The following is a 143,194-nucleotide window of genomic DNA, read 5'->3' on the forward strand; positions in this document are numbered from 1 at the left end:
GTTCCCAGGGGTCGTTTGCCGCTGAAGGGGTGCAGGACATCCCGGGGCTGCTGCGGAGGCAGACCCGCCGGTTCCCCCCGCCCCGGGACAATCCTGTCCCAGCCCCGCCGGCCGCTCCCCCCCCCCTCCCAGCGCACCGACAGCCGCGCAGCCGCCGGCCCTCGCACTCCGCAGGCGCGGCCGGGCCGGGCCGCCCCGCCGGGGCGCGGGGGGGGCGGGACGGCAGCGGCGGCCCGTGGGGCGACAGAGCGGCGGGGCGGGCGGCAGCGCTAGGACCGCGGCGGCCGCCGGGCTCGCCGGCAGACGGACAGACGGACAGGCGCGCACGCAGCGCCGCGCAGAGAGGCGGCGGGGCATGGGGAAGCGCGGCCGACCGCGGAGGGAGCCGCGGGGTGCGGGGGCGGCCGGCGGGGCCCGGTGCCCCCTCGGGGACATCTGCAACACGAGCCCCGCGGCGGGCATGGACACCTTCCTCTACAACGTGCAGGTGCTGCTGGAGGCCGCCAGCTACCTGGAGCGGATCGAGAAGGAGAATAAAAGTAAGTGTGGGCTTGTGGCCGTGCGTGTGCGTGACCGGCGGGGGGGTGAAGGGGGAAGAAGAAAAATAAGCCAAACTTTTGGCTGGCTGCAGGGGCCGGGGATACAGTGACAAAGGGCGCCGGGCCCGGCCTGCACCCCCGCGGCGGAGGCACGCGTGGGGGTCCCCCATCCCCCGGCGACCGAGGAGGCCAGGCCCGGGGGAAAGTTTGGGATGGAGAGCGGAGCGGGACGGGGGGTGTCGGGGGAGCGCATCTCCGCTTCTCAGGGAGGGCGGCTTGGCCGGGAGGGGGGCACGGAGCGGGGCCGGGGCCCCGCGCGGAGCCGGAGCGGCGGGGGAGGAGGCGGTGACACGTCCCCGCTCCCCCCGCCAGGGCATGGGCAGAGTCACGTAGGCAAGCGGCAGCACTCGCCAGGTAGCCGGCGGGGAGGAGAGGTCAGGGCAGGGTAGGGCAGGGTGAGCGCCCGGTGCGGGGCGGCGGCCAGTCGCACCGCTGGCCTCCTGGTCCGCGGGCGCGGAGGGTGCGCGTAGCCTGCGCCTTTCTCCTGCGGAGTGTTCTCCCGAGCGGAGCGCAGGCTGCGGGGGACGGCGGCACCGTAGGGAACTAACGTGTTTGGAACAAAGGGGCCGCCGTGCCCCCCGCGGCGGTGCGCGCCCGCGGAGCCCCACGCGCGGAGCGGACACCCGCGGCGCTGCGCCCGCTGAGGCCCCGCCCCTGCGGCCACATGGTTCGCACATGGAGGCAGCTCGCCGCTCTCATTGGCTGTGTCGTCCCGAGGGGCGGGGCCGAGCGCCCCTTTCCGCCAATGCGCGGCGCCGGGGTCCCCCGTGTGACGTCACGCGTTGCCGAGCGGGGCGCGGAGCGGCGCGGGGGGGGGCGCGAGGCCCGTTGTGAGTGCGGGGGACGAGGCCGGGGGCGCCGGTGCCGCTGTGTCCCTGGGGGGTGTCACATGCGAACGTCGCCGGGAGCCCCGGGATCACTCCCCCACCGGCGCTTTGCCTTTGTTTTCCTCGGGTTTCTCCGTTATTCTCTTTCTTAAGTCTTTATTTTGATTTCAGTTTCTTTTTAATTTTTTCCCTTTTTTTTTTCTCGCTTATTTTCCCTCTTCCCTCAGGCTTCCCTTTTCCCTCTTTTCTTTTTAATGGTGCGTGTGCAGCTTTCTCGCTGCGTTTTCTTTTTCATTTAACTTTACAAAAGGCTCAGCGAGTCTCTCATCACGCATCTCCATCACACTGTCACCCCCTCCTTGCCGCTCATCCCCATATGGCAGCTATAGGTCCCACGCGGGTGACGCTATAGGGTGCCCTGGCTCTGCAGGGACAGCTGTATGCACGCAGGCTCCCAGGGAAGGGGATACCACTGCGGAGAAGCTGCTCTGCTGCTAAAGCCGCGGTGGTGATGGGCCAAAAGCCATTGTTTTCTGCTTGTCCAGAACAAATCCTGGCTGCTTTTCTGTTTTCGAAAGTTGAATCAACGTTGAGGTGTTTGTTTTGTGGGTTTGTTTTTTTTCTTTTTCTCACGTGCTAATTGCTGTTTCGTAATGAATCTGCAAAGCCGTGCGTCTGAGGAGCTGAGCAGCACCGCGGCTGGCGGCTGCGAGCAGGAAAATGACAGGAGTTACCAGCAAAAATGGGGTTTGCATGTGAAGGCAGCAGCACTGCTGCTTTGGAAATCAAGTGTGAGACCGCTGGGGTTTTTTTGTTTATTTTAAGAGTGCTCATGTCTTGAAGGGGAACTGTCAATTTTTTTTTTTTTTTCAGGGCAGGGATGGGAATAGAATTGTTCTTGCCATTGAGGTGGATAGTACCTGATCTCATCTCCGTTTAAAAATGCATCACTTTATGTGGTTCCTTGTTTGGAACTGGAAAAAGAGCAGGACAGGAGGATACTGGGTTTTTATTGCTAAATTTTGAAAGGAGCTGTTTGCATCCAAACTGTTTGCATTCCTGAGCACTTGTTCTCACTAAAGCTTTCACTAAAAATCATCATGATCATAGTACTGAAAATCCTCGCTTTTGTGAGCCGATTCTGCAAAACCTTTCAGTGTTTTAATTTGCAATCAGGACATTTGAGCTTGAAAGGTCCCATTTAACTAAAAGCTCAACTATTGAACGTGCTGTTTGGAACGTGTCTGTCGTAAACCAGGCAGCTTTTACGTGTTGCTCCCAAACAAAGAAAAATGCTGCTGGGATTGGAAAACAATCTCTGAGCGTTGCGGGCCCTCTCTAAACTAAGGAAGAGCCACAGAAGCAGGAGGATTATATCCTAATGTATATACATGGTTTTACCGGGAAGAGATTTGCATGCAGAGCTCAGGTTATTGTACCAAGAGGATTCTATACCCTTTCATCTGCCAGTGCAGGAGCCATTGCTCAGTGCATCCCGTGCTGGTGGCCTGGCAGAGACCTTGGTAATGGCTGGGTACCCCTCATTACTGTCTCTGACCTGGCAATTAGCAATAACAGAGGAGACCAGAGCAAAAAAAAAGTTTGGCGACAGAGACTGCAGCCAAACTGGGTTGTGGGCAGAGCCGGTGCTCAGCTGCTTCCTGCAGGATGCCCAGGTGGTTTGGCCGCAGTGTTACCGGGGCTGTGACAAGTTATTTTGGTGTTCCTCCCATCAGGAAGGTGGCTGAGTCACAGCCCCGTTGTGCTGGGTGCTGAACACGTAGGGGAATGACTGTGCCCTGCCTCAAGGAAACAGTCTTAAAAAAAACAGAGGTGACAGGTAGGTGTTTGTCTCCTCCTGGCCAGGACGGGGGATGGGATGGGGCTGGGTGAAGCCCCGGGAGGCTGGCTGGCATCAGCATCACAGCTTGGGGGAAGCCAAGGGGTTTCGGGAGCCAAAGGCAGGAGTTTAAGGCAGGGCTATTACAGATGGGGTGAGTTCAAGTTGTTTTCTTAGTAGTTTTGTAGAGTTTCTGATAAAACACTTTCGTTCTTCCAAGCCTTTGGTGGCTGTACCAGGTTATTCACCTTTTTAAAACACTGTCCCTAGCAGAACTGGATGCTGTTTAGTGAGGGCACCCCATGTGAGGTGAGGCAACCCTGTCTCTTGTGGGTCTAAAGGCTTTGATAGTCCAGAGTGTGCATGTCACACCTTCTGGTGGTAGAGAAGCAGCCAGGAGGCCCTTTTCAGCCCCCGAAATGTACCAGTTTCCCACCTCTGCTTTCTGGTCAGTGGTGTAACATGAGTGGTGGAGCCTTCCATGTCTAGGGCAAGACTTTCAGTTAAGGCAGGAGTTTCCTGGCTGCTTGGTGCTTAGGGAGAAATAAGCAGATAATTTTTTTTTACATTTATAGGTCCCACATCCCATCACTGTGGACATGAATAGTAACCGAGGGGCCATGGGTTGGCTGGATGGTGTGGAAATAGAACAACAGGGCTGAGAGCCACAGAGGAGAGTAGGATGTAGCGTCAGGGCTATGACAGTGGGACACTGTGCTTTGGGAGTGACCTGTCTGCACCAGCAGTGAAACCGCCCTTGTAGTATTCACTCAACTTTAAAAAATATTGGAATAAAATTATCTGTATTACAGTACGGTGACAAGGGAGACTAGAGTCCTGTTACCAGACTGCTCGGGTAAACTGAAGCATTTTAGCTACTGAAATATGACTGAATTGTTTTTCCAGTTGATCCTCTGGAAATGAGTAATAGTGCTGCCTGCCTGCTTGCTGCAGTTCTCATGGTGAGACCACGAAACCCAATCCCAACACACCTTGCTAACTGACATGTACAGGTTTCCAAATGACCTGTTTCTAGAAATTTAAGCTTGGTATCTAAGGAATAGAAACGTCGCATGAAAAAAATTACAGTGGCTGTTTTCAAAAATGGAATTTGTGCTGAGGGCAGCTCTGTTGGTGTATCTGTAACCCCTGCAAATGCCACTTCATGGATAAGCATGGCTGGAAATCTGTAGCAACTGAAATGTTGGAGTTTGGAAGACATTATTAGAGGGACCTGGAGTGAACTCAGCTGAGGTTTAGTATATGCCAGGCATCCTCTTTGTCTGTGTGGACTCATGCTTTTGTCAGTAGGAGTTGCGTAAACACATGCTGAATTCTTCGGATATGATGACTTATCTGTAATAGACATGGTATGTAACATATACTGATCTCAGTGCAGATACAGAGCTATGTTGCCATATCCTCTTCTAAAAGCATGAAGACACGCAAGCCACTGCAACAGTGGTGTCCTTACTCACAAGTCTAGTAGAGGTGGGCATGCACGGGACAGTGGACTTTGGCCCCTTACAGAAGATAGCTAGATCTTCTTTGGAGCCTCACTTTTAAGTGCTGGATATGTTTATTGACCTTCTGACCAGGAATTACAAATACGTGACCTTAGATTTGTCCTTTGCTCCTGAATAATCCTGTCTGAAGGAGAGGAAAGCTGAACCCTGAGGGCGAGTAAATAGTATCTTCATCACATGGCTCCTTTGATTGTTTATGCACTGTTTGGGGTCTTTTTTGACAAGCCAAAGTAAAGATGTATCAGAAACCTATAGCTAGCGGAGGGCAGAAGGAGACAAGACTGCCTCCCATCTGCGTGCAGAGCTCCCATTGAATCAATGAGAGCTGAACACATGGCTCAAGGTCAGCATAGATGGTCTTGGATCTTACAGTGATGTATGGAGCAGCAGCAGACTCATTTATTTATATATTTTTCATCCAATTCACAATAAACCCTTTAATTCCTCCTGGTTCGTGACCTGGCCACAGTGATTCATGTGTTAGCCACTTCCAGGTTGGGTTATTTTGACTCACGCTGTTTGGACCTCAGCATGAAGTTCAGAAGGAAGCCACAGCAGCAGAAATGATAGGGCAGAGGTGAAACGGTGGGACTGTGCCAGAAGAGCCACTGAGAACCGATCACATCCCTTGTCAGCAGAGCATCCCAAGGGCTGGCAGGGAAGTGCCATCTGCCTTTGTCTGAAGGCTCCTACCTTCTTCTTATTTAGCTGAAGGACCCTGTATATGATGTATTTTTTTTTCTTACAGGAGTTCCTCTTACTTCATTTTACAGCTGCATCAGTCAAGTGACTTAACCAAAATTGCAGAGTAAGTCACTGACTCAGAATAAACTGGGGCACAGCACGGGTCTGAAAACACAGCAACACGTCTCCCAGAGGAAAGGAGCAAGTAGCCCAGAGAGCTGGGAGACCTGTGGCTTTTATCTTACTGATTGACACAACGTGGTCTTTGAATCAGAGTGAGGTATACAGCATGTGCTTTATTCCTGTTCAAACTGTTGGATGTCCAGGTGGTTTGGCTCTGAGAAATGTCTGTCCTCACTCGTGGATGGGTTCCAGGCACCAGTGGGAGTGCTGAAAGGGATTATCTGATGCCTTGTGAAAGATTGAGGCTCCCGGATGAGAAATGAGGCCACGTCCTACACGTGGTGTAGGTCCCTTACTGCAGGTACTGCAAGCATTGGAAGGGTGTTGAGTAGGTGGGACGGGATGTTCTCCAGCCCGCTGCTGTGAGTCCTCGGATGCTGAGCTGCTACAGTCATGAGTACAAGAATAGAGACCTGGTTATTACAGCATGTGCTGACAGGTGGGATATTCAGGTATGGCAGAGATGTTATTTCTCCAGCTAGAAAAATGGGATTTTTTTTATGGATCTGCTGTCCCCAAAAATTTGGAGAATCAGTGAATCTTCTCACTGCTTTGAGAGCAGCAGAGAATGATTCCCACTGGGGATCTCTGTTCATTCCTTGGTTGCAGAAATGTTAAGTGTCAAGGCTTTGAAAACAATATTAAAAATTTGCAGGGTTTGTATGAAGGTGGGCAAAGGAAGCTGTTACAACTGTTGCTGTCTTGTTTCTCCCAGAGGTTACAAAGAGTTGGGGATAGAAGGATTTTAGAAAAAGCCAAAGACAGGGTGGAAAACTAGGCAGTCTAGCCAAAGGGTTTGCCCTTACTGAGAGTAACTTCCACGTTGCAAAGCATTGTGTTATTTCTAAGCCTTGTGTTAAAAGCTAAGGGTTGGGCATCTTGATTCGTGAGCTGTGTTCCTGTTCCACCTCTAGCTCAGGGTGTGTCTTCTTGAGGACAATTATGCTGCTTACACCTCAGTTTCCCGTCCTGCAGAGTGGAAGGAAAAGAGCTAAAGTCTTTGCAGGTTTGAGAATGTCAAAACATTACTTTCTGGAAAGCTCTTAGAAGATTTCCCTGATGGAAGATGCTAGTTTAATGCAAGTGATGGTGGTGTTGGTAAAAACCAGACCACATCTGTTCTACTTGATTAAAATAGTAGAGCAGCATTTCAGATGTAAATATTAATTGATTTCTGCACTGCAGATTTCTTCTTGGATATTTAAATTGTTGCTAAGGAGGAGGGAAAGGCTATCAGGGAGATTAACAAATCCATTATTAAGGCTGGAAATGGAGGGCTGCCGAAGTGCCATTTAATAAAATGTAAAAAGCCCCTTTCTAAAGGGCGAAGCAGCAGAACACACAATGAAAGTGAATCACAGCTGCCAGAAGGGATGCCAAGCAGCAAGCACTTATAATCAGAAAACTGTACTTACTGATCATTCAGAGCTACTAAATTAAATGATCTCATTCTCCCCTAAAATACTATTCCCTTAGCCCCTCACTAGCATTGCCTGTGGGTTGCTCAACTACATTTTAAGTGTGACTTTGGGGTTTTTGGTCAGCAGTTGAGCAGCATCGGGCTTCTTTGTGCCACTTTCTACCCACTTTTGTTTCTGTCACATACAACTCTGGCAGTTTGCAGGCTGACCTGCCCACACGAGCACTTGGGATGGCAGCTGAGAGATTTTGCAGATCTGCTGTGTCTCCACGGTTGGCTTTGCCTGCCTCTTCGGGGCTTCTTCTTTGGGAAGATGTCCCACAGATTGCTCTCAAATTTGTCTTTGTTTCACACAGTTGTTTGTTTGTGTTTTTTTTTTTTTTTTTTTTCTTCTAATTGTATATTGTTTGCTTCAGAAACAAAGACTTGGAAGCTGAGTGGCTTTGTAAACGGAAGAGCTGATCTTGCCGTTACTTCATTCCAATGCTGATTTAATGCACCGTGTGTATCAGTGTCCTCCTCCTTCATACCTTCTTACTTTGCATCTTAAACTTTAGCTTCAGGAGGCTGACACTGATATGCTCCTGAAGTGTGCCCCCTCATTTTCCAGCAATGGCTTTCCCTATTTAATCCCTAGGGTGACACCGCATATCTCTGAATGTGCCATCAGAAAAGCTAGTGGTGGTGAATGCTGATGAGAACCTGTCTTGTGCTGATTTTGAGGCTTCATCATGTTTTTATTTTTTGGGAGGGGGTTGTGGTGTTGTTGGGTGTTTGTTTGTTGTAATGTTTAGTATTGCTAATCCCAAGAGGCACATGGCTCCCTGGTTTTGGCAGCGGGTTAGAGGAAACACAGAGCCCAGAAAAGCTCTTGCATTAGCCCCGCTGTTGCAGAGTGGTTTGTGCACCTGTGTCCTTTTCCTTTTGTGAGTAATCCAAGATCATATAAATACTCCCTAAGACTGCTCAAATATGAAACTTTCTGTGTGCTTTCAATAATCTGCTCTATTGGCAGTTTCCAGAATAGAAAAAAAAAAAAAAAGAGGTAAGGAGAGAGGTAATACTTCCTTCCCTGAGTTCTCCCCCAGACAAACATCAAGTTTCACGGTGCACGTGAATCAAGGCTGTGCTGCCTGAGCGAGGGCTGGGGCTCGCTTTTCCCCCGAGCAGGATGAGGGAGGTACGTCCCTGAAGGTGCCCCAGCTTCCTCTATTCTTCAACTGTCCCATCTTAAGAGAAACAAAACAAATCAACCCTTCGAGATTCGGAGATGAGAAGGGCAGTGTAAGAACTGAACACTGGTAATATTTTTACCTCCATCAGCTGCAAGCAGCAGTTTTCTGAGGAAACCTCAGAAATAGTGATTCAGCAACAAGTGTTTAAAGAAGAGTTAGCGACCCTAAATCCACTTTTTTGTCAGGCCAAGTTGAGTGCTGCCAACTCTTGCAACTTCATCACGAGTCTCCTGATACCCTGTGCTTTGTTTAAAGCTCTTGTTGCCAGACACAAGCCATTAATTTAGAATCTTAGGTTTTTTTTGCTTATTTGTTATGTTGTTTTTTGTTGTTGTTTTTGTGGGGGTTGGTTTTTGTTTTGTGTGGTTTTGTTTGTTTGTTTGTTTGTTTGTTTCTAGAGGTACTGTTCCAGCTGCCATTCTGATGGAAGGATGCTTGAAAATGTAACGAGCCACAGCCTAAAGGTTCAGACCCACAAAACACAACCCCAATTAGAGCTAAAGAACAATGCTTGGAGGGTTTCTAAGTCAATATCAGTTTGAGATTCTGATTTTTACCCTGGGCCTTCTGCTTCTGAGTGTTCTCTGATTGTTCCCTTTATGAGTGTAGATCTAGTATGTTAGAGACTGGTATCATACTAACCATTTTCTTAAGCGTCATTCCAGCAAATGTTAAAGTAGCTGGCAAAATTCAGTCACAGAAGCGATCATGAGAGTTTGTGCCTGTATGAAAATCAGGGTGTAAATACATTATTAAGATGCTGAGAACAGCGATCGGACTGCAAGGTGTAGGTGTGACGGTATTTATTAAAATGTTGGGTTGGTCACTGTTGTTACTTGTTTACGTGTTTCTTCAAATATACAAAATGGGACAGAGTGAGATTGTGATCTGTGGCATCTTTTGTCTGTGACCTCGAGTGACTGTGCGCGCATTAAAAAATGGGTCTTGCACCTCTGGCTCCCGTGAGAAACACGGGACCCGTCGCTCCAGGTGTGGCTTCCCAGAGCCTGGCACTTTGTCTTTAGTTAAATCTCCACCGGTGAGATGTGGAAAGCTCCGACCCTGTGGCTGCAGCTTTTTTTGTAGCCTTTGCTTTTTTCTTGTCACAGTTTCACATGCGGAAAGCCCTGGTGTTTGCAAGGGGAGGGACGAAGCCGCTGTAGGTCCCTCCCGGGCGATGTGTCTCACCAGTGGTGTGCCGGTGGAGCGCGGAGCTCAGGCCTGCGGGCTGAGGTGCTGCCCGCGGTGTCCGCCCCAGCCCGCGGTGTCCCGGTGGCAGCCGTGCCCGCTCACGGCCCCACCATTTACCGCGGGGCCTGCGGGCTGTGAGCGCCGCCGGGAACTACATTTCCCAGGCAGCCGCGCGCCGCGCCCCGCCCCGCCCCTCCCGTGAGCGCCGGGCAGAGGTAAACAAAGTGCTGCGAGGCGGCGGGGGCGGGGCGGGCTGCGCTGAGGGGCCGGTCTCGGTCCCGCCGCGGGCCTGCGGGGGCTGGGTCCTGTCAGGGCTGAAGTGGGGGGTAAATCCGGGCCGGAGCGGGGGCTGTGGGTGGGTGGGGGGCAGCGGGGTCAGGAACAGCTCTCGCCTCGCTGCCTCCCCCGGGGGGAGGATCCCGGCCCCGCTGCTTCCTCCGGCATTTCCTCGTGTGTTCCCTCGCCGCCTCCGTGCGTCCGCCCCTCGCCCTCCCAGGGGAGCCGCCCCCCCCGGGACGAGAGGGCTGCCGGTGTGCGGAGGCCCGGGGACTGGGGAGAGACGGCGATCCCTCGCTCCTCCCCCCCGCAGCCGCCCCCGTTTCCAGCGGGGGAGCTGGGAGCGTGGGGGCGGAGGGGGGCCCGGGGCTGCGGAGTCCCCTGGCAGCCGGCCCGGGGGCCATGGAGCAGGTCCAGATGATCAACATCCAGCGGCTGCTGGAGGCGGCCGAGTATCTGGAGCGAAGGGAGAGAGGTAATGGGGGGAGGAGGGTGCGGGGGCAACAGCCCCGCGTGGGGGCAGAAATCCCCGCGGAGGGGTCAGAGCGGCTGTGGGGAAGGGGATGGGAGTGAGGGTGGGCTGGGGGTGAATCCTGGAACAGTGAGGGGTTTGCTGAGGGATAGGGCTGACAGGTCCTCCCCGAGGTGGTGGCTGAGGTGGGAGGTTTTTGCAGAGAGGGGGAGATAGAGGCGAGTGCGATTTCTGGAAGGAAAAGTGGGGTTTGGTGTGAAAGTTTTGCCACGGGGCAGGAAGGATGGTGGTGGGTGGCTCTGGCTTTGCAGAGACGTCAGTGGCACAGTGAAATGTGCCTGGCTGGTTTGCCCGGTTCAGGGAGCTTGGACAGGAGGAGACAAAGCGCTCTCTGGGCTGTCGTGTTTTCTTTGATGTTTTCAGGTGTTTGAGTGGTGATGTTGTCCTTCCTCCAAGGTTGGCAGAGCCTTTACACTCCCCTTCCTCTCTTTTCTCCACCTCCCAGTCCACTTCCCTCTGAATACATCATCGGTCATTTCCCTGAGCTGTTGTGGTTAAGGGCCTCCCCAGCCAGGCTGTGGGTTAGTGGTGAGGCCTGCCTGCTGACTTCTTGTTTTCTTTTTTTTGTTTGTTTTTCTTAAATGACCTGTTTTGTTTTTTTTTTTTCTTTATTCCCTGCCTGTTGATTCTCATGCAGAGTGCGAACATGGCTACGCCTCGACCTTCCCCTCAGTTCCAAGCCCTGGACTACAAGACCCAAAACCCACGCGGAGGCTGAGCCGGGCAAGGAGACCCAGCGGCAGTGGCAGCAATGCAAGTATTACCAACAGGTATGGCGTCGGCAGGAAAACAGGGAGTGCAGGGCTGGCTGGGATGGTGAGGCTGGAGAGGAAGGCTGGAGACTGAGGAGAAAACCTGTGGGGAAGACAGGAAGAATATGAGCACAGAGGGATTCGGAGCTGGGACATACAAGTACAGTGTCCCTTCTGGATCTGTAGCGCTGAGAGCAGAGGGGACACGGGGGAGCTGTATCTGAAGTGGCACTGCCAGCTGATGCTGTGCCAAGGCTCAGATGCTGCAGAGGGAAGGGGAATAGGGAGATCTGTTCATAGGGTTCAGGGAGGAGGCAGGCAAGAGCTATTACCATTATATACAGCTGATGTCTTTCCGACCCAGAAGTCACTGCTTTTAAGGGATAGCGTGCGTGCAGCCTGAGTGCTTTGGGATTGTAATGACAGGCATGATTTGAAGCAAGGAAATGATGTTTTGAAATGGATCCCCTACAACAAATGGGAGAGAGGGAGATGACTGGCTGATATGTACGTGTTAAAAATTCAACTCAGGAAAATGGAGCTGTCTTTCACTCTGCGTTTCAGGGCAGTGGGATTTCCCTGCTTTCTGATTGCTTAGTAGTTGTAGAACTCTGTTTTTTTGAGACTTCTCTTATTATAAAATGCCATATTTCTTGGTTTCTTAAAAGTAGAAGAGGCAACAGGATCAAGCCTATTTTAATACGTACTGTGGTAGGGTCTGCCTCTCACCTCTTGTTCCTGTTCTTTCTTTTCTTCTGCTCCCTTGTGTAGAATTGTTCAAGACCTTCTTGAGACCTTCTGGGATACAGAAACTTTAGAAACATGAAGTATAATTTTGAAAAGGCAATCGCAAGCTTGCTTTTACTGCAGCAAGGCCTGTGCAATCCATAAAATGGTGGCAGGTGGCTCAGGTGATTAAAGCTTTCTTAAGGCCATTGGGAAGGACCTGTAAAGGCCTAGGGAAAAGGTGCCTTTGCTTGCAGCAATTCTGCTTCGGCAGCATTTGATAATAAAGGTTATTTGAAGTGATGTGAGGACACCTTGCTGTGGGGAAATATTCTTCATCAGGATCAGCATATCCTGAGCTCTTTGTACGCTGCGTGTTTATAGCTGCTTCTCTCCTTCATCCAGCTTCTCCTGATTTCAAGGCAGTTGTAGCCCTTTACTGTTTCCCATGAGCCAAAGTCCCAAATCCCTGTGACTTTGTGTTGGGAAAGGATGGCCAATGCTGAACCGAGTTCTGTGTTTTTCCCCTCTGGGTTTCTCACATACTATTTTTCCATCCCACACCTCTTTCTCTCAAAGGCCTTTGTCATGGCAACCTGCCCTTCTCCAGAGGAGGGCTGGAAGCACATCCCCCTCAGGAGCACCATATCCAGCAGGCTGCAGGCTCGAGAGGGACGCCAAGCAGTCCCTGTCCCTGGAGCCTGGGTGCTCAGCGTGCCCCGCCTACACAGAGCCCCCCAGCACAGCTCTCGGGGAGCACCTTGCTGTGCCAAGACCAGCCCACTGGGCCATTTAGCATGACAGGCTGAATAGGCTGGTGTGGGGTAAAAAACACCGGAGGAGCAGAAAAGGTGCTTTCTAGTTTTATTCAAAACCTTCATTGTACGGGGAATACTGAGAGCAAATTGAATGTGTAGAATGAGAGCGTTACCCAGTGTGTTGCCTCCCCTGCTTGTTTCAGCCTCAGGGAGTGACCAGCGTCAGGTCCGCTTCTGGAAGAAACCAGAGTGGTTCTTCTGGGGAGCTCAGACATTATACCCACAGTTGGAAATGGAAGTTTCTTTCAGCGCAAGTCCCAGCAGCTTGCGCTTGCTGCAGGAGATGGCAGGCCGTCCAGATGGCTGCAGTGCTGGGAAGTGACAACTGTGAAGTTCAGGGTGCCTCCAAATTCACTGCAGTGTGTTTTGTGTGACACCAAGTATAGCATCAGCCTTGTTTAAGGAAGGCTATGTATCATCCCTTCCTGTTAAAATCAAAGGGACAATTCAGTAAGTTCTGTCTAATGGCGTTTGAATGGACTTTGAATTAAATATCAAGCCCTTGATGAGGGACAAAACGTACATTTCATGCGTGAACATGAGATTTTCTAACATTCTTTTGATTTCAAAAGGTTTAATTAGTATAGAGAAATTGCACATTTAGATCTTGTGCAGATCTTGTCATTTAAAAGCCTCCTGTAAAAATGTTTCTCAAGCAGCCTTGGCAAAGCACAGTTGTTTTCTTTTTTCCTTTTCTTTATTTATATACTTTCAGAAATTGACACATGTGCATTGTTGCTGATCTTTACTGAACCCAATAATCCATGATTATGTGGCACAGGGTATTTGCAGAGCCTAGTTGCTCTTTATTTGATAGTTTACATCCAAGTATTTCCCTTCAGCATTTGCAGCCCAGACATGACAGCTATTTCTTCCCAGCAGACTCTGTGCTGTCATGGCACAAACACCCAGAAAGTTCTGAGGAACAGGCAGCCCAACTCTGGATGGCAATGCTGAAGCAAATCTTATTCTTAAAGAACTATGATAGTCTCCCAGAATATATTTTTTCTACTTTAAACGGGTGTGCAGATAAGAGGGAAAACATTGCTGCTTTATTTGTAATTTACATGATGCATTTTTAAAGGAGGATGTTTTGGCTCACATTCTGTCTTCCTTGGTTTGTCTCACTTGTGCAACCGAGAGCATGCAGGGTGCTGCAGAGGGGTTCTGCAATCCTCAGGATATTATCTATATGTGTGTGTAGTGATTTGCGTGGGTATTTTAAAGATACAGTATTGCATGCTGTAATTTAAAACCTGAAAATATTTCAGAATATGCGGTCTTGCTTTAGTCATGCAAAAGTATATGGAGGATCACAGTCATTGTGACCTGGAGCTCGTAATAAACAAGGGAAACTTTGAAAAAAATCCCATTTAACACATAGCTAAAAGTAAAAAAAACAAGCAAATCAATTAGCCAACCCATATTAAATTAGAATTTAATTTTGCCTCTTTTTTTTTAAATTTACTCTTGGCCAAAGTGTCTCCTGGTTTTGAGACTGGGGTGAAACACTAGCAGAGATTTATTGTAACATGCAGTATCACTTATTTAATGTTTACTCCTTCTGAAGACATTTCTGGTACAGAAGCTGAGTTCTAAAAACTTGCTAGAGAAGTGAAGTAGTCCGTGCTGGGAGTACAGTTCTGTGAGTACAGTAACTTGCATTCAGTGTCACTGGAAACTGCTCTTACAGACCCTACATTTGCAGTTCTGAATAGACCCAGATATTTGAAAGGTTCATTATAGTTAGTTAAGATTAGATTGGTTTGATATTTATACATTTTGGAAAATAATTGAGAAGACTTCTTAATCAATTTAAATTGTGTCAGCAGGAAATAAAATAAACAGCAGGGATGCTAAATGATTCCCCTCCCCCTCCCCCCCCCCCCAATAATACAATCCGTTTAATGAAGTTAAGATTTATAATGGTATCTGAAATTACATTACAATATTGTCATTTGTGTGTTGGATTTTTTTTTTATTAGACTCTCAGGTGTGTAGAAAAGCCTGTTATTTTTTGGTCTGATCCTGGGGAAATGCCAGGCACCCTCCCAGCAGCTCTAGGAGCTCTGAGCTCTCCTGGGAGGCCCGTGTTAAGGGCACTCAAAGGATCTGTTGCTCAGTTCCATGAGGGAGGGTTTGATCTCTGTCCAGTTTCTTTTTCCTTTAATTTTCCTCTCTTCCTATTATCCTCCCTTGTGTCTGAGGCTGCTTCCCAAGGGTCTTTCAGACATCTACGGTCTGGTAGCAGGTTGACTGCAGAGCTTGGAATCAGCAGCTGTTTTGTGTATGGTAGGGGATTTGTGACATGGTGTCTTGAAAATCTGGGTGTCTGGGTTTCTTTGCTCTTCTGGCTGTTCTGCTGGCAGCTCCTTATTTTCTTGGTTGTTGCGCTCTCCTCTGCCCCATTTGAAACTTTTTTCCACACTTCTGAATCCCATCACTTGGTTTTCTGCTGAATCTTCTCTGTAGCCCTCTACTCTCATAACCTTTAAAGCTGTTTTTTTGAGAGGAGGAATGGGGGCTGTACTATTGAAACCCTCAAGTACTCTTGGCTTTAAGCTTGATTTCCTCACTGTGCCCCTGAGAAAGGATGGGGGTAGGTAGGTGTGCATTAGGTACTTCATGTGCCTCAGGTGATGGCTTCATGTGCCACAGGTTCACGAACGCGGGCGCAGAAGCTAAAAGGATGTGGCATGTGTAGCTGCAAGTCAACCTTGGCTGTCTGGTGCATAAGTAAGCATGATTTACCCGAACAGTGGTGCTGTGCAGTGGTACCTTGCTGTGCAGGGGAGGAGTAGGTGGCTTGGTGAACACTTAAGGACAGTTTTAAATTTATTATATCTTTTCTGTCAGAGGAGGCTCACTGCACCCCCATTACAATGATCACTGAGTACCTGCCAATTTTCAGTCCTTCCTACGGCCTCTGGAGTTAGGACAGTGCAGTAATTCTGATTTTATTGGGGGAGAGGAGGTGCAGGGGGCTGAGTGGTGTGCCTCTCTTGGGTAAGAAATTCCTGAAAGAGTGGATTTCTGTGTCAGCCCGTGATGTTCTGCTTTTCTGCACAAAGCCCCTACCCCTTTCCTCACATCCCAGGGAGCTGGTCTCTGAGGCTTTTTGTTGACGGCTTTGTTGCTTCCCAGCCTCTATCAGTTGTTATTTGTTTCTGGATTGTACTTTATTTATTTGTTTGGGGATTTTTTTTTTTTTTAGCCACTTGCACTCACAGCAGATCACACACTTACTACACAGCCAGTGGGAGCTGAGTTTTGACTTGCTGTGTGTAGGTGGGTTAGAATCTGGTCCTTGTGTAATAAGCTGGGGACAGAGCCTGTGCTTTGTCTCAAGCCTTGTAGTGCCAGGGAGCTCTGTTGATGGCTCAGGATTTCACTCTGTTTCGTACAGTACAAAGCCACATGTGTAATACAGAGAATTTGCTGTGTCATGTTTTGATTTATGCCACATTTTGTTAACCTACAAACAGTGAGATTACTATCTGGAACCTTTGTGCAGCTGTTGAAATTTTGTCAAGAAAGAGTTGGAGGTGGGATCTTGCCTTCCAGTAGAGAGTATATATGAATATCGCAGTTAATTTTCCAAGAAAGAGAAACGTGACAAGACTGAGCTGTTAAGGAATGCTTCTCTATTAGAGATGTTGAAGGGGACTGGCTGGCAGTATTGACTATAGTTAGACTTCTTTTTGAGAAAGCATAATGAAGTTTTGAGTGTTAGACTGAGAGAATGGGTTGCTGGCCCGTGCACGAGAGGCGAATCACCCTGTGTTAAAATCCCACTTTCTTCTCTAGGTTTGTACTGGAATACAGTTGATCAGAGCAGGTTGGCAGATAGGGCTGTACTCAAATAACTCTGTTTGGACCCAGTACATCCCATCTGCCTGCTTGATGTAATTTGCCCCAATGCAGTCTGCAGGTGTAGACAAACAAGTTGTAGTGATGCTGGACTTCCTGAACCTGCTGGCACTAAGTTGTGCCTTCCCTTGTCTCTACTGATCTACAGCAGAAGCTGAGTTCCTGCCAACGAGTTCGGGGAAAAAAAAAATAGCCCATGTAGGTCTTCTCAGTGGTGGTTGGCTTGCAATACAACTGACAGCTTACCAGGCAAAATACAGAAAGTGAGGGTGAGCCCAGCAAATGGCATGATAAGCATAAACCCCACTCCTTAGTGAGGAATGAGGCCTCCAAAAGCACTGGAGCTGACAGGTCCCATGGGGTAAACTGCTGTGTTCCCCTTTGTCACCCAAGTTTATTTTATAGCTCTCCAAGTGGGATGATCCTGCAGAGCTGCAGTTCCTGCTTTCCTTTGTGTATTAATAATATAGCCATGCAGTGGGAGATCCATGTGACAGGGAGTCTATGCAGAAACCCATGATTCTGGGCTGGATTTATACTTCAATACCTTCAGTAGGTGTAAAACGTAAATTTGTAGTCTGTTTAGACTGTCCAGGTTGTGCAGAGAGGCCTTTGTGTAAACTAGAAGCAGGCCCAGTTGTTGATGTTATCTCCAATTTGGCTATAATTCGCTGCTGCAGCATCTGTCTACCGTGAATTGTTGCTCTCTGTGGCTGAAGGCTCATGATCCCTTTGTCCTCCCAGATTTGGGGGAAAGCCTCTGCAGGAACATGCTGGTTTGCAGCAGTGGGACTGTTAGTCGGGGTTCATGCTGCAGCACTCTACCCAGGTAAAGAGGTGCTGCAGCGGCTGTGGGCTGATTTGCATCACTGACAGCAGCGCTGACACAGTGACAAGAAACTTCAGATTTTGGTGCTTAGGGTCTTTTGAAATGTGAAGGTTGTTAGCCCCAGCTCCTAGAGAGGTTTGATGCCCTGGGATGGTAGGGAGGGTATTTGGGCCAAATCTGGTCATCTGTTCCTGGAATGCCTTAATTTTCTCTTCCCATTTTATTCAGAGTACAGTAAATTCCCTGGTTTAAGTAGTATTCCTTGTTTGTGAGGTGTTTTGGAGTTTTTTCCCCTCTTGCTATGTTTGCACCCTTTTTATATCTTCTCTGTGTAATGCCTCGTCCACAACACATGCAGGGATTTATCCTTCCTGCTTTTTTTTAACCTGACCTGATCCTTTGCCTGACAGTGAGTTGGTTGTCACCTGTAGCATTGTTTCCATCTGCTCCCCTGTTTGTGGGTAAGACAGACTTTTTCCTTTCACGCTCCTGCTCGAGCTTTCAAATCTATTTCCCTTCTGACCTAAACAGCCCAGTCCATGTCATGCTGCTGAATTAATTGTCTTGCTTCTTGAAGTTCCTGCTGTTATTCATCTCCCGATCCCTCCTGACAAACTTCTGCTCAAATTCAAAGACTGGCTTCTGTTTCTTGAGAGCATTGCCTTCTACTCCCTACCCCTTTTTTTTTACCAACAAAGATTTGTTTTTGTTGACTATTTTGGGCTCTCTTGATCAGAGCCTGTGGGTCTCTGGGGCTGTGCTCTTGGCTGGCCTTTGCCTGGATCTCTTCTCTATAAGATGCTGCCTTCTTGATCAGCTCAGAGGGAACAGGCCTGCTTTTTCCATTCTGCTGGATATATTCCCATCTCTCATTTTTGTGCTCCCTACTGTACTTCCATTGTCTGATATGAAAGTGATTTCACTTCAGTTCGGTTGCTTTATGAATCCAGTTTGAAGTAGCATAGATGATTTCCAACATTATCTTAATTACTTGTTTATACTTTGCTGCTTGCTCTGTGACAAGCAGGCACGTGGACTGAGAGCAGTTCTTTTGCCTCAGTTTTGATTGAAGTTCCTCTGCATAAATAAGTTGATTATTTTCCGAACAGTTCTTGTTTATCTCCTTCCATCTGTTACACTGGGATTTCTGTTGAGACTGTTACTCCAGTCATCATGCCCAGGTGCCTGGGCAACCATAAAGCAATGTGTAGATATGGAAAGGTAACATGGCACCAGTTTTGGTTTGACTTTAACAGGCTACAAACTGCAGCAGTTCATGAACTGTTTCTCAAGTAGCTTGGCCATCTGGGAGCAGTGGGAGGTAGCCACCTTGCTGCCTTCATGTTAGTTGCTGCTGCTTGTGAGCCAGAACCGTAAGAGCAGAAGAAATCAGAGCTATTCTGTTTTTCTCAACCTTTGTTTTACATGGACCTCCCAGATGAGTATGTCCCTGTTGACAGAATATGACCCCAGACATCAGGACATCTGAGTTCTCTTCCCAATATTGTTACAGCGTGTGTAAGTCTTCATGCCTCAGTTTCTCTAATACAGTGTGTAGCTAACAGTGATGCTAATGTATTTTCAAGTATATTTCCTTGCCCTTCATCTCCAGGCACAGTATTGCAGCAATATAGTTGTAACGTTAGAGATAACTAACAAGTTAACAACAACAACAACTAAATAGAAGGGAAGAAGGTCTGGCCTGGCCTGCAGCCATACAAATGCCGTCAGTTTCTTTTCAAACAAAGTGCATTTCAGTCACTCAAAAAGCCTGATTTTCCCCAGTGCATCCAAAGGCAGTTTCTTTAGGTCAGAAGATGCGTGTTGCAGAGAAATACACGTTACCCAAACAGACTGTTGCTCTGTAGATGACATTGCTAAGGCTATTTCTGGATATGTCCATCTTCCTCGAAAGGGTAGTGTTATGTGTGGGAAGAAGCATGGTACAGGGCAGAGGGCTGCGCCCTTGGATCGTTTCCTGTGTTTGCTGCCAAAAGGCTGCAAGATCTGGGCACGTCAGATGACCTACATGGGTTGTACCATCTGTACCTTGGGGTAGTGCATGCACTTTTCAGGAAGCAGAGTTGCTGTTTTGGAGCTTGTGGCTGTTTGATAGAAGGTGAGACTTAGCATCCTAAGTTTTATAGGTAGATTTTAAAATTGCCTCCTGTACCTTTAATCTCTTTCTTTGAATCACTGTGATCTCTCTGCCATGCAGGTACCAGCAACTCTGATACTGGTTCTGGTGGGGCCTTGAAAGACTGAGTCCATGACCATACAGTGGGACTCATGGAGCTTGCTGGGTGTCAGTGGAGCAGGGACTGCTTAGAGCTTTCTACTCTGCCAGGCCTTACCCTGCTGTGTAATACACTTCAATATTCAACAGAGAAATTTCATTAGCAGAGATATTAAGGTGTTAGCAGGGGATGGGATTAAGTCTGTGCCTCCTTCTACTTAAATAATTCATTTTGCTTTGAATTATCTGTTTATGATGATCGTGTGGGGAGTTTGTCCTTCCCAAGTAGCACTTGGGAGAGACCTGGGGGATGGTGCACACCTGACATTAGTGTGAGGAAGTGTCTGTATTTTCCTGTTCTCATGTCGGGCCATGCTTTTCTCTGTACGTGGGGGAGCTTGGAGGTGCCACAGTGAAGCCACCTGACATATCTCCTCACCAGGTCCTGAAAAACATGGTTTTGTCAATGTATTTTTAAAAAAAAAAACAAAAAACAAAAGTCAAGAATCTGTCTACAAAAAGCTCAAACTCTCTTACCTCAAGGATCATAGACAGGAATCTTGCCATGGTGAAGGCAAAGGATATACTTTTTCTTGACCTGTGTGAATCTACCTGAATTTGTCAGGTTCTAAATCACTGTAGATGATGTTGGCTGCTGCGTGTCTGAGGGAGGTGGGCCAGGGTTTCCCTACTGAAATTGCTAACATACCTCCCAAAATGAACATACATCAGCCTTTGTATCTGATCTATGTGCACAAGCCCCTTCTGATGTGATTAGCTGTGGGCTGGGAAGGGAAGGAGGTGATTTCTGTAGGACCTTTGCTCACTTGTCTCAGAAGTTAGAAAGCAGATGAATGGAGCAGCAAATAGTGCATTGGAGAACTCACTTTGCTCCTGGCCCCTGTCAGCAGCTCTGTCTACAGTCAGCAAGTCCCCTTCAGTCTGGCTTGTCACAGGAGACCCCCAATTAGTCTGTTCCTTGTGTTGTGATTTTTTCCAAGGTATGAGCCTGGGGTCTGAGCCGTGGAAGTGCTGATGATGCACAGCTGTAAGGGCCACCAGTGGGAGTTGTGCTTTGAGTTTGTAAAGTGGCCTAGAAAACCAGGCCCTTTGGGGCCTTTGTAGCGGCACTCTGACGGGCAAGAAGCTGCAACACTGACTTCTCTCTTTCTCAGCTTCTGATTTGGAAGGTGAAGATGCTTGACAATAAACATGCTTGTGAACTGCCCAGCCGCTGCTCTCAGTGAGCCTGTCGAAAAGCCTGTAAGGAAACCACCGGTTCTGTATTCAGAGCAGGGCTTGGCTTGAGGCCACGCGTTGAACAATGAGGAGAAAACAAAATATTGAATAGCTGCTTGTTCGGCAAATGTGGTTCCTCTTGGCCGTGCAGGGCCCTGTGTGAGGGAGTGTATGAGATGGGGCAGTTTTCCCCCAGCACTTGGGACTGGGACCAGCCTCTGCATGTAGGGTCTCAGGTGCCACAGGAGAAGACCTTCACCAGCACTGGCTCCCAGCCTGTGCAGTAGGGAGGGAAGCCAGCTGGGGGCTGCTTTGCTGGACCCAGATTGCACCAGTGAATGTGAAACAACATTCTTGCTGTTCTGTGGCCTGGCTTGGAAAACCCCTCCCCTGCAGAGAGCCACCTTGTGCTGCCTGTCAGGGCATTGCTCTGGTTTTGGGGAGCTCAGCTCTGGGACTGGAAGAGACTCACGGTGCTCAGCAGGAACAAGCTGTCTTTCTGCTTTTTCCTCCCTTGTGCTGAAAAAGCAGAACATGTACAGTGTGCTTGGGACTGCAGCTGCAGTTCCTTCCCTACCTGAGAGTTACACCTGATGTGTCTATCAAATTAGTTTTATCACTAAACTAATATTACTTTGCGCTTGGATCCCAGTTTAGATTCTTTGGCACCTTGTACAGTGGTGTCTGAAAACAGGGTTGGCTCACTTGGTAGAAAGTGGGCAAGATGGGAATGCTGGTTTAGGTTTGAGTTGGTTTGCTGTTTTTGTGTGTGTGTGTGAGTTTCGTTTTGTTTTTCTCTCCACTCTCTCACTTGCAGCTTACAATGATTCTGTCATTTTTTTGTCTTTGACCCAAGAATCAGATGGCACAAATGTCCTTACTAGATGTCTCTCTGGGATTTCAGAGACCAGCACCCCACAAATCCGCACCTTACCCTGGGGTTCAGGGAGCCCAAGTTAAGTACCCTGCTCTGCCACAGGCTTCTTGTATGACCTTGGGAAAACAATTTAGCTTTTCTGTGTGTTGCTGTTGTCCCCCCTGCATAGAAGTGTTAGGGAAGAGTTAGTTTCAAAAGTGTTGTGAACAAGTCATCGTTATGAGGAAGAGGTACCAAACTGAGAGGGGCTGTGTAAATACTGTAGGTGGCTTGGAAGACATTTACGTTTTCAAGGGATGTGTGCGGTCAGTGTACCTTTTAAAGTTGTTTTTGACTGAGTGTTGCAGGCGGCTTTCAAGATACTGTGTAGAAAGCCAGGGGCAGGTGACCTTCTGCAGTTGTGAACTGTATGGAGCTTTTTTCCCCTTGTTGAGCTCAAAACAGACTGTGGGGCTATTTCACCTTTTCTAAAGATGAATAAACATGAACAGATGCCAGTGCGGCTGCATTGCCTTCTCTGTTGGAGACGGAGAATGTGAACTTTGGAAGGAGTCTGGCTTGATTCTGGGAAAACAGCTTTGATCAGAGCTTTGGGAGGAATCTGATACCATGTCCATCTAAGAGTGACAGAAAAAATAGCCAGAGTTTGGGGCCAGGTTAATCTGGTGCATCTCCACTGGCGTCAGTGAGAAGGTGAAACAGTCTGTTCTGGCACCTCACTTCAGCTCCTCATGGAGAAGCATTTATTCTGGACCTCAAGGCCAGACATTGTAGGGGGATCATGGGACAGTAATGACTAAGATCACTTTTGTCTCTAGCATCGCTTGGAAGGAAAATGTTTTGTTAGATTTGCTGAGGTGAGGCTCTTGTTGTACTTGAGGCTGGTACTTGCAAAGGGCATGAGGATGGCAGCAGAAGGGCTTCTGCTCCAGCTCTGCCATCTCCTGTTCAGCTGTGTCCCAGTCCTCACTGCAGGAGCTCTTGGCAGCTCTGACTACCATAAGGTGCTGGGTTCTGGAGGCTCCAGTGCCTGGCCCAAGAGCCAGGCTTCTGGGCCTCCTGGGGCTGAGATGGGTTCACACCTCCCTTAGAAACTCAGCCCTCGAGCATCTCCATCTGGGCAGGAAGGTTTGACTCTTGCACAGCTATTGTTTGTCTGAAAGCCTCACACGTTGCTACTGGTGCAGCTTCTCCATAGGCTTCCCAGACTATGGCTTGTGCAGTTGGTTTCGTAGACTGCTTAGAGCGTTGATCCACTGCTGCCTGAAACCCTGGCAAAACACTGGGGTTCTTCAGCCAGCAAGTTTTGTTTTGTGGACACAGGTGGATTTAAAATTGAAAAAAGCTGTTGATCCCCCTTCCTTTTCATTTGATTTGTTTTGTCATTTGGCTATTTCTTATAGGAGTAATTTCTGAGGAAGAGCTTGCATAAAAGAGAGAGCACTAATGTAGTTCACTGGTTCCAGAAGGGTTGGTTGATTTTGGCTTGGGGAATGAAGGTTGCATTTCCTGCAGGGGAATTTGGTGGCCAAGTGAATGGGTGTCAACAGAGCCAGAAGGTGGGGAAGGTCTGTAAAATGAAGAATGAGATTGTAAGTGGTGTGATGATGCGTAAGTACCAGAGGTGGCTGAAGCTGAGAGAAGTAAACCAGAAAGTGTTTGTCCTTGTCTGCAGATGGATACTCTTGCTGTTTTGCTAAACATGATTTAGGTAACTGTGCCTCAGTTTGCACAAGCTGATAGAATATTTCTGTCCTGATTAATCTCTTGCTAAAGCAGAGTGGGGTGAGTGAATTTGGAGGAGAAGCACTGCCTCTGTCTTGGCATTAAGAACATGTATTGCAAGAGGTCATTTTTATTTCCCGACCCCTTTTCCTGACAGTACTTAAGACCAGCAGCATCTCCTAAGCCACCAGTGTCTGTTGTGGTCAAGATGGAGCTCTTGGAGTCCTGGGCTCCTCTGGAGCCGGATACAGACACAAGGGTGACCAGGTACAAGGAGATGACAGGGTCATTGGGTCTAAATGCCATCTGTGTATTGCATAGGACAAGGACTCTTGGGCTGTGTTTTCCCGATAGAAAATAGTTACCTCACTAAGAGGTCAAACTGAAATGCAGATATGCTGCAAATGTATTCATTGGGCTATTTATCAATATTAAATGTGTAAACTAGAAAGGTCAGCTGTGTTTAATGTCATGTGGCAGCTTTGTGATTTTAATTACAGTAAAAAACCCAATGACAAATGAATTCTGTGCTCTTTAGAGCTTCTTTGTCCCTGACACTGTTTTGTTGGCTTACCTGTGCTCAGGGAAAGTTTGGCTGCCTCTACCATGGTAGGAGAGATTTTATTTAAATACAGAAAATGGGATAAAGTGATAAATCATTTACAATGTCTCATTCACTGGGGGAATTTAGTGGAGCTTGATGTTTCAGCAACAGCTTGTTACAGTGTTGGATAGCAAGGTTGCAGGCAGACTCAGGGCTCAAAAAGGTTGTTGAATATGACCTTAAATTAGAGTGACTGACAGTTGCTGCTTCCCTGTTTCTTATTTTGTACACAGTTTCAGGTATCTGGGTTAAAGAGGGATAAACTTCTGTTTCTTCTCTTTCAGCTTTTTGTTCTTTAAAATTGTGATGGGAACTGCTCTGCTGTTTTTGTTGTTGTTTGCTTGGCTTCTTTATGTTAAGCTTCTAAAACTCTTTCTTGATCTTTTCCCAAGCTGTTTTCAAAATTTAGTCAGCCAGATCCTTCTCCTTATATAATATTCCTTCAGTTTTTAGGAGTAGTTACTAGTTTGGGTGTTTTAAATTTAATGTTAAAGAACTGACTGCTATAGAAACCTGACTTTTAAATGAGAACCCTGTGGACAGTTCGTGCTTGAGCTACTTACACATTGCAGCTGAGGTTTTAAGCAGTGTGCTTGGGCTTTTGTTTTCATCTCTGAGCGTGTCCATACCCGCGTGGCTGCAGTTTCAGCTTTGCAGGTGGGTGCTAGGTCCTGCTTGTCCTGTCTGCCTGACAGCGGAGATGTGAATTCCTCTGTTTTGTGGTCCGTGCTTGACACAGAGTCCTTATTTCACTGGGTGACACGGGCTGTGGCTGACTATGAAAAGCAGCAAAGCAGCATCACACTGAACACACCAGTTCCTCGCTGTTGTAAACACAGTGTGCTACAAGTAACCCTGAGACGTTCCCCTAGTGCTGCAATAGTTTACAGCTGCGGTGTTCGTCCTGTACCCATCAAAATGCTGGTGATGGCATACAAGGATGGGGCTTTGATTTCAGTCTGGTGATAGTCTCTAGGTTCTCAGTTGATGATAAGACTAGCTCAGTTAAAAGAGGTTCAGTTACACTTGTTTCTGTACCTATTGGAACGATCTTTTTTTCTGAATGTAGTATCAGTAGAGATTCCAGTACTTTTTTCCACTTCACTGAGAGCACTGTCCTTGTTTAACTCCAAATAAATCTTAGTAACATGTGCAGCACAAAAATGAGGGGAGAAAATTAATCTCTAGATCAAGAGCTACAGAAAATGAAATGAATTATGAACAGAAGAGGGATTTTTTTTTTCCTGTATCCATTCTCCAAGCAAAGGGAAAGTGGCACAGAAAAGAAAAGTTAGTGAATGGTGGTAGTAGGGAGCAGTGCTGTGGTTTTGTTGTTTTTTTTTTCCTAAATTTAGATGAAAGGAAAAATGAAAACTTTTCATATTGTCCTCAGTAAGACAAAGTAAAGTATAGTCAGGTAAGGCCAGTATCATCCCCATAGGATTAATTCAGCATTGCTGAAATTCTTTCCTTTGCATTCAGCTTCACTAGGAAAACGTTGGGGGCGGGGGGTGTTGGGGTTTTCCTTGTCACCAGTATGGTCAAAAGTCACAGCGTAAATTTCCTGACTTGGTGAAAAGCCTGTGACCCCTCTCAGTTGTCTTGTTCATCAGAAGGCAGATAGGTAATAAAGAGTCTCCTGTGTGAGAGGAGTAGGGAGAACCTGCTGTTTTAATTTTGTTCACAGCAGTGGGCCAAACTTTGTTCTTTCAATGCTGGCCTTGATAATTGGCTCAATATAATATAGGAATTCAAGCCATTGCATTTCTCTGGCTTTATAACTGCTAATGTCATAGCCAAGAAGAGCACGAAGTCTCCTGCAGGAACATACTGTAAATAAGAACAATAAGCACGTTCCAAAGAACATACAGGCAGTGGTTTTAAAGGGCCACAGCTCAGCCCTGGCAGGTTAATTTGCATCCAGATTGCCTGGACAAATGGATTTTGTGGTTTAGGCTCTGTGGGAGGTGTGGGTTTGATTTGAGAAATTTTCTGGACTAAATATTAGTTTCATTTCTCTGATTCCTAGGAACCAGACTTAAGGGATCCTCTCTTATCAAGAGGGAAGGATTTGCTTTAGGAGTTTACTTTAGGAGTTGGGCCATAGTGTGCCTTGCCTTTACGGTACCCCATATCCTGCTCTGCAGGGTACCTTGCACAGACATACAGTAAAGTTTGGTTTTTCCTCTGGCCACCTGCAGCTCTCAGCCATGGCTAGCAAAGACTCATTTACCTTGTTTTTCACAGATATCCACGGTTTATTTGTCATTTTCAATGAGGTTCTAACACCTGTTAAGCGCTCCTCCTCCCTCTTTTTGGAGGAGCATTTAATTATGACAGGGTTTCCCTTGGAGCGCATCCTCCATTCAGTTCCCTAATTGTAGAATTCTCTGTGGGATTCTCCAGATGGGGGATAGAGGATAATCTTCTCAGAGCTCCGGAAGAAATGTGATGCCAAATTACAGAAAATAGATCCTTTTTATTAAGCTCTTGGGCTCCTTTTACTCTTATTTTAAGGTGACCTTCTGTTAAAGAGAAATGTTGGATAAATGGCTATCCTTTTAAAATAATCCTTAAGAACTGTACCTGGTTTACTAATAACACTGTTGGAGTAGAAATCCTGAAAGAATTTCAGCTCTTTTTTTGCCACTGGTGCTGTCATCACAGAGACAAGGAGAATGAACTTGCCTATTTCCCTTTTGTTTCTAGCTGGTCTCATTTTCAAGCTGCGACCTGTAAATCGGGCAGAGTGCTTGGCGGGGCAGCCAGGTATAAAGACAAAGCCCCCTCCTTTGTGAAGTGATCACAGTGCCACTTTATGGGTCACTTGCTTTGCTGCAAGCCAGCGCTGTGGCAGTGCTGGTTCAATCCCTGAGGGGTTTCCAGGCATCCTAAAAGTGCTGCTCAGTGCCGCTGATGTTTGCAAACATGGCAATAATGGTCATCCCGTTTTGTGCTCAAATGCTGGCTGTATCTGGAGTTGTACTAGGTTTGCTAAATCTGGCATGTGACTGCTAAAGGGCTCCGGGGGTTGTCCTTACAGAGCCAGTTCTGCTAGAAGGTTCCCATGTGTTTGATGTGCAGAAATTAATGCTCCATAAACTCCTGTGTTAGCAGATGATACTAATATTTTTACACGGTAGATGGAGAAACTAAAACAGAAAGAAACATAACTGCAGCCCTCTACTGAGTTGGTGGCAGAGCCAGAAGTGGTCTGGAAATGGCTGACTCTGGTCCCCTGTTACAAGCATTGTCTCTCGCTGTGATTTTGTGTGCGTTTAAGTCTCCAGGGAACATTTTCCATAGCACCAGTAAGAGTACCAGCTTTGCAGGTAGCAGGTAAATACAGACGTAGGAGGGGAGGAATCTCTAGTTGACAGAGAGGCTGAGGTTATAGCTATAAATTGTGATGTATGTATTTGCTTGTCTTTACACTGCAATATGCCGCTGGGGATCTGTACAGCTTGCAGCGACTGATCTGTGGTGCTGAGAGGTCAAAAGTGGCTAATCCAAATTTTTGTTTGTCTTCCAGGTCTACGCACAACGAACTAGAAAAGAACCGGTAAGTAGCTAATGAGCTGAATTCTAAGAAATGCAAGCCTAGTGAGTGTAATGTGCTTTAACCTTACACATGCAGGTGCCGTTTGATCAGCTTAGACAGCTGTGAATGACCACACTGCATCACGTAGTTTTAAAAGTTGGGTGGGAGATACAATGAGATCTGAAAAAGAAGCCTTGTCTTTCGTTGTTGTTTTGGTTTGGGGTTTTGGTTTTGTTTTGTGTTTTTCTCTTTCTCTCTCTCTGAAAAGGCAAGAAGTGACCCAGTTTTGTGACTAATCTGTATGCAGAGTAAATACTGTTCTTCTCCTGACACAGTGAAATCTGATTGGGGCACTTTCCATACATGAGGTTGCTACGGGATCAGGTTTCTTGGGCCCTGGGTAATACTTGTTACCATGAACTGAAGGGCAGAGCCCTGTGCTCTGTACCCTCTCCCTTCACCCCTCCGCTGGGCTGTGATAATCTCTGCAGTGCAGAAGAAAATACCATTGTCTGCAGGCTCAGAGGTCTGGCTACCAGTGCTCCTGTGGAGACTCTCTCTTCTAACCTGTTTTAGAATTGCGCCTGTTTATCCTGGAATCTGAAGTTTTAGCAAGCCTTGCAGTTTTGTTACTTGGCTGGCTCTGCTACATGACTCAATCCTTTTGTAACTGGAGTTAAAGTAAGATAAATACCGTTGAGACAAGGGGAGCTAGTTCACACACAGATCAGATTATCGCCTTCCATTCAGGATGCTATAGTTAAGGTTCTGTCAGGGTTTTTATTATAAACTTATCTTGGCTCTTCTGTGGGATTTTAGGAGGGCTGGTGGGGGGGTGGGGTGATGTCTGTGTTTTTTATGGCTCCTTGAACAAAGACAGTGCTCTGGCCAGCTGCTCCTATGAAGAAAACCCCCAGGGTGGGAAAGCTGAGTCTAAATAGGTTGCTTGCCTCCTCTTCCCTCTTAGCAGCCATCATTTAACAAGGAATTGGACCACTGTAAGGATGGCCAAAGACACTCAGAGGCTTCAAGCCAAGTGTGTATTTCCATTCAGACAAGATCTTCCCATGTAGCTTCATGAGAATCAGAGCTGAGTACCTTGTGCATTGTGTTGCCCACAGTTTCCCCATATCTGCCTCCCCCAGTAGCAGCAGTGCTGGGAAGCAGCTTGGCCTTTCCATGGTGTGGGTGTTTTCTTCCAGGCTGTGCTTCTACCTTCTGGTCTTTCTGAGGGTCGAGTTGTTGTGGTCCTGCCTTTCTGGGGTGATGCAGGGAGGTTTTTTTATTTGGGTTATGTTATGCTCCTGTCTCCCCCAGGTCTCAACCTTTCTGGTCCCAGGTTGAGCCTTGTTGAGAAATGCTGGCTCATGGGTTTTCCAGTGCTCTCTGCAGCTTTATTTACCAATGAGGGGAAGGAAAAAAAAAAAAAAAAGCAAGCAGTGCTTGGGTCTGACCCAGAATGGAGGGTGCTTTTTTTCTCCATGACAACAGTAAACCGTCACTAATTTTCAATGTGCTTATTTGCATGTCTAATTGTTAGTGCAAACGCTGCTCGCCCTCAGTACAGCTTTAGAGCAGAGCTGTCTCCATCTTTCCCTGCACTAGCCTGGTCCTCTGACATTAGCCAGATTTGCGTGGATCTGTGACCATATTTTTCTACCTTTAGGCTTGTGGGACAGGCACTGAAGCTTCAAACTCCCTGTGGGTGAGATCTCAGCAGCTGCCATTACATGTTTATTGTCCAGACAAGGGCTGTCGAGTGGTGATGGGTTTAGGATATGCCAGATACCAGCTCTCTGTGTGATTCCTTGTCTTTAACCGAGGACTTCCTTTAACCATACTTCCTGTGGTGGGATTATCAGGAGGATGGACTACTGTCCAGTGCTTTATTATTTATGTTGCTAGTGAGAGGATTATTATTACCTGTGCTTCACCTTTTGCCACCTTTTCCTGGATGTCGACAAGCTGTTTGCTTTCTACAGAATGTGTCTTCCTATTACTGGTTGGTGTGATACCATCTCTCTCTCTCTCTTCCTCTCCTTCTGTCTTAGTTATGCTCCGTAGTCCCCACCTGCTCCCAGTTGATGACTTTTAACCATCACCTTTCTCAGCAAGGTCCTTCCTCCAGGGCTTCCCATTGCGAGGCACTGGATTCCAGGTCTGTGTCTCAGACACAGTTTTACAAGCCCTTGGTTTTCATCTTTCTGGGAAGAGCACGTTAGATCACGTTTGGTGGTCGGTACAGGGGAACTCCTGTATCTGGGATCTTTGGTCAGGAGCCTGCTGCATCAGGTTTGGGATTGTCTGTCCTTTGATGAAGATGCTGTGGCCTGAGCAGCTACGCACACCTGCAAATGCAGCTGGACCCTGTATTGGCTACGCTGGGCTTGCAGGGTTTGTTACCAACGATCTGGACAGTGAGTTTCACACTGAAAGCATTTATTTTCAAACTCCACAGCAGTGTTTTCTGAGTGAAGGGGATTGCTTCCTGGTTAGATTTTCATCATGTTTTATTTTCTGTGTCGTTAAGTTTGCCAGTGTCTCCAGACTTAACTATTGCAAAGATAAAAGCCCTGATACTAATGGCTTTGTGGCTGGCAGGTGCTCATTTTCCCTATTATTTGAGATTATTCCTTTTGAATTTCACTGTTATCTCCATTATTGACACACACTGTAATTTTCAAAATTGTGCGCTATTAGGTCTCTGACTCTGATTTTTCCCTTCTTGTCTGCGAACAGCAGCCTTCTTATGTTCAGTTAAAATGTTGTTTTAACCCATTCAACAGTTACACAGAGTTTCTTTCAAGCAGTAGCAAGACAATAGTAGAAAAACAAAATGCTCTCCTCCTCCTTTTTGAATATGCGATTTAACTTGGACTCACTTTGCAGAGCTGGTGATGTTTCAATGTATCAGGATTAGGAATCTGGTACTCCTTTGATGTTAAAAAGTAACTGAAAATATATTAAAAAAAATTAAAGTGATGTTTTAAGCTCCACTCCTGTTTCGGCTAAGGAGCTGTTTGATTTGGTACCAAATATTACTCTAAGTGACTTCTCTTTCTGCTTTGATTTGAGTTTGTTTTTTTTTATCTGAAAAGATTGAAGGGACATTTATATAAGGGGCTTTGTTTGATTTATAAAGATTAAAGTTAATTTATAGTTATTATCTGTCATTAATCCTTATTTTGGAAAATTGTTTGTGTTTTTTATTTAATGGGTATGCGTTTCAGCTTATCTCTGCCTGGGATGAGTCATAGCTTGCATTTAAACAAGAAACCGGTATTCTGCTTCTCATAAGCTGCAAGGCATAACTAAAACAATACTTTTTAGTCCTTTAACGTGCCTACCAAAACCTGATTCATAAGCAGCAACCCATCATCTTCTAAAAGAAAACATGATAAAGCAAATGACTTAATGATTAGCTTTGGTAGTGTAATATTTTCTCAAAAGAGGGTAATAAATAAAATTCAGGCTTAAGTTAAATGGTGTGTGTTATACAGATAACAGAATTGACTGTTGTCGGTGAAGATTTTAGACAGGCAGCGGTTTTGGAAGGATGTGGTCAGTGTGGTATGAAGAGGAGGTACCTGGCACTGAGGCGACTCCTGCTGCTCTGTGAAGTGGCAGTTCTGGTAGACCAGCATGGTGGTGGTGTCTGTCAGAAGGGTTACGTCTCCTGATAGAACAAGGAAGATGTTTATAAAGCTATTGATCAGATTTTAAAAAATACATATAAACAATGTCTTTCTGTATATCCTAGATTGATCTGTTTGGTTTTGGTGATGATTACATTGTAATACAGCAGAAGGAAGGAAAACAAAGCTGAGTAACTGGGTAAGGAATGAGTTATTAAGGCAGATTTTTCTTCCGGTAACAGTAATTTAGCTTAAACAAAAGATAGATCTAGGGAAGGAAAGACACCTTGAGAGAATTGCTGAAATCAGAATTTTCTGAAGATCTCACAGAATTTGTGGCTCTGCAAAAATACATTGTTTAAAAAGGGCATAATCTAAAGGAGACAAAACTCCTTCTAAACCAAGTTGCTGAAGAGTTGTGTTGAGTGAAAAAGCACAGAGTGAAGTGATGCAAGATCCTTTCTCTCTGATACCTTTTGAGATGATCAGAAACACAGTGAAGAAGACAGACATATAGCAATGATAGAGTGCTGTGGATTTTAGCTTTTCTCTTGTCAGGATCCCCCTTCTATCTTCTGTGATACCCCACCCACTCTCTCTTCAACATAACAGGATCTTTATTGCAGCGTTTCTCCAAAACGGTTTCTCATGCAGAGCTGACTGTTCTGCTGGGCTGCACACTTGAGGTGGCAGATGAGATGATGGAAAAACCCTTCTGAACGTTCAGGATAAAACCATGACCTGGGTCAGTTTGCACTGAAATGTGGGCCTTCTGGAGGCTCTGCAGCAATTGCATAGTTCGTTTCTCTAGAACAGGGGCTTGAGTGTGTCTATTAGCAAAGTGCAAGAGAAGGAGGGGGAAATGTTTAACGTAGGGCATTTAAATGATTCTGGTGCAGGCATGCTGTCTAGGCTGGGAAAGATGAGGGAAGGGAAGAGAAAATGTAGTGAAACCTTGCTCCTCTGAATAGGCATGGGTGATTGTGCTTTTGTAGTGCTATATATACTTGCCAAGGCAATCTGATCAGTGTTTGTCTTGAACAAACTAATCAATGTGGTGTTGACTTCAGTGCTATTTATCAGGAGCACTGGAACAAGAAACTAATCCAGTAAATTTCATTTGTTCTCTGGAGTGAGCTTTGTTTTCATGTTAACTTCATGTGGCAAAAGTTGACAGTACATATTGTTTTCTTCATTAATAAAACTTGGAACCTGTGATGTTCCCTGCAGCAGCCGAGCCATGGCCAATGCAGCTGAGCACACTGCTTCCTTGGACACATCCAAAGGTCAGAGCATGCCCTGATCCAACCTGCTCATTGTGGGAACTGTAGCTAAACACTCCTGTCCTGTGGCCAAGATGGAGCAAGAGCTGGAGGTAGCTGCCTGTCTTCAGCTCTGTTGCTTGGATGACAGATGCCTCTGTTTTCAGCAAGGTCTTACAATTGTCAGCAGAGCTGAAGCCTGTTCCTCTGGTTTAGAAGATCTGTAGAACTATTACACTGCTGTGCCGGTTTTTGCTTGATCTGGAGAGAGTGAAGTCTGCAGCTTGTAGAGTAAGGCTGTCAGTGAAATGTTCTCTCTGGATACATTTGGGCTCAGTCGTCTCTTTAGTATCAGGTCTGCCTTTTGCTATATTCTGGTCATTTCTTTGCATTGCTCCAGGAACTCACCAGTCAGATCCTGTAAAAGTGTGATCTGCTCCCTTTGGCCAACCACCACACTTGCTCATGCAAAGTGCCTCCTTGTAGCAGAAGCAGCATTTCGATTCACTTGCAATCAAAAGTCTGTGAAGGCTTTACTTCATGTTGGCTGGGCAGCAAAGCATTTTGAACCCTGAGTAAACCTGCTGAAAAGAGACAGTCTCCGTGCCAAAATTTGAAGGAAAAAAAAAAGGATTCTAATTTTGTTGAAAGTCCTTCAGTACTGCTCATACTGGAATTTCTAGTTTTATATTTTATTCGATATGATGAAGTGAAGAATGAATGTATGCTTGCCTTCCTTTCTGCTCCCAGATCTCTGCACCTCCCCTATGAATCCAATGGCAGTTGGAGAAGGAAAAAGAAAAAGAACAATGCTAGTATTTTGGATAAACTGTTGCAAAGCAAAATGTTTTTGTTTCCATAATGTTGCACAATAAAATTCCTGTTACAAGCCAGTTTTCAGAAACAGATATTTATCACCAAGCCTTCTCAACTAAGATGTGTTTTCGGGACACTTTATGATGTGTTTTCTTCCCATAGTGTAGAAAGAAATGTCAGCACAATCTGTTTGGCTTAAGGGCCTGATGCTGAGAGTCCTGCCATTGTCTTGCCTTCCAGAAGGGAGACTTTAGAGGGAACCCCCATCTTAGAAAGAAACGTGCTTTACAGTCAAGTTTCCTCGCTTACTGGCTGAGTTCTTGCTTCAGCATCCTGTACTTCAGATTTCCAGAGTAGTGAATAAAGAGGTATCAAATGATGTGTTACTGGTTATTTACTGTGTTTGGGGAGCCAGGAGGGGTCTGGTAGTTGCTGTGTGTGTGTAAAGAAGTGGGTCTCTGTATTTAGGTGATATCTGATTCGGAGCGCGTCATCACCAGCTTCGGTTCTTGAACAGCTTCCCAAACTTGCATCCTCCAATTTCTACTTGGGTGTGTTGCTACAGTTTTCTTTCAGGCTGACCCCTCTACAGTTAGGTATGATTATGGCTGTCCTAAAAAAATTAAAGACTGAGCAAATCTCCTCTGTAATCAGTGAGCTTGGACCAGGGAAGAGTCTGGCCCCAGGTAGGAAGTCGAGCATCCAGCTTTCCTGGCTCAGTTTTCAACCATGTCAGGGCTCTGTACTTGCATATCTTTCCCAAATGCATCTCTGGAGACTTTACAGGCTTTTTTTTTTTTTTTTTTTGGCTTTTTTCTTTCCTGAGGTGGTGTTTGTTGAAGTGCCGAGAGCCAGAAATTCTGATGCAACAACTTTCCTTGTTCAAATGACTAACGTTGCTCATGGGCCTTGAAAGCATTACTTAGCTAAAAGCCACTTGGGGAGTTGCTGCCTTAGAAAAGATGAGGTAATAGGAGTATAATTTTTGAGACAGATTACGTGTTAACTACAAGTTTCAGGACTTTTTACTCTTGGGACAGAAGCTGGAGTTACGTGTGCTGATCTATATCTATATCTGGTACGTGTGTTGAGGGTACTGTAGCAACATAGCCCATGCAGACTTGTGATAACCAAAGTAAATTCAGCATGGGATAGGAAATGTAGGTGAGAAACTTTCTCATTCTCCGTTCTGTGTGGCCCGTTTTTACCCATTTTACCTTTGAGAACCTATAACCTTACACTTTGTCAAGGAGGGGTGGGAAGAATCAGACACCCCCATTTAATAAGTGAAGAGCAGAAACTCACAGGGATCCAGTGCCTGAAGTAACAGGCGTAATTTTACATCAACCTTTGCTTCATTGTTCCACACCTCCAGGCAGTTGCTTGCTTTTGCTCTCCTTCACAAAAGTTTCCCCCATCCCACCTCTGTAGCCTTCAAAACTTCTCCCTCCCACCCTGTCAGTGTTGCCCGGGGCCAGGCGGTGCTGCCTGGCGCTGTCTGCCTGCCCTGCACCTTCTCCCATCTGCAAAGAGAAGAGGAGCACAAGGTGCAGGTACCCGTGCTGCTGTGGGTGGCTGGCAGGGCTCAGCACAGGGTGGTCCAGCCCCTTGTTTTGGGAGCTGCGGTGGGCAGCGCAGGTGTCACAGGCGTTCGCAGCCTCGGCTGGGAAATGAAAGCAAAGGGCTTCATCTCGCTGTTGCTGTGGTTGTTGCCTGGCTGCAAATGGTGCTGGTCACCCCAAGCAGTTTGCATAGCTGTGGGCAAACAGACCAGACAGGTTTCCTCCCAAAGAGTGCATGTGACAACCATAAAACAATTAAATAGGCAATGTGCAACCAAGGGTTAGGAATTCTCCTCCCATGAAACCATTGGGTAACATGTACAGGGCTAAATCAGGCTCATGGCAGGATGTAGCTGTAATGGTGTCATCTACCTGCCTCCCTTTCTGTGTGTCTTAAGAGCTTGAATTTGTGTAGAAATAGAGATCATCTCTGTCTAGCACTCTGTGTTTGCTCTTTGGTAAATGTGTACTGTGCCTTTGCAAAATTAGAGTATCCCCTTTTTCAAAGGTGGCACTTGGATTTGTCAGATGCAGGCTGAATCTCATGTTAAGATTTTGGATTTGCCTGAGTCTAAAGGAGCACTGAGGAATCCCTGGATCCCAGAGCAATAGGATGACTCAGGTTTTCTGCCCAATGGTCCATTAAAAAAATTAAGGGCTGTCTTTTGAGGGTGTCCTTCATGTGTACATTGCTGCCTGAGCATCACTTCCCATTAGCTGTGTAATAAGATTTTCTGTCCATCTTGCCTGTTAATTATTTACCTTTGAGAGTGCATTCATAAAGCAACATGACTTATTTAGGGAAAAATGAAAAGCTTTCGCAAAGGATGGATGTTTTTTGCACTTTTTTTTTTCCTCCCTGGCAGTTTAAGTAGAATACCTTAAGACTGCAGATGAAAAAGGGATTGCTGTGAATGGGAGATTTCACAAATGAGAATGTTCAGCTCTCAGAAGGGGCAGCTGAAACCTCCAGTGGAAACAGGACATGAGCTTCAAATGCAGTGTTCCTTTCATAGAAACAGACTCTGTGAATGGTATCAGTGGGTTCACGCGTGGTCCAGGCTGATAACAGTTCATACGATGAGGGTGTGGTTTTTATCGTGGTTGGTAGTAAACAGCTGCACAAAACTTAGCATTTTGCACTTGACTTTATAAGCATGACTATCTCTGAGCTGGCTGGTTGCTGAACTCTAGGGTGGAATATCTAAAAGCATCTGAATCATTTAGGAGCACAGCCCTTAATGACTCTCGAATATTTTCTCTTTCACTTGGGTTCTTGTTGCTCCCCCTGCTTGTCTCTACAGTGCTGTAATTGTGCCCAGTCATTCGGAGAGCAGTGCCAAGGGTTCCTGCACCAAACAACTTCCTCTCCAGGACAGTGAGAAATGCAACAACACAAGGACGGCATTTGATAGACACCACTCTTCATGTGAATAAGCGAGTATATTTGTTCGTAGAGAAGAAATAAGGACCCTTCCACGTGAAAGCTGACAAAGCCATGTGCCCATCAGAAGGGATGTGTGGAAAGGAGAAGGAAGCTGATGCCAGACTTGATTTTGATGCTAATTTCTGTATGGGTAGATCTCCCCATGAGCAGCCCAGGAGAGAAAAGGAACAGAACAGAGGGGTTCAGAGGTGACATCAGCCCTGAGGAGCTCACTGTGCCTGTCCCCAGCCTTGAAGTAGAGACTGGTCAGCCAAGAGTGTCTCAGGATGTGAGAATGGTCAGCCGCCAGCATATCCAGCTGCTATTGCAGTGTGTTCCTCTGCTATTTCTGCTCAGAGCTGGGTTGTGCAGGAGGGGTTGCTCTGAATCTCCTAGACCTTGAGGAAGTTCTAGGCAGTCTGTCCTCCACCTTTTCCTTGCAGGAGGAACTTTCCAATGCTGCTTAAAGACACAACACTTGGAGTAATTCACTGTAATGCCCAAAGTCCAGTCCGTAGATGGAAAGTGTTCTGCTCATGCTGAAAACTCAGTGAAATTGTTCAGATGGGTTATCCTGAAAGGGATAACAGTGTTACAGGTTTATTGCAGAAATCAAAGGTTTGGCCTTGTTCCCTGGAGTGGGTTGAGTTGTGGGTTGCCTGGTCAGATTTTGCTCATCTGTATTGGAATCTTCCACATAACTCGGAAAATACCATTCACTAGCTACACTTTGGTAATGTCAAGAAGCTGAATGTGGGGCGGGATCTCACATTTACACAGATGCACACAGTTACGTGCAAGCACACACAAAGAGCTTGCAGTTAAAATCAATGTGTCTGTCTCTCTTTAACAGGGGAAGACAGCCCCAGCTGTGTATACAGCTTTGCGTTTCCCTTTGATCTCTGTTTCCAGTGTTTCTCGTGGGCTGGATCCTGGCGCTCCTCAGAGCTGGCTGCTCTTTTCCACGTTTGCAGCTGCATAACTGCACACAGAGAAGCTCGCTGGGGTGACCGGGCTGTAACTGATTTCAGCGGCTTGGGGCGCGGGTTCCTTTTCCCTGCAGCCCCTCCTGTTTGCTTTGCTCCTCTCCTCGCCAACCCGCAGGGCAGTGGATTGTGTCATTCTGTACTGGAAAATGTGCCCTGAAACGCCTCAGGATCCTCCCTTTTACTTTGCCTACCTGCTCCCACACATGTGGCATTGCTGCCCTTTTCCAGCTGCAAGCAGCAGCTACAGCTGCCACTCTGTAGAAGATCTGTCCCTCTGTCACCAGGGTCATACCTCAGAGAGGCAAAATTCCCCTTCGCTTTCCAGTGACTCGGCACGCTGCCCCTGCAGCTGGCTTGGGCCCTGTGCTGAAAGGAGGGCAAGAATCCGCGCTCTTCAGGCTGGAGTGGTGTTTTGTGAAGCTGTCACAGATGGGGCTGAGAGGGGCCTGCAGCGTTCCTTTGGTCTGTCCTCTTGCCCCAAGTCAGGGTGAGCTCTGTCTGAACCTTTTCTGACAGTTGCAAATCCAGCTTGGCCTTGAAAACCCTTGACAGCAGGGTTGCCCAGGGAGGCAGTGCAGCCTATTGCCCTGATCAACTGTTGTTACTGCTAGGAAGTTTTTCCTAGAAATGATTTCAGGATTGTTCTAGGGGAGAAAAAAGGCCCTTCAAAGTTGAGTGTCTCTGTGTGTGTCAAGGGGAGAGTCCCAAACGCTGAATATAGTCATCAGCTGTCATAGCAAGAATCACTGTTAGACTCTAGAAGTACATCAAGGAATTCTGGCTGAGATAAGGAAATAGATAGAGAAAAAAATACTCATCTTTCTTTTTCCCAATGCATGTTTGCTACTTCACCTACCCAGAAAAGCAACTTTGCCAGAAGAAGTGGGAAACCGGATGGGAACACTTTGTCTCCTGTGGATATTCTACGTAATATGACCCTCTTAGGAAATGCGCAGAGCCTGTTCTCTGTGGCGTGACCTCTTTTAAACTTTTCTTGGCTTGGAAAAGCAGCTTACAGGCTTGGTGTTCACTGGAAAAAGCACATATGGGCATGCATTTCAGTGAAGGGATTGCAAAGGGGGAGGAGAAGGGAAATCTTAAATCTGGTGTCATATCCTTCAGGAAAACATGTGAATGCCCTCTGCAGTCATGAGCATCTCTTGGAGTTTCTTTGAGTTGTGTTTGTTTTTTCTTAGTGATCTCTGAGAAAAAATTGTGTGGTGGGGAAAGAGTGGAGTGGGAAGGGGGTTGTACTGTTAACTGGGCACATGGTGAATGGTTGGCAGTAGTCGCGGTGCGAAACTGTTGTACGTAAGTAGGGGACTCCATAAGCCCTGTGGGCTGGCTGGTCTGTGCAGACAGTGCTGCCTTGCATGTCCCATCAGCCATCCAGGGAAAACAAAGTGCATGAGTTTCTCAAAGGCTCTTGTGTGTGTGTGTGTGTGTGTGTGTGTGTTTTTAAAGGAGCACTCTTTAAAACTGTTCTGTTATTTAAAGTGAAAAATATGATTGATCTTCCCAGCTCTTGTAATCTCTACTGCAATTCTGGTGATATTCTGTGATTCTCGAATCCCAGCAACTGGAGTTAAGTGTTTTCTATCCCTCACATAAAACCAGTTTATGAGCCGGTGTAACCTATGTATTTAAAAAACAGGAAGGAGAAGGAGCATCCTATGTAGGTGTTTATGTTTGTTTCTTTAAATCATGTGATGTCTGAGCTACTCTGGTGTATTTTTTTTAAAGGGGCCTAGATAATAATCTTTTGAATGCATGGAATTTACAGTCAGACATCAGAAACTGAATGTTTTAAAGAAATAAAAGGTTTTATGACTGCTTGATTGCAGAGTCAACAATACAGCCTTCATCTTGTCCTGATTCTGACTAAACTCCTTTGAACTTTGCTGAAATTCCATCTTGGGAATTTTTCAGGACAGAGGCAAGAGGAGACTTAAGATAGTTTTTGCTGCATATGTGGAGGGATTGATCCATTTTAAGAGATCTGGCCATCTTGTACTCTTGGCATTATTAACCAGCAGAGAGAGCTGAATGAATTAGCTTCCCCAAGTGTCCTGCTCTCTGGGCACGTCACACACCAGTGTCATTGCGGAGCTACACAAGCACCTGAAAGCCAAGAGCAGATTTAGCTGCACGGCGCTCCGTGAAGGAATTAGGATTAGCTCCCTGTTGTGGACGAGCGGTGCGTGCTTCAGTTCCTCGGGGGATTTACCTGCGGTCACGCAAGCTGTCTGTGGACAGGACTCTCACTGAAAGGCCTTGCCTGCTGCATAACCCTCTCTTGGTTCTGCAGAGAGCCCACGTGTCAGCTCCATTGGGTTGCTGCTTCGCCCTTCCTGAAAGTGCGTGCAAACTCTGCAGGCTAGCACAGCACTAGGAAAGTCAGGAAATCTGTGCTTCTGGTTTGCTGTTTGGCTCTCATGATGAGGAGACCCACTGCAGTCTCTCCCCAGATGAATGATTTGCAGTGCAAATTATCTTTTTTGGTTGTTTTTCTTGTTTGTTTTTAATTATTGCTGTTTTTAACACTAGTGCTTTTTGAAACCAACAAGGAGCAATCCCAGGACAGGATGCTGTATGGAGAATACCTGACCATGAAGCAGTAATTTTTTTTGCCTAAATTCTTGAGGGACATATGCCTTACAAAATAACAGGGAAGGAAGGTTGTGGCTGTGATTATAATGCAATGCCACTGCAGGTTTTTCTGTAAGCTCGTGTGGTTGTTTTCTTAATATTGTCCTGTTAGTTTCCATCAAACTAGAGGACTAGGTGTTCCCAGCTCCTTTTTTTATTATTATTATTATTATTATTTTTTCTTTCCAAAACAAACCATGAACCTTTCAGTGTCTGGTCTGTTCCCAGGTGAGATCCTAACCCTTTTCCTGCTTGGAGAATACAAGTGAGTGAGCATAAGGCAGCTAATCCTCCCACAAATGTTAGTTTACTCAACTACAGCTGTTCTTGATTTGGGGGAATTAAAATCCTATCAGTTTGTGGCATTGCTGACCCAGGCAGGGGTTGTAATGATCTTCTCCAGCTGATCAAGGGTTCACTAAGCATGTCCTGTGCTTAATATAATGACTTTTTGAGCCCTGTTGGAAGCATTGGGAGTTTTGTAGTTGAGCTGAAAAAAGTCAAGCAGTTTTCATGTCTTATGGATACATTTTGTCTTGTGTTCTGCCCAAGGAGATGGTTTCCCAGTGGGCAGCTTCATGCTTCTTCCCTGTATGAGGTTTGAGCAGTTCTACATCTCTTGGCCTTCACATGAGCCCGGAGGAGAGAAAGAAAATGCAAGGAAGATGTCAAGGGTAGTTAAAGGGAAAGGGCGAGACAGGGGATTTATTTTTATTTTTTTTTTTTCTCTGTAAGTTTACATTGTTGTAATTTGCTAGGAGATAAACCCTGCTCCTCTTTGGAAGAACTCTATTGACAATGAGTTTGTATTAGCACATCACAGCAATTAAGCAGAAGCAATGTGTGTTTTCACAGTCTCTGGTACCTCTTTTCAAAAACTTCTCTTTCCTGGTACCTCTGTATGTGAGAACATGAGGACACGACTCATCTGTTGTCATGGTGCTGGTAGCTGTGCTTCTCTGTTGGGGTTCCCCTGCTGAGTAAATATGTAGTTCAGTTGCGTTAAAACTGTTTGTCGCATGACATTAGCAAACTCCGAGACTTTTGAAATACAGTATTACTGCTCTTTGTGTGCAAAAAATCCATATCCAATATGAAAAATAGCGCTAGGATCTCTTAAATTCTCCTTGTGTTTTTTTCTAAACGTACGTCTGATAGTGACCTTGGCTGGTAATTCCTTTTTTCCTGGGAAGTCTGAGATTAAATTTAGAATAATTTTACAAGATGAAATTACATGCACTGCTTCCTCTGTTCCAGATGTATGCCCTCTACACCTGAAAGGTGCAGTAGGTATTTGATGGCTCCTTAAATATTTCGGACAGTGTGAAGAGGTATTAGATGTAGAGCATGTGCTTTCCTTCTGGCATAAAAGATTCTGTGTAAACAAGTGTTCCAAATGGTCACATTCTAAGAATGTTTTTTCATTAGGAATTATCATTTTCTTCTGTGAGGTGAGGAAACTGAAATATAGCTTCAGAAAATAAATGTATGGAGTGGAAAAACTCTGTCCTGTCTTAATGAACAATGAAAATATCTTTCAGTAGCAATAGCTTATCTGGGGAATTTAAAAATCATGTTAATGACAAAAATAACATACAGTATCTGATCAGAATATATTAATGATATCAGCAACTATTTCAAAAACAGGAATTATGTTTTGACAAATACGAGTTTGGTAGCATCCTTTGGTCTTTAACCTATGGACAAATGTCCATCTTACAAAGCAAGTTCTTGCTTCTTTTGACTGGTTAGTGGCATTACTAGTTTAAAAATTGACTATATTTAGTAGGCACCAAAGTCCAGGGTTTCTTTTAGTTGTATTACGAAGAAGCAGAAGCTCTGATTTGAGGTCCCGTCTGTGCCTTTACTGCTGTGACACCCTGTGGGCCCTGGGGAGCTGTTTGCTGTAGCCAGGAGGTCCAGAGACACTGTCCAACTGCCAGTATCTCAGGTTCTTCCAGTCTCAATGCAGGCAGGTGGCCTTCAAGGCTCTCTGCAGATCCCTGCGAATTCATCTCTTTTCTGATGTGCACCATCTTTGATTTCTCCTTCAGAGGCTGTAAGGACTCACCGTAATGGCAGTAGGTCCAAACTGGAGAGCTCTTCCCTGTTGCCTGGCAATTTTAAAGGCAGTTAAGGATTATGGGGTGGGAGCATCCCCACTTCTCGGTGTCTGACTGCAGAAACCTTGCAGGAGCCTGAAATACCTCCTCATTTCTTTTCAAAGGCATGGTGCTCAGCCAGGGAACCTCTGAACAGAATAACCAAGAATAGCTGGTGAGTTTGGAAAAATCTTGGCTATCTTTGCCGGTGACCTAATTCTAGCAGTAAAGCTGGAAATCCATAGGTCGCAACAAAGCAGGTTACGGCCTCCACCTCGCCAAGGCCGGTTCTGATGAAGGCGCAGTGCTGTGGAGACTGCTGCCAGACTTGGTGGCTCTGAGTACCCTGCACATCCCTAGAAGGATGATTATAATGGTATTAGCGAAAACAAGGGCACAGGACACCGTTGGCTATTTAAAGACCCAGTCTATTTTTAACCACCTTTTAACAGAGTTTTTATTAGACTGGGCTAGTCAGGGCTTTATAATTAACCAGTCTGGATTGCATGTTGATGTTTACAGCTTGCTTTGTGTGTTCCCCGATAGCCAAATGCAGGATCATAACCATATGTTACAACCAGGGTAGCAAAACTGCGATACCCATGCATCAGGTAGTGAGCTTGATTGAAAAGTTGGTGCCAAATGATCTTGTGTGAGAGGTATCTGTATGTAACCATACCGGCAGCAACCAGCCTGTGTTTTTAGGTCAGAAGGAGAATGTGATGTAGAGCATTTATGGCCTGTGATGGCTACAGGGTTTAGCACAGTGTTGTAAGCACAGCTTAGCCTGAAAGGGGTTTGGCTGGTACCATCATGTATTGTGCTACAGTGAAGTTCAGTTAATTATACTCACCAGGGATTAAAATATTTTATGACTAGTGGCCAAGATCAATAATAGTAGATCCTCACTACATAATTTTAGGGGGACTTTAACTTTGATAAATAAGAATAATAGACTCTTCTGCAGAGCACCTGTTGCTATTTGATGTCTCTTAACAACTGTCCAAGTTGCTTTCAAAGAAAGGCCAAAAGCCAGAGGAGCTGGGAGGAGGGAAGAGAAACTGATGAACAGACACCGAGAGCTTGGTGCTGGATCTGGATGAAAATGAAGGGGCAGAAGAAAATGCCAGACACTGATTGACTCCATTCCTCTGCTGGGCCGGTGGCCACCTACCCTGCCCTCATCACCTCTTCATTGTGAAGCACAGGCTGTTGTATTTGATCTTTCTCTACCGAGTTGAAGCTGCCTGTCTCATTGGTGCCTCTGAAGATCAAAGGGGTTAGGAAAGGGTGAGCAGTCATGTTACCAAACAGCTGAGTTCTTTCTGGAGGAGGCACTTTCCCAAATGGTATCATTTTTATTACTGTAAGCATCAGTATTCCATTTTTTTTTGCCATTCCATTAAACATCCTAGTTTTGGAAGTCGTGGGATTACAGATGGTCTCTCTTTTTTAAATTATTTTCTTCGTTTAAATGAAGTTTCTGTATTCTAGCCCTCTAGTTCAAAGAGAAAAACTTCAAGATATGCAACAAATAGGACCCAAAGGCCCAGAAGTTATTGTGCGAATAAACTATAGCCCCAGATATATCACATCAGCCTCACAATTATAATGTTGCTTGGTCCTAATTGTTTGGGACCTGCTTGACTTCTGAGTGCAATTACGGGATCCTGTTCAGACCTCAGTGCCTTTGGCAGCTGTGTTGTTGTTCCAAAGAGTTTGCAGTACAGTGTCAGAGAGGAAGACAGAAGCAAAAACCTTTGCAGTGCTGGTTGGAGTGGAAGGGAAGGTAATAGAGACTCAGTGTGAGACTAGAGTGTATTTCCATATTTCACCAAGGGGTTTGAGGCCACCTGATTTCCCCTCTCTCTGTCTTTCTCCTCCTCATTTTTGATTTTGGAAAGCCTTGAAGGAATTCATTTGCTTTCAAAAATCATAACAAAATTAGGAGAGTCCTCTCAATAACATTCAGTTTTATACTTAGAGGGGTCTCAGGACAGGGAGGGACCTTGACAGCTGTGTGACAGAGGGTGATGGGAAGAGCATGTCTTCCCCCAGACTGCAGCAGCAGCTGAGGAAGACGCGTGTTGGAACTGACCAGTGGTGGCAACAGACCACTCAGCACAAGGTTTGTTGGTCTTGTAGCCTCTGTTTGCCCAGAGCCTGAAGCTCTGCCAAAGCTGAAATCAGTGATGAGTCTTCCTATCTGGAAGAGCAGCGGGGAGAGGTGATGTCTATGTGCCTGGGGGGTTTTGGCCACACGCTGGCTCTGAGATGCGAGGTGTGCAGGGCTGGGAGACAGTCAGGGCAGGGTTGGCAGAACAGCCTCTTCCAAGCTGTACAATGGACACTGCAGGCAGTGTATTTTAAGTTAAAATCCTCACTTTATGCTTACCATAAGGCTTGCAGCTTCTGTTGCAGATGTTGAGAAGGGTTTGTGTGCTACAAAACTGGCCATTTTTTTCCAAGTATCTCAGTTGTTTGGAAACTTCCTTTCCCAGTGTGCCTTGTCTTGGTCTTGTGACTGAGGTGGCCTTTGGACAAAACACTGCTATTGCGGAGTGCATCAACACATTGCTGTTTGTATTTCATTTCCACTTATGGGCTTGATTCGAGATGCTGCTTTCTTGACCACTGTACCACCATTTATCTCCCTGTTATGTAGCTCGGTGCCATGCAGAGGTGCATTGATGTGTGTGACTTTGAAAAGCTGCACTGCCTTGTTGTTTTTTCTTATTGTTCTTACTATTGTTTAATCATAGGTCTATTCATTGGTGGTTTGTTCTTCATCTGCCCTTGATTTGAGAATACAGTTGGGTTTATGTTCATCTTTAATTTTTGCAGACAGCTCTGGTATGTTTAAGAACAGGCTGAAAATTTTGCCTATACAACTTTTTTGTTCCTTTAAATTCCTATTTATAATTTACTGTCAATTCTCTTTATTGTGGGTCCTAAATTTTCATTTCTTTTGAACGACAGACAGGCTTAAAAATGTAAATATCTAAAGGCTTTTTTTTCAATTACTTTTTCATAGCACATTTTATTAGCATTTGGAATACAAATACTCCTACATGCCAGGGAGCCACTGGTAGAGATTGACTGGAAACAAAGAGGCAAATGAGCAAGCATCTCCTAAAACTGGGGGCAAACACAGTAAAATAAATAATCGTGAGAAGAGATCTGATTGAAAATCAGAAAACAAGGCTTGTTCTGGATGATTTCACAGCTCAGGTGGAGAATATTACCTTTTAACTGCATATTTCTGAGCCAGATTTCTTTCTCAAACGCATGTCTCCTCTCTTGTGTCCGGTGGTACTGGGGTGCACAACTGTGAGTGTGTTTGTTGCTGGCTGGAGCAGCGTTACTGCTCCTGGCCAGAGGGATCGCAGTGATCACTGATGCTTTACAGCAAAGGAAGCACCAGCTCGGCCCCTGGCACCCGGGTCCTCCCCATCCTGACCTGGGGCCTTCCCAGAACCTCCAGTCCACTGACAACAAGCATCCAGTAAAGCAGGGGGTGGGTAGTGATGCAAAGAGGGCTGTGCTGGGGGTTAAAGACAAGAGTAAGGAGAAAACATCAAGTCTTGTGATGGCTGTTAGAGATCAGCATGTCTCTGACCTGGGAGTTGCTTTTAGAAGGAAACCATGTTTTCCACCATTTTCCCTGCCCTGTGGTTTTTGCATGTGCTTCTCATTACTTCTATCTCAAAATCATTCTTGTCCAATGAATTATTGATGTGGGGTCACTTGCGTTTCTCCAGGAATTGCTTTCTTTGACCAGTGATCCCTCTTGAATTTTTTAAGCAATCTATTAGCTCTGAAATCCAAACAAAGTTGGTGGTTTCTAATTTCAGGGTTAAGTTAGACCCAAGTTTGAAAAGGTGTAGAGAGAAGAGGAGAAAGGCAGAGGGGAAGGATTATAACATCCCTTTCCATGTTAGAATCTTCCTTCTGCTGTTTTTTTCAGTGGTTCTTTGGTTTAATTTGGTCCTGTCTTTTTTAACATCTTTTGGAAATCAGCTGTCTGATTTAGCCTCACTGAGGTTTGAGCATATTCCTGATGTGGAGCACATGCTTACATATACTGGTGAATTCAAGCCCTATAGACCTGCAGGCACAGCACAAAAATATCTTGGAAATGCTTTTCTTTTCCCTCAGATGCTCCCTTCTTTCCACACACAAAAATCAGAATTCAGCATTTTGAAATGCTGCTGGAGGCGAGATGGTCATTTCCTGTTGGGAGAGAGGTTTGATCTTTTAAAGATGGGCAGAGTGTCTGTGTGTGTGTGTCTGTGTTTTGCAGATGTTCAGGCCTTGATTCAGCAAAGTCGATCTGGAGTACCAGACTAGGGGATAGTGCTGAATCTGGTAAACCTGCTGCTTCAGAGCCGAGTGTGCACATATCTGTGACTGACTCCTCAGCAGAGAAAGTTTCTTGTCTCAGTTTCCATTACTTCTGCCCACAGTGGAAGCTGAAAAAAAACCCCACAAACCCAAAACTTGTCCTAGCAAAAATGCTGCAGTCTCACCAGGGATATTTACATTCAGGGGTGGTTCCCTGATGGTTGTGCCTGCAGCCACAGCAGTGACATCTGCAAGAGGAGAATGGACCCGAGCCAGGGGGTCACCCTTTTTTAGGGGGTGGACAGAGATTTGGCTGAGCCCACCAGGGACTGGGGGGGTAAATTGCCAGTGGCCTTCCAGCCCTGGGCTGATCCTCACAGGGGGCTTCTCAGGCATTGAAGGTAGGTGGGTTTCTAGCTCCAGTGTAGCCCCTTTGTGACCAGCAGACACAAAGCTTGGAGATACCACCACAGGTCCCTCAGCTCCCTGGGGACTCCCTGGGCAGGGGAGGGGCTACTGGCTTTGTGCCCAGCTTGCTGTGGTGCAGAGTGGTGCAGTAGGTTGATTCCTACCCAAACCCCTCAAAAATGTCCTCAGAGCAGTGGGGGAAGGAAATGGGAGATTTTTTTCTTTTTATTTTGCACCCACACCTTTTTCTGCACTGCAGTTGTAATCCAGGCAAAAGGGAGCCCAGTTCCTGCAGTAGGATTTGGGTGCGTGTTGTACAGTGAGACAGCTGGAGCTATGAGCAAAAAGCGCGCATAAATAAAGGCTTCCTTCCCAGGCTTTATATAATCAGAGAGGATGATGTCATTGGGAGCTGGAGAGGAGAGCAGACTGTGAAATTACAGCCCTCTGCAGCCAGGCAGAGCCCAGTGCAAGGAGGGGCTGCACAGAGCAAGGGCCAGGCTCCTCTGCGAGAGAGGCTCAGGACAGAGGGTCTGGGGGCTCAGGCTTGGAGGGGATGTGGTCTGCCTGTTTAGGGGCTGATGTACCTTTTCCCACAGCAGCTCCTGGCAGAGAGGACATCCTCGCTCTGCTTGTCCTCCACATCCCTTGCTTCTAGACTTCCGCACAGAGGAGGAAGCAGAAGTGGCGGAGGGGCTCTGTCCGAGCCGGAGTTGCCAGGTGGAACAAAATGAAAGGTTGTCCTAAGCTCTTTGGAACAGAGAAGTTCATGTTAGGCTCTGGTTTTCCAAAGCTGATTGTGTGCTTTGCTCCTTTTGTGGCCACCCTGGTGCCCCACATGTAAATCTCAAACAGGAGTCTTCCCCCTCATCAAGCTGAGCAGGAGGGAAGCGCTGAGCTGGTCTCTTGCGATAAAGGAGTACCCTCTCCTTTCAAGTCCTCCTTGGATTCCTTTTTCAGCACATCCAGCATCTACCATGTACTCCTGATGCTGCTGTGAGAGCCTGATTTTTTTCCAAGGCCCTTTAGGCAGGAGAAGGGGCTCTGGCTTCTCCCATCTACCCTGCAGCTAGTGTGCAAAGGCTTTGGCCTTGGCTGAAACTGGAATTCTCCTTCTGTCACCCTCTGTCTTCCCCAGGATGAAGGCAGCCTTTTGCACCAAGCCCAAGTTGTCTCTCTGTTATATAACAATATGGGCATTTAGACTTGTTTTTCCAGATATTGGCAGATGCGTCAAATATTGGCATAATCCAGTGGTTTACATGGAAAGCCGTCTGTCTCTGTCTGGAGCCTGCACAGTGCTGGTATTTTCATTGAATACAAGAGCCTTTAGCACTGTCAAAGCCACTTGCAACAGGGTCCAGGTAAAAAAGGGAAAAAGACATTCATATCATGGCCTGACCCATGGGATTACAGCTGCCCACGTTCACCTCCAGGACTTGATAAGAAAGATGAATAGGTTTGTGATTGCTTTTCTTTCTGCAACGGTCTTTCAGCTAAGTTTGCTCTGATGCTTTTGAGCTTTGGAGTTTTATTTCTGAGGTTTACTGAAGGCACCCATCAGTGTGCCAGTCCTGGCTTTGTGCTCCATGGCTTAGGAACCCATCGTGGTCCACTCGAGGGCTGTTGGAGATTGAGAGAGGTCAGGGACTATGACCAGGTTAGTTTTTAAAAGTAAAAAGGCAAGATATTGAACACTGTGGAGGGGAGAGGGCTGGGGAAGCTGTTTGATTTGATCTCTCCGATGGAAAACAACATGCTGATGCACCAGGACAGTTTGTGGGCTTGGTTTGCTATCACAGCTGCACCGGGCCTGGGCAGCTCCACCAGTGCCATCCCAGCAGCGGGAGGTGGCTGCTGGGGCTGAAGGGCCCAGCTGTCCCTGTGCTCCGAGCCTGGCTTGCTGCTCGGTGCTCATGGAAAGCCTCTTGTGTTACCCTGGTTAAGTTGTGGTTGGAGATATAAATGCACTTACATTTGTAGTGGCATCAAAACTCAGTGCAGCTCAGCTCTGAGTGTGAAACAAGGGGAAAATCCAGCAGCAGTGCAAAAGTGATTGCTTTGGTCAAACCTCTTCCAAACCTGCCTTGGCGCAGCCAGTGCAACCTGTCCCTGCAGCATGCTGGTTGCCTGAGTCAAGGCCTGCGCTGTGGGGAGCTTATCAGCTCGTGCTCACTCCCTCCATCACAGGCAGGTGTCATGTCCCTCCCCCCGATGCCTGGTGTGCCAGCAGAGGCCATCGCCACACTGTGGGCCACCGCCTTTGGCCACTGGCCAGCAGTGCCGCTGGCAGGAGTGGCTTCTCTGAAAACCATCTGGGTGAGCCTGAGGAAACCTTCTGGACTTTGAGAGCCAATGTGGCAATTCAGGACTGGGGGAATGTCCCCTCTGAGGCCACAAAGTCATGGAGATGTAACTTTCTGACAGCTTTTCCAGTGTTGCTGTGGGGACAGGCACTCCGGCTGCTTTGTTCTCTCCCTGCCCTTGTCGGGGCCTGCAGAGCACAGCAACCTTCTTCGATCCACCATGGTCCTGGGACACAATGGGAATTGTATTAGTGCTCAGGGTTTTATTACATGTCTGGATTTTGCATATAGCATTCAGATGCTTAACACGGTTGATCTCATCGGGTCTGCAAATCACCTGGCTTTTGACATGGCAGATCAGTGCCATCCTTTTAACCAGCATCTAGGCAGTGCAGCCACTACTCGCTCCTGCCCAGAGTTGGTGGCTGGTTCCAGGAATCACAGTTCCTGGTGCAGCATTTTCCCTGGTTCCTGGTAAAACCTCCAACACCAAGACTCAGCCCAAAGCTCCGGCTGTAGATGCATTGTCTATGTCTCTCTGTGTTCAGAAGTGGGCTGTGATTGACACTGCTTAGATCATGATTTAACGAATTTCTTGTTTTCTCTTGCACAAATAATTCAGTTTTCACCATGGGCTGGGAGCTGCCCTTGCCCAGCAGGGCTGAGGTGGGATCTGTGGTCCCTACCTGTAGCAGGTGCTGTGTAGCAAATCCCCTGTTAGGTGGAACTGGTCCTGCTCCTCACCCCCAGCTCTGTGCACACATCTTTAGCTCTTCTCAGGCTGCATTTTTAACTTAGGCTGATCCTGTCAGTGAAGTGTGTGGCTTGTGCTGTGAAGAGACATGTGCTGCTCCATGCTGCAGCTTGGTGGCTGTGCTCTGACAACTCTGACGTGGTGACTTGTCTCTGTGGCCATTCAGGAAGCCTGTGGGTTAGCCAAAAGTGGGTTCAAAACCGAGAATATCTTTAACCACAAGATCCTCCTCCTCCTTCTTTCTCTAGCTGCAAGAAGTCAGTGTCCATTCTCCCATGGGATGACATGAACTATAATGCTGGTGTGAACCAGCAACAATTTTTTCATTGCTGGCCCAGCAGGTCATCATGAGACGTTGGGCAAACAGCTGTAGTGAGTGGACACAGCTCCTGTTGATCAAGCTCTACCTTGAAAATAGGCTTCCAGGTGGAAAGAATCCCCTTGTGTCAGCTGTATGGGTTCAATGACAGTGGGGTTTGCCCTAGAGCAAGCTGACAAGTAAAAGATGAGATTGATATGATTACTGTTTTTTCAGTTTGATTTTTGGATCATGATTTCCCTTTCCCGACCCTTTGGGTTGTTAATATTTAATGAAAAATACGTGTTCTTCAGGGCCCTTGCTGGTCATATGCAGCCCTGTGGCTGTTCTTGAGACAGAGTGATGGACCCTTTGTAAGGAGATTTATAATAGAAACAGTGAGGCGCTCACGGCTACAGCACCACTAGTGAACACTCCCCTGCACTGACAGTTCATCAGTAACACCCCTGACCCTTCCACCCTTAATCATCCTTGCTTGTCACTGACATAATTGCCTGATTACAGACTCCTCTCCCCCACCCCTTTCAAACTGGGTGCAATAGTGAATTTGAAAAACAAATGGAAATGAACTGTCCGTGCTCTTTTTTTCTTTTTTTCCTCTCCTTTCCCTGCATTGAGGTGGATCAGGCTAAGATTCGGTTTCTTTGTGCCTGAGAAGGGGCTGGGATAGGCTTTCAGGACTCTTTTGCCCCAGTGTTTCTTGTCTGTGAATGGTGGAGCTGATGTCATTGTGTTATTGATTGGGATGACAAGTTTGAACATAAATCATTAATGTCTGAGAAAGAGAGAGGGAGGGGAGAAAGGCAACCCACACTTGATAGTTTTCCATAAATCTGCTCTTCGTTCCTGCATACGTGATACAGGAGACAGTGGGAACAGTCTCCTTTGCAGCCCGAGGATGATGTGCTTTGCCATTGCTGCCTGAACTATTTACCCCAGAACATGTTTCCATATTCTGCAGAAAGTGGCTCAGATCCTCAGCAGCACCGTCGTGCTGGAGCCTGTCTCTGTAGACGTGAGCCAAGGTCAGAACACTGCCCAGGGGAAGGTCTCCAGTTCTCTTGTTCCCACAGACCTTGCACCCCAGCAGCGTTTCAGATCTGGGCACAAAAAGGAGTAAGAGTGTGGTTCTTGGGAATTACCATCCCTCTGGTGCCTTCTGTATCTGAAATGGGTTGTGTTTGGATGGTTTGGGCTGACCATGTTTCTTGTTGAGCTTCTTAATTTTGTGCAAAAAGACTGTACTTAGATCAGTTCATAGCAAATGTCCCCGAGCCAGCAGTGCACGAGTGTGCAGGGAGTAGCAGAGATTTGAACCTGCTTTCACAAGAGCTCTTCTCAGCAAAAGAGACAGCAAATAGCTGAGAGAGAGGAAACCCAGGAGATACTTGTACCATTTGCCTGTGTGCCTTGCTCCTGCACAAAGTTCATCCAGATGAGTCAGTTTATCAGTTCAGACAGCAAGAAAATAAACAGTGTCTGTCAGAGGTTAGCAATAATCCAAGTATTGGTGAGCTGATGTTTGCAGTGTAAATAGTTGAGTTGCAGCCTATCCTGGTACCTGTGGGGAATTTTGTGATGTATGGAAAGTGGGAAATATGAAAACTGCCTCATAGGAGGGGGGTAGAGAAGAAAATTATATTCCCTTTCTGAAAGCGTAGCTCTGATCCTCCTCTTCTCCCCTTGCAGCCGAGCTCACCTCCGCCTGTGTCTAGAACGCTTAAAAGTTCTGATACCGCTAGGACCAGACTGCACCAGGCACACCACGCTTGGGCTGCTCAACAAAGCCAAAGCACATATCAAGGTAAGAGCTGCTTTTCCCAGCTGCTTTCGGTCTGGGTTGTTGGGAAGGGCCATTCAGTGGCTTGCTCTTGCTGCCTAGAGGTAAGACTGCTAAAGGAGACTAACACCTTTCAAAAAAATGAAAGGGCAAAAGCAAGTAAGCCTTGCCCTGTTGGTTAATCATTTGTCATCTCACTACAAGCCACATTATTAGAAGAGTTCATAATGAACTCCATTAACTGCAGAAATGATTGATTTGGAGAGCAGGGGTCTTGTTCTATATTGTGATCATTCATTGACAGCTGCATCTCATTAGAGGAAAAACATACCTACTGTTGAGAGGCTGCATTTCGATGGGAAATAGAGCTTTTTTTCTGATGTGGTAGCGAGTTTCCACTGCTGAAGCATTAGCACAAACCACAAGAGTGTGAGACAGGGTTGGCTCGCTGAGGTTTCATGTGTGAACCTGCCAGCTAGCCCAGCGCTCTTCTAGATTCACTTTTGGCAAAGTGAAGCATGAAAAGAAAATGCAGCATTGTCAGTATCTGGAAGAAGCTGAAATACTTTGTTGCAGGTCAGAGTAGCGGGAGGGAAGAGGAGGGATGGCGAAGGAGAAAAAGCACTGTCAAAGGCACAGAGTTTGCCTGAAATGACTCCTCCTTATGCAATGTGCTTGTCATAGGAACCAACGAGCAGCGTCCTGGTAGATTTCCCAGCTGCGATCAAAGAAATCTGTAGTAGGTTATGTAAATCACTTAATGAATAGAAAACTGTTTCTGAGAAATGCTACTAAACCATGCAGCAAGGAACACAGAACTCCCAGAGCATGTTTTTATGTTACAGTGGGTCATAACAAACTGTGAATTGGTTTGGTTAAGGGAGTTGAGGCCCCTTCATGGACAGATTTGGTAATGCAAGTGGCTGAACTCATGCGAAGTGACCCACAAACTGCTACAATTCAAATTGCTTCCCCTGGAGAGGCTGTCCTCAGAGACTTTTTATACTAATGTGTATGATTTATCAGGACTTGGGAGGAGGAAAATATATGAGGAGGTGGCATTGTTCTTGGAGAGTGTAACTCAGCTCAATTCAGCACTATTTTGCAGCTTAAATCCTTCTGGGGCCTGGGAACATGTGGAAAAAGCAGGTGGCTGGGCAGTGGAGGTGGGATGGAAGGCGAAAAGGATGAAACTAATTGATTCTTATTTGATCATGGCAGAAACTTGAAGAGGCTGAGAGGAGAAGCCAACACCAGCTTGAGAACCTGGAACGAGAACAAAGATTCTTGAAGAGAAGACTGGAACAACTACAGGGTCCTCAGGAGATAGAGCGAATACGAATGGACAGCATCGGATCTACCATTTCCTCGGATCGCTCGGACTCGGAGCGAGGTGGGTGTCACTGAACTAGCACTGAATCCCCAGGACTCTGCAAAGCAGCGGCTCGAGATTCATCCATTTCTTGTCTCCCAGCTGACCCCTTCGTATGGCCTTTGGTATTTAGGCACACACATGCACATACACACAGACATCCATATATGTATGAAGAGTTTAGTATCTAATTTAGTCTGGAAGAAGCAATGCTATGTCAACTTGAGCTGTTTTCTGTGGCATTTAAAGTGACCTGTTTCTCTGAAAAGTTCTCTAAAATGCAGAAGCATTTGTTAGGAAAAATGATGTGATCACAAGATGATAGCCAAATACCTGATGGCAAAGTTGAGATATCTGTTATGTTCTTTGGTCTACTGAATCTTTTGGTGACACAAGGAGGAAAATCTAAGATATTAGTGGGACTGGAATGAGTGTTGCAAAGCAGCATCCAGCTTTTCATTCTGTATTTGGGTCATGGTATAACCAAGGTACCATGGTATAACCAAGCAAACTGCCTCTTAAAATTCCTGGAGTCATTCTACACTCCCCATCTTTTTTTTCCCAAGCTTCCCAGAGAGTTCGTCTTCTCAGTTAAAACTGGATAGAAATGATCTGAGTGGCTAACTGAAATTATCTGAGTTCAGATAATTTTATTATTTTGAATATCTCTGCTGTGGAGAGATACTTAGGCACAATAGATGGTTTGATATTTATTGATAGACCCAAAGATGCTATGTAGTTTGGGTGGGAGTCTGTAGTTTAAAAAAAAATAATCCTGAATAGTATGGGAACAAAGATGTCTGGTTACCTAGATTTCTGCTTACTGAGTGTTTCTGAAAAATACAATTTATGTTTTAAAATCCACTGAGTGTCTCTGAGAGTAATCCAGATCCCCATGCTAATGCATCGTGATGCCCTGAGTGGTACCAGCTTTGACAACATGATAGCAAGCAAGGAGCATGTTTCAGGGTAACTTCATGCTCCATTTTCTCTCCTGCCCTCTTTTTCCTCTGTTTCTGCTTGTTTCCATCACTGGGGTAGTAGAGCTCTGAAGAAACAGTGGAACAAGCTCAGTGTGTGGGGTGTCCTGCCTGCGTTGACAGTGTGGCCTGCACGCTGGAGCAGTCAAATCCCTTTGCCAAGTCCCTCAATAAAACTCTAAGCTGATATCTGGTCTTTGTATAAATCATGTCCCCAGCCCGTCCTGCCAGCCTATAGCTTCATCCCTGACTGGGGGAGACCCGGCAGGTCGGTGGCTTGAAGGGACATTTGGGTCTGGTGCTAACCTATGTGCATTTCTTTTGTTTTCCTTTTTAGAAGAGATTGAAGTGGACGTTGAAAGCACAGAGTTCTCCCATGGAGAAGTGGACAATATCAGCACAACCAGCATCAGTGACATTGATGATCACAGCAGCTTGCAGAGTATTGGGAGTGACGAGGGTTACTCCAGCGCCAGTGTCAAGCTCTCGTTTGCTTCCTAGAACCAAGTGAGACAACAGTGCAGGGCGAATGATTTCACTGGGGTGATCAAACTGGGTCTTAGATGCAAGTATCCTCTTTCAGAAATGACATATTGACAGCTAGTCCTGGAGACACATGTATATAAAGCTTTTTGGGCAAAGGAAGCCTCCACAGAAACCCACATGTGTTTATTTGATTGTGTTACCAATCCCAATTCCTGCTGGCAAAAAGTTAGACCAAACCCTAGTCCCTTTGAAGTCAGTGAAATCCATTTGTTTCTGTGGGACCTGGATCTAGACCTTAGCGATGAAACACTTTGTTTTGAATTTATTTGTTTGAAAGAGGATACTAGAAACTCATCCCTCTCTTTCTGTCGTGAGATCTGAGAAATGTCACAATTTCTTCTATTGCATTCAGGTTGAACAACCTAGTTTAGGCCCTTCTGAAGAGCTTTTGTGGTCCTAAAAGGACCATGTCCTACAATTTATCACAATCCAATGCTGTCGCAATGTACTAGGAAATCTAAGAAGGCTGACGTAGCCTAGAAATAACAACGACAATAATGATTAAGGTCTCATTCGGTGCCCAGAGAGAGAGGGGCAGCAAAGAGAGATGTTCAGGAGAGAACACCATTCAGCTCAGCTTTCTGTTGGACATCATTTAAAAAGCAAGTACCTCTGATGCGTGGCTAAAGCCAGGGGTGCACGCTTGTAATCTACCAGCACATCGTGGGCTGTGTCACACGCCTCAGGCTGTGACACCCACGGCAGATCTCCCGGTAGATGGTGCTCGTACGCGGGCACACGACCAGCTGAGGACAGAAAGAAACCAGCACATCCGAGAGGTGATATGCCCGAAAGTCATGCCCAGATACTGAGCCACTATGACCTTTTTATTTGAAGAGATTTTTTGATAAACATTTGTAAATGTGTTGGGAGGGGAAACACCCCGAGTCTGATGTGTCTTTTTAGAGCTTATCCATATGAAACCTTAGATGTCTTTTATATGAATTTACGCCATGAAAAGATCTCTGTTTTGATGAAGCACTTGACCCAATGAAATGCAAAGATGCTTTTTTTGCCGTGCACACAATGGATGAAGGCTGTGCTAGCTGGAAGAGGCCAGGTTTGGTGGGGGTTTCTTCGGTTTTCTTTTTAGAATCATTCCCTTTGCTGACTTTCAAAGTTCCAGTCCAGTAGTTAACCTAGTTAAGCTCAGCACGTCTCTCATGTTAATGTAACGTTTTGACTGCACGTCCTGTTCCCAAGGGCCTTGCCATCTTACCTGTGCAGGTGCTGTTAAGAGCTATTATAGCAAATGTTTTCTAATTTTCTCGGAGATGAGCATTCTAACCTGCACTTTGAGGGCTTTGCTTTTTTTATTTTTGTCTTTTTAATGGCCAGGATTATTTTGTTTTCCAAGTTTTAAGAACCTTAATAGAGTCCTCACCTATGGCATTGTTTGAAACGTTGTATATCCTTAAGTAATTTAACTACCCCTCATTACTAAGAAAAAAAGAGGAAAAAAAATGCTTTATAAAATTCATAACTTATTGCTGATTTGAATGGGTTGTTAATTTCAGTTCTTTAGATTTTATTTTATTGTTTTACGTAGGGTTGGGCAAAAAGAGGTAAAATAAAATAAAAAAAAAATAAAGACAACTATATTTAGCAGTGCAGTGGAATTGTGTTTAAATGTTAGCATATGGTCCCCATTAAAGTAGCACTTTAACGCCATTAAACATTTCTGTATCTGAAATGAGTTGTGTTCTTCCATCTTGCTCATTCGTATCACTTTAGCCAACCTTCTGTTCTTCTTGTGCCCTTCGATCCTGCAGTGGGAAGATCCTGAGTGAGTCTGCTGTAGAGTTTTGCATTATGATAAGTTGCCTGTGTTTAAATATTCTGATGTTTCCCCCACTTTCCTCCAAAATGTGTCATCCCCTGTGAGAGGCATAACACACTATAATCTTTCCATGGCTGTAATGAATGATTTCTGTGTGGTTTGGGTTTTTAAAATTAATTTGCTTACTAAATCTGGATCAGGTTGCTGTTGTGAAATCTGTTTTCCCTTGCGTGTGTGTAATCCGGTGGCTCTGTACATCTGTTCTGCTTCCTTCGGGGGTGACCTGGCTGAGTGGGACTCTGCCATGGACTGAGTTGAGCTCTAGGTTAGCGAATGGAGCCCAAGGGTTTTCAAAGAAGAAATGCTGCTTGGATTGATATTTGGGGTCCATATAATCTCTGAATGACACAAGGTGTGGGACAGTCATCTGAGTGGTGAGAAGTGGGAAACTTCAGCTCTAGCAAGGCCTCATTTATTTATTCATTATTATTCTCCTCGTAAGTGTCGACCACTGGCAGCCCTGGTGCTGAGCGGCTGAATACCAGTGGGATTCACTTATTTACAACCCTTTTTCTGTAGCTGTCCCAGCATGTCCTCCTTCCTGTTATTCCTGTTTGTTTTAAATGGCCACTTGTGAAAGAAATACCACAGCAGAGAAATCCTGAAGTTCAAGGGGTGGGGAATGGCTTTGCTCTCCTGGTTGGGATAAAACAGTGATGTCTCTGTGGTTGGAATAAACATATCTGAAATGTTTGCTTGGATGCTCCAGAGCCAGTTTGACATCTCCTCCCCTTTCTAGTGTTGTGGCCTTGAAGGGGTCTGGGTATCAAGTGCAAATACAATGGGGACGATGTACAGGAGGTGAGGTTCCATCAGCTGCTCAGCTGGCAGCGCTGGGGCGGACGGGGAGAGGACCAGGGAGAAAACAAAATTTAGAGCGTTTATGATAACAGCTACAGACAAGAGGTGGTTTGCTCTGCTGGAGGATTCTTTTGGCAGGGCTTAGCAGACTTCAGCTGGGGCTTGGAGAATTTCTTATGTGATGGAAACACCTATTTCTGGCTTTTTGAGGTTGCTCTGCACCGCTTTATTACTGCACTGGGGACTCTGGCTTTTTCTGTGTTGTTGCAGCTCATGCAGTCTGTCATGCTCCTCACTTTGCTGTTTGTTGGTCTGATGTGTTGTGCTGACACAGTCAAGATGACTAATCGGCTCAGAGAAGTTGCTATAAATTACTTTTAGATGATTGTACAGGCCAATTTGTATGGTTATAGAGGTCATCAGTTAGATGATCATAATAGTTCCTTCTGCTTAAAAATGTATGAATCTCCCTGTTGTGGCAAGCCAGAATAGTCCTGTGTGCCAGATCTGCTTAAGATCATGTCCATTTTCAAAGTATCACCAAAATTTCTACTGGCCACCCTGAAATCTTGTAAAACAGAGCGAGTATCCGAAGGTGCAAATCCAAACCCTCGAGGGTCAGGTGTCTCTTACCCTTTGGAAGCTGAGCTGGTCCCTCACACTGCTGAACTGTAAGAGATCCAGTACAGCAAGTCACTTTACTAATTTTTCCCCAGAAAAATACTCACAGAAACTTTCTGTTCTGTCCAAACTCTGCCTTTAAAAAAAAAAAAAAATATATATATATATATATATATATATAATTCATTCACCCCAAAAGATAAAGACACCCTGTGTGGGTTCCCAACTCTTGATATATTTTAATCCACAACGGTGTGGGATTTGTGCTGCTTTCAAGGCCTCATTTTACTCCTTTGCAAGTAGAGAGTAAAATGAAACACTTCACTCAAGTCTTCGTCTTCTCTGTGTCCTGAGGTGTCTGCCCACCATATTAACTGTAGTTTCATCCAGAACAACACTTCTCTCACCACATGGTAATCTGGTACGGAATCACGTTTTCCTTTCATCTTTGCAAAATAGCGTGAGGGTTTTTATGGTTTGTTTTATGGGTGCTATTGTTTTTCTGCTTTATTTTTGTGTTTGTAGGGTAAGAGAAGCCCTAAATCTATGATCTGCTTAATTTTACAAGAATAATACTACTTTTCCTGTAAAAACAGAATTGGATGTGCTTTCCCTAGGCCACTTGCCCACCCACTACACACACGTGCAAGCGGCTCCCTCGTAAGCTCATTCTATCAAGTCCTCCCCCTGAAATTAGATCCCCAGCAGGGCCTTTTGCTACAGACAAACCCATTAAAACCACCATCCAGCATTTTCCTTCTTTTGACACAAGCGTATTACACAGTGTCATCTCGCGTCTGCAGACGAGCTGGAGATGACTATCTGGCAGCATTTGTCATGGTTATCATCCTGTGGCGAGTTGTCACTTGAAGGTCATTTTAATGTCCGTTCCATTAGAGGCATGTCAGTGACGGAGGTGGTCTCGAATCCGTCTGTCTCAGGAAATCTGTAGGTCAATAGGAATGGGGTTAACCACACAGACCTGTCGTTTGCCAGGTTTTGCCTTGTGTTTTCTGTTTGTTTGTTTGCTACCATCTGTTTCTGGCCTCTGAGCTCCAGCCTCCTGCTTTTCTGCTCTTTGTTCTCTTTTACTTGCTGCTCCCTGTATGTAATCTGTATTCTGTGTTGCCCTGTTGAAATGGGTGAAACATTTGGCTTCAGTCACGTGCACTAAATGGAGTCTGTTTGTTTGTTTGTTTTTCCCTTAGGATCATAAGCTTTTGCTGGTTTGTATTTTCTGACACCAGGCATGCGTCCTCGGAGAGAGAAACTGGGGTTGCCTCCTAGAAGATAGTGGTAAAACCCAGGACTTTGTTCTGAGGTTAGGGAGGTGATAACAATGAAAAGTCTATAAATAACAGAGTAAAGTCTAATTGTTTTTTCCTGGGGCTTTGTCCTGTATACAGGTTCTCTAGTGAATGATAAATTCTGTGACCTGATAGTGACTGAAACTCCTCTACAGCTGCAATTCAGTCAGACTTGTCCTGGGGACCCTCAGGGAGAAGGAGCGCATGCCTCTTCCTCTCTGTTCACCAGTCTGCACCAAATATTTAGAAAATACTCATTTGCTGTCAAATTTGCTTGAAATTGGCCAATAGATCTAAGTGATGTTTGGGAGGATGAATGAGAGATGAGAGCGGTTGTCTGCATACACACTGTTTTCCTTTGGAGCAATCTGTTATAGAAAGGCAGGTTGTTTAGTTGGGGATAATGCACAGCACTGACCTCCTGCTTCCCTGCTCATTTCCTTCTGAGAAGAGGAAGGATCTTTAATTATTAGGCAGAAGAAGAGATGACAATTCTATGGGTATTGGTACTGCGGCTGTGGTACGAAATATGTAGTATTTAGGGTTTCTGTTGGGTTGTTGCTATGACTAAAACTAAAGAGTTGTCTGTTAAGCCTCATTGCGGTCCTGAACGTTGCAGCAGGGCTGCGTTCCAGCAAGGATTCATTTTGATCTTGAGGGATGTTGCAGTGTCGAAGAATTTAAAGGCTTTTTATGGTAGCTGTAACATTGTGTTGCTGGTCAGAATGCGCACAGACCTAGTTCGTAGCTGCAGCTGGGCTACCAGTGCTGTAGCTAGGGCTCGGTTTAGCCCAGGCTAGGGAATTCCTGCCATTTGACCCCTTTTCAAAAATACTTGTCTCAAAACAATGAATTGGTTTTGATCTCCTCCTGAAAGGCTTGATGGGGAAATAAAAAGGCTCTTTCCTGTCCTGGACTGGTGGACAACTGTACAAAACAGTACTCGCCACCTTAGGGAATACCTGTTCCGTAGGGCTGCTAAAAATGTCGGGTTTAAAACTGAGCATCCCTGTTATTGCTCACAGAGAACTTACTTCTCTTTGGGAAGTTACACCGTCCAGTCTAGGTGACAGCAAGACATTTTTTGTCAGCATCCACTATGGGAAAGCTTTGCAGTTCTGTACAGAGCAGAGAACCGTTGCGAGGTGAGTTCAGCGCAGAAAGGTAATAGCTTTGCAACAGGAAATCCTGTGAGTGGTCTGTATAGCAGGGCCTTCAGCTCCAGGCTGGAGTTCTGACATGTCAGTGAAGTTGATTCATCAGGTTGTTCGTTAGCAGATCACTAACTGTACTTATTCTGCCTGCCGAGAGGCCCAGAAGTCAACGGAACGTAAGTTCAAGTTGTCTTCAAAATGTTCTGTTGTTACTGGGTTACTATCTATTCCAGGTAAGGCATTTAAGAAAAATATGTATCAAAACTTTCAGTATTTCTTTGCAGTGCCCAACAGCAGAGTTAGCTCAGCTAAGTTCATTAGGCAACCCTGGTTATAAGAGGTAACAGTAAGTAAACAGAAGTGTACCAGTTTTGCTGAGTTTTTTTGGAAAGGCTCAGCAAAAATGACAAAGTCCATGACACCCACGAGTTTTATCTCAGGCTGGACTGTCTGTTACCATAAGGGAGGCTGATGTGCCCATTGTGTTCCACTGACTCACTGCACCTTTAGTCCTCTTCAGGACTAGTGAACAAATAGCCCTGTGATGGACCATTTATTGTATTTATTACATCAAAAGCTGAGCACATGCAGTGCATGCCAGCTATTGGAGAAGTCTGTATTTTCTTTTTGAAAAGACAGGTGGAGTTAAGAAAAGCTCACATGGCTTCCTGAAAACTTGAAGATGTTTCTTTTGGATAGTGAAAGGGAGACAGGATCTCTGTGTCACAGCCGTCCATGAAAGACACCAGGTGACCTTCCCCACCCTGTCACTGTTGCAAGACGTTCACCTATTTAATGTCACTACTCACAGTTGTTGCTCTAGGGTGCAGGCTCTAGTACAAATTTCCCTCTCAAAGAGCCATGGAGTCAGATTATTTTATTCTTAAGAGCTTTTCTATGCAAAAGGAAATGTAATGTCCCTGCTACCAGTGAAGATGAGGAATTACACAAAATCCACTTCGTCTTGCAGTGACTTGATTCACTTTCATGTACTACATTCCATCCAGCAGATTCTATACTTACCGCCTTCCTGATCATTTACTGGCCCCCCACCATGACTACTTTTTCATAACTTGGTCAAATGTATCCAGCAGATTTTAAACACTTTATTTAATAAAAGTTAAAACATACAAAACTGAAATTAACACACTTTGTATTCATAAAAATCATCTTCTCCCATTATAGGGAGAACCTTTTTCTATGTATGGATTCTAAACTACCAGTTGTAGAGTTTAGCTTGAGTTGTGACTCAGATAACTGATGGACATTTCCACCAATCAGTGCATCAACAATTGCTGACGTGACCTGATCTAGTTAACAAATTACAGAATGAGCTACATTAACATAATATACAGGGAAATAATGGTCAGGGTTAACGGACAAGAAACACCCTTTAATGGGGGAAATAGCTGATGTACTCTTGTCCATTAACTCAGCCCTAGATTTTACAAAAATAATATCTACATTGTATACAGGGCTACCCATTAACTTCTTTAAACACGTTACAGGGTCAGAGATGGCACCACTACCGTGAGAGACAAGTAACAGAGGAAAACAGATCACATATAAAATACAAGAAAGCAAGAGCTTTTACACTTTCCTGAATAAACTTGAAGGGGCTCAGCAGCACTGTAATACGGCTGAAGTGACAGTAACACTAGGGCCAGTCACTTGTTTAAGGACAGAAACTTCAGGCAAACCTGGACTGATGCACAACTAAGCAGGATCTCGGCCTTTGTACCCGTTGTGCTGCAGTTGTGCGTGAGGGGATGGGGGTGGCCCACACAAGCTGTTCCCTGCACTCCAGCTCTGTACCATCAAACCTGCAACATCTGCAAGAGGGGAGATGATGGCTTCTGTCCAAACCATTTCTGTTCTCGGGGAGGGGTGGGTATTTTTAAATACGGTTCTCTACTTTGAAACGAGTCAAAATAGCGTGTCCTATGGGTTTCTGGTTACATTTGAATAACCTCCTATGAAATTTCAATGAGTATTAAAAAAAAAAGGCAAACCAACACAAAACAGCAACTCCTCTGCTTAACTTGTAACACAGGGAATTCAGACTTCAATTAAAGCCAGATTTATTGTTCCTAGCACATGAATCCTCATTAGTAGTAAAGATCCTGCTGGCCATGCTCTGCCCCCATTAACTGCTGTACAGATCGATCTTCAGTGGATTTGTAAGGGAGGAATTTAGAACTTCTCAGCAACTCCACGTGACGTATAAGCTGTGATGGAGTCTAGTGCTCTCTCGGAGCTGCAGCAGCTCTGGAATGCTGAGCTTCGCACTGGGACTACAGAAACAAGAGGGGCTGTTAAGGTGCCATTTTTATCCTACCACCACTTTTCTTAAGGAAAAAAACCAAACTTCCACTACTAGTATGAATGGAAAATTCCAGACATCAAAGGTGCAGATAACCACTGCTTTCAGAGGGACAGGTAACAGCAGTTCATGAAAGCCTTTACCTGCAGAATGTATTTGAATGCAACTACAAAAAGTTTAATGATGGGGGGGGGGTGTCAAATCAATAGCTGGAGATTTAAGGCTCACATCAGCTGAAGCCAAAGTGATGGTGACAAAATGGACTACTCCCTATGTGCCAACAAATAATTTACTTTTAGAAAAATATAATGATAAAAAGATAAGTGTAAAGCCCTGCAGAGATGAAGCTCCACCTTTTTCCTCTGTTACTGAGGCATCAAATGCCTGACATTATATTTAGAGGTATCTTGATATTGTGTCATAGGTTTGTCTGCAATTCCACATGTTCCAACTCCAACTTTGCCAGTTACGCTCTCGGGGGAAGCAAAAATACTCCTCTTGACCTGCAAATGAAACGGAAAACACCATTTCTGAATAATTACTAACTGGCTCTTAAGAAAAAACTAAGCAATTGTTACCATTTTAAGTGTTTCAATACACTCACCTTCTTATTCTACCGACAGGTGCACTTTCTAAGGGCCAGCTCATGTTACCAGCAAGTGAGACAACAGAGCTGGGAACTTCCAGGTACCCAAGTACTGGATGTGACTGCAGTACTCAGAACTTTGGGTCAGGCCAATAATAAAATTCACTTTCTTCATAAGATGATATCTAATAATAGTTCATAAAGAAGCCTGAAGTTTCCCACACTGTCCAGCAGCTCTTGGTCAAGCCATGATAAAAATGAAATAAGGCTTTAAAGTGTCCTTGCTACCTTTTTTTGCACTATTATTGCCATTCCAGGGCAATTGTTTAGCGCTGTGTCTGACAGGTCATAAACACAGCAAGAAGTCAGGCCTGGAGAATTAGACAGGCCCTCAGGTTCTAAGGTCCAACAAACACCACCTGGCAACTAACAGTGAGCTGAGCACACGCTCAGCCTCTAAAGATGAGCACAAAACCAGGCCTTTCACCTGTACAAAATAACCACATTGCACACTTCAGAATCCCAATGAACTCCCCTTAAAACCACTTTCTCCTCTCTCCCAAAGTACTGCACAGAATTCTACACCTCCTTGTTACTCCCATACAGACAAAAGTCAAACCAACCTGGCCTTTTTTGTTTTTAGAATAGGCTCTGTTGTTAAACTGTTGCCACTTGACTTTCTGGTCCTCTCTTTCCTGTTCAAGTTCTTTAATCCTCTGAGCTTTTTTCAAAGCTTTCTTCTTTTTATACTCTCGTTGCTGGGCTATCATCTCTTTTCTGGAGAGAAGAAAAAAAAGACATTTTATGTTTGTGCCTTTTCCTGTAAGAAACTAAAACCCCTCTAAGACAGACAAGCACAATAGTTTTCCGTGAGTAAATGACTAAACAAAGCTTGTAAATATCCTCCACTTCTAAGAATAAAAAAATAAAGTTTTTCCATGCATAAGCATTATGTTGCTTTTAAATATGTGGGCGTAATAACAGCAACCACCACCTGATTGAGACCATGCCAAACACAGCAACCCATGGGACTGCAAGCAATTCGCTTCTGAAACATAAAAGGTACCTATCAGCACTTCTACGTTTTAGAAACATCTAGGGTTTGGAAAATTTGAATAGCCCATTCGAGTGAAAAGCCCAAACTTTTCTGGAGGTCTGCAAGACTCTCATGCTACCAAGTATTGGACAGGAATGCGAGGAAAAGAACAAAGATGAGTTACTTTAGTAAAGATAAGGAAGTTCAAGGAGTTGATCTATGCAGTGCCCCTCAGAGAAATCCCTTTGGGAACCTTGCCTATAATGAACTCAAATCATATCGCCTTTTTTCCCCACTCCAAAAAAAAATGGTCTCAGCCCTTAAAAATACCTTCCTGTGTTAGACACAGGATAGTGTGTACAGCACACCTGCCCTGCAATGGGGTCAACACAGCTGTCCCAACACAGGGAGGGGGCAGAGGCCCTTTGTGCTGGTGAGTATACCTGTTCCTGTTGTTAGCCAAACCACAGCTCTGAGAACAGCCTGCACTCAATCTGGGCTGAAACTTGCAGGCTCTCTGCTCTCAAGGAAAGAGTACACATTTTTTTCATCTACTGCTTACATACTTTATACCTCGAGATAGACTTTGTTTTACTCAGATTATGCTATCATGTTATCTTGCCAGGATACATAACACACATGATATCGGCCACAATAATCTACCAAACATTATATGCTAGATTGATTTAAGATCCTTTTTCAAGCACACATGAAGATATTAAAGAGATATAAAATTTAAAAAAAAGATACATTCTATTTCATTAACAAATTTTTATAGCTGTGGGAGGAAAAACAAACAAAAACCCAGAAAAACCACAAAGCAGCTTTCAGACTTAGCCTGTGTGTTGCTTACTTGGACATAGGTTTGTTGCCACTGTCCTCTTTTGCTTTTCTTCCCTCCTCCACAGGCTTGAGGTTGAACAGAGGTGTAACTTCAGCGTTGCCATACCCAGCAAATGTGATCGCAGCTGTTCCATTCTCCTCATCTATTTCTTCAATCTCAGCTTCATAACACCTGTAAAGATATCATGGCTGTAAGCATGTGAGTAAAGCTTTAATACTCAGCCTTTCAACACCTACACTGTCAGCCAGCTAATGGCATCAAGTAAAAAATTTGCAAATATCAGCCTTCATTTTCAGGGTCAACACACAAATCAAACCAAGAGATTATTTTCTTAAGGTCAAAGAGGAACAAGTACAAAGACTGGAAGCTGCTGTATTTGACCGTTAGCATCAAGAAGCAAAGGCCTCACAGTTATCAGGACTAATGATTAATGCTGGGGCCAATCTAATTAGATATCCTGATTTGGTTCTAGTTCTGGCAGGTCATGGGATTGGAAAAACAAACAAAGCAACAAACAAACAAAAAACCCCATAGAACACTGCATTCACAGCACACAGCTGTCAGGGAATTCACCGAGTAGTTTTGGAAGACGTTAGTTCACAAGAGCAAAGCTTTAGTTCTGTTTTTCTCCATATGAAAAACAAACAAACAAAAAAACCCTGAAGCTTTCAAAAGATTCCCTCTTCAAAATTAAGTTTTCTTATTGATTTAAAATAGCAATTTTGAAATTTTAGCAGAAATCAGTCAATTTCATATTTATGTGTACGAAACACTTTGGTTGAACTGACCTCATAATGGGAAAGGGGAAAAAAAGACAAGCGACATTTCCAAAAATATTTAAAATAAATGAGTCTAAATTCAGAGCAGAAGGATACATCTAAAGCAAACAGAGGAATAAAATGAGCCGTTTCATAGACAATAATCCAGTTCACATTCACTAAATTAATTTCTTTTGCTATTCTAGTGGGCCGACAAAATCTTGAGTTCAGCTAGATGAAAATACATGGAAACCCAAACTGCATGAGGTAAAAAGTATTCATCTCTAGCTAGCTCTTCATGAAACACTGCTCACTTTAGAAACGTTGCAGAGGAAGTAAAGGATTAAAAAAAAAAGGCAATACATTTAAGTCCAATAAGATCCACTTCAGTGGACACTCTGGCACACTCTTCCCCAAGCTCTGGTTCTCTAACCCAGCGATCAGAGCAAGAAGAATGAACCAATGGTGACCTAATACAGTAAAATTCCATTTTTAAGTTCTTACACAAAAGTATTTTACTTATTAATAATCTGTGACAGAAAAACTGTTCACATTTAGGTTTATTTTCTACCTAGGACATGAATAGCTACACCAAAATCTCTGTGTGGTTACTACATTGTTAATAAAACCACATTCGTTGAATAGAGTTTCTCTCTAAGTGAGAATGATTGGGATATTAGTCCTGCATAAATAGTAATTTTTTAAAAGTTGCAACAGTTAGACATTTTTGCAGTATGGACAGTAATTTTAGAATGTTTATTTCAAAGATTATGAAGTCAGAATGATCTGCTTGGGTTCCCAGAACTTCACAGGCTAATGTAATGGAGATTAAAACCAAAAGGTTGATTAATTCCGTATTTACCTTATACAGCTAGTAACTTCATAGCCAAAAACCAGCATTTACAATATAAAAAATAATTGCCAGTTAGAGGCACAAACTGAAATACAGCAAGGATTTTTCTTGATAGCAATCAATTACATATATATGAATGCAATGACAAATTATGAATTATACATCCTGAAACCTTTAGGAAAGACTGCTCTGACAGGTCAATTCATGAAAGTCTGCCATGTATTACATGAGCAAATGGTAATTTACCAAAGCTACCCTACTTTTATAAGGCTAGTGACAAACAGGGCATTTCTGGAAAGTGACTCCACATCTCTCTGTTTTTTTCTAAAATACTGACCTTTAATAAAGCCTGTACCAGAATACCTACTATCATATTTATTTCTTAATTTCTTTTTGCTTTTAGTCACCCTAGAGGCAGTTCAAACTGAATGAAAGTCTCTTACCATTGAACTATTTCATGTAACTGTTAGAGAAGTTTTCTACACTTACTGTCCATCCTCACTCCATATTGCCATACACCTGTCCCCAACCTTCCAGGAGTGACTGGGCAGAGCAGAAGCAGAACTGTCAGAACTTGCAAGAGTTTCCGAAGGTTGTGTTGAAAGGAGATCTTTGGTTAATTCTATGACTTCCTATAAAAGACAAAAAACCCACAAAGAATAATTTTTCAGACTCTCTTACCATACATATTTTTACCCCAAGCTTACTGGTTTGGTTTTTTTTGAAGTTACAATATTAAATTCATAGCTGATGTAAAGTGGACCAACTTTGGTTTGGTTTTTTGATCATTTAACTAAACTCATTCATTGCCAAAGCAGACAGAAATATGTATGGTCCTCACTGCATTGTAGTGAAGTTACCCATGCCCTCCTCAAAATTTCAAGAAGTAGCCTATTATTTTCACAGCATTTCTTTCTACATTAATTTATCCATAACCACAGCCAGCCTCCAATAAAAAGACAAAAAAAAAAAAAATCAACAGTGACTGTACACGAGGCTGCATGGGATGTTGCTTATTAACCAAAAAAAAAAAAAATTAATTAAAAAAAATAATCACAACACACGTGTCAGAGCAAGTGTTCAGCAGGACAGTGCTCTGAAGACAAAACATGAAGGGACATAACGCTTCTATTCTCTCTCTAGCTGGGCAGTTTATTCCCATCCCTTCCCATTTGGGACTGGCTACATTATATATAGTAATGTCTAAACCACACAACAACTACCAGTATAATTGCAGCATTTCTTAGTGATTAAACATTTATCAGTTTACTCAAAAATATGTGAAGCACCCAGAGCCAGTGTGGAAGAGTTCCTTCCAAGACTGCCACTCTGTCAAGCCCTCTCATTTACAGAAGGCACTCAGGTGCATGGTAAAGAAATTTATTTATTTAAGTCATTTCGATATAAGTGTTTGTTTTCCTCTGAATTCACTGATCTCAAGTTTTCAGGTCAGGCACCCCCCTGCTAATACAACAAGACAAATAACAAAATCACAACTTTTTTACAGTTCCTTTAAATACTATTCATTCACAGACAGGAACATGCAAAAGCCCCTCCCCAGCTTCCTGCCAATGTTACATTTTTATTCTGTGCAATCAAGACCATTGTTTTTCACTACTGTTAAAGAGGAGTCAGCACCTAAAATGCCATTTAAACTTTCTGTATAAGGGAAAGCAACTCTGCAGTCCTTAAAAAGAAAAACTCTCCAGTTATTTGAGTATCTCACCATGAACTATTGTCACTCTCCTAACTAACAGCAACTATTAAAATTAAGGTAAAGCTACAGATAAACAATGTTCAGTTGATGCTCAGCAAAGCCTGAACCTTCCTCATGGTTTCACATCCCAGTTCAGCTGTGGGCACACAAAGACTAGCTTGGGACAAAACAGTAAAGCAGCTCTTCTTTATTCCTCAAGAACCTACAGGATCCTCAGCAACTGCCAAATGTTAATAAAACAAGCTGATGTGCATTTCTGTCTGATAAACTATACAACTGGCATGTATGGCCGAACATTACGCTTCTGTTGCAGCTGCTAATGTCTGAATTTCTACCACCTTCCTAACAAAAGTTCTGTTCTTTGTTTTAGAGGAGCTACTAGTTAATAAGGGCAACAGTAAGCACAATCAGTAGCAACTGTAAGCACTGAAACATCCTTACAATTACTTCTACTACTTAAATCTCCATTTTCCGTAAAACTACAGCTGAACCAGAACAGATTTTGATCGAGCTACCTAATTTGAAAGCGTCCTGCAGAACATCTAGCATTAGCCTAATTTTCCCCTCCCGGATGCAAAACCCCAAACTATTCCTCAACACATAGACAGCTGTATTCTGAAAACCCAAGAGGCAGCACAGTTTGGAAAAGGTATCTTATCTTGGCAGGTCAAACACAACGCATCAGGCACAAGCAACCTGAAAGTGTGTTTCAGCTATGTTGACTGCCAGTAATACGAAACTGTTGACCTGTTCTTGCCACATCCATAGATGGCTTATTGTAGAACTCAAATGTGAATAGTTTCTAACAAGGATTCTTTGAATTTGATAAAAGCCACATACATACCAGGCTATAAATAGCAAACTTTTGGTAAACATCTTTATCTGATATCTACATATCATAGTGCTAATCATGCAGAATAGAAACAGTAATTTTATTGCAACCCATGGGACAGTTCTAAAGTCTTTAATGGAATAACCCATTCAAATAAAATTTGTGAGCATGTGTTAGACTGCTACAGCAGCTCAGTACAGCCACATGGGCTGAACAGCATGGCCTGCTGCCACATCCCGTGACCCAAAGGTGTGACCCGCAGAGAATACTAGTTAGAGCTTGCCAAGGCTTTTCCTGACCAACTGGTCTTTACAAAGCCAGACAAAGCTCTACACTCCAGAACACAACACCCACAGATATAATCTCCAATTACAGAAGATGACAGCTGCCATCAATTCTATTTGATGCAAAGGTAAGTTGGGTCCTTGGGTGCACGGACACCGTCCTAAAAGCACTTCAGTGAAACAAAAAGGGAAAAGCTACATATTTAGAAAGACTTCTAATATTTATTTAACCTTTTACTCAGGAATAAACTAAGTATACCAAATGCACTAGTGCATCACTATTTCTGATAGAAAAAATGTTTCAATTACATAGTAACAATCTTTTTGAACAGAGAAAAAGCTATTTAGTTGGGACACTGAAGCATCGAACCCATTTTTACAATCATTAGGTTGGCATATATTAAGTCTGCAAAACATTATGTCATTTTCAAGGTGGAACATATGGATAGCAAACCTTTTGGGGACGAAAGTGTAAAGATCTTCCCCATTCTGTGCAGAAAGCTTTTATTAAAAAGTTTGCAAGTTGTCCTTTCACATCAATGATCTCTGCATATCAAAGCCGAGGTCGTGTTGGTATCGGAAATATCATCCCATATGGGTTTTGCTGTGCATTTTAAAAATATAAAAATATACACATGCTTTTAACAGTGTACAACAAAGGACATTAAGATGATCTATAAAGTGCCTTGTGGGCACAAAGCCTTTGTAATTTAAAAGGAATTCTAAAGATCACTGATTTGAGGCACTACTCGCACTTTGGTTGAAGCATCATTTTTATTGCTGTTATTTCCATAAAAACAGTGGTTACTAACTCTGGGTAGTTTGATATGTTTTTAGATCCAGAAGCTAAAGCAATCCACAACAGAAATGAAGCAGCATCTTGCACTCTCATGATAAATTTTAACAGTACTGCTGGTTTCGTATTTATATGCCAATGTGTCTTTATATGCTCAAAAATCTAAGAGACCACTTATCAGCTTAAAATTAGGCTAGTGGTCTTCCTGTCACCAAACAATACCTTAAGGACCAGAAATTACTTTTAGCTCTTAAGAATGCGGTATGTTCTCAAATGTTTAAAAAAAAACGCAGATGGTAAATGAAGAATACGACTCTTTTCCTTTCTTATAGAAAAACCTTAACACCATCAAGGCTTAGATGTACAAGGAATATTGAACTACACTCTAAAGCTTTTATCATTGCAAATCCAAGTAACAAACAAACAGATTCTCGATCAAATGATTTGACAACTCAAAAATAAGCAGAAAGTTATAATGTTAAGCCAAATCATCAGGCTTCAGCATAGTAAAACCAACAAAAAAAAACATTGTTTTCTGAGAAATGCTTTAAAAAAAAACAATAAAAGAGACAGTCAAGACAGCACTGGCATATCTTTCATCACTCTGGCTAAGTTTTTAGCAGATCAGTTTGCTATATAAATTAGTACATCTTTTTCACTAATCTACATGATAAGTTTAAAATAGGCCACATTTTGTGTTTTTGCAAACCATCCCTACCATAACTGTATCAAAATACGCAAAAAAGAAAGTAATAAACCACAAAGCATATATTTTTACTGCAATGCAAACATTCAGGAAAGCTGATACACTCGCAAAACACCCTAAAGTTTCAACTGCTCATACCCTCAAGTTCTCACCTGTAAGTCTTTCTTCAGTTTTAGTAAATCTTCATTTTCTGCATTTCCAGATAAGGCAGCCTCAACCTGCTGAAGCTGAGCTTTGTAGCTAGCTAACTGCTTAGCAAGGTCTTCTGACATCTGCAAGAAACATTCACACACACAAAAGATAAAACCAACAGCCTTGCTGCTTTTTAATCAGCTCCTGTGGAGCAAGTAAAGTGGAACTGATCAATAAATAACACGAAAAGCTGCTACTGAAGTATTAAAAACACAACTCACTAACTTTCAGTAACTCACTATTTGACTAAAGATAGCCACTTACCTTAGTTTTGTACTGTACAACTACTCCCGAGCAGTATATAAAACAGAAAGCTTAGACATGCGCCTGTGTGCACTGGGAAAACGTATCACTTACAGTACACGGGCAGCACAGCCTTCAAGCACCCTCGGAATCACCCACGTCTTTACAGAACTGCCGCGCACTGCGGCTTTTCCCCTCCGGCTGCCCCAAGCCACGGTCTCCTTCACGTTCGCAGCAGCGAAATCCTCCTGGGACCCAACCGCCCGGCATCAGGGCCGGCGAGCCCATTCCTGGGCCACCCGTCCCTTGTCGGCCCGAGCCGGGCGGCTCGGGTGCGGCGGAACGGCTCGGCAGGCGGCCTGGGCCCGGCGGACAGGCCCAGGCTCAGGCCTAAGCCGAGGCCTAGATCCAGGCTACGCCAAAGCGTAGCCGGATGAGGCCGCCGGGCGGCGGAGCGCGAGCCAGCAGGGCGGCGAGCAGCCGCCGGCTCTCACCTCGGCGGGCGTGCGGGGCCCGTGCCGGCCGGGGGCGGGCGAACGGCGCCGCTCTGGATCCCGTCGGGCCGCGGCGGTTCCGTCTCCTTCGCCGCAGACCGGGAGCGGGGGCGGGGGCGGGGCAAAGGCCGAGCGCGCGCCGGCGCTCGCGAGAGCCTCCCCCACACCCCGTCCGGTCACGTGCTCCCGGCGCGCGGCGCTGGTTGGCCGAGCGCCTCAGCCAGATCACGCGGCCTTCGGGTCACGTGCGGGGCTCAGCGGGGCCGGGGGGAGTTGCCCGTGCAGCCTCGCGAGGCTGCGGGGAGCGCGCAGGCGCGCGGGGAGCGCGTGAGGGGGTTGTGAGCGGTGCGGTGTGCGGTGTGCGGTGTGCGGTGTGGTGCGGTGCGGTGCGGTGTGTCTGGGGGAGGCTCAGGGGAGAGCTCGTTAGTGTTTATCAGTATGTAAAGGGTGAGTGTCACGAGGATGGAGCTAGGCTCTTCGCGGTAACAGCCAATGGTAGGACAAGGGGCAATGGGTACAAACTGGAACACAGGAGGTTCCACTTATGTATGAGAAGAAACGTCTTCTCAGTGAGGGTAACAGAGCCTGGACCAGGCTGCCCAGGGAGGTTGTGGAGTCTCCTACTCTGGAGACATTCAATCCCCCCTGGACACATTCCTGTGTAACCTCATCTAGGTGTTTCTGCTCTGGTGTGGGGGTTGGACTGGGTGAGCTTTTGAGGTCCCTTCCAATCTCTAACATTCTGTGTTCTGTCACCCTCACTGAGAAGTTTCTTCTCATATTTAAGTGGAACTTCCTGCATTCCAATTTGCACCCATTGCCCCTTTTCCTGTCACCGGTTGTCACTGAGAAGAGCCTGGCTCCATCCTTGTGACATTCATCCTTTATGTATTTATTTTTGCACTCTCGAACACGGGACTTTCTGGCTGCTTCAGTGATAATTAAAACCATGCAAAACTTCCTGCCAAACAACTTAGAGTAACTTTCGGTATTTGAGCCTACAATAGGAGAGGAAAGGGGCAGGAAAAGCTCAGTGGCTTCTTCAAGCCTGTCACAGGAAGGAAAAACTATTTCCTGCTGGAAATCCAGTAATTAATTTGGCCTTGAGCCTGTGGGCCGGGTGAATTGAGTGGGCACCCAAGAAGTTTCTTGGTATTACCAGGAGGATCAGCGTCTCCTGCGAACATCCTGTCCCTCGCAGTCACAGCTTGCGTGGCTTCACAGGAAAGTGACCTCACTTGGACTCCTTGGGTTTGTTTACATATTAAGGGAGAAATATATCTACTGTGTTCTGTGACACTTGGTTTATACCCTCAGAGGATATCCTGACTGAAGATAAAACTCATTTTCTGTATCTTGGTGTATGATTTGGTAATTAAAATACAGAAATTATTGGACGCCTTTTGCAGACTGATTGATGAGACCAACTGTAACAACTAAGAAAACAACAGTAGCATCTTTCTAGTATTTTTATTAATGGCCTAGAAATAGATATAGAAAACATCTTCTGGTAAGAGTTCATGGACAGATCAATGACTGTTGAAAAGACATAGAAATTTATTGATACAGAGCAACCCTAATGACTGAGTGTATTTATGAGTTAAAATGCACATTAGTACAATCACTTTCAACTTCACCTCTCAGAACAAGAGGTATAGGCCATATGTGCAGGACTGAAGTGACAGAGAGGGACTGAGGACACCTGAAGTGTCCCCAGAGGCAACAACAGCAAAGAAGAGAACATTTCTGTGGTTGCATCAGCAGGAACGAGGACAGGAAGTATTTCTGTAAAAGTTTTGATGAGAGTTAATACTGAAAGAGTATATCTGGTTCTGGAGTGTTGTGGCATCTGCAGACTTCTAACCAGAGCCACCAACATGATTCGGTGGCTGGAGAAAGTGCCTTTCTAGCAGTGAAACACTGAAGTGCCCAATCTATTAAGCTTATAAAGGAAGAAGAGGAGGTGACTGCATTGCAACATGTAACTAATTTGAAAGAAAGGTAGTATGAAGTACTCGAAACATAAAAACATCGCAATGTCTACTATGCCCAATTGACTGGAAGCTAAAGGTGCAATTACCTTTTAAGAGTTTGGTTTGTTCTCCTTTGTTTTGGTTTTGTTTTGTTTTTTGGTTGGTTAGTTTTGTTTTCTCTTGGTTTCTTCAGCCCATTAGCCAGCTGTTTCAACACGTTGTCATTCCAGTATGTGCTGCTACATATAGGAAGACAAGATGGATCTTCAAACCACTGCTCTTTAACTCAAGTTGGAAGTTCTCATTATTTGCATCCTTAAAACTGCCATCACCCAAAAGCAGAGATTTTTTGTTTGTTTGACTAAAGAAGCTGTTTTATACTATATTGAGGAATAACACAGTATAAGCGTGACTTCCTCCTGTCTTACAGGTTAACATTTTCAAACAATATATTTTCCAGTTCATGAGATGGTTGGTGCTTGGAGGAATATCTGCATAATAGCACATTAGCACTATTTAAAACAATATATATCAATCTGATGTCAAGATTTTGTTCTTTCTGTATCTGTTAGGAGATCAAGGCAAGTTCGGGTATGTTTGGGCCGTATCTGAATGTTTCTAGCTGCATCCAGTACTTTCTACGTATTTGTGGGCAGCAGAATATCTGCCAGAACTGTATCTCCTCATAAACCTTTACTTTTTTATGAGATGTTTATGCATTGTAGTGCAGTATTACAGTGTATTCATAGAATTAAGCCATATTTCTTACAGGCTATAAAGTTACACCACAGCAATATCATTATTACAAAGTAACTGGTACCATGTTACTGGAATTTATCACATTTCCTCGTCTACAATACATAGAATTGTAGTGTAGTTCATTGCTGAATGAGACAGGTAAATTTAAGACAATACTTCATCACAAATGCCTTAGAAGTTGTTTCCCTGACTTAGTAACAGAAAGAAAAGGCAAGTTTATCAGCTCTTATCTAAGCCAAGCTCTGTTGCCGCTGAGGCTTTCCACTCTGACTCCTAGTGGGAAGGTGTGTAACGGACATGGACGTACTTGGGGAACAACTGAGGAAAGCGGGTGTAACTGGAGACTTTCTCATGGTGCTGGTGCCGTGGGCAGCAGCCAGTGCAGTAGCAGCAGTGACACGGGGGCGAAGGGCACAGCTTGTTGGGAGGGGAGGTTTCCAGTAACCTCTGTATTCCTTGGGGCTCCTGGAGGACCTGCCTGTCTCCAAGACAAAGTATTTTACAGCCTGAAGAGACGCTGGTGCATCCTGCAGCCCTGCTCAGCTTGTCCATGAGGTGGTAGTGGTGCTGCACAACACATCCCTGTCACCAGCCCTGTTTAAGTAGCCACGCAGGAAACTTACTCCGTCGTAGGTACACGATTATGTCTCTTTTTTATAGTCTGCTGTGTTATTTTTATAGCTAGGGCTAATGGGAGCATAGATCTGAAGTTATTTTTGAAGACAGCTGGGACTATACATACACTATAATGTGTATGAGTTATGGTGAATAAGTACACTTAAAGCGGCAATATCCTGCATTCCTTAATGTTAAATCCTGATGCAGCCAAGGGTCAGAGATCGAAGTCCTCAGCAGCAACTAATGCTGTAAAGACAATTATGTCCAAATGGTTTAATATCCCTGGTTTTCAACTTAGTGCAGATAGGTTGCTGTGCTCAGCACAGGGATCTAGTCACTAGAAAAAACATTATCTTCTGCAAACAGAACAGTCCTCATGACAGAAATTCCAATACAAATCTAGGCCAAAATGGATACACTGGATTTTTTTAGGTTTTTCTGGCAGGCATTGTCCTGTTAGTAGGGCAGTATGTCAGGATGAAAGTCATTAGTGTATTAATTTGGATCCAATCATCAGGTAAATATCAAATTAATAATTAAATGTTGATAGTTATCTACCTGAAGCTTTTTTGTTTTCTTTCAGCTGATCTGTGCATCTGAGCAAAATCGGTGCTTTTTTAACCATCATCATCATGGGCAGAGCTGTCAGCTTTGTCCATAGATGCACTTATGTGATATTTCCCATTATAAGGCATTTTTTGTTGTTGCTCCTGCAGAAGTTGTTTCTATAAGCTGGACCTTTTTCCTGCTCTGGCTGAACTTTGGAAAGCTTAAGCGGTTTGACACTTATAAAATCAAATTATAGAAAGAAACACTGATTGGCTGGGCACACAAAATATACAGCTATTCTACTGAGAGGCTCAAGTGCCTCTTAGTTCTAAAGCACAGGATTAAAACTTAGGGATTTTCTGCTTGTTTTAAGGCTTCACTTTTTACTGTTCTACTGTCCTGAAATTTGGCCTAATTGTAAGGTTTTGAAATACCTGTTTACATAGAAGTTTGTGTGGAAGTGAAGTCAGTTAGGTAAGGAAGTACACATTTCCAAACATAATTTAACTCTCTACAACCCTGGGAGCCAACATGGATTGTGGTGCTGAGCAAAGAAGCAGAACTCAAACATGTTGTGTGCTCTGAATGATAGCAGTAATTATGCCCCATCAGTGAAAAAGGCACGGTGACTAAAACTGAGGAGGAAAAGTGAATCAGAACTGGATGAGGAATAAGAGCCAGGGTAGGGCAGCATGGAGAGAAGGAGAAAATGTCAGAACTAGGAAGAAATGGACCAAAAGCTTGCATCCGTTAGGACATCATCTGGTTCAGAAGAGTCTGAGGCTCTTTGATTTTCATTCCCCTGCAACTGATGGCTTGTGAGAGCTGCCAAACACCAACCTACGTGGGAAATGACAACCTGCCACTGTGATCACTTTTCTGGCACAAGCAGCAGGTCCATTTGATGGGTCTTAATCAGACTTACACAACATGCAGTTTGTCAGATGGTATTTTCAGCTCAAGATGAGTCTTCAGTTGGGAGCAATGCGCCAAGTCAAGGTGCAGCTCTTTCTCTGAAGCATTCTGCCATCTGTGCCAGGGAGCGTGTCAGTGCTAGAGGCCTGAGAACTTCAGCAGCTGGAGATGCTGGTTCTTCTTCTCAGGGTGCTGGGAACTCTGTTGCTGAGAATCTTTAGGTCCTAAAGGGGTTTGAATGGCAAGGAAGTTGAGAAGATGAGGGGAGTTTGGAAAGCAGGGAGCAAGGGTGGCTGCAGGGGGCAGAGGAGCCTGGGAGCGTCAGGAGGGGAGCCTGGAGCAGCGAGCCAGCAGTGTGGGAGCTTTGGGAAGCAGGAACTTGAGGTTAGTTTGGGAACAGCGTGGGGGTACTTTGTGTATAGGGAGGGAGCTGGGAAGGGACAAGGCAGAGTGCTGTGATGGGGGTTGGAGCTGCTATAAGGGAGAGGAGGTCCAAGACCTGGTGTAGTGAGGCAGACAGAAGGAAGCGTGTTGTCTATGTAAGGAGAGGGAAACCTGCAGTGAGTACAGGAGAAGAGAGAGAAAGGGGTACTCGCTGCAGCTGACAGCAGTGATGACTGTGTGCATTTTCATAGAATCATTTCAGCTGAAAGAGACTGTCACGAAATATTACACGGAGGCACCCCGAGGTTAATTTAAGGGACAACAGAGTCCACAACAACTTTTATTAAACCAGCGAGAAACAGGGTTTTAGCACTCCACAAGTGACTTAAATACAGGTTCGGATATCAGTTGAGGAAATAATTTGAAGGGGCAGCAACTAATACAACAGACGGTCCACAGTGTGCATGCACGTGGCTGCACCAAAACAATGCCGGAGCCGGCCCTGGGTCCCAGAGAAGCACACACTTGCCAAACACGGTGCAGGATTATTCTTTTTAAAAGAGATGCACGTACTCGTAGTGAGTACGAGAAGTGTGCACTCGCAATTCCACGAGGGTAAATTTATAATACACTCGCAATTGTGCGAGGAAATAATTTACTTACACGTGCTAGTGTGCACGGAATCCTACGCGTGCTTATGTGAAAGCACGGGAGGAAAATACACTCGCGGTTGTGCGAGGGGCTCTCAGCGGCCACTCGTGACTGTGTGAGGATTAATTTAAAGTACCCGTGCAAATGTGCACGGAAAATATATGTGCAAATGTGCTCGGAAAGTATAAATATGCTCGCAATCCGCGAGAAGTTTTACTTACACACGTGGCGGCAGGGCAAGTGGAGTCTCCATCCCGGGGAGCCGGGGGGGGGGGCCCGTGGCTCCCGGCGGCAGTGGCCAAGCTCGTGCTCCGAGGGACCCGCACAATGGGCGGAGTCGCCGACGAGAGTCCCGTTTTTATAGGCTGATCAGATCTGACCTGTAGGCATTCTAGAAGCTTCTCTGCACCCCCACACTGTTTGTGGGATGCCCCTGAAGCCTCCAAAACATCCCCCACACTGGCCGCAGGCACCCAGCGGCTCAGTGGCACCTCGGCACTCCCTTCTCCTAATGGCCCTGGCCAGGGTGCTCTGGGGCCAAACAAAAGAAGCTGTTAGCCTCAAGTACCAGAGAAAGAGGGAGATGCGCCCACTCCTTCCAAAGAGAAAGGGGGGAAGGGGAAAGAGGGGGGTTGCATTCCTCCACAGAGACCCTAAGCACCTTCAAGTCCAACCATAACCTAACTTTAGTATTAAACCATTCCTAGGAACCTCATCTAAACACCTTTTAAACACCTCCAGGGATGGTGACTCCACCACTTCCCTGGGCAGCCTGCTCCAATGCCTAACAAAACTTTCCATTAAGAATTTTTTCCTAATTCCAATCTAAACCTCCCCTGGTGCAACTCGAGGCCATTTCCTCTTGTCCTATCACTTGCTACTTGGGAGAAGAGACCAGCACTCTTCATACTACAACCTCCTTTCAGTTAGTTGCAGACAGCGATAAGGTCTCCCATCAGCCTCCTTTTCTCCAGACTGAACAGTCCCAGTTCCCTCAGCCGCTCCTCATCACACTTGTGCTTCAGCCCCCTCACCAGCTTTGTTGCGTCCTCTGCACTCTCTCTAGTACGTCAATGTCCTTCTTATGATGAGGCACCCAAAACTGAACACAGGATTGATTCAAGGTGAGGCCTCACCAGTGTTGAGTACAGTGGCACAGTTTCCCCAGTATGGGAGCCATGCACGAGTTGGGCTTTGTGGTCACCCCCAAAGAGCTGGGGGGCTGCTCTGCGCTGGTGAACCCCTCAGCCGTGTCCTGCAGCTGCAGTGCAGTGTTGGCCGTTGCTCTGTGGTGGTCCTGGTCCACCCACATGGGAGCTGCATACTCCTGATCTAAGCACTCTGTTCAGAACACAGGATTTACAGCACTCAAGGATGTTTAGTTAAAGGTGGGCTGTTGTTCGTAGGTCCTGTGTCTCTGCTTGCTGAATTTTAAAGGAAAGTGAGCTGAAAGAAGAGGAAGAGAGCTTTGCAAGAGGGCTACTGAGTATCCCTATAAAGATCTGTGTAGGGGTATCTACATAGTATGAGTGAGGTAGACCTACGAATAGGGAAAAAAGGAAGCTCAGAGTGTAAACTCAGAGCTAATTGCCCCATGGGACTTGTCATTGGAAACTGACCAAAGAAGCTCTGATTCAGCTGGAGGTGATTTTGCTGCCACTGAGGCAAGGTTAGATTGCTTTTAGGAGCTGTCATATGTTCCTAGGTTTTGAAAAATCATGGCATCTTGCCTTGGAACTGCTGCCACTCCTGATGTTACTTAGGCTATCTGAGTAGTTCTTTAAGAGTGGTCAAGAATAGAAAGAAGCAATTTGAGACAGTGAAACTTACGTATAAAGAGGGTTCTGATTATTTGCTGCTTCTCCTGAAGTTAACAAGATCATACTTTAATTAGTCGCTTGGACACCTTTGGACCTTGGTATTTCTGTTTCTCTGCCCTCCTGTAGAACAAGGCATAGTAAAGCTGCCTTATGTTGTAGAAATGAATACTTAAGAAATGCTGCAGCACACTACTGATGAATATCACATGAAAGCCAGTAAGAAAATTAAGAATTCTCTCTTTAAAATAGAATTACGCTGACACAGAGCCAGATTGTGAATGTCTGGCATCAGAGCAGTATCAAGGACTGTTGAAGTCTGACCTTGTCATGCCATTTTTTACTTCCACCCTGTGATTCTAGAAGTTAACATTTTTAATGCTGAACTATGATAACGTTATTTTTGCTAGCTACAATGTACATGAACCTTTAAAAACATTAACTATGCTGTAGTAGCTGCAGAATAGACATGCATCAATGTGCTTTCTTTACCAATATATACAATATGTACAATTTGCATGAAATCCCAAATATGCACGTCGCTGTTCCAAACTTTTCTATCCTTCATTTTACTGACATACTTTCAGACAGATTTTCCTGAAGTGAGAGAATTTCTGGAGTATGCACATAGTGGTGAGGTATGGCAGCCACCCATCCTGTTGCGTGAATGAACTTGTTAAATGTTCCCTTCTACATCATGTTAGTCACTACTTGAGCAGTGAGACAGATTTCATGTGGTTTAGCATCCTGTTCCTGGTAATCAGTGTTGTCTCACGTCCTACAGCTGATCCAATGCTTAGAGAAACTGAAAGTCCTTCTACAGATGTTTCCTCTGAAAATGAAACTGAAATGTCTCTTACAGTAATTGTCTTGCATGTCATTGCAGCTGTTCCCAAATGAAGTCAGTTTGGATCCCTGGCAAGCAAACGGTGCTTTGCAGAGGCTACAAATAAAAGAAGAGTATATCAGATGGGCACTTAGAACTCTGTTGACAAATGTTTCTATTTATATGCTACTCGAAGGAAAAAATGCAGAGCTACTGGTTGATCTGTATTTAAATGCCAAATTCCATTTAAAAATATTGCAGTATCCATCTTAATGTGACAGGGAAACCAAGATGACAGGTTACCAAGAGTATACTAACATATAGGAGATTTGGAAGCCTAACTATGTGATTCTTGTTCACACAGTGGTATCAACACCATTTTTGGGCTCTGGGATAATTTTTACTTGTCGTGTATTGGCTAAAAAAATCTATGGAAGGTTTTTGTTTGGTTGTGTTTTTTTGTTTGTTTGGTCTTGTTTTTCTTTCAAGGTTTTTCGCAATTTCATCTTACTCGTCTCAGGTGCAGTGCTATGTACTTCATTTACTTACAAAAGAAAAAAGTACAGTTGATATAATGTGCCATGAGACTTTTGATTCTCCATTCTTCTCCCTTTGCGAGAAGGCTTTAGTTCTTCAGTGTAGTTATAGATCCAAAGTCTTTCCAAAGCTTTAGAGCTTTGGATTCACAACTAGAAGATTCACAACTCGGCTTGATACTCTCTTGACTCGGGTAGTTGACAGATTCTGGTTATGTCTCCTAAAATTATGGGGATGTTTGTCCTCATCTTGGTCAAGCCTGTTCACATCATTTGGTGAGAGGGTAAAATATGCTGTTCGATGACAGTTGACCCCTTACTGTTACCAGTGGAGAGAGCTTAAAACAAAAAGCAACCAATGTCAGTGGGAATAAGAATATGTTTAATCAGTGACCATTGTAATGGGTATTTTTTGGTACTATTGCAGTATCTTTTGAATTAGACAACCACACTATAACCACACTAATTACTGAGATGCAGTAGGCTTTTCTCTGACTTTTTAGCTTCATGCCAGGTCAGTAATGTACTGAACTTTTCCAGGAGAGGTGCAGGCAAGAGCATGTGTGGGCAAGCACCTGTTCTTCCTCTGTTCAGCAGGAGGATTTGATGTGCTGTTTGTGGTTGAATATGGGAAGGCACAGTGTTTTATAGCATAAGTGAGGATGGGCAGCTAATTAGCTAAAGTGTAGCTGAGAGCTGAGCCTTCCGAGTTTGAAGGCTTGATGCGGTTTGATTTGGTTTGTTTGTTTGTTTTTTAAGCATCAGTCTCAGAATTTCCTTGGGATTTGCCAGTCAAGCAAATAAACATGAAAAGCTAAATATGGATCCAAAATGCTGCAAGAAGTGCTGATCCATAGATTTTATCTAGAGCCTCAAAGCAGATGTCTAACTTTTTTTTCATTTTTCTATCCTCCCTCCCACACCTGTTGAAATGATTTAGGTATGAAATGTGGGAAGGGCATGTACCTGGAGTGCCAGTGGCCTTGTTTAAACATCATTTTCTGGTATTAGTTTTATAGATATGACTAATAAGGAAGTTTCTTCTTTCGGTGTTCATGGATGACCAGTTTGTACTAGAATGAAGAACAAAGCTGGTATGAGGAGGTCGTGTCGCCCAGAGAGCAACTCAATCCCCAGAGTGAGTCAGGGCACTGATATCTTAAGCCGCAGTGATAGAACATGGGAGGGAAGCTCAAAGTTTACCTTCTGCCTTCTTGTTGTTTTTTCATTTGAGATATTTCCAAGCAGGCTTATTTCACTAACACTCATGAAGCTCACTATGTCTAGATTTAGGGTATTCATTTGGGCTCTGCACCTCCCTAGAATGAAGACAGTAACTGCCTGGTAAATCAGAATAGTGAGCATAGGAAATAACCATTTGCATATCTCTGGATGAGTTTTCATAGTACATTCATCCTTTTTTTTTGTTACATTGGGGATTCAAATATACATTGCAGCAGTGGTTTTTGTGATGCTGAATTATGTTTTTTCTTCCAGAGATACTGTTTATCTGATGTACCTGGGCAAGTCCATTCTGTATCAGAGACTTCTGTACAGCTGTGTGCAGGGAGGGTGGTTTGCTCCATACTCTCCTCCCAGCATCACTGCTGAAATCAGAAGGGCAGGATATTTGCAGTTGACAAATGCTTTTAGCGGCATCTTCAATTAACTCAGCAGATCTTTCCTAATTCCATTTCCAGCTGCACTAAAAACTCCCTACCAGTACATGATGGTGCTTTTCAAACCATGAAACTGTCTTAAAAATTTAATCTGGGTAATATGTAAAACCAGTAACAGAATCAGAGTTCAATAAAATATAGATATGGTTTCAGACTAATGTAAAACAAGGACAAATTGGGCTGTGATATAATTTTAAGGCTAACCTTGAGGGAGTTGTTGTCAGGAACTGTGTTGCAGAGTGATTGAAATATTAGATCAGCTGTGTTAATCCTCTTTTTTTTTTTCTTTAGTGAAACCTCTTGGGAAATAATCTTTCTAGATTTCTTTGGAGCATCTGTATAGGTCTGAGCAGGGAAATGCTATTGGTTGTGAAACTTTAAATCACTAGATAATTCTCTAGTCCTGTCATCAGTTGTATTAATAATATAAGTGATTTTAGTACAGAGTGTTCAGTAGATATTGATTCACTTCTCTTTTGGAGCTAGTCAAGCTTTCAGATAGTATGTTTGCATTTACACAGTATTAAAGAACTCCATGTGTCTCATAAGACCAGCTAAGGACCTTCTACAGCAATTTGTTGATTGGAGAAATTGTTGAAAGCGAGGAGAAAAATTTTGTCATAAGTAGATGTCAGTATCCTTAGCACAGAAACAGGAAGAGAGGAAGGAGAATACAGAATAATAGAAGGAAGGAAATTAGGGTGGTTTAAGCTACAGATGAGAGTTAACAATTTGGGTTCTGCTGCAGGAAGAAGTGCAGAACTGACTTAATGTATAGCACATACCTCATGGACATGCAAAGCTGAATAAAGTATATATTCACCTCACAAGAAACAGAATAGTCTTGTGGAGATGTTTGTTTTAATTAGGCAAATTGACCTCTGTATTTGTCTTGGAAGCTGTAAACAACGTAAGCCAGCATAGAGCAGATAAATGCCATCATTTGGACTTCGCTGTCTGCTTCATCATGATTTGCTTTTGTGTAAAGATTTATTTAACAGAGATTATAAATTTATTTAGGGGCTGTTCCTGTAATGACATGCTCTTCAGGTGCAGTTTAAATACTTTTTACTTTACAATTTTCTCTTTTCAAATGTTTTCCCATTAAAATAGACTTCCATTGGAGGTAACTTCAGGTGTGTCTGTAGTTCAGTTGGTCGGGGACAAGTCTCTGAGATGTCCCTTGGGCAGAAAGTGACCTGCCCATTGAGAAAGGAGCATCGTTCACACAGGTAGCGTAAGGATGTGGGCACCAGTGGAGGGCTCTCTGTGTCTAAATAGTACCGTGTTTAAGGCATATGTAAAAGCTGGATGTAAAGTGCAGTAAAGCCGAATGCCTTAAGGTTTCAAAGGCTGGCTACACATTTAAGCCATTTAGGAATCCTGCGTTTCTGGTTTCGTACTGTTGCTCACATGGTCAGGTCTGACCTTCCTTTTGCTTCATGCAAGCCTCCCAAAACAGAGAACATGCAGCAAACTCCTGCATGCACCCGTGTTCAGACTTTGCACCAGCTTGTGAGGAAGGGTCACAGAGATAAGGTGCTTGGTGTTTGTTTGGTGATCCGATGTAGGCGTCTATTGACACCCCTCACGGAAGAGCTGGGCTTTGCTAGGTCATTCCAGCCACAGGATTTTTAAGGATTACATGGAGAGAGTGGCTAAAAATCTAGAGGCCTGAGGTATTGTTAGGGGGCTTATTCTGCCAAGGATTTGCAGTTTAACCCTGTGCAAAGTTACTTACTTCTTGTCCTTGCTCCCCATCCGCAGAGTGGGAATACTGGCAGGTAGAAGCTAACATGCACAGAGTTCCTGCCGGACACTCAGACTCCTCTTCTGGAACACATAATGAAAGGAGGGTGCTTGGTCGCTCATCTAAGTAATTTATTTTCCCCGTTACTGCTTAAAATAGCATCAAGTCAGCCTGACGCATGCTCTGCTCTGTTGTGGCCCACATAACATATGTTGATGTACAAGCTGTGAGCCCTCCGCTCCTCTTCCCTACCACGGCCAGCAGACATCGCCTTCCTTCTTGCGTGCTGTCGCAGTCTGACCCTCGTGTTGGAACGGGGCAGGTGGCGCGTGTGGTGACGTGGAGGAGAAGACGGAGCCAGGAGCTTCTGAAGCACGCAGCTTCAGAGAGTTTCAGCATACAGAAGAAATGAATATACATCAGGTATATGTGCAGATGTAAATGAAACCTTAGGACACTTCTACAGCTGTGACTAATCCTGCGCACGCTGTGACTCAGCTAGTGAAGCATTTATCAGGAGAGGTCCCAGAGCACTCAGTTATAAACCACTAAACAAAAACATCTTGTTTTCTATAACAAACAGAATGACTGAATCTAATTTTGTCATGTGTTCCTTACCCCTTCAAAAACAAGCCACCCAAATGTTTAAGGCCATGTGAAAGGGAACATCATTTATAGTAAACATGCCCTTTGCCTTAAATTCACATTTGCCTCCTGTTTCTTGCTCTGTTTCCAAGTTTAAAATCTTAAAACTGTGAAACCTGATTAACTCCAAATTATTTTGCGAAAACATGCTTCTGGTCTGCTTTGTGGTTTATGAGCTGCAGGATGATGAAACTAGATGTAATTCATCAGGTTTGTATCATTGTAAGCTGTGTATGCTGGCTGAGGATTGTTAGAAGAGACTGTAAGACACGTTTTTTGATGGACTTGGTAACAGAACTTTAAATAAGTACGTTATTCATGGTTTGGTTGACCCATAATAAAAAACCCCATGAAACTCTAGGTTGAATCCAAACTTGGCATCTGATTTATTCTAAAACAGAAACCAAGGCATGCAGAGCCTACTGCAAGTTTCTATTGCTATTAGGTTTGTTATGCTTTTCCATATTTTATTATTTTAGGTTTTCAATTACTCTTTGAAAATAAGAAGACAAAAATGAGTCAGAAGTTTTTAATAAACAAGGTTTCAAGGTGTTTTCCTTGGCTTTTTGGCTGAGTCAACCCCTAAAATAACAAGTGCAAATTCTTTTTCTCTCTCCTTTCAGCTCAGGTTGTGGCATTTACTGCAAATTAGTATTTAAGGCTGCATCTTGTACTTCGAGGTTGTTTGGTGGTTTATAAGCTGCACCTGTCCCAAGCTTTTTGTCTGAGGAATGTAGCAACCTCTGCTCCACAGGAACACACAGGGAGCATTGCTGTCAGTGCAGGGGCTCTGAGGTAAATGAGGAAGGGTTTTTTACAATTCTTAACCACTAAAATATGGGATTGTTGTCTATCACATCAACTAATACTGCCAAACTGCTTTTGTATATTACTTCGTATCTTGTGTGAGTCCAGCGCTTTTATTTGCTTCCAGTTTTTTCAGGATGAACTTTTCTTCTTTAAATAGAATCAATGTCTTCAGAAATTGAGCATGTCCAGTGTTTTAGCCTGTATGTTTTGTTCCCTATCCTGTCACTGGCTTTGAGGAGTCTGTTTAGGAGAACTTGTAAATCAAATATGGCCTGAATATCCCATTTTCTTGCTGTTTTAAATCAGGACTAAGCAAACATCAGCTGAGTCTGAAGGTTGTGTTTGGCCTTTGATGGCTGCTTTAAAAGCAATATTTAATCTCTTGTGTACTTTTTCTGATATTTTAGTTGTGAGTAGCATGAATGGCTAGAAATCACTTTTATATTGTGATGAAACTGGTTGCTGTGAAAATGTAATTACTTGAAGATGTCTCAGCTGTACTTCTCACTTTTGTTGGAGACACTGAGTTAAGTTATATGTGGTTAGTTGATCCAAGAAAACTAAACACCTCGGGGTGTCTGTTTGTTATTTAGGATTTTTGTCCTTGGGTCGTCTGGATGATTTCAGTTGGAACATGTTAGTAGGTAAGATTTTACAGTGGAAGCCCTTTTCTAAACCTGATACAGGTAGGCAAATCCCAGCCTGCTCCTCAGTGGACAGGAATGTGTGTATAAAAACTGCATCAGATTTGATGGGCCACCTTATGGGTAACGGAAGTTCAGGGGCTAAAACACTGGCAGATTGAGTCATTCCAAGGCTGTTCCTATGTAATGTGTGGGTATAACGCAGCTTCCTGTGTTTCCTTGGGATGTCCAGCCTGAAATCAGCCTACTTTTGTCTAGCAAAAGTAGTTCTTAGCTGAGATGTTGCAGATTTCTTCTTGGTGTAGATTTGTGTTGTCAGTCAAGTGCTGGGGTTGAGAATGCCCTGGCAATTTAGAAATGCACCTGCAAATACATTTTAAAGCTGCTGAAACATCTCACTGCACAAAGCTGCATATATTCAGTCAATTTAGCATGTTTCAAAGCCAACCAAATGTAATTGCAGGCTCTTTCTTGGATCTGAGGTGTTCCTGCCATGGAGCTCAGCTGGGTGGGTTTTTGAAAAAGGTACTTGTACACCTCAGGGTCCTGTCCAGAGTGTGCCAGTCATGCAGATGCCTTTGCTTGTCGCTTCTTCTCCCCCCACCCTTCCACAGTTGTTCCTGTATTCACAACTATCCACTTTTCAGCTCTGGTTTGTTACCAGACAGGTAAGCTGGCAGATTTGATTCAAAGTAAAATTCCTTTGGATAGCAGAGAGATTAGCAGATGCTTGAAAATTAACTGTTTTGTTAGCATGAGAGGAAAAAAAAATGCCCTGCTTTTTCCTTTAGAACGTCATGTCATTCTTGCTGTTTGCTTTCTGAATAGAGTGTCATATGCGAATGGCATCTGCCAAATACCAAGCAGGCATTTGAGTTGTGTCGTCATTCTCTACGGAATAAATGGAAGGGGCTTGAGTGAGAGCATACAAGGCAGTCTTCATACAACAGCCTGTCACTTTGCAAAGCAGCTGTGAATTTAATGGGAGTATAAATGAAAAGCAGCTGATAATTAGGCTGCTGGGTGTTTTAGCATTATTATTGTTAATTTCTAAAAATCAATTAGGTAATCAAGAGAGTGCTATTGAGAAGCATATATTTTTGGGTTTTAATACCCTAAGCAGGGTTCCAGCTGGGTGACATGATCAGTTACAGCTCCTGTTAGGAATTTAATATCAGAAGGGACTCAAGGGTCGCACTGAGCTGAAAGGAAGGGGACTGTGATTGGCAAGAAGGCCTAGTGAAGCATGATGTTTATTTGTAGTAAAGCAACTGTGAAGCTTAGTTAAGACTCTTTTTTTTTTTACTGGACGTAGTGTTAGTTGTAACATATAGCTGTCAGGTACAAATATCAAGATGCAGATTTCTGCCATCAATGGATCATATAGCAATTTAAGCTATCTTAAATTTAGGAAAAATCCCTCAGTCCTTATTAAGAAGTCTCATGCTAGCTAAACAGAAGATTGAAGTTTCAGAAATGAGCAGGGCTTCAGCCAAGTACAAAGGGGAACCAGCAGAAGAACTTAGTGCTTGGAAGAACTTCTTGCACAGGGAGGAGATGGGGTGTTTGAAACTTCTGTCTCTGATCTACCTCTCTGGTGGTTGTATTATTGTTACGACTCTTATCAAAGCGTACAAGCGTATGAAAGGAAAAAGGTAAGGAATTCAGTTACTCCCACACTTCTGCAGTTACAGGCATACTAGATACAGCCTTTAGCAGTGATCTGGATGGAAGAGCTGTAACACACTGTGACAGAAGGTGTGGTGAAGTCCGTTCCTTCAGTGTGCAAGTAATTATTCAGCTATCAAAACTCCTGTGTGCAATCTAGAGGAGATGAGAGCTGGTGGTATAAATCAAACTGTAAGACATAACTATATTTGAGCAGAAAACCTTACCTCAAAAAGAGGGTCTGAGCTTGACATCGTTGGCAACAAATTAGTAATTCTTTACACTCTGCTTGTATTACATTGGTATGTGAATTTACTGAATTTCAGTTTTGAATTTGAGTCACATTTGATTTATGTGCTTGTATTGTATCACACGACTTGCACATCTATATGTTAGAAATTAAAGTGAGTGCTCATGAAAATATGAGCTCCTTCAGCTCCAAAGCCACCCCTTTGTAGGCAGGGACTTCAATCTTCTCCTGCAAACACCATGCTGAATTTTCCCTTTGCTCCCCCAGAATCATGCAATACTTGTGTGATTTATTACTCTTTTTATGTGATTTTTATACCTTTTATAGTGGGCATGAGGGCAGCTATGAAACTTGATTTCTGTGTCAATCCAATCTTATTTGTGCTTGGAGACAGGCTGTTGCATGGCGTGAGTTTCTCTCAACCTTCCTCATTTATCCAGGCAGCCTCTGCTGTCTTTCCTCGACTGCTCTCTAGACTGAGGAACAGCATTCCAGATCATGCTCTGCTTCCCATACCTCCCCCCAAATCCCTTAGCCTTTTCTACAGTGTTCGCAATTAAACACTAACAATGAGTTGCATGGGGAAGTAGTTCTGCACTAGAGCTGAATGTTGTGCCAGGTCAGCGGGTTTGTGCATGGCTATCTGCATGTCCATCCTGTGCCAACACAACAGTCGTTCTCTCTTTTGCTGGACTCTGAAATACAGAGGTTGGTTAAGTGCACTTACGGCTGTGGGGTTTTTTTTGATTAGGGAAAGTAGATAACAGTTTCCTGAAGCAAAATTGAAATTCTTTAAGGGGAATGGGAACCTTTATGGTAAGAAAGAATCTCCTGCTTTTCACACAGTGTTTAGGAGGAGCGAAGTCTTGTCAGCTTTGGTACTTCTTCTGCCGTTTGGGATGCAGCAATAGCATCTCAAAGTGCCCGATCAGAGACACTGCTTCTACAGCAAGGCCTGAGATGAAAGAAAGGATGTAAAAATGGAGATTAATTCTCTGAGATTTGCTCTGGTTCAACTATGAATATAGCTCATGCATACAGGAATCTCTCTAATGACAGATCCGATTTGGCATGTCAACGTGGCACTGAGTGACAGCTCTATACTGAGCACTGTCCAGATGGTGAGCTCTTGTAAAGCTTTGCTCTTGTTCCTCTCAGACCTGGTTATTATGATCTTTTGGATCCTCACATGATCAGGGACAAGAGCAGGTGCTGACTGGCAGCAAGGTGAGGGGCAGAAGAAGTGGGGATGCTTCACAAATGGAGCAAAAGGAGGCTGATTCTTATTGCCTCTCTTAGGTATCTGCCAGTAGTCACTGTCAAATGCAGGATCCTGGTGTAGTTGATCTTGGCCCGTTGTGGCTGAAGCAGAGATGCTGGCACAAAGAGAGGCATCACATCATGAGTGGGAGAAGGGGAGTGGTGTGGTGGCAGAGTGCTATTGATGGCCAAAATGTAGATTGTGGTGAGAAGTGGGAAGAAAGAGAAGCTGGGGGAGGCATTAATGAAGTAATACAGAGGTTAGGAGAAGAATGAAGAGACAATGAGACCAAGGAAGTGACAAATCTCTCTAAAGCAAGTTCTGTCAGCAGCCTGTTATGGCCGGGTGGTAGCAGCACATCCATTTGGAGCTGAATATTGCCTCAGTCATTGTTTTCATCCATCCTCTTTCTACTCCAATACTGGGAATTTTGCAAATGCACCAGGTGCATGCTGGGTGTGGGATGCTACGCAGAATCTCTTAAGAGCATGCAAGGCTAATAGGCAGCTTTCATCCGAGGCACAGCTCTTCCGTGTGACTCAGAGCACCGGCTGCCACTGTAAAACCTGGGAGAGTCTGGGACCTGCCAGACTGTTTTGTTTCTCTGATACTCACCTAACAGCTAAAGTAACCTAGTAGGTTTGTCGCATCTGAGAACTGATGTGGAAATGTGCCCAGCTGAAGAGCCAGGGCCTTATTTTCCTTCAGTCATCTCCCAGATCTCATGCAGCCCTGCTTGATGTGGTGGGGAAGAGTGCAATTGCTGGTGCAAGGATGGTGATCCAGGAGGATAAAACCTGAGCTCTGCCACAGATTCTCTTTGGGAAGTTATGACAACTTGCTCAACTAGTTGTACAGTGGGATCACCCTTTACTGTAGTGGTTTCCTTTCCATCAATGGTTAATTATTATCCCTAAGAGCATAACAAAACCATAACACCTCAGATGTTACTTGCTGGTAGCATGACAGATGATGTTACTTGTTGTGGTAGTCAGCATGACATGTAGGGGTGGTGCTAGCTCACTAAAATTAGAAAGAACTGAAGGCTCAGCCTAAAGTACCAACATTGCTATTATGTGACTTGCTTGGTTTTGGATTTTAGCTGACAATTGTCCTGTCAGAGTAAGGATTATGCACAGCAGATGAAGAGCAGTGATTTTGGTGAACTCTCCACACAGGTGACTCATGTGTTGTTCTATTTGCTTCTTTCTTGGTTTAATTTATTGTAAAAGACTAGCTGCTATCCCAAAACTTATGCCAGGGAAAGAAACATGAAAGAGCAACGGCACAAAAAATCTTCCTTTTGGATTGTTTCAAAATGTTCACATACAGACAGGTATTCCTGCTGCTTTGGTTTAAGGACTTGACTTTACCTCCAAACTGATTCATTCTCACCTATTGTGAGAGGCATTCAGCTCCTCCATTTTTCTGTTTCTCTGTTCTCAGTGAGTAACTTCAGTGTTTCTTTGGTTAAAGTTTACTGCAGGAGGAGCAGGAGTGGGTTGAGAGCACTTATGAAGAGATGACTAACAAAGCAATCGGCATGTGATTAAAGTGTGGGCTGCCAGGCACAGATTAGCCCTCCCTGGACTCTGCTTTTATCTTAACTTCATGTTTTGAAATAATTCTATGTAATAATATATAGAATTTCTATCCCATCTAGCTTATCACATTTGAGCAAACTAGACAAAATGACTCAATTTCAAAAGGCTCTGATTCAGCTCAGGCTGCAGCCACTCACTGCAAATGTGAAGTTAAGTGACTGATTCCTCTTTTGTTTCTTTCAAATTCTCGCCCTGTGGGAAGTTTTGGGGGAGAGAGTTGGTCAGAGTGGAAAAATAAGGCGGCATTAGAAAGCCTCGTGAGATGCATCCGTGACAATCACGTCACAAAGCTCCATGTGCACTGGCAGCCACTGAAGGGTGGGGAGGACATGAAGGTTTGAGTTGTGGATAAATCACTCAGAGAAAAATAAAAACTTTTCCCATAGGGAAAGCTGCCACATACGCTTGTGCAGAAAGTTGTTTGTTTGCTCCCTGCAGTGGTTTTTACAGTATTACCTATATGATGCAAGATGACAGAAAGACTTGCCTTAAACATTCTGTTTAAACACTTCCTCTTGCTACTCATATCCTTTTCTCCCCCTATATAATTCTAATATCCTGTGAGTCTAATCCTGAGGCATTAGCTTAGCTGCCATGCAGTTAATGAAATAGTGTCTTGGGGAAAGCACTGATACGAGATGTCTGCTCCCTCCCAAATTCCTGCATCTGTTGTTACGGCCACAGTGAGAACAGTGTTTGGAAACTAGAGGAGCGAGCATACAAGCTGAAGGTAACTGAGGACAGAGGAGGGAGGGAAAGGAGAAACCCCATGAAGAGGTGATGTCCATGGAACACTGATGACATAGAGGCTTCTTGAGCAATGACAACCATGGGGTGCAGTGCTGAGGTGCTCATCTCCTTGGAGCGCGCAAACAGCACCATCTGAGTTGCCCGACCAGCTGTTACTGGAGCGGTACACTTGGAATGTGGGTATGCACAGCTAAGAATAAAAGAGAACAAAACTTTTCACCATGAAACACACAAGTGGTGATCAAAAAGGGAGCTGAAATCACTGAATAAGTTGTTCATGGATTATTTGTGGGATCTTAGAATAAGGAAACGGGGGGAAAAAAAAATAAATAAAAAGAAAAGCCACGTTCCTGGTGAATTTGGTGAAGATTTAATGTGTTGTTTTTCCCTGTCCATAGCTCAGTGGTGCAGTACTGCCCCTTTGCAGGAGCTTGTGTCAGAAGATGCAAGGTTGCCACTTCCAGCTGCTGGGGACCTTGGGGAACTGTCAGGAGACTGGCAGTGCATTGCCATTATATACTAACTTGAATAACTCTTAGCAAGGAATGGGAACTACTTCTGAATAACTCATTTGTAATCACTGCTTAAGACAGCTGTGACAATCTGCGTTTCTATATCAAGTGAATGTATATCAGTATATCAAACTAGTTTTAATGAATTAGTAATTTTTTCCTCTTCTGGCAGGACAGAATTGATTTACCTCTTTGATTTTAAAATGTTATTTTAAAGGAGGCCTTTTGTCATGTATTTAAAGCTGTGAATTGAATGTTTGTAACTTACAAATTAAAATAATGTCTTAATCAGGTTTCTTGGCACAGCACTTGATGTTCTCTTTAAAGCCAGAACTGTGCATTCTTTGTAAAGTGAAGAGGAGGTTAGATGCTTCATGCCATAACGAAGCAATAGCGAGCTTGCATGTTAGCGGAACAATATCTACAATTTGCTAAGTTAGTTGTTGTCTAAAAAAAACAAGTTCCAAAAATACAAGGTCTGCAAAAGTCATTCTTGAGATACAAATGATCCTTCAGGTGCACCAGGCAACACAAATTTTAGGAGCATCGTGTTCAGTTCAGCATGAAGCCCCTGAAACTGTTGCAACTGCAGCTGGTGCATCCTCCTTCTCATGTTTCAATTCTTGTTTATTTAAATGTGGGACTTAAGGGAAATGACTAGAAAAACTAGGTGTTAAGCACTGTGATGCTCTTTTCTTAGAATCCTAGAATAGTTTGAGTTAGAAGGAACCTTTGAAGGTCACCTAGTCCAACCCCCATATTTCCTTTTTCTTGATAGAAATAGGAGCTGGCATGTGAATAGCAGACTAGGGTGGGAGGGTGCTTGGACTGGCTCCTTCCCACCTTGTTCTTGAGCAGGAGTGGGGAGGGAGCAGCCCTGGGTGTTAGAGATTGAGAGGGGCAAGGGCACGTTGTGGCCTGTTTCTAAGTCTGAACTCAGCCATGAAAAAGTCTCTCTAAATGCCTGTGAAATCAGTGAGACTGTCTGAATTGGTTTGTTGGTCAGTTGGGTTTTTTCCTCTAATCTGATTTCAGGACCATTAATGGCACTCTCATTTCGATCTGGAAGCCACATGAGTGTTAAAAAAAACCCAACAAGCTGTTGGTGAGGGAGGAGATACTGCCAATGCAGAGTTTGAATTGCAGCTTTAACTGTTTTGAAAATAGCTTAAAAAAATGAAAACCAAACAACTTCCTTGTTAAAACAGATGATGTGGCTGTGGTTTTACTTTTTACAGCAATGTTGCTGAAGTCATGTTAACCAGCTTTCATGCCGGCTGCCCATGATGCTAGCACAGCAAAAAAATACCTTTTTTTTTTTTTTTTTTTCATCTGGATCGGTTACCCAGTCTGGTTGCCGGTGTGGGTGTCCAAACAGCCATGCCAGCTCTGGTTGGAACGGTGTGGGATGTGGACTGGTACTAAGGAAATTCCTGGAGAACCACATTCACAATAACTTTTGAACCCGTAACTCACCAGTGTAATGGTCCCAGGTCTGCCCACCCTGATGAGTGACTAATTGGCCTCTTTGGAAGGACGAAGAGAAGCATTTCCTGGCCTCTGGTAGCTCAAGATAGACAAGTGACATGCGTTCCTTCTTTGTCTAGGTTTTTGCTTGGCATCAGAGCACCAAGCCACCAGGTATTACAAAATTTGTGTGGCAGACGCTCACCTGCAAAGCAAACTGCCCTCCTTTGTGTCTGACCTGCCAGAAGATTCCTGTTGGGTCTCTGGAGATTGCAAGATGACTGGGGGCTTAGCAGGTAGCTAGGCTGAGTTTTATTTGTTAATCTCCCAACATAATGCTCTGTTGTAATTTTTTTTTTTTTTTATTTCTTCAATTCCGGATCTAAAATGAATGCTTATTTGTTTAATGGCAATGAACACAAAACCACCTATTTGTCTATGCAGCTGTCTTCAAAGGTGTCAATTTTGGTTGTCACTTTCAATGTTAGTGTACATGCAGCTTAGAAACCTCTTGGTCTCTGCATGTTATGTTACACTGTAGTAAAATCCCATTGAGAGAGAACTGGAGATACCAGCAATGGTATCACCAAGGGAGACAATGAAACTGCTCATAAGGACAAATTAAAAGAGCTGAAAGTCGTTTTCAAGCTTTCCCTTTACTTGTCCTGAGTGAGGGGAGGAGAGAGGAAGGACCTGCTTTTTGCAGATGGTAGAATGATTCACCAGTTAATGGGATCTTAATGCCTGGCAAGAAAAGATGTCATTAGCTGTGCTGAATCTCTGTGTGATACGCACATTTGGTCCAGCGTATAGCGCGCTTCTGTGCGCTTGTTCTGCCTGCTGCTTGCTCACAGAGTTCCTCTCCTACTTCCCTGCAAGCACGTCAAATGTCGCTTTTGATAAGCTCTGATTTATGGGCAAGTGACTTTTTAATGGAAAAGTGCTCTCATCTGCTAGAATGACGAAGAGCTACTCGTTGCTTATTAATAGTGGCTTAAGAGACAAACTGCTGCTTAATCAGTGGTGAGATACACAATTGGGTTGCATTTTTTCATTTAAATTCTCTTCATTTGAAAGACAAGATAACATGAGAGATTATGGCAGCCACTGCGGTCAGAACTTTTTGAAGTGAGTTACAAAACGCTGTTTTTGTTGGAACCTTCAATATTCATTAGCCGTTCACAGCTAACAAGCTTTCAACCTTCAAGAGTTCCAGGAATACTTGTGCAATGGGGATTATTTCTTAATCTTTCACACTAAAACTGATGTACAGTGGTCGGGCAGCATAGTACCTTGGCAGCAGCTTTTCCCATGACCACAGTTGGTGGAGTGGGCTTCTACTTTATCTGTGGGAAGTTGCACAAAAGAGTGAAAAGGGTTTTAAAGTTTAAATGAACCAGGCTGGCACAGAAAGTAACATTTGTTTTCAGGTTACACGTTGGTTATTGTCTAAGAAGAGAACTTAATTTCTGTGTTACAACGCTTAGACTATACCATTTTAAAACTGTTGATATTCCTCAGAGGAGGAATGTGTTAAGATTAAAAAAAAAAAAAAAAAAAAGCTTCTGTTTTTAATGGGGAAAGGCTTAAATTCTTCAGCTGGAGAATTCAGTATGTCTGCGTCAGTCAGCTGGGTGACTCAGTGTTGTGATGCTAATGTAGGTCTGAAACTGGATTGGAAGCCTAAATTTATATAAGAGGAAAACTCAGCAACGTTTAGGTTGAGAGAAGTGAGTAATTCTTTGTTTTCTTACGCATAGCCAAACTTAAAAGCTTTTCTTTCTCCATTATGTTTCCCTCCTCTTCCCCTCCTCTTGCATATTTGTTCTGACATGCTACCTCAAATAAACATTCTTTTTTTTCATAGTAAAGAATTGTTTTTACTTAAAATCTGAGGATTTATCTGCACAATATTCCATGATATTTTAAAAAAATATTTAATAATAATTTAATATTTTAGAGAAATGATACCTCTTTCAGTTTCATTTCTTTTACTTGGAAGGCGAATCTTTGAGGAAGGTAAATCACAGCAGTTCTGCCTTTATTCTGGATTAAGTTTGAACACCAAATTGTTCAGATATTAGTATTGTCTTTAAGTCTCATCTATCTTAACCTAAATAATCTTTCAGTGGTGGGTAAGTCCTTTCTTCTGCATTATTTTAAATGATAATAGCAAGGATGTGACTAGTTACCTTCATAGTGAAATTATACTGAGCTAAGATTTGCTTTCTTTGACTTTATCTGCTCAGTGTGTGTGTTATATCAGGGAAACCAGTGTAATTCATAATGGGAAGAAAATAAAGTGGTAGAAATTGTAACGAGTGTTGAACAATACCCATTTGTAAGGTGCCACTGTCACATCTCAAAGGGGTTTACAGCTGCTGTTTGACTTCCAGCTGTCTGCTACCAGTGATTATGTATCCAACAGGGGAAATCTGCTGACAAGGTTTCCCCGTAGTGAACTCTGAGATTTTGATGTGCCACTGTAGTTTATTTGCTCTTCTGCAGTTGGATTACTGCAGGCAATGTTATGCTGGCAAAGGACATGGTTTTTTGCAAGAGATTTAAAAAAAAAAAAAAGAGTAGTACTGAGAAGAAATCCCTGTTACATCGCAGGCTGTGGTGCTGTAGAGTAGTGCCAGGAGCAGCCCCTGAAAATGTCTCTACCTGGATGCCACAGACATCCACAGTTGCCAGCTGTCTAGCACAGATAAGACTGGAAGGAGATTTCACTAACACTGTCGTTCAACAATCTAAATACTACTTTTATTCTGTTCTGGAGAATGTGTAGGCAAAAATGGAAGGAAGAGAAACCTTTGAATTCAACTAGAAGAGGTCTAGTGAATTATCTTCCAGCAAAGCACCTCTAGGCAATGAGGCTGGTGATAACAGGGCAGAGCTGATAACATGGCATAATTGACCTACCGTGCTGAATAGGGGAGTATCAAGGAATAACGTTAAAATATTTCCCTTCTATTTCTTTTCCCAGACAGCAAATAAGTTACTTTTTACAACACTACTCTTTGATACTTCATAACAACAAAGCTTTTTACAAACACCATCAAATTCTTGCAAGACTGTAGAGATACAACATTACTTTACACATGCACCCAAGCAGGGGCTGACGGGTTTGAAGTAGCTGGAAGAGGGAAGGGGGCTCTAGGTCTTGGCTGTATTTTGGAACAAGTTGCCTGTACCAACAGCGTGTCTGGAATGCACCTGGAATGGTCTCATCTCACCATCATAGTCCTTGTCTTTACTTACTTTGTCCTCTGACAAGTGAAAGGGACCAGAAATACAAATGCTGGCTTAGCAAAAGGGAGACAAGTTAGTACATGCCCAGACCATCTCTCAGCCCAGGATATCGTCTTGGAGGCCTTGGCCAGAGATGTCAGAGATGTCAGCATGAAGTCAGACACCAGTTCTTTTCCTGTCCTGGTTTTGGCTGAGATAACTGATCACCAGTCTGGTACCTTGTGAGACCAGCTGTGAAAAGCTGAGCACAAGCTGTGGCCAGATGTTTCTGCAACCGGACACCGTCTGATTTCTTTGTTCCTGGCGTTCTCAGTTACCTTTCTAAATTCTGTGATTTAGGGAGAGGCTGGGGAAAAAATCTGGGTTTGCTGCAGTGCAGTGTAATATACATGTTGTTATATGCAGTACAAGAAAAAAAGAAAATCAACTCGCCCAATGTTGGAATGTGAGCAATTCTCTATTACCCAGGAGCAGTCACCTCAGGAGCTGGTTATGTGTAATGCACCAGTCATAAAGCAGTGGGAGTATGTTAAAAATCAAGGAATGGAGTTGAAGGGGGGCTGGGAGATAGTCTTGGGAATGAGTAGTCCTCTCCCACTCAGCAAGCTAACTCCATTATCTGAATTAGTATAAAAATACCCGCCCACCCCAAGGAATGCACTAAGTCACTCCCTCCATGCCAGATATGTCTGATTGAGAGTAATTGCTTGCTTTTGACAGAGCCCAGAGTGGATCTCTATGGAGTGCTTGAGTAGGAGGTGAAAAATCAGCAGCTAATGTGATGGCTTCTGGTTTTGTTTTATTTATTATGAAACTGTTTTTCAAGCCCAAACAGCAGCCTGCCAGGGAAGGTGTCTCTGCTTGGGATTCATTATAGTTATTATCAGTAGCAACATGCCTCTGGCTAATTGCACTTGGTTTGTGAGTGACAGCCTTTGATTGGGCAGTATTGCTTCCCCCTCCTGGGGAAAGGGGATAGTTTTCAGGTCACAGATTACGTCACTACTAGATGATAATTTCATGGTATGTTACGGCAGCACATGCTTGAACTAAAGACTGCTGCTGCTTAACTCTCTCAAGGTAGATTTTTCAAACATCTATTGGAAATAGGGGAGAGGGCTCAGATCTTGCATCTGAATATTTGTCAGCTCACAGCAGAATGAAGATCTAAATTTGCCACTTTAAGCTAATATCTATTAGGAGTTGATTGTAATGACATCCAAGTTGTCTGACTGGATACAGGACAGTGATGGCAGATGTGTGGTTGGGAGCTTCACAATGAAGTGTTTCAAAGACAGGCGTCTCTGAACAGTCTAAAGGTTTTGGGTACAATTTCAAGAAAGTTAGGAGCTCCTACAAAATGTGGCTGCTGTTAATAATAATTAAAACACCCTCCTTTGTTCAGTCTTCTGGACACCATTTCTGACCTACACCACCTACTCCACCTTCACTGAGTGTGAAGAATCATTCTGTTCATTCATTAGCAGCTTTTGGTCCCCTGGTCTTAGCTGAGGCCAGTGCTTTGGAAATTACTCAAGGAACATGTGATTCCTGTAGTGTTCTGTGCTTGCTATTTGAACTGAGCTGCTTAAGAAATGTACGCAGCATTTTGCTGATCGATTTTAACTACCATCTGCACCCCCTAATGAACACGATTTCCCTCTGCTCACCCTGACATTTTTTGTAGCTCTCATTTTGCACTACTGCTAGCATGGAACAATGATGTGGATAGCCTGCCATCAGTATTGCTCTCTCTATTAACTCTGAAAGTCTTTCTTGGCTGTGCAGAATGATTAGGCTCTCCCAACTCATTGCTACACCTGATGTGAAAGCATTTTTTATGAATCGGGCTGGAAATGCATCAGCTCTTGTTCTGATCCAAAGTTCTTTCTTCCCTCTGCTTAGAGGAAACCTAACACCACTTAAATAAGTAAGCAAATGACAAATCTCTAAAGAAGTAAGAAAATACTGCTTGTTAGGAACAACTCTAAAACTTCTACCTAAAATTGTAGCCCCTTGTGTGTAAGGCTCACAGCAGTTGTCAGTGGTGTAACAGTCAAAGCAGCAGTGGCTAGGTTGTTCCTGCATTCCTCAAATGAAACGGAGAGTGAGATCTGAGCAATGATGGGAAGTATTCGCAAGATGCATTCCACAAAATAGAGATTTCCCTGAACTTCTGTGGGGGATTGTCTCAACTTTGGCATTTGGGAAGGGCTGGGTTTCTTTCTCCAATGGAGGGGAAGTGATGCCCTGAGGTCAGCTGCATCTCTTCAGCAGCTCCATCACGCCGAAACTTCCTCTTCTGCGTATCTCATTTGTTAGAGACAGACCAGCTGTTCTGAAAAGTCAAAGTAGAGTCAAATCTTTCTTCCTGGAGGGTATGTGGGTTAGGAGGAGGAGAGAGAGAAAGGAAGGCAGGGGAAACAACTGGTCTCTTCATTGCTTTTCTTTATTTCTGTTTTCAATAGGGCTATAAATGTCACTTCCCTCCTAATGTATCTGGAGGTTGAAGCACTCCTGCTGCTAGAAAGGTTCATACGGCTCTAGCAGCTATGTAAGTTTTCTTTGTGCTGATCTCCATCTCTCTTCTCAAAATAAGCATCTGAGGGCAGGATAGGTAGGTGTGTGTATGTTTTCCCTATTAGAAAGCTTGCTTTTGAATGTCTCCTTTTTTTTTTTTTGTTTGTTTGTTTTTGTTCTTAAGATCATATAAAATAATTTAGTGGCCTTCATCAAGCCTGTAGTAGGTGGGGGTCTGCCTCACACAGAGTTCTTATGTTCCTTCCCCCTCCCCAGCTCTATCTCCTTAGCTGGTAGTCTTAGGACAGAAAATGAATGAATGGGTGCATTCTTTCCTAGAAGGTTCCTCAGGTTGACATTTATTGCGTAGGAGGAAATTTGGCTTTGTGTTTGCCCTCAGACTGTTTTGCAAGTAAACCAGGGAATTCAGTTCATAAAGGTATCAGTCAGTTTGATTCCTTTTGTTTGCACAGAATTCACTTAGCTTTCTTTACAGAAATATTTATGAAGCTTTAATTAAATTTTTCTTGTGCAGCCTGAAATACTCTGAGCAGAGCTCTAAATGCAAAGGTTTAAACAGCTGAGGCAAATGATGCTACACATGCTAGAAAAGCATTTGCAAAAATGCTTTGTGAAACTATGAACTTTGCTTCCCACGCACACCTACATCTGATGCATCATGCAGCATCTTCCTAATGAACTCTGCGGTGGACTGGAGCAGAACTGTCTCTTTAGAGGTGTGCTGCAGAAATAGAGGCAGAGAAAGGAGTTTTCTGGCTCTGCTGCCAGGTACTGACTTATTTTAAGGTCTTATCTAGCCCAGTGTATTTGTTGAAGGACAACTTGATCTCATTTCAGCTTCAGTGTGATGGATAGCAGAGCTTGCCACTGGCTCGCATAGTGTTGTAGACACAATGTAAACAGGTGAGAGATAGGAAACTGAAATGCCTGTAGGCATTACAGGTGAAAATATAGCTGAAGCAATATATGCTTCACAGCCTCTTGCTTCCCATGTTTGTAATGGACATTTTTGGCTATAGACAGTGATGCTTTGTCTGCCAGGCTGATATCTTCATTTGATGTTCTTTTCACTTGAGTAATAGATTTTTTTAAAAGTAAAATTCTGTATGAGGGCCATATGAAAACTTCAGGACTCATTATGGCAGGACAGTACAATCCCCATTGTACCCTGTTGTGCACACTGGCCCTGTCTTTGCAAGAACACACCTGAGTACGAAACATGTCTGAGATCTGGTATAAATTTTATGGCTTAAATTCGAATGCAGTGGTAGTTAAACGTCCAAAACACCAGATGTTCTTCACAGAGAGACTTTGGCATATGCTAATTCTCCAGTATCTGAGCGTGCTTGCACACAATGATGAATGAAATTCCTCTACAGCCTCTCTTTTATCAGAGAAATGATTTATAATTTTTAGGCAACCACAGGCACAGAGGAAGCCAGGAACAGAATGTGACTCTCAGTTGACTTAACCGTGGAACCATCCTACCTCCCACATGCTGAGTGGGCTCACATAAGTGCAGGAGGGTTGACCTGGCTGTTTCCGCTGAAGTATTTCAGTATTTCATTTCTGACCAGAAGGTCAGAGATGGGGAAAAGAAATTCAAAAATATTACTGAAATCTACCCATCTGAAAATTACAAAGTCAGTTTTGCAAGGCTGTTCTACTTTCTTGCTGACCTGAATTTCTCCTGGGTTAGTTAATCTGCCTTATAAATGGGAGAATTCCAGACTTTTGATAGAACTTTTCTGTTTATTTCTCATCTTCACGTAAACTGTTGTTGCTTGAAGAATGAAAGATATGAAGTTCTATATTTTTTCTGATACAGGTGTCTGAATTTAGTATCTTTGCTTTTCTGCCCTGTCAGGCTGCCTTTATACTGGAATGTTTTTCGGTTCATTATAGTATTTTATATGTACGTTCAGTATCTTAAGTTAATTGGTAGTTATCACATGTATTCAAGGTCAGCTGTGTTTTCCAGTTGTCTCTGTTTGCTCAACAGCTTTATTAGAATAACTGGGCTACTTCGATGGGGTTAGAGTAGTTGAGTAGTACTTGCTATATCCTGTTAATCTACATCATTTCGTCAATATTTCATGTTCTTACCTGTGATGAAAATATTTTTTTTTTCTGAACAGCCATGATGTGTTAATAGGACTTGGATTATGGCCTGTTTTTAAGGTCTTGAAGCTGTTTTACCCAGCTTCTTCCCTTTTATGGTTGCTCACTGGAGACAGAAGGGAGGGTCTTACCTTTTCATACCAGTGCAGAGAGGAAGGTCCATTGCACTGAATGTGACATCGATCATCAATGCACATACAAAATCGTCTTGGCCCCTTTGAAGCTGATTTCTTTTGACTCTAACAGACAAGGGGTTTGCAGAGAGATATATTTCAGAGAGGATAACCATATCAATTGAACCAAACTAGTGTTTCTAGTGTTTCTCCAAATATAAGGTTGCCATTGCAGATAACGATTACTTAGTAGACCTAAACACATTTTGTATTAAGGTAATCTATGGCCAGAAAATCAGAGAGAATTTATGGGATAACTGAATTGAGGATCAAGAGTTGCAACTAAGCATTTGGCGAAATTCAAGGAGAATTTGTGTTCCAGAATGACTTCTAACATTTTCAAGGTCTCTTTTCAGCATAGCTTTTCTTATATCTGCAGCAAAGGTTACTACAATATTCCTTCTTCATCTAACATCTTAGCAGGTTTTCTGATCATGTCACCAGCATCTTTCTTCTGTTTTAACTGCATATCAAAAATAGCCACGTTATGAGTGAAATTGTCATGAAAGCCTCACTGAAATTACTGTAATTTGTTACTGTAAACAGATGATCTGTATGTCTTCAATTACATTTCAGGCAAGCAGTCTCTGAAAATGCAAATATGCGGGTTGGTGGAGCATGGGCTTGCAAGGAGGAGGAAGAGATGTGTGGGAGGGCTTTTTACTACTGCTTGATTTCATACTGCTGGTGGTAATTAGCAGAGGAAAGTATAGTTTATTAAAATGCAGGTTGTAGCAAAAAGTGTCAGCTAGGGACAGTGGCTGGCTGAAGAGAGGCTTAAAAAAATGCAAAATCTTTCCCTGCACAGCTCTCAGGTTCAAATCCAGCCCAGGGTGTTTGCTGGATCCTGCTGGATGTTGGGTTTCATATTACAGTAGAAATGAGAGGCCCTATCCAGGATGAGGACACAGGGTGGTAAGCACAGCAAGAATGTAGTCAACAGTACTTGTGTTCCAAAAAGTTTGTGATGTTAACATATTAAAAAAAAAAAAAAATCACTCCTCCTGCCCCTCCAAACCAACCAACCAACCACAGATACCCAAATGCCAGTTTTGACCTTATGAAGCTGGCCTCCCTTAGACTTCCCCTGGATTCTTGCAGCTCCCCCATACAGCTCAGAGAATGCTTCTTGGGATTCTCATATTCCCCATGGACAACTGTCCATGTTATTAACTGATGTCCTTGCAGCATGACAGATCTGCAAAGTGAGCTGCCCTTCTCTCTCAACAGTGGTTCTCATGGCTGGAAAACTTGCAGCCACCCTCTGACTTGTCCTGCCCTTCCTCACAGCTCCGTTCAGGCATTAACTGGGCTGATCTGAAAGGCCATGGTTGTTCTCATCAGCTTAGATTGGGTCCCTGGGCTCCAACGCCAAGTGCTGTGACCAGGTCAGCAGCTTAGCTGCATGGCACTTAATTACCTGACAGTCTTGCCTTTGGCAGCTGTGATCAGTGGTCTGGAGTGACAAAAGCCCTGAGCTTTTCAAAGTAAAAGTGGCACAATTTCAGCAGGAGAATAAAACGTCACAAGAGGAAAGCTTTAGAGGTAGAGAAACTAGAAAATGGTTTCAGCTCCTGTGTCTCTGGGACCCCTGGTTCCTCTGTTCCCATACGTTTCAGTCCCTTCAGCCTCCGCATTTTCACCCATTCCAAGTTTTTGTTCCAGATTGTTTCCTGCTAGGGATCTTCTCAGAGTGTATAAGGTGGGAGCTGCTGCCCTTCATTTCTTATTATACCAGTATATGTAAGGACTATCTCTAGGCTGTTCCCCCCTTTACCCCAGCAGATCAGCAAATCTCTATAACAGGGAAGCAGTCCAATAATAATGGGACAAACAGATGGAGAAACAGCATCCGTGATATCTACAGTAGTAGAGTATTTCTTGCTTCTTCCTCTTGTCTGGAATCTACCTTATCTAGTAGCTGCTGTTAAAGACACAATGCTGAAGTAAATGAATTTCAGGCCTAATTCAAAATACAGGAATTTCCCTCTGCATTTATTTTGTTGTTTTTAGGCTTTCCTTCTTTGTTTTATGGGTTTATTTCACCCCTGGTATATCAAAATAAAAGAACATACAGTTCAAGGCAGGTTCAGTAATGAAAATACGTCAATATCAAATCCAAACAATATTGTAAAACTCAAACTGAGGCTTCTCCATATGGTATGTTGATATTGCCAGCCAAAAACACAACATGCAACTTCCAGAGCTGGCTTCGGTGAACTTTAAAATCTGTACAAAAATAACTGGCGACAGCTTTCCTCAACGCAAAATCCTTTCTACTGTCTCCCAGAAAGAGCTGTTCCCCTGCCGGTTTTCAGCACCTCCTCCTCCCCGTCTGCTTGTTCCTTCCTCCCTCTGTTCTGCCTTTTCCCACGTTTGTATGAATATCCTCCATCCCCAGTTCTTGTTCTTGTGACAGAGAGACGATGCATCAGAGCTTTCTGCCCGCGTTGCTTTCCAGAGACATTACATCACCTGCAAAGCTGATTCCCTGCAGCTTTCCCTTTCTCAAATGTGGTCCGTCTTGGATCAGCCCAGTTGTCTGGGTGTATGAATCAGTCTTGCTGACCAGTCTCCAAAGGCTGCTGGTTCCCTTTCCAAAATGCTCATCAGCTCCCCAGACCTGGAGCAGAACACAGATGTGTGGCTGAAACCTTGATTCAGCTCAAGCAGAGGAGAGAGCGGGACTGTGTGGTGGTGCCCACCAATCATGGGTTGTGCAAGGTCACGGACCTGCTCTCACAGAGGTCTGCAGCCCATGTGCGGTGGGATGTTGCTGGTCTTCCTCTCCACTGTTGTCCTTAGTTTTGGGAGGATGCCACCACTACGGTTCACAGGAAGAGCTAAACATGATGTTAGTATGCAATGCATACTACCTTCCCAGTGTTGTAAGTGGCCAAGAAGTGGGAGCGATGTCTTCAGCCTTGTTTTGTAAGTCACTATGATTTTACTTGATTTTTGCCAGGAATTCTTCTAATATTATACCCATGGGTCTGATATCCAGGATATCTTTCACGGGTATGATATCCAGGATGACTGTGAAAGACCTCTCCAACAGAAGTGTTGGTGGGAAACGTACTTCCTTGCTGAGTTATGGTCAGAGTGTGAAGTACTGGTCGCACTGAAGTGCGAAATTGGGGAGCAGAGTGCTGAGCTACCAACGGTGCTAACAGCTGCACAGGTCACTGCTGATGGCAGTGAGATGAGGCCATAAGATGATTGTCACCTACTGTTGTCTTGCAATGTAAAGTGTTGTTTTCCTGTTGTTATTTCCTGGGCAGGATATCTGTCCTCAGATTGCTGTTGCAGATGATTTGATTTAACTCTGTGTCCCTAAATAATGCCTTTTTATCACATCCTACTCTCTTGCTACTCATTTTAGGTCTGCTTGTACCACCTGTTAGGCATTCATTTATCTAATGTAAAGAAACTTGTGTTAGTGCATAGCTATTCCTTAAGACAGACCTTACTGGGTTAGTGTGGTTTCTAGGTGTTCACATGATTTCTACCAAAACCCATGAAACTACCAAAGACAATGACCAGCACAGGAAGGTTCTGTCAAACATCTTGGTATAGGCAGCTCTTTGTTCTTTGATTAGGTCAGTTACTCCTAAAGCCTCCAGCTCCGAGGGGCAAAAGCCAGCCTTAGTGACACTGTCACAGGAGGTCTCAAGACCCAGAAGTGATGTATGTATGATGTGATACATTTGTGCCCAGTCTATACGTAGCATCTGTGCCAGTGTGGCTCAACCCATGTATAGGTGGGTATATCTGCATGGAATGAGCCTTCTGGTAGCAGGTGCAGTTTAGTAGGAATAGAGGTTCTTACATCAGACTTATTCCTGACGTATAAGCGCCTTTTAAAAACTTATGTTTTATAGACATTTCACAGGGAAATGGCTCAACTTGAACCAGTAAAGTTACACGAGTACAAAAATGCATGTAGAACAGCACTGAGTGGGAATGTAGTGAATTAACAAATGGTGATTAAGGACATCCAGCTAAAGAAAGGCTGCTATTTTGTGGAACAGAGGTCTCCTCTGGTTTTCCTGGGGGTTCTGATGAAAAATGTGTCATCGTGGAGTGACCCAGCTGACATGAGATCAGTAGGAAAACCCTTTATTCTCCATCACTTCTCTCTTTCAAACCATATCTGTTCACCAGTGTGGAAGGGAAAACACATCATAATGCTGTAAGGCATAAATTAGAAATGACAGGACAAATAATAGTGGGCGTCACAGAGATGAGTCAACACTGAAAGAGGTGGATGAACAAGATGAACACCACAAGATGTTCTGAATGGCTAGCACCAAAAAACATGTATTTTTACGCTGAAGTATCGGGGTGGGAAACCAGGTTGAAATGTAACCTCAAAAAATACATGTAAAGTCCTGGGTAAGTCAGGAAGTTAAAGGCGCATGTGAGAACTTTAATCAAACTAAAAAGCAAGAAGAAGGAAGATATTGTTCAGTTGGCTTGAGTTAGACAATCACTTAATAAAGAGTGAAAAAAAGAGAAGAAAAATCTGATATTTTCTCTGTCCTGTCAGACATTTTAGACCCCACTTCTATGAGAGCAACAAGTATCAGTATCACACTTGTTTTAATTATTGCTAATTCTATGGACTTTTCATAAGACTATTTCTGTTGAAAAAGTAATTAATTTAAAATAGATGTCTAAGGTTTCTTTAGTAAGATACCAATGTAATGGAGCTGCAGTACTGTGGAATCAGTGGAAACTTGATTGTAATTTTACCCCTTATTGTCATCAATGATGATACAGAATAGCTTTGTTTTGGTTAATCATGGGTAGGTTTTGGTGCAGGAGTTTGTGAATGTTTCCATAGTTTTGAAGTACATCTTGGTGGTAATGCTAAGCAAGTTGTGTACATTATTTTTCTTTCTGTCTGTCCTTTCTGTCTTTTTTTCCTTTGTATCTTTCAGGAAAACAGTATTGTTATGACACTAAGGTTGAAGGAATTAGCGGTTGCTCAGTCAAAGGCCTATTAAAAAAACTGGAGTAACTTAAACTAGAAATATGTCATGACCAGTGTTCTTTGGTTGCATCACAGGATCCAAAACACCCAAGGAACCAAGGAAGAAATAGAGAGTCGTGGCAGTGGATAACCTGAATCAAAGTCAAGGGAAAGGGTTGAAAGCTGTGGACAGCATCATTCTCATTCTGATGCCCCCAAATGTGGATGACTTTATGGGTATAAATGAACTTTGTGGGCCATCATACTTTAATAGCAATATTAAAAATAGGGGTCAGGGGAAAAAATGAAAGGAAGGGAAAGGCCCAGCTCTGACTTTGTTTTGAGGAAAGAGCAGATTCAGGTTTTGCATAAAGGGAAGAAAATGACGGTTGTAACTAAAATGTGTCGTCTAGCTTGTTGAGTCATCTGCAGGGGTTCTCCACTGAGGACTGGTAGTGCCTACACCATCAACACAGGAAAGACCCTGGTTAGGACCAAGGTCCCTTTTCCCCTCTGAGCTTACTGGCACTGCTGGAAGATTTCCAAAATAAAGGCCAGCTTTCATGTTACTGGACTGAGAGATTCACAAGATTTGCTTTCAAGGCCCTTTCTGGTTTTGAATACCCCTACCTGCACTCTTAAGAAAAAGGAGGGAGGGAAAGCAGTTAGTGGTATGAATTTCATTGCAATGTATTCAGTGTAATATTTCTCAAACTCTTCAATCATGTTACCTTGCTTCATGCTATGTTAGTCTCTGTCAGGTTAGTCAGTGGTGTCAGAAAAAAGAAACTCTGAAAGGATGCTAAGTGGAGCTGACATGATGGAAATGTGAATCTGTTGCTGCATACCCATTATTCACTAGCATTATGGAGAGACTGAAAATACATCCCATCTACAGAGTTTATCTGGCCATGTTTTAGAGTTAAGCCCCAAATTATCTTCTTGGGATACAAAGGGTTCTGGCCAAGAGTAGGCTCTGGAATGGTGGGACTCCAAGACCAGCACCCCAAGGGAGGGTGTACAAACCCCCAGCCTCAGCTCTGTGGAGGCTGTTCTTGCCCAGAAAATTTTGATAGTGGGTGTAGGTCAAGGACACCTAATAGAAGGTCGCGGGCTGAATTAATTGAATCCACTTGTCACCTTCATGATTTTAAGAAATGGGTGTTTCTAAATTGATATCACCATTAAGAAGGCTTCCCCTGACTGACTGCTGTGCATCCAGAAAGCCTTACATTTTATCTAAGGTGGACATGTTATAGCCACACAGTTTAAAGTGTATACGGGGCTATTTGTGCAAGCAGATGGGGAAACCTAAGTAAGACAAAGTACCCAGTGAATTTCTCTACTAACAGTCTACAGTGTTGGTTTTTTATTGCCCCATTGTGCCTGGGGCAACAGGTCTTCGTTAATGTATTTTATTTTTTTAATAGGATGCTCTGGGTCTTTTTCTTGTACCCACGGACATATGCGGAAGGTATCCTCTTTGTTTGCACTTGCGTGATGCCCTCATAAAAGAATAAGTGATAAGTCAATGGTGAAATGAGCCATGAAAACTGAAACTCTGCTCTTAGTCTGGAAGCAGCATGTCTAGGTCAGATATAGAACCACAGCAGCAGAAGCAGCTATTGTTTTAACCTTTTTCTGATAAATGCATCTGGGAAGCCTTTCTCAGTGGTTTGGTTTGTTAAGGATTTAGGCATGTAATTATTGTTATATTGGGTGTCTGTTGTAGATGCAAATCCTTTATGAATCACTAAGAAAACAGAGTTGGGTCTGTCACATGCAAGTTCCAGTCTGTCATCTAGGAATGTCTATAGGGAACATATTTCCTGTGCAATGCATTGGCCCTGGAACAGTGTGCTGGGCGCTTCTGGTGCTGAGCTGGAAATGAAGAATGTTCCTTTTCTGCCCTGAGCAAAAAAAGATTAAGAAAATACTTAAAAGCTGATAGTGCCAAGATAGGAGAGGTTTTGTAACAGCCAGTGTTGACAGAAGACAATACAAATTGATTTAGGAAGATTAAAAACCTGGGCAGAAATTAACATTGAGGCTTGGCGTGGGCAGACTTCTAGATCTGGAAAGAAAACAGTTCAAAACTGATGTTGTAAAAGAAAGAAATCTAGGAAATGGTAACTGCTAAAGAGAGACAGAAGGGACAGGGAGATTAAACTGGCAATGGTAAGTAAAAGCAGAAAGATAATGTCAAATCAGAAAATGTTTGGTGGACTGATAGGTCTAGGTCTTGAACTCAACAGTTTCTCCCCATCAAGCCTGGCCAACACATGGTCACTGTCTTCCTCAGCCAGCATCTGAGGCAATCCAGAGGGATTCATAAGGACCAACAACAGGACAATGCAAAATATTGCACTGCTTTAATTATCAGCAGTAAACTGAGTCTTAGTAGAGTAAACCACCTTGTAGGGAGTTTCCTCATGTGTAGGGAGGTTATTACCTGTGCCCAGACCAGTTCCTTTATAGCTAGCTAAAGAAAAAAAAAGAAATAAGCATGAGGAGTTTGTTCTTATTTAAGTAAGGATGATGGTAACATATATTAATGTTATCTGTAGTTATTTTTGAATAGACTGAGTAGCTGCTTTGGGTTTTGTGAAAGGCTAGGTAGTTAGTTCTCTTGTCTTTTCTTCAGGTTCTTTAGGTTTGGGGGTTTCTGAGGGGAGGAACATGGGTCTTCATATTTCCTTCCCCTTTCTGATCCTTCGGTGGCATTATGGGCCTGTGTGTGGGAAGCTGTTTCCAGTTTTGTTCCTGCGGTCATCTGTGGTTGCTGTGAATTCCCCCTGGAGATCTGGCTACCTGATGCTCTCTGCACATTAGGCAGATAACTAAAGTCACAAATGATAATTGTTAACTATTTATACATGCAAAAGAACACAGCTACAGTGAGGATTTCTGAGCTCCTTGGAAAAATGTGACCCTAAAATTGTTAGCATTTGTATTTCTTGTTCATAAAGTGTATTTGAACTGAATCTGAAGGCAAGAATGAAGATCTAAAATTAACTCATTGGGTGAATTAAAATCATTTGTCCCTTGTAGAATGATTAAGTGTACTGTCTAGGAGGACAGAGGAAATTGCATCTTGCTGAGGACAAGAAAGAAGTGGCCCTGAAGGGTTGGTTTTTTTTTTTTTGAGAGGCACAATCAAGAATACAGCTTCAGTGAAGGGTAATGAATAAATAGCACTTTGGACCATTACAACTGCCCCTGCCTCATGCTGGGGACATTGTGATCACTGTGGTGGCATCCTTTTGTTCAGGAGAGGCTCTTTCCACTGCTGTGCACAGCCCCAGTCACCCTCTGATGCCCTCATTTCAGCTGGGTGGGTTCCTGCACTGCAGTGCCCATGCAGATGACAAGCATGTGGAGTCATTTAACCTCAAGCTTTGTGGTGGAAAAAACCTCCTCTTGTGTGCGTGAGTGTCTCTCCTGCGTTTGGTACTGCATTGTAGGTTTATCTTGGAAACTTAGCTCCCAGTTCTGTGACTGTTTAGATGAGGAGCCCTTATCACCAGGACACATGTACTTTTAGCATGTATTTTCTTGTCCATCTGGCAAGGCAGGTTAAGCCCAGGCTGCTTTTGAGGCTGAGCTCTGACCTGCCTGCTTTGCATTGAGAATGTAGATAAAGTCAGGGGAAGGGACTTCAGCTCTGATATAGTGTCCAGCACAGTCCTATCAGTTATTTGGCTTGGGTTTTCCTCAGGCAGGTCTCTTCTTTCTCGGTGACCATTTTATCCACGAGGATTTTGAGGACTTTGGGTGTATGTTTGGGATTTTGGGATATCCCACAGCCTATCTGCAGGCATGGAGCATCAGAATGTCCAGGGCTACAGGTGAACCGTAACTAGAGTGTATGTAAAACAGAGTGGATGTCATTGTGGATGTATCAGATCATCTCCTCTGTTTTGTTATCCATTCCATATACATCTATTTATCTCTGAGATGCTCCAGGCAGAGGTGGAAGTTCTTGGGCCTAAAAGCAGCTCTTTCAGTTTGGCTCTGAGAGCCAAACCCTTCAGCGGGTCCTGGCATAACTTCTTCAGGAAAGAGTGGGGATGCCACAAGTTTGCATTTGTATGGTTGTGAAGCTGGAGACCAGCATTGCCTGGACAACTTCTGTCCAGACAGACACTCTCCCAAGTGAAAAGCTTCCATGGCAAAACCTCCCATATTTCTGTAGATGCTTCAGCACCTTTCAGGACACCAGGAGAAGCTTTCACAGAAGCATCAGGGCTCACACAACTGATGGCACATCCAGAACTCCCCATGCATGTCATGTCCAGGTTGCCTTCCCTGGTGTAAAGCAACTGTCCAAGCTCCTTCTCAACCCTCAAAAAATTTTGTGGCAGCACTGTACCCAGTCTCACAGGACAGATGTTCTGGGAATGACTGTAACAAAAAGGCTGGGAAACAAAGAACAAGGCTCTTGGAATCTTCTCCAAAGAACATGAAGAAAATCTTTATCTGTAACAATTCACATTTCTGCTTTTTCCTCATTCTTTGTTTGACAAATTGTTTTCTATTTACAGCCAGTACATTTTAATGCTTTCTCCCTCCCCCAGCCTACTGGGTCCCTATTTTCTCCTTCTGACAATGTTACCATATGGTTCTATTATTCAGAGATTCCTAAGCATGTATTGCAACAGTACTGAGAAATAATTAGGTGCTGCTATGGTGTAAAAGCACATCTGTGATCAATGGCTCCCTCTGGAAATTATGGGATAAAATGTCCCAAGATATTTTTCTTTCTACTTTCTCCCTGCCCTTTTCTTTGCCTCCCCAACTCCCATAAAGTCTTATAATAAAGGGAAGAAAGTCTGTGTGAACAGTTATTTCCATTTTCTTTCTTGAAAGCAATGCATAGTGTGATTGGTGGGTTTTTTTGAGCTGCAAGTAGGGGAAGAGATCTCTGGGGAGAAAAAGGTATATATTTAGATTCTGTACATTTAGAATAGAACTTAATTCTATGGTGATAACCAATGATTTACACCCTTTAATCCAGAAGTCCTCCTGTGCCCTGTGGGAAATACAACATATGTCCAGCAAATTGGTAACCATATGCTTCAGAGAACACGTGGTCCCTCAGCCCTTCCCCTGCTCTGTTCCTATTGATGGTTCCCTGCTAAAACGGTCTGGTCTCACAATTTACTCTGCCTTCATTGAAGGCTCTGTCAAGGGAAGGGTAATTTTCAGATTCCTTTTCACATTGCATGTTCTATGTTTTTGAAAGTTTTCAGGCAGTTGTTTTTGCTGGAGAATATCACAAGTGAATCGACGAGTGAAAGTTTTCTCAGCTCCCAATGGAGGAGGCAGGCATGGCTCCCACACAACTTCTTCTCCCAACTGTGTATTGGGAAGATAAATGAAAATCAGGGTTATCAAAACCAAGTTCCATAGAGACTTTTCAGAACAGATTTGCTCCAAAGCCCTCCGTTTCACCCTATTGTGATATCAGCCCTCTCGTACTGCTGCTGAAACTACACAGATACAGTGTTCGTAATGAAATAAGCCTTCCTTGTCTCCTTGGCACATCATGAAATAGAAACAAAGAGAACACATACACATTTTTCCATCTTTGTGGCTGCCTTCAAACAGAAACGCTGTAATAAAACAGGAGCCCTGGCTAGATGCTAAAATTGGTTCATGCAAAGGGGGACCAAGTGTGTTAGCCTGCTGCTGCCCTTCTTCAGCAAGAAAGATTATCCTAGATAAGCAACAGCAGGGTAATGTTCAACAAATTAGCTTGACTGATGAACCCTGAACTCTTGTCAGTATTAATGCCTGCTAAGTTAAGCAGGCCCGGGCTTTATTATGAGAACTTATCCTCAGAGGCCAATGCAACATAACCTATTTTTTTCTTACAGATGCCATGTAGGAGGGGCTCTGGGTCTTGTACAAAGATCCCAACAGGCTTTTACAGATGGATTTTTTTTTTTCCTAACCTGAACAAACCAGTGTACTGACAGCGAGTGGAGGTGAGTAGCTTTGGTTGTGCCGTGGGCTGGGGTATCCTCTGCTAAGCATGTTGCATAAGGACCATCTTTGTTCTGTGTTTGCACCGTGTTGAGGAGCATGGTGCGGCTCAGCCCAGGACCAGTATTTCTAGGTACTGCTGGTGGTAATCCAAGCAAGCCCTGGATGATCTTGATTGCTCATCTGACAGCATAGTGTCTAACAGTTCACATGCCTTTTCCACATTTAGACGCTTGTTTCCTCCCACTGCATACCCTCAGCCTCTCCCAAATTCAGACCTGAAAAACTGGTGTGTTGTCAGTGCCCGTCAGTCCTCTGTCAAAGGTTGCTTCTAGGCAAGCACACTATTATTAAGGTTTACCAGCCCGCTCTTCCTCCTAGCAGCCAGGTGCAATTTGCTTATTTCACGGAGGTTTTTTCAGAAAGGTAAAAAAAATACTCCAGGATCTGCCATGGTGGTGGAATCAGCCCAGCCAAAGGGCCCCGGTGCAAACTGGGATATTTGTGGACTGTAGGTGATGGCTGAGCTGTCACAGCAGCATAGAGCCAGGTGTGCTGTGGGGACAGCAGGCCCTCTGGTTTGAAAGGTGGGAATCCAGCCTTTCTTACAAAGGCAGCCTCCTCCTCACACCAGCCTGTACCGCAGCAGTGTACACTGACTGTATGTAGTGCAAGCAGCTACAAAGAGGAGGTGGCACAGGAGTCAGTGTGGTGCCATCAGACAGGGACAATGGGAGAGCCCAGGGTGATGGGTGCCAACTGCTATGGTTGGCAGGCTGGGAAACCTGCAGGAACACCAATGGGTGGCTGAAACCTGGAACAGAGCTTTGCTTTGGTGTGTTTTAATGTGCTGAAGAATTGTTTCACAGATGAAGTCTTGAAGTGATTTGGGAAGTGAGGTGTGGAAGCAAATCACACAGTTGTCTGACTCCTCTGTTGATTTCCTCTCTTATCCATTCATTAGTGGACATTTCTTTAAGCCACAGAGAAAAGCAGTTGCTAAAAAGGAAAAACACACCTTAAATATTTGCCGATACATGTTTGAAAACCATCTGGGGTGCATGGAGTAATTGGTGTCAGATGTGAACTCCCCTGGGGTGTCAGCGAAGGGATGGGAAATGTCGGTACTCTGGTTTTACAGCTTGTCTATGGGCTCTCAGCATTTCCAAGGTACAAGAACAAAGATCAGCCTTTTCTTTGAGCTCCAGCATCTGCTGGAAGAGGCCTTAGAGATACAGTTCCCATGAGGAGGAGAATATTTGTCCTGTCACAATGTCAAATTCTCTTCCTCTCCTATTCCCAATTTGGCATGGTGCTTGCATATCTCCTTCCCCAGGGTACTTTCTTAGTTTCAGTTGCCTAAAGGGCAGATTGGGAGACAAGAAATCAAGATTTTTATTCTTTCCTCTGCCAGAATATTCTTGTGACCTTGGCCAAACAGATTTCTGTACAAGACCGAAATAACCTTTTATATAATGCAGGCAGTCATTCCCTATTTTAGAGCTGTATGAAGAAGTTTTTGTTCATATTTATAAGATTCAGACCTGAGCTGAATTTGCTTAAACTGGTTAGGGGAGTCTGAGGTTGAGACTTGAGTTCAATATGTTGAGTTCATTTTTGAGATTGTTCAGGGGAGGCTGTTCAAACTGAATAGTCTTACCAGCAGGTAGAGTAAAATATAAAATATCTATGTTTATTCTGGAGAAGTAACACCAATTATACATATATTAATTCTCCAGAAATATGTAGACTTCAGTGGAAAAGATATTTTTGTTACAGAAAAGGCTCAAAAAGAAATTATCCCTGAAAAAGGCTGCACTGTGTTCATTGAATATTGCTGTGTGTGTCTTTGCTTCTCATCTGCTAGCTGGGAAGGAGCGCCAAACAAAAGCCTTTTTGTCATGAAAATCACCCACCAACCTCTGCCAGCTGTCAATCAGAGAAAGAATAAGTTTGAGAGCCAGATGTGCCAACCACCCAAAATGGGTATGTGAGCTTGGGTTAAAGGATGGAGAAAGGAATTTGCTCTCATAATAGTCCAGCACAACAGTGCAAAAGCAGCTCTGCCAGCACTGCTCCTCTCTCCCATCAAGGGAGTTGATGGGACCATCTGGCTTTCTCCGGGTTCAAGTTTTCATGGGCACAGCTCCCATCAACACCACAAAACGGAAATAATTTGTTCCCAGACCTGATTGCAACACAAGTTGTAACTGAGTCCTTGACTGTTACAGTCTAGATTGGGCCATAGGCTAATTTAGGATGAATCAAGAATATAGATCGGAACAAATATGACAGAAAAGTGTCATAGGTTGAAACTAAATTTGGCCACAGCTCGTAAATGAAATATTGAAATAGCAAATCCCCAGGCAGGCACAAAGGCTTTTATGAGGCTGTTCTTGCTCACATGATGCAATCTCAAGGTTTAATGCCACCAGGAGTAATGACTTTTCACCACTTCCTTTCTCCTTCCTGATGTCAGCTGGTACTTTTGGGAACAGAGGAGTCCTCAGTGACACTGCATCCTATGCACACATCAGCACACCAGCTTCAAACATGGGAGCTGAAACCCCAGCAAGTGTACTGGATTGAGTTGAGTGTGCAGTTGAAATGGACCATCCAAGAAAGTAGCTGGTTGCTTTAGGTGTATCCTGGAATCACAGCAATAGTATAATTTGAAACTGAAGCTGCAGTTATTAGAGACAGACTTCAGACTATTCCAATCAGTCATCTGCTTAGCAGGCCCAGAATTAACAATACCATGTACTTAGTTTGCCTGAATGGAGAAGCGAAGGGAGTAACCACCTTCAGACATTGTGACGGTTACCACACCAGAGCAGGTTTAACAGAGTAGAACATCAACAGGGGCACCTCCAGTGGCTTCTCAGCATTTACTGGAACAGAGGTAACTTTGAAGCAGGAAGATATTTCACAATAGAAGTAATTCCCTTTCACTCTTAGGTAAATAGGTGTACCATAAATAACTCTATGGGTATTATGTAGTGCTGTGGGTTTTTTTGTCTCCAGTGGGTGGTATACATTAAACTCAGGATTCCAGCTATCCAGTAATTTCCGAATACTTTGTTTGGCATGTCAAATCACAGGTCTCCCTGCAAGGTGCTCATGTGACCTGGCCTGGTGTCCTGTTGTAGGTGGCGAGGGGATGTAACTGTACTGATTAGATGTCTGGGTTCCTTCTGTTTTGTTTTTAACCAGGAGGGTTGTAAAGCTTCTTGTGACTACGCTGCTGTTCTAGTAAGAGGGATTTTTTAATATAACACAATACTTATTCCCTTCCCACTCAGCAAACTGTGCCTCTGTGCTGGATACAGTGGGACTCTACCAGTGGTACTGGGGCAACAGTTAACACAGTGTTATCTCCCCATGTAGGGGGTGCCCTGGGTACTTTTTAGGATTCTCAGCCATCACAGCATTGAGTTGTACTTTTACCGTACATAGCCAGGGAGGAGTTGGTGATTAAATTCCTTTCCCAAGGGTTGTGTTTAGAAGCCGTGTATGTGGGCTGTAGCTTTAACTGCATCATCTTTGTCTTTCATTCTGTTACCCATAGATATCAGATATATTCAAATCCTCTCCTACTTTCCAAGAAACATTGGCCAAAACATTTCTATGAGGCTGTGCTGGCCATTGCCCAAACATATTATATAAGAGCTGTACAGCTACTGACAAAAACAGCAGAGCATCTCCATCAAGCCCATAACAACCTTCAAACTTATATTTCCTCCCTCTCTCCTTCCAGAACTCCTCTCTGCCTCAAAAGAAATGTCTCCATTTTCCCTGATGACGGAGCAATAACGTACTATTGTACAAAGCCAAAAAACTGCTCATGTTCGACTGTAGCTCACAAAGCTGCAAACCAGGCTTTTGAAAGATAATAATGCTTTAGTGCAGCTATGTACATGACAAAATTTTTTTGAGGGAAGCAAGATGCCAGAATTAGAAATTCAATGCTGGAAAACAGCATGAATTTCCTGTCACTGTGATGTTATTATATAGAGAAGGCTGCTGCCAGGCCAACTCTCTGTAGCTCTCTTTGCCAAACAGAGAACATCTACCCAAATATTAGCTCCTCTGCATCAGCTCAGTGATCTCAGTAACTTTCAAACAACTGGCCCTAGCAGGCTCTGATGTAGCCCACTTGTAAATAAGTGCCTTCTAAATAAACTTCTATCCGATTCATGGTATGACACCAAATCACTCCTTCATTTGCCATGTTGTTACCTCAAGTGATGATTTGAAGAGGCTGGTAACTAAACCAGTGACCAGGAGAGATTTTCTGGCTCTCTTGGTGTTGCAGAGCAGATTGACTCAAGATGCATGGCAGAATCAGGGATACAGCACTTCTCCTATATTGGCATGAACTTGGATCACTCTCAGAAGTAACCCCATTTGTGTTCCCATTATCCTTGTTTATAACATAGATCTGCTACTGTTGAGACTTGAAACGTGCTTTCAGAGAGAATTCTATCTTTCTTATCTTTGCACTGAGCTCAATAACTTCTGGCGTTTTGTTTTGTTTTTTTAAGCACATGCCTCAAATACATCCTTGTTTTCATTTAGAAAATCCAGCAATGAAGAGTTCAGCCCTACCATGGTTAATGCAGGCACAGCTGATGCGGGAGTGACACAGAAAGATCTGCAATTCAGCTCTCACCTTCTTTGTGCCTATTGAAACAGCTGTATCACAGTTCATATAACACTGTGGAGGGGGGAATTTTTGTTGTCAACATTTATATCTGGAAATACTGGGTCTTTGTCACTGGTTTCCTCACCAAGTTCTGGCCTGGAGATAGGCTTGGACTGAAGCTCTTACCCTTTTGCTCTTCCAGGGTTTGGGAAAGCACAGATTGTAAGTTGCACTAAAATCCTTGCAAATGAAAATGAAAATTGTTCAGAAAAAGGCCAAATTCTCAAATGTGTGGTGGGTTATAGCCCAAGCAAGTACTATCATGCCATTGCTTTCTGCCAGTCCAGTGACTCTTCTGGATGGGGTGAGTCGGACAATGGGTGAAAGTTAAACTGTTACCTTGTCTCTCTGGAGAGACATTCGGCCAAAACAGTCTTGTCCACATGCTGCAGTGAGGAAATTGTGGCCCTAGGGACAAGCAGAGCTGGCCATTCCAAGTCACTCTCCCATGACTTGGCAGTTGGGAGCTGCATTTCCACACTGCCAGAAACCGCCCGTGCCCTTTGCACTGATTGGCATCTGCACTAGACGCTTAGGGGAAATGTCTGAATGGCTCCTGCCTCCTGTCACGGTTGAGATTTAAGAAATTGTAGAAAGGGTTGTGAAGCATTGGAACAGGCTGCCCAGGGAAGTGGTGGAGTCACCATCCCTGGAGGTGTTTAAAAGACGTAGAGATGAGGTTCTTAGAGACACGGTTTAGTGCTAGAGTTAGGTTATAATTGGACTTGATGATCTTAAGTGTGTCTTCCAACCAAAATGTTTCAGTGATTCTATATTTGCTGAAAGAACACCATGCAGTCAGCTGGTGTTTACGTTGCTGGACAGGGAACCCCATGCGTAGACAGTATGAGGCTCAAGCCTCTGAACTGGGTGCTTACAGTATTTCTTTATGGATTCAAAGGGCAGGAGAAAGTAGCTATTGTGTTTCCCTTGCAGCTTTCCCTTCTAAAGAGGATTAACGTCTCATTTAGGCAGCAAACAATGTCTCGATTTGACGTGCAGAGTTAGGCTACAGTCTTCTGTGGCCAGTTCCTGGTGACTAGTGAACCAAGCTGGACCAGCTTGAGGCCGATATTTCCTCTCAGAAACACAGAAGGCTCATAAGATAAATGGATGTCACTCAGATGATGGAATATGGGTACCACTCCCACATTTTCCAAAATTAGGCATTCACAAATCCGTCATCTCAAACTCACTACTGACATGTTCAGTGCTCCACATCAGCTCAGCTTTCCAGAACTGCCCACGCTGACATCCACCATAGTGTTTACTGCAAAGGAAAAGTCTGCCATCATGAAGCTTCTTCCACTGAAATTTAGTGGCCTTTGCCCACATGAGGCCAGAAATAATTGTGATTAATTTTTTAAATCTCTGTCATGTCAATTCTGGGGATTCTCAGTACGCACAAAGCAGGCCAGTATGCAATTGATGAACCAAGTATCTATTTTTATTTTTCTCTGTGACATTACAGGAAAATTCTCATTTTTCATGCAGAATGAACTTTCAGTAGAAAAAGTTGGCATTCAGACATGTCACTTTACAGGTGGTACTATTGTATTACTACTACAGTTCAGTTTCTGGCTTCTTCTATGTCATCTTCTATTGCCTCATGTGAAAGTTTGCCTGCAAGGTGGGTGTATTCAGTGAGGACACTGAGCATGTACTTTAGCCAGCTGTTATAAATTAAATTATTTATCTATAGTGCCAGGATTTATGCTTTAGGTCTGCACTGTTGCCAGAAGAAGCAGTCCTGTCCTCCCCGAGCATCTGGCCACATCTTACTGCTGCTTCCCTTCTTGGTGCTTGCACTTGTACTGGGGAGAATGATTAATTTCTACCTGTCTGAAGACTTTGCCTTTTCAGGGCTTTGGTTTTCAACTGGATCAGCAGGTCAGTCTGGCACTGCACCTAACCCTGTGATGACTGGTACCCACACAAGAGAGCTGATGGCAATAGACAGCAGGGAGGAAGCAGACTTGGATTGGCTTAAACTGATCATGAAAACAAATCCTTCAATGAAAGCTGCTGGTCTGTGTTAGCACTGACTCTTCTTCCATGCATGTCACAGCCATCCCACCTTGGAATCCTGGCTGTGTTTCCTGCTTGGAGTTGTTTGCAAAGTCTGCCTCGCTAAGGTCCAGCTTTAATTTATGTCAAGCCACATTGCGGCACTGAAATGGAGACTCTAGTTTTCATGTAATTAGATCTGTCTGGGGATTTACACTGCACCTTCACTCTAAGGTTTCACTTCTTGCTTCTCATCCAAAGGAACTACAAAACCTGAAATGAAAGTTGGTTGAAGCCACAATAGACCCCTTGTTATCTTCATTCTTTTGGTAGCAAAGGCAGATGAAACTCAGTCTCTGGGTAGCACTGAACTTGTTGGCCAACTAAGTGCAAGAGGCCTTTAGGAAACTGCAGTGCAGGCAGGGGGGACCTGTGGTGTCAGGCTTGGTGCTGAGAGGCTTGCCCTTTTAGGGGCAACTTCTGCACTGGGTTTTGTGCAGAAACACTTGGGTGCTGCTGCATGTTTCTAAGGCAAGTTGGCTAGATGGCGCTGAAATATGCATGTGTCCTGGCAGGAATAGGGCTCGGTTAACATCAAGGGATTGTTTTAGGGTGACCTAAGGAAAAAAAAAAACAAAACAAACAGCCAACGCTGCTTTTCAGTGCAGGCATGACTTCAGTAGCCTCCTATGGAGAGCCAGAGGAATCTTTATCGTTTGCTGTTTCCTACAAGCACTTTGACTTGGGACAAGGTGCCTGTGGGATTCATCATCACTGAAGGTGTCTGTTGATCTGGGGCAAGGGTCTGTTAGCATACCTATACAGGATGTCCCTTACAGGGTCACCTGGTGGGGAATGGCTTTGCTTCTCTTCTGCATGAAAAGATCCAATGACAGTGAGCAATATGTCTTTTGTGAGACTGCTGTTTCCTTTGAAGAACCAGGAGGCATGACTATGAGGAATTAGTACACTTATCTCACTCATGACATCCAGGGTGTCTCATAAGCAAAGTCTGAGCTCTGTGGTGTTTACAGAATGATGCCTGAAATGGGAAATATTTCTTCTGTGATTGCTTTTAGGAGAAGAGCACTTTTATGGTTTTCTCACCAACTGGAGCTATATGAAGCTGTAGTAACCATAGAGAAGACTCTTCACCTCTGTTCTGAGAGTGTTAAGTGATTGTTTTAAAATTTGTACATGTTTTTTGTGACTTTTGATTGTCTGATGAAAGTCCCAATGCCACCTGGCAGCAGAGCTCCAGCACAGGTTACCTACATTGGTCTCAGACACTCAGTGAGGCTCTGTGTAGTTTCTGAGTGCTCCAGCTGGTCTCCTCCATCAGACAGCATAATGTAAGGCAATGTGCCCCATTCGCCATCCTGGAACACCATGCAAAAGTTGAGAGGGCTGCTAAAGAAGGGTCCTTGCAAAGTGTCTCAGTTACTTTGCTTGTCACCAGTCATCCCTTTTGAATGCTTGTCCTCAGATGCAGAGGTGTTAGTTGCATGGCACTGCATGATGAAGAGAATTTGGTTCCTCCCAGAAAGCTGGGTGATGTCTGTAGCCTGCTGTTAGGCTCGCTGGTGGCTAATTTCTCTCTTGAAGGGTTTTCACTGGTAAATTCACAACATTTTGTTCAAAGTGACTATGGCTACTATTATTTTGTAGGCTTCTTTCACTTGCTGTGTCCTGCCCCACTGTTTTCCAGCAGCTTTGAGCAGGCAGCAGAGTTTCTCTGAATGAAGCTCTTCCTTGTACCTACCCAAATCTCCAAGTTCCTGTGGGCAAACACAGCTCTGAGCACAGATTAAATCAACATCTGAAGAACTCTTGGGCAGCTGCTTCCCTCTGTTAAAAAGTTGACTGAGAGGAACTGAAGGCTTCAATGGAGAGGTCATTGAGCAGAATGGACAGCAGTCTGTATCCAGGCCATGACAGCTCTTCTCTATAAAGCCTTCTGCTACGAAAAAGTAGCCGAGAGTCTCTAGGGCAAAAAACAGCATTTCTTTTGTTGCTATTGATAGTTGCTAGTGGATTTGGTGCAACATGCTTGGGACTTGAAGGCCCTCAGCAATTAAGTGTTTGTGTCCTAATGCCGGACTCCTAAGAGCACTTTCTGGCACCTGCCTCTCTTAGGAGCTGTGTGTCTTCAAAGGCTGAGTAAGTCAGACAGGAGAATAGCTACTTGGGCATGACTAGAAATAGCACAGAAAGATCAGCAAAAGGAAATAGCATTCCTTGTGGGGATATCTATGAAGCAGCATTGCGAAGGAAGTGGTTGAAATCCATGGAACTTGTGTCACTGCAGGCTGAGCTGAGCAAAGCACTGAGGCAGGGCATGGTCATGGACTGCTCACAGATGACGTTCAGGATTACAGCGTCCAAGTCCAGTGGCTGGGATCTTCCTTTTCTGAAGAAAAACAGGTGGAAAATCCTGCAGCTGAGCAGCCCATTGAAATCCCCATTTTTTTCCAGTGGCCTGAGCAAGACTGGCAAGCAGGGACATTCTTCAGAGTTTGTGTAGAGCTGAAGTCTGTCACTAGGTGACCCTTCTAGACCCGTCAGCAAGAATTTCTGCTGCCTCTGCCTCAGTTCAGCCCACTCCCAGGCAGAAGGATTAGGGTCAACCATTAACCACTGCCGGCCCGCACTCCTCCAGAAGACTGAGAGGCACAGGCTGCCTTGTATATTAAATTCTCTGTCTCTGAGGGAAAGGCACTGCCCAGACCAACCATCACAGCTCTCCCACCCCCAGTTATCCCACAGCTTTGTTCCCACGTTGTAGCAGCAAAGAGGAAACAGTGAGCTAGACCAAAGGCATTGCTGACACTTAGTCACTTTGGCCACCAACCTCCTCCTTCCAGACTCTTGTGGAAAGGTGGATTTTTCTGCAAGTCTCAGCTTTTTGGTTTTAGCCTGGCAGACAGAGAAGCACACGGGCTGTGGGACCTGTCTTTCGGGTGGGCATGCTCTTTCTTTTGTCTGCGGGTCGCAGATTGCTTCTAAAATCTGTGCCTGCAATGGACCAGGCAAGTTTTTTTCCTTAGGGTTTGTCTGCACAGGGAAGTTTACCAAAATATACTTTATGTTACCCCATATGAATGTTCTTATTTTGAAATAAGTGTGTTCAAACAGAGCTATACTGATGTTTTTAGGAGTATGATTATGCCAGTAAATTCTGAGTGGAGACCAGCCTTTAGACACCAATGCTATTTTATGGGGTGAAAAGCATAGTTGCAGACAACCATTATCTTCTGATTGCTAGCAATCCCATGTTGACTTATGCTGCTACTTATTTTCACAATCTCACTTTTTCAAACTATTTCAGAGTCATCTTTAAGTATTTCAGGACCCAAGATCGTTTTTGCCTGCCCCTCCCTCACATCTGAAATGCACAGCTTTCTTCTAGAGGCTCAATTTGATGACAATCACAAGTGCAATTTGGAAACCTCGCAGTTCTGAAAATCAAGTGCAGAATTTCATTACATACAAGCTCCTTCAGACAGGGCTTGTACAACATGTGGCTCTCCCCACATGCCCAGCAGCAATGCACTTAACAATTTAGGCTCAGCGTTATTGTCAATATCTTTTGCAGATGGCAACAGCTTGTGCCATGTGAGACCGAAGGGAAATTTCCTAGCAGACTGCCCTTACGTACAGGCTTAATAGAGACACCTTTAGAAGGACTCTGTCATTAATTAGAATCACAGCTCCCTCCAGGATATTGATGCAGGCTGTGCCTGCAATGTGTGCAAAACCACGACTCTCGGAAATCTGTTTGGCAGAGCAAACAAGAGACACGCGGCATCCTGAAATCCTCCACCTGAGGAAAAATCAAGGTTGCCTTCCTTGAGGAGCTTACAAACATCAGCACCCAGCAGCCCGGAAACCTTACAAGAGGAAAAAGCAATAATTTAACAGATCATTATCTGTATTCCATTACAGACATAAGGCCCATTTAGCTGGGCAGCGTATGCACAAATTAGTAGCTGGCGGCCCTGGTCAAGGGTATGTCTGCTCAGTCACGTTCCCTTGCCAAGGCTTAAGTGATAGTGAGATTGTCCTTGCTAATGCATCTAAATGGCTTCAGGAACCCAGCAGCTTCCAGCTCTCCAGCGGGGCTGAGCTACCCTCTGACTGTCTGCATCTGACCACGTAGACGTTTCCTGTGATATGGGACAGGTTGTGCTGGCATCTGTGTGCGTGCACAGGCTGCGGTCACTGCAGACAGAAATGACAAGCAAAGGGTTTTTTGGTAGGTTTGTTTGTTTGTTTTTTAGTTTTTTGTTTTGCTTTGTTGAGAGGCAAAGGCTTGCACGTTCTCTCACTGTTGTCTGATTTCCCATTCATATCCATCAGTGAACATGGAGCCCTGAGCTACGCATCCAGCTTGTTGCCAGTATTGTGCCCATGCAAACATATAATACTCAACATACTTATAGTGAGAGGAGAGGCAGGTCACAGAAAACCTGTTGGGTCAGTTGTCTCTTGCTAAAAATCTTGTGAAATAGAGATCTAAAAAAAGTTTCAGTTACCCAAAACTTGCCTGTTTTTTTTTTTTTTTTCCAGCTACATTCACTGGCCACAACAAAAGCTTGTTACTTCTCTCCAAAATCTGGCTTCCTAAGGGACAGAGGAAGAGTTCTGCTCCTCTAAACGGCACCCACCAAAGCCCACATCAAAGAAAGGACATTTTTAAGGGTGCCAGTAGGAAACACTGAGCAGAATTATTTCAATCTTACCCCACTCTGTGGCCTGGGATGGGACTGTTTGCCTTCATAATGCTTGAAGGTTAGTGCTGGTGCCTTTTCTTTCAAGATCCAAGTGAGAAGCATTTCTTTCCAGCAGAAGCCTGGAAAAATGACTCTGGTAAGAAGCTGTTGCATGCTGGGCTCTTCTCAAGAGGGGAGATGCCTTTCTAGAGCCCTGCTTCATCTGCCTGAGGGTTGTCCTGACCGCCAGGCCTGGAGTCTGCTTTGTGCAAGAAAGGAGTGTGCAAAACGTTGTCTTGATCCATCTTGTTGGAAATGTGTCATGCTGCATAAACTAATTCACTGCCAAGCCAGAGATCTGCTTCTGCAGCCTGCTAGCTCAGAGGCTTGTGTGAGGGACAGTGACTGCTTCAGGCCCTTAGACAGGGCTGAGATGAGTGGTGGGGCTAAAATCTGATTTTATTCCCCAGCCCAAGTCCATATTGCGAATCCTGGGGTTCTTGTATTTGGCCCAGCTGTGCCTCTGCTGAAGTAGAGATGGGATCAAAACGAAAGGCAAGAAGAGTTGTGAGGGGAGCCCACCACCTCAGCAATAGAAATGACAACAAACAATGGTTATTTCTTCCTTGTTACAGGTTTTGCAGGATGTCCTAATTACCTTGACATTATTAGTGCGGAAGTTGTGCTCTATCCACCCACTAAGTACAGGAAACATGCCCACTATGTAATTCTATCCTTCACCTCACATGCCTCCAATGGGCTGGAGTCTGAAAGGAAACTGAATAGCCCAGAAAGCTTAACTAGAGACACAAAGAAATTAACCCTTTCATTTTCACTTACTGCCTATTATTTTTTGAAAGCAGAGTTGGTGGGTAGAGCACAGGGCAGTGCCACAGACAGGTTATTTACTTCCAGGCTTAGAGAAGTTTTGAGTATTAGATTTGCAGGTTTCAAGCAATCACCAGGGATGCTGTTGTACAACCTGTCTCCTTCAGATATACTCAGTAAGCATGTGGAAATTCATTATGGCTTATTTGTTATTGGGTATTTATTATCCTGTCACTCAGGTTGAAATGAAGGATGGAGGCTCATTGTGTCAAACTACAAAACCTGGAACAGAGACACTGCACAGAGCAAGGAGTTTGCAGTCTAATATGTGACATGTAGCATATGGAAGAAAAAAAACTACAGAAGAGGGGTCCATGATCACACAGCTTCAGGCTTGTCTTTATTTCCTAAACATGCAAATTTGCAAGAAATATTAACAGTCAAAAGAGGCCTTGCTATTGTAGACTGATTGTTTTCTCTCCCTGCCCTGGTTGGAGTGGGTGTCCAGCAGAGCAGCAGCTCATGGAGCAGGGATGCTCTTCTCATTATACTGAAGGGACAGGTACAAACTCAGAGGTATTTGCACAGTGAAAGGGTGATGGAGTATGGGCAGCTGGTAAAAGAGCCGACACAGACGGGAAAGGGAATATGGAGGGGCACAGTACAAAAGCAGATGAATTGTGTAGGTGCAGATGTGATGTTTGAGCTTTGGAAAGGGAAGCAATAGGAAGATATTCATTGAAGAAAGGGAGGTGACTACACCTCGGCAAGCAGGGAAGCTGTAAGTTAAATACATCAGTTGAGTTGGCTAGTGTGCATTTCAAATGCTGCTCTAATTTGTAGCTGTAGGACCACAAGGATTAAATGGAGATAATCCCTTTAGAATGGTTTAATCAGTACAGGTGAGTCAGTTAGCATCTGGATTGTGTAAGTGTAGAAATAATTGTTTAAGTAAGTCATAGCAAAGAGATAGGAAGAAATACTGGAGAGTGAAGCAAGATATACTCACAGAAATGTTTATTCCCTATTATAGCCATTTGGTAAGAGGTAAAGACCAAGTCAGAATAACGTTTTACTGTCTTATTTGCACACAAAGTACGTGCACACAAGAGTCTGCATAAGAAGAAAAGGATTGGCCACATTTATATTAATGGAGTGAAAAAGAGCTTTGCCTTTCACTGTTCATTCATCCTATATTGTCTGTGAAGGAACAGACAGGTTTATAAATTTGGTGCATATAGCTATGAAGTATCTGTTAAAAAGGCATTGCAGTGCTCTGAAGCTTTCCATCTCTGAGGGGTCTGCAGGGGCAGGGATGCTTTTTGTGTTTCACTCTGAGGACTGCTACAGGAGGGACCTGCTACGCAGGAGGTTTGGCTTTTGCTATCATTTGTTCTGTGTGTTTCCCATTCAGACATAAAAATAGTTCTGCTTGAACTTACCCATCTGGGCTTTGTGATTCAGAAAAAAGCCACAAAAAGTCAAGATAGATTCTCCTCCTTTCCCTATTCAGTACTGTGTACTTGAAAATTATAGTCAACACTGAAAGCAGATTTTTACTTGCATTTAAATGCTTCCCTGAAATATTTGCCGTAGTGAAGTAGGAAGTGAGGGAGGAGGGAAATGCAAATGCCCCAAAGCAGTATGAATCCTGAGAACTTCAGGTCTGAAAATGTTATAATTGAGTTATTTGTGGCTTAAAGCTTTTCTCAGGAGTAATTTCACAAAACTAGATGTTAGGTTTACATGAAATTTTCACTTTGAAACCGTGGCTTGGATGGCTTGTGGTGTTATCCTTTGTGGGTGGCTTCTTTATTTATTTGTTTCTTAAGTAAAGAATGTAAGTTTCTCTTCATCCCAGTTGAAAAGATTCATGTTGAAAAATTTGGAACTCAATATAAAAAATGTAGCATTTTTGAGCTTCTTGAACTCCCTCTGTTATGTTTTCTGTACCTCTGCCGATAATGCAGGTAAGCATGCTTAGAAAAGGGGAAGAAGAGGCCAACTTGGTTGTATCCGTCTTCTGCTACTTATAAAAATCTTAGCCTTCAGTATTATTTTGAGAAACCTGCAGACTAAGCACCTCCAGATGATTCAGCTGACTAATTTATTTTTGTTTCTGAACTTGTTACTAAGGAAAGAAAAAATGCAGCTTTCTGGTTGCAGACTTTTTTTTTTAAGGACAACTGACTCTTACTCATTTCATAACATTTTTATTTGCATTTGGGATCAATTGCTTCTGTCATCAGGTGGCCGGTAGAGCTGGAATAACAGGCTCCTTTCTGCCAGTTCCTTTTACTAATTTGACAGAAAGAGCTACTGTGAGTCTGTCCTGGAGAAGCACAGCTCACATTTGTTTTCCTGCTCCTGCCTTCCAGCAAAATGGGAATTGTAGGAAGTGGTGTGAGGAGGTGACACGGCGGCTTTTTGATGGCATTGTGTGAGTGCCCTGGGATCATCCTCTAATTGACACCTCTGGGCTGGTGGAGAATGATGTGATGCAGGAACAGGAGAATGAAGGAGGAATGCAGGAGGTTTTGAAGGCTGATAATGCTCCCATGAAACCTGGAGACCAGGTGTAATAGGTTTCAACCAGAGACCACGGAAATAGTATTTTAAAGCCAAGCAAAGAACCAGCCAACCCAGGACTGGTAATTAGCGAAGTTGAACAAGATCAAGGTGCACTGAGGCCCAAATTGCACTACATTTTGAAAGAGACTGGCTTAAATTTCTCCTCTTCACTGTGTGTTTTTGTTCTCTGCTCTTGGCCTCCTTTATTGTGGGGTTTGTTTGAGATGCCAGAACTGAACATGATCTAGTTAGGGAATTTTAGCACAGGTCCGATGAAATTCCCCACTTCCCTCCCATGATTATTGTTGTGACATTTATGGCATTGAAGTAAATTGTTATTTTGTTTGACCTTCCTCTGTATTTCCCTGGAACCCAGCACTGGGAGGGAGCCTCTTCATGCTGGGGGTGGGGAGGGGAAGAAGAAAAGTTAACTTTCCACTGAAGCCATAGAGTGTCAAATCAGTCCAAATTGTTATTAGTCACCTCAGGACCAGATCAGCCAGTGGCCGCTTTGGGAATCCACGAGGGATTTTTTTCTGACTCGCTCTCCCCTGCGGTGGTTAAGCCACAACTTGCTCGTGGCCACGCACAGCGAGGGCTCAACGCTGGCTCCTTAAAACCCGACATGTAAACAAGAAAGGCAAGACTTCACTAATTCCTAAACAAAACTAGATCCTCCCATCCCTCTTCGTAGCTGCTAAATGCCTGAAAAGGTTGGAAAAAAACAAACAAACAACAAAACCAAACTAAGAAAAAACAACACACACAAAAATCCCCAAGCCTTAACACACGCGTTGGTTTATTTACTAGCAATTTACTTCCAGGAAAAAACACTTATGGGCATGCAGAGAGGCCACGCTGGTTCTCCTTGCAGGGGAGGATTCCCTAGTGCTAGACTTTCTCTGTCTCACTGCAAAGTGCTGCCTTATGTGATGGCCTCACCCTATGGACCTCTGAAGGACCAAATCCTGCAAAAGGTGGAGAATCCTGTTAAATCAGCACTTGTGTGAAAGCCTGGCCTTGGCCATCATGCAGGATGGGGACACAGGGTGGTACATGGTGGTGAGAAACCCATCTTCTCTCTCTGCTGGGGGCTGGACTGCAGAGCATCAGGTCGGTTTGCATTGCAGCCCAGTGCTGATGGGTGCATAGGGCTACACTGTTTTGGGCTGGTTTGGGTTAAACTGAGCAATGTAGAAAAAAAAGCCACTACCTCCCTTCAAACTGCTGTCCCTCACCTGACACTCATCACCTCCATGGTGATGAACACCCCATCCCTCCTGCAGCCTGGCTGTCACCTTGGCCAGCTTGTCCACTCATGTCCTTCACCTGCATGTGGACAGCTGATGGTGGAGCTAACTATGTGCCCCTGTGTTTCTCATATTGATCAATTCCTGCCTCATCCCACATCAGCTTTTCCTTTGTCGTCATTGCTCTCCCCACTCATTGTCCACCCTAGTCCCAGCCCTCCATTTATCAATATTCCGCTATTATTAGGTGGCCCAGAAATGCATGTATGTTATAGCACTGGTACTATGAGAGCTGCAGGGTGCATTTTTCTGTGTCATTGATGTCCTTTCTCTCTCTGCTGTGAAAATGTACTGAGCCATCACCTTCCCACCCTCTGGTGCTTTCAATCTGTAATGTTGGCAGGGCAGAAAGAGACTTTTTCACCTGCTCTTGACCAGTCCTCTTTTCTCTGCCATTAGGAGAAGTGATGCTGGTTTAACAGTGCTGGTGGTGGAAGCAGAATTGGATTCTCACTCCTGGTTTACAGTGTCTGGGGCAGATCAGACTCAGAGCAGGCTGGGCTGGCTTCTGAGTATACTGGCCTCCAAGCAGGCAACTAGAAATAATTGTGTTTGTGCTCACATGGCATGTTATACTGGCTGCCCTAAAGGTGATAGAATCCTATAGGGCTCAGGAGTGTGGAAGAGAATTGAGAAGCTTTTATTAGATTGTCACTGAGGTGGAGGTATTTTTAGCATTAGTAGTATTCCTTTTTTGTATATATAAAAAAATAATAATCAGTATAATAATCAGTTTCCTTACTAGTGGTTTTAAGGACAGCTGAGATCAGAGTAATTATTTTTAAGTAGAACATATGGTCATTTTTATGTCTGAGCACAGTTCCATTGCCAGTTCTGTTTCACCCACTCTGCTGAATTTTGCCCTTGAATTCTCATGCACTTCGGGCTCACAGTGCCGGCCTGTTTTTAAGGCAAGTTTATTGTCAAAAACTCCCCTTGCGGGCTTATCAAGCTGAGAGGGTTACTCTCATACATGAACTTGGCCACCGAAAGTGGGGTTGGAGGCTGAGGCTTTGCTGCTTGTGCAGGCATCACCACGCTGATTGTTTTGTACTTTTCTTTCATGATGTTTTTCTGTTCTGTTCCAGACTATACCTATGGGAAAAGTATTTGCGCTTGGGGCTTTCTCCAGTGAGGAGTGTTCAAAAGAGCTGGTCATACATCTTCAACTGAAAAGCAGAAAATTGCTTTTCAGTTGGAAAGTCCGTGGACATAACTCCAAGAAGAGATTTGACAAAACTTCATACACTTTATAAAATGTATCTCAGCAAGCTGTAAATCTTTCTTCCTTGTTGCTGTTATACTCTGTCTGTAACCACACAGGCACATGGACCCCATGTAAATCTGTTCTCTCCTGTGCCAGCACTAGTTCTGGTGCAGCCCAGTGGACACACAGGGACCACTGCAGGGAAGGCTGAAGCAGGGAGCCAGGTAGAGGGCAGGCACTGTCTGTCTTGCTTCAGCTCAGGTATCTGCACTTTCAAGTGGCTCTTCCCTCAACACAAACCAAAGGTGTTGCTCTTGCCGTGATGCAAGGCATTTTAGCAACTGCCCATCACCAGAGAGAAAATCTTTTCCCCCCATAATGCTCATCCTTGTTACCTTCTCTCGCTGCTTACAACAGCTCTGGAGCTTCTTGAATGCTTTGGATGAGCTTGTTAAATTTGCTATGCTAGAAGATATCTGCTCATCCCTTTTATTTTATGTTTTTATATCTCTTTTATTGTACGTTTTTCTAAGCTGGATGTCTTGCAGGGCTAGCAAACTGGTTCAGCTGGAGCACATGGCTGGGCATTGAGGCTGCAGGAGGTGGCAGAGAGAAGCAAGATCCTTTTTTAGGGGCTCGCCCCACATGGTGCTCGTCCCCATGCTTCTCCCCAGCTGGGTGGGTGGCTGCTTCCTGCTGCTGCGAGGCTGTGGGTCCCTGCACAGCCTGGCAAAGACTGACTCCTGGCCCACCAGGGTTAATTACACTTTGCAGATCCTCTCCCTGACAGCGCAGGGTGAATGTGCAGTGTGTGCTGTTGCCTGCTCCACCAAATCTGGGCTCTGTGGCACCTGGAGGGGTCATGGACAGATACAGCCAGCGCTCAGCTCCCCATCAGCCTGTTGACACTGCCTTTGGTCATGGTGGATAAGCACTGGCTGTGACACTGTGGACCTCTAAGACTCACAGTTAGCCAAACTAACATCAGTTTTCTGAGATGCATGTGTAGCACTCATCTTTTCTCTCACATCTATCCCTGCAGCCCTTCAAGCATGTGTGGCTTCTGCAGCCCTCTGGCCTCTTGCCCCAGCGAGGGCTTGTGCTGGGAGCACGTGCTGCAGCTCTGCAGGACTCTGCCTTCCTGCGGGAGCCTCCACATCACGCACAACAGGAACAGAAAGCTGTCACTCAGTCACTGGCTGCAGGAACATGTCTTACTGAGCTGCCTGACTGTGCAGCTAGAAGAGGTTAAACATTAACCCTGCAATAATGTACGTGGGTAGCTGACTTTCTGTTGTGTTTGTAAGTGTTGCCGCTGTCATTCAAAGTGACCTGAAGCGGGGCAAGGCGGGGGAAGAGGGAGGAATGGGGTGGGGATAGGCAGGAAGGAGAAATATTTGTGGTTTATGACATAAAACGAAGAAAAGGGCCTTTGAAGACTGATTTGTGTAAAGGGGGAGATGCTCAATGCATGTTCCTCTGTGAACTCTGCTGAGAGGGATCTATGTATGTTTCCCATGACACTGAAGATATATTTATCTGCTTCGAGAGCCAAGAGTGTCAAGCCTTCTCTTCACCATTCATACACTGATCTTCCTCAAAGGACACAACATGAAGAGAGGACTCTTTTGAACATCCCTGCCTTGCAGGCACCAGGTGACTTCTTATTTCATAGACATTTGACTTACTGAGGTGTTAGCAAAGCCATCAGCAATTTCACACAAAAATCAATTCTCCCCCTAAACTTTATTCTCACAGGAAAGTTCACCTGGCTTAATCTGAAGCAGAGACCTGCCTGTATTTCTGTGACCTTGGTGATGCTGTGCTGATCTGTGTGCATCTGGCCACAGAGCCAGACTTTTCTGTGGCTCAGAGGCTCTAGGGCTCTTTCGCAGCCACTTGGCTGCCACAGGGGAGCCAGAGGAGGCACACCGGAGAACCATCAGAATTCAGGTGATTTTTAGTTAGTTTTCCTGTCTGCAGTCACTGTGCAAAACACGCAGCGTTCAGTCCTAGGTTCTGCTCCCTACAGCCAACCAGGTAAACTGGGCTGGACTGGGAGCACACCCTGGCCAGAGGTTTCTCCTGTGAGTGTGACCAGAACCACTGATTTTGAGTCAGAATATGAGCTAACTGTGCAGTGGAGAAATATCGCCAGGGCAGCTTCTTAGGTTGTCATCATAAGTCTTCAGCTGTGGAAAAACAGTGTGATGAGACCTGAATTACTAGTGTTAAAATTGGAGAGGAAACATATTGCCAGTTGTTGTTTTTTTTTAATTCATCAGAAACAAGTCACCTTCAAAGGTCACCTTTTAAGAATTCCTTGGCTGTTGCTGGCTAGACAGCATGTGAGAAGCAATACTGTTTTTTGTGAAAATAGTTCTGTAGAAAGGGAGCACATTTTTCACATTACAAAGAAAAAAAAGCCCCTATGCTGACAGGTCTGATTATGCTGGACCAAGCACAGAATCTTTTACAGAGGTATTAATTGCCTGCACTGTTTATGTAGTCACACATTACACCTGCTGTTTCCTATAGGAGTCTAACACCAGTCGTGTTTTCCATCTCAAACTGGATATGATGCTGAAATACCACACAGAAAAGGAATTTGCAAGGAACAGGCCTGAGCTGTGTTAAACTGATGACTTAAAAAGAGAAATGCCACCCAGGAAAACCGGATGATGGAATTTGCCTCCCTTCAATTAAAAAGTCATCCTTTCCTGTTGTTCAGCGAGTGCTGGGCTTTCCAAGTTCACCAGTTTTTCCTGGGATGAAATGACTCATGAACCTGATAGGAAAATGCACCTGTTTTTAGCCAGAGGTTAAAGCAGCTCTCCAGTTACCAGAGTAAACAAAGGGTTTATTTCTGTCCTTAGCAGCTACCCTGCAAAGTCCAGGAACACAGGATGGCTGGCAGGAGCAATTATGTTTGAGCCAAGTTTGCTGAAGTCAGCAGAAGGTCTGTGAAGTCCACGGTAAGATACTCGCAGATGCCAGTGGGATTCGGCCCATGTCTTTTGCTAGAGGGAAAACAGAAAAGAAAAGTTGGTGCAGTGATTGTGCTGGCTGCTGAGGACTCCAAGGGGCTGGAAGGTATCTGCTGTGATGTGGGACACGTATTCTCTGGCCCAGAGCTGTCTATCTGTACTCTCGGCAGAAGCTGTCAGTCACAGAGATGTGATGGGTATATATGCATTCAACACTATGAGAATAATCAGAGATCGCAGTAATGGCATGAAAGTGGCTAAAATATTTGGAAATGAGAGTGTTGGAGGTATTCGTATCATGGAAGCTGAGAGGTTCAGCTAGCTGGGAGTCATTTATTAATCCCAGCATGAGAAATGGGATGTGTTTGATCTCCACTGCAGAATGCCGAAAAGTGCAAACACAACACCAGCTTATTTCAGGTCAGCACTCAAGATGGTATAAAGACAAGATGGATTTTAGCCTTTGTTTAACTGGATTTAATTACATGCATGAGCTTCAAAGTGCCTAAGGCCTAATGGATGGTGACCTAAGGTCTGATTGAAAAAGCAACAACAACCTAAACCTTAAGCTTGTTTGTTAGACTGTATGGCAAGGCTGGACCATGTGATGTTCCAGGGAGGGATGTTAGGAAGAAAGCACCCATCTCATCCAAAGCATTTGCCAAGATTTCCAGCTTCACTCAGAAGAATCTGAACACCAGCCTCTCATGCCTTCCATACCAATGTGGCTCAGGAGCTTGATTGGGACATATAGGAGACAGTATTTCCAACCATGCCTCCCTGAAAAGTCTCTAGTGCCCTCAGACAGAGCATGCTGACACTTGGGGAAGAAAAGGAACACTTGAAATTTTGGTTTGAAAGATCCATGTGGCTAGGAAATTCCAAATAACCAAATTTAAGGAAAAGAGGCCATCATCAAAGGCTTGTTATCTTCATGTAATTTTGTTTTAATTAGGGTTAGCATGTCAGATATTGTGACAGTCATCTGTTTGTATTTCTGGCTGTGTCTGGTTTCAGAGAATCCTATTCTCGGGTCTGGATAAAATATGAAGTCTGTCTTTCTTCTTCAGATAGCACAAAGTGGTTCCCAATAAAGTCTTGGAGAGCTACCACTAGAGAAATAGAAATTATGATTAAAAATCTGCTCATGGAACCAAGACCTGCCACGACATGGCTAAATGTAATCGCTTGTGGCAGATGTTTATGGGAAAACTGCGAGTTTTGAAATTGCTTAATTGTTTGATAAGCAGAAATGCTCAGAAATCAAAAGGATACAACTTTAGTATGCCACTACTTTAAATGACTGCAGCATGATTTTGTCCATCACAGGAAGCCTGTGCCATGTTGATTCACAGCCTGATCTAGCTCAGATGAAACAGGCTGGTGTAACAAATCACCAGCTGGAATGTTTTGAATTTCCAGTGCCTGCATGGTGCTTGGCATCCACACAGAGCAGCCAGCCCAGGTGCTCCCACTTTGAAGATGATCAGCTCCAGACCCTCACTTTCATCTTGGTCACATATCCAGCCGAAAGGACCTTGACGTAAGTGGGCCTGTTTCACATTTAAAAGATAACTGCTTAAAAGCTGTTTAAATAATTTGTGTGTGCATCTAAGAATCTCAAAGCCTTGGCCATATTAATTAATTTTTGAAACAACCTCATGGGGTGGGTGTTATCCTAATTTATCAAGGAGTTCAATGAGGAATGGAGAGTTAATGTTTTGCTCTGTGTCAGTTCTGTATCAGGTAAAGGAAAGCAGCCCTTACCAGCCCCTATGAACCACCTCAGTGGGCTGACTGACATCCACCTGCTTTGTCTCTGAACCACACAGCTCAGAAATGTCATATTCGCATCCTCAACACGTTGCCCCTCCTTGCCTGCTGAGTGCTACGCAGTCACAGCCTGGTAAGGCAATGTGATGGGCTGTGCTGGCTCTGTGCTCAGCGGGGTGAGATTTGTTGGCTCCTGCGTGCAGCAGTGGACCCAGGTATGCTTATGGCATAGTCCTGGGCTTCCTCCAACACATTCACATTTTCTGGCAAGGAGGAGACATGGGAAAATACTTATATTAATGTCCAAGGTTTCGGCCCCTCTCACAGTTCCTTTATAATGTCTTTTTCTTGTTGTGTGCTGGGCTGAGCTTCCAGATAGTGGCTTATGCCTCTGCACCTCCCATTCTTGAAAGTCCCTTGTCAAACTTCTCCTTGGGAAAGCTGGTAGTTTGTAACACTGAGGCAGAGCATCCCTGGCGCTGGAGGGTATCCCTGCTACCCGGGATCCCAGTCTGTGTGCCCATACCTTTGGTGACTCACCTGGGTCTGCCTTCCCTGCCTGAGCCAGCTCACCATGGGGTCAGTGCTGATGCAAGAAATGGAGCAGGAGACCCCAAACAAGGCGACGGGAGAAGTCACAGAGACCTCAGCCTGGTCCTGTTGAAGGTGTCATGGAACTGCCTCTTAAGACTGATCCTCCTTAAAGAGTAATCCAGTGTCGGAGTTCCACCGAGAACACCAACACAACAAATTTGTTTTAATTTTCTACTATGGCCTGTCTCTCTCAAGTGCTCCTTTTACATACAGATCATCCATGGACCACATGAACTCTGGCAGTCTTCTGCTTTTGCTGTGCTTGAAAAATCTTATCATTCACTTTTGTGCCTTTAACAAGTTGCTTTTCATTTTTTTTGTACTTTATTGCAGTTTCACATCCACTTTGCCAGACTTTGTCTTCTTTTCCATCTTCCTTAACTCTCTATTTTTTTAAGAATTTATTTTTACATCTGAGAAGTTTTACATGCTTAATCATGTTGGTTTACTTTTTCTTTGAATATTTTTTATTTGATGCTGAGCCTGTTATCATCTGAACCTGAACCTTGTATCATCTACAAGTGCTTTACTGTTTTTAGCTGCTGACATCAACAAATTTCTTCACTTTTATGTGGTTCCGCTTTTTAAAGGTAAATTTTTAATTTGGTACATTCAGCCTATGTTGATCTTCTGAGAACCTGAGTCACTTACTTATATTTCCCTCCCTAGCATGAACTGTTCTGACATTTATACTGTTTAAAACTGGTATAATACTACTTTACTAATTAGTTCTTTCTAGAAAGTTTCCCAGATAAGCATGTTGCCAATATCTTTTTTTAAAGCCAGGCATTCTAGTTCATCCTCCTTTATTTTCAGATCACTGCCATTTGTACAGAAGTAGTTTTAAATGTGGTCCTGAGCTACCTACCTATTTTTATGTGGTTTGTGTGTGTGTGTGCACCTTACTTAATTGGGGCTTCATTTGTAGACACTGATAGTCTCGGTTTTCCACTTACCTCCATTGCCTTCTGTCCTACCCTTTTTTCTTAACAGAGAGATCTGAGAGCTTGAACCAAACTGTGTGTTCTTCCATACCTCTCCCTTACCCCCAGTCTTCAATTTAAAACTCTCCTGCAACTCTAACTCTATGAACTCCCAGCTCCTTTTTGTCTTGTTTACATAGATCTCACTTTTTCCTACATAGGCTCCACTTTTCTACATAGCTTTTCCCTTTTCTAATAAACCCGTGAACATCTGTAACAATTGCCTTGCAAACTTCAAACATTTATTTTGCATACATGGAACTATTTAATATCACTTATCATTCATCTCCAGGGTTTGAAGCGCTCTCCCTTGCCTGCCCACTTGTGCTCTTCCCTTTGCCTCAGTTAATGGCACGATCAGTCATGCTGGAAAGTTACACCCAACCAGTATTAGGAAATGCTCCCTGGTGCCTCGTAAATCCCTGGTGCCACCAGTAATAGCTGAGGAGGAGGAGGCAGAGGAGGTGAAGGAGGAAGCATTCCAACCATATGGACTCTCAGGCAAGTGAAATGAAACTGGGTAGGTCACACATGCTGCTTATCATGGTCACATTAGCTCATGGTGAAATCTTGCCCACTCAACATCGGCTGGGAATGTTGCTATTTGCTGTTCCTGTGGGAATTTTGTGCTACTTGGAGATTTCAGCCTCACGCTGCATTTTGACAGTACCTCTGAGGCAATCGAGCAGCCCTCTGCCCCAGCTGCACTTTTCTTCCCATCCCTCCTTGGTGCAGGCACGGATACTCATCCCACCCATGGGCAGCAGAGAACAAGGTGCCACAGCAGCCTTGCTGTGTTGTTAAACCACATCTCTTGTACACTGAGTGTGAGACACAGGGTCTTTGGTACACACAGGCTTTGAATTTACAGTGTTTTCCTGTCCTGTAGATAGTTTCCTGTTGTAATGCACAGTGACCGATCAAAATTGGGGTGCACTATCTCGGCAAACAAGACGAGTGCAGGCTGAGGGACAGGGACATGATATCTGCACAAGGAGAACAAGTGTGAGATCTCTCCTGTTTCCCTCTCTAGGTGCTCCCCAAAGCTCTGCGCTACATCTTGCTGCCGTGCTGGGCTCCCTCTGATCCATGACCACAACTCTGTGCGTCAGATGTCACTCCAGGGCAGCGCAGCTCTTTCCCAGGAGATAAGTGATGGGGGTTTTTTGCCTACACAACAGCTCTCCTGAGCTTTCCCATGCTGGGAGGGAGGGTGGGAGGGAGGAGATCCGGCTTCCTCCCTGTCCGAGCGCCAGCGCCGTGGGCCTGCCATGGCACTGCTGGGAACATCCAGGGGCATTATGTAATTTGCAGAGGCGGTTTTTCATGCAGCCTGGCGGAGCAGCGTCTGATAATGGCTCTCCCTTTGTTTGTGGCACACAATCGAGCTCATGATCTTCTCTCCAGCACAGGCAGCCCACGGTGTTATGTCCTGTACTGCTGAGATGACGAGCATGGGGCTGTGCACAGGACAGGGAGCCCTGCAGCGCTTTCAGCAGTGAATCACCTACCCTGAGTGCTAGTTAGGCACAAATCATTAATGGTCTAAAAGGGCTGGTATAAGCTAGCTTGGCTGCAGTGGAAGTGCGGATTATGTCTTTTTCAGGAGGCATGGGAAGCCCTTCTTAAGTCTGTTTTTAAACTTCTCGACTTTGGCTTCTGAGTAATGCCACTGATTTAATTTTCCAAAGGTCACAGGGGAATTCTCTTCTGCCATCTCCGAAGGGCATGACAAATGCTCCTCTAACAATGCAATGAATTGTTCAACACAATGCACTTAGCAATTACCTTGCCATAAAGGTATTTACAGCAGGTACAGTAAGGTAAACCAGTTAGGTTCCTATTCTTTTTCAAAGGGGAAAGGAAGAAAAAAAAAAGGGAAAAACTGTAGCTATTTCATGATGAGTTTGAGGGATAAATATAATTTTATCTCTTCAATGAGTGCTTTCATGAGTCTTATTCTATTTATAAACTACCCCTTTTAGAGATCAGAAAACATATTCACTTCTGTATTCTGTATTGCATCTAAGTTTGAAGTTGTCCATAACATATTCATTTAGCACCTTTTCTGAATGCTCCTTCCCAGGTAGTTTTTATTTACAGGACCCTGTTGCTATTTTATTTCCCCCAGTATCATTCTGCTTCCTACATGCTGCTCTTTCACATACTGGACCTAAATTAGCTTCTAACACGGTGGGCAAAGGAGTCATTCATGCAAGAAATTAGAAGCGAAAATTCTACAGTATGTTCCTAAATGCAAACCTGACACCAACACAAATCTAGATCTTTTTGGCAGGAGCACCAGCAGCAGAGTGCCTGCTGGCCTGTGGGTCAGAAATGCGGTGTCACTGCAAATCTGCTTCAGCAAGTGTGTGCCTGGTTCCTTGGCCTCTTCAACTTGGCAGTCTCTTCTTCACATTTTTGTCTGAGACACTGATGTGGGAGTGAACAATGGAAACCAAACTAGCCATCCGGCCCTCAAGCTGGTGCCAGTACACCCTGGTGTCCAGGCGTGCGTGTGCTGGGTGAGGTGAAGGAGAGATTTCATCATTCTGGCATGTGCGTAAGTAGAGGCCAGAGCAATCAGCCCATTTTTTTTCACCATAAATACGAGGAGAACAGAGACGCAGCACTATCTGATGTAAAGGCTGTCTGTGGCTATGTAATGGACAGGTGACCATATCTACTTTTGCTGCAGAAAAGGAGGCAGTGTAACAGTTCTCTGGAGTGAGTATGCCAGGAGAGTGCCTAGAGCCCCAGGCGAGAGACAGCACGTCCATGCAGGATTTCCAGCTTACGTGTGAAAGTCTGAGTGACCTCTAACACTCCTGCTATGCCTGTGGAAGCAAAGTTCCCCACTCAGAACTGTCTTTGGTTCACATACCACTAGTAAGAGGGGAGATGTTGTAGGTAAAGCATTGAGAAATGAGTGTGAAGGAGAAGAGGTTTGTGACTCTGCCACCAAGTTCTTGTGCAATCTTGTGCAAATCACCTCTCACATCTGTGCATCCATTTCCAGTCTGTGGCGTGAAAATAGCAGTACTTCATCTCACCCATGTAATGTCCGAAATGAAAAAATCCTCCAAGGAAAAGTTGCCTGTTCACAGGTCAACATAGAGAGTCTAGCATCATAGGGCACTTTTTCTCCTACCTGTTTCCTCATGTTGTGTCTGGGCTTTGTCATGACTGTCATGTGGGGTAAACTGTTACATCTTTGTGTTACGTGCATTTGTGTCCAGCCTCAAAACGTTATTTCATTCCCTGAGGTGTGTCCTGTTATCAGGCAAATGAAATGTCCCAGTCCCCTGGTAATTACTCATTAGGTAAGATTTAATGTGCGTGTGCGTGCAGAGCTGGCAGCTACAAGTGGATCCCACGGGAGAGGTCTGTGAGCCAAGCTTCTGTCAGCTTTAGGGTAGGGATGGGTGAGTAACTGCAGTAAAAATAACAAAACGGTAAGATCAGTAGCAGTTTGCCCAAAACTTAACCGAAAACCTTTTATTTTCATCATGAAGCCAAATTCACCATTCAGATCAGAAGGCTGTGAGACTTGGGTTGGATTTTCACCCACATCTAGAACAAATCACAGATCTAGACTGAGGCAAAGCAATGCTTGGGACCCAAATCCAGCTGCCATCTGTGACTGTTCATTCTTCCAATGTTTTCCTGAGGTCTGGAAAATATTTTAGCTTCTTATGTTTCTTGTTCCCTATCTGGTACCAGGATTAGTATTTTCCTCTTCAGAAGACTGCCTCTGCAATGTTTTCTGGCAGCCTTGGTCACACCAGTTTGACAGGAAAGCGTCTGAAAGTCCATGTGAATATAGGCACAAGCAAAGGAACGGCACACAAACCCGTGGTGGACATTATACCAAAGAAACCAAGTGAGTGGAAAGTCTGATGGTTAAGAGTGGGGGATCGATGAGATACACAAATCTTGGGTAAAAACCTCATTCTCCTGGGAGTCCAGGCCTAAGGTTGGACTGGTTGATGTCCAGCTGTTGTAAGCTGGTCAACGTAAGAACTTGACACTGGTGGGATAGGCTGGACTTTGACACTTATTTAAAATGGGTCTGGTATAGTACCAGTGTGGAAAATTGCTGCTTGGGACTTACGGGGAGCTAGCTTTTCTTGCAGGCTCCAGTGGTGAGGACATGATGAAGGTGAAGAGCGCTGGTGACATTACAGCTCTTGGGGCTCTGGAAATTCTGCCCCTTTGGCTTTTCCTGGTTTACACCATCTTATCTTTTCTCTGTCTCTGTAGTTCACCCACATAATTACATAAGAGATCACCAGCTAAAACTGCATCTGCCTCCCTAATAGATGGCTCATTATCTGGGGAGGGAAACAGAAAGGGCAAAAGCTTTTATGTGCCAGCAGCACTGCTGAGATGTTCATGTGCAGTACAGGAGGAGGAAAGGGCGTAACCCGTCTGTCCTAATTTATAGCCAGATGGGCTGAAAGATTCAAGGTGTGATGAAGGTCAGCGTGGCCGGGAATGGGCTGGAGGCAGTGCAAGGTTACTGTCTTGACAGAAAAGCAATTAATTCTCCAACAAAGTCCCTCTCTCACACAGCAGAACAGAGTGAGGCAGTTCTCTATTTAAAAGTACTCCCACGGCTTTGATCTTTTCCTCTTTTCTGGGAATGTAAGCTTTGCAAAGAGGGTCTGGCCTCGTCTGGGATGATGTATTGGGCCATGTGGCACTGGCCTTGCAAAGCAGCTTAGGCAAGCCTGCTGTTCTCCAGGCTGCGTCATTCTGGAAAAGTCTCTTAATGTTCTGGTTACTGCAGTAACGGCAACAGGCGCTGCAGCACCAGGTGCCCTGCCTGCTCAGAAATGCCGTGAGATCACTTCTCCTGACAATGGTTTTTTGACCAGTTTCGGCCACACACAGGATATTTAGTTATGAGTGAAAACGAAAAAGCAAATGAGAGGGAACAAGGTCTTCCCCCAAAACTCCATCTCCAAAGACCTTGAAATGCAGAACTATGTAACCGTACTAGCCTGAAAGCAACCCTTTAGCCCTGAATACTCTCCAGTGTCAGATACATACCATTCTGACGAGTTCATTGTGGCAGCCAACTGCAGACAGGTTTTTCTTCTATCAGTGTTTAAAATCAGCAGTCGTTCTGAACTCAGGATGGAGCTGTACTGGTGCCAGGTATGAGGCTGGGTTTCAGCAGAGTTTGTGGCAGATACGCACTGATCTACCCGGACAGTGCTGGGTTTTGTGCTGCTGCCTATGCTGGCAGGAGACCAAAATGTTGCTATGGGCTCCCCCAACCATAAAAATCCATGAAGTTTTGCAGCCATAGTTTCATTTCATTTCACCATCTGACTAACCTTCTTCTTACTTGATTTGATTTCCTCTATACGTTTCCCGCACCGAAAGTCCAAGATTCCAAGTTGCGTTTTGAGAAAGTTTTAAAATTAACTTCTCCATTTACGTGAGGTGACCCTGGGTTTTGGTAATAAAATGTGCCTGGGGCAGGAGGAGGGGAAAAGAGAAGACTTCTCAGTAGGGGGTGAGTGCTGATGACTTTAACGAAGTCACAGTGTAATATGCTGTTCTGCTGACTTCTGCCTTCTTTAATTGCCTTCTGAATCCCCAGAAGCTGAACCGTGCCTCACCAGCTCATTATGTCTCCCGAGTTTGCTCTTCTCAACAAATAGGTGCTTTCCCTGCAGTCTCTGGAGGCTCTTTGTTGCTGCTCTGATACATCAGATGTGTTTGTTTTGCACATTGATGTTTGTGTTTTCTGCACCGCTTGTATTTTCCAATTCCTTGGAGTTGTGAGGATGCTGCTGAATTGTCGGAATCACTATAGGATGCTGACTTGAGGTTACTGTCAATGGTCTCATTATGTTAACGAGGGATATTTTAAGAAATACAAAACATGTGGCATTTACTTTCCTGGGAGAGAGAGGGAAGCGAGAGAATGTGTGTGGTCGAATGGACTTAACCTGCAGGTTTTGGTTACGTTCCCCCTGCTGTTCAGTTAGAAGTAACTGACTGGCTCACTCCTCATTGTTTGCTCACCAGGGCAATGATGGCTTCTGATTTATATTCCCAGGCTGCCCACAGTGTGCATGGCTCAGCCATACAGGCAATGCAACGCAACCCTTCCTCCTGAGGACCTCCTCATCCTCACCCTGGGTACCTGAAGTGGGCATGGCCTTTACAGATACAGCAATGGGACATACAAAATCACAGCATCTTCATGCAG

General features: G+C 44.2%; 2 protein-coding genes and 1 long non-coding RNA gene across 4 annotated transcripts; 1 reads left to right on the plus strand and 2 right to left on the minus strand.

Moving 5' to 3' along the window:
• The first annotated feature begins 225 nt into the window (after positions 1–225).
• On the plus strand, positions 226–56,473 carry MXI1 (MAX interactor 1, dimerization protein). 2 transcript variants are annotated; one of them, XM_082053269.1, is made up of 6 exons: positions 226–539; positions 10,951–11,083; positions 27,522–27,551; positions 51,792–51,906; positions 53,104–53,275; positions 54,572–56,473. In XM_082053269.1, the coding sequence occupies exons 1-6, from the start codon at positions 356–358 to the stop codon at positions 54,733–54,735; spliced, it is 798 nt and encodes a 265-aa protein (XP_081909395.1). In that variant the 5' UTR covers positions 226–355; the 3' UTR covers positions 54,736–56,473. The 2 variants fall into 2 exon arrangements, with proteins under 2 accessions (XP_081909395.1, XP_081909396.1); XM_082053270.1 differs by lacking the exon at positions 226–539 and adding an exon at positions 9,836–10,256.
• Positions 40,010–50,542, minus strand: LOC309440004. Its single transcript, XR_014184101.1, has 3 exons — positions 48,699–50,542; positions 47,311–47,473; positions 40,010–40,845 (listed from the first exon to the last, which is right to left on the minus strand). It is a non-coding gene; the product is annotated as an uncharacterized lncRNA (long non-coding RNA).
• A 5,114-nt stretch (positions 56,474–61,587) lies between the features above and the next one.
• Positions 61,588–72,331, minus strand: SMNDC1 (survival motor neuron domain containing 1). Its single transcript, XM_082054642.1, has 6 exons — positions 72,168–72,331; positions 71,391–71,510; positions 67,393–67,535; positions 65,302–65,463; positions 64,036–64,189; positions 61,588–63,329 (listed from the first exon to the last, which is right to left on the minus strand). The coding sequence occupies exons 2-6, from the start codon at positions 71,508–71,510 to the stop codon at positions 63,192–63,194; spliced, it is 717 nt and encodes a 238-aa protein (XP_081910768.1). The 5' UTR covers positions 72,168–72,331; the 3' UTR covers positions 61,588–63,191.
• Positions 72,332–143,194: the final 70,863 nt, after the last annotated feature.

Source organism: Streptopelia decaocto (genome assembly GCF_964273445.1).
Source record: "Streptopelia decaocto genome assembly, chromosome: 5".
NCBI classification, from domain to species: domain Eukaryota; kingdom Metazoa; phylum Chordata; class Aves; order Columbiformes; family Columbidae; genus Streptopelia; species Streptopelia decaocto.

Excerpts from the sequence above, each read along its gene's own strand:
- SMNDC1 (XM_082054642.1), bottom strand. The coding sequence starts at position 71,510 with ATGTCAGAAGACCTTGCTAAGCAGTTAGCTAGCTACAAAGCTCAGCTT. Across the intron at positions 67,536-71,390 it reads AACTGAAGAAAGACTTACAG|GAAGTCATAGAATTAACCAA; the intron begins GTGAGAACTTGA and ends TGTCTTTTATAG. Across the intron at positions 63,330-64,035 it reads CTAAAAACAAAAAAGGCCAG|GTCAAGAGGAGTATTTTTGC; the intron begins GTTGGTTTGACT and ends TTTCATTTGCAG.
- MXI1 (XM_082053269.1), top strand. The coding sequence starts at position 356 with ATGGGGAAGCGCGGCCGACCGCGGAGGGAGCCGCGGGGTGCGGGGGCG. Across the intron at positions 11,084-27,521 it reads AATGCAAGTATTACCAACAG|GTCTACGCACAACGAACTAG; the intron begins GTATGGCGTCGG and ends TTTGTCTTCCAG. Across the intron at positions 27,552-51,791 it reads AACGAACTAGAAAAGAACCG|CCGAGCTCACCTCCGCCTGT; the intron begins GTAAGTAGCTAA and ends CTCCCCTTGCAG.